The 144,179-nt window shown below is 41.3% G+C and overlaps 1 protein-coding gene across 1 annotated transcript; it reads right to left on the minus strand.

Annotated features, from left to right (window-relative positions):
• Positions 1-14,735: 14,735 nt before the first annotated feature.
• Positions 14,736-96,730, minus strand: NXPH2 (neurexophilin 2). The gene is made up of 3 exons (XM_075829235.1): positions 96,211-96,730; positions 95,812-95,961; positions 14,736-16,171 (listed from the first exon to the last, which is right to left on the minus strand). Exons 2-3 carry the CDS (start codon positions 95,860-95,862, stop codon positions 15,431-15,433), a joined length of 792 nt encoding a protein of 263 aa, XP_075685350.1. The 5' UTR covers positions 95,863-95,961; positions 96,211-96,730; the 3' UTR covers positions 14,736-15,430.
• Positions 96,731-144,179: the final 47,449 nt, after the last annotated feature.

Consider the following 144,179-nt stretch of genomic DNA (forward strand, 5'->3'; position numbering starts at 1 on the left):
CATTTGGCTTAATGGCATGATCTATTTATCGCGATTTTACTAATTCTAGCCCTTACCACCATTTTTGTTTTTTTAATTTTTTGGAACCCTCTCTTTTTGATGAGTACAAGGGCAAAATAGGGTCATACAGCGCCCACTTTGGATGTAATATTTAGCATGTCTATAGTATCAAGATTGAGACATGAGACTCAATATTTATACAGTCCGAAGTGCCACGTTGACCTCAGTGCTTGACCTCAGCCATCGCGCTGAAGGTCCATACTCCGTATTGCCCTGGTTGTAATCTTCGTGTTTAGTATTGGGAGCAGCAAGAAATAATAAATTTCTGGACCAAGGGTCTTGCTCTCATCCTTGATGGGATAACCTCATAGAAATGAGACCTCAGCAAACTAAACCTTTTGCTAAAGTGTGTGTGATATTGTTAATTTGATAGATTTAATTCAAGATTTTGAAGTGGAGCATGATGCTGACCCCGGGGTAAGAGAGCCGCACCGGGTTTCTAGACCTTTCCTCCTGTAACTAAGACGGAATATTAATAGGGTACTGGCATATTGTCTATTATATTGATGCAGTCGCTGAAGTGTTCTCTCCACAGCCCTGTAGGATACATAAGTCCAGGATTAAAGCTTTGGTAAGTATGTGTTCGCCGCACTGTGGTTAAGAAACAATAGTTGTGTTACTGCAGTGAGGATGAATTTGGATGTAAGCTGGAAACTTGAACTGATGATCTCTGAAAGTGAGAAGAGACACAAAGATGGGTGGATTGGGTCCAGAAAGGGAAATTGAATGCTTTTCCTTTCTACTTTTTTTCTGCTCACATATGTAGCAAAGTTACACAGTTGTAGCAAACTTTAACTTGACTTTTTCAATGGCTTTTGCTGTGTTAAGCGTCAATTTAAAGTTTGCTACAACTGTCTATTTATTGTGTTAAGAGTAAATTTAAACTTTACTACATCAATAGGATCCACTCAATAGGATGTCAGATAAAATATTGCATGCAGAAACTGCACACGAAACTGCATTGTTTGAACGAGACCTGACTTATCTCTGGTGGTCTGTAGGTAGAAAAAAGAGAAATGCACGTGGCCACATAGTGCAGATAAAACCAGAAGAAAAAAAAGCGTAAAACGGTAGCAAAAAATACGCTCACCTATAACAGTTGTGTATAACTCAGACACAACAGTGATGGACGCAGGGTTAGTTGTGTGAATAGATAAGCTGCTGCCACGGTCCGTTCCAGTAACTTAAATGTTACAGCATTTGTCCCCTTTTTCTCCCCTCAATTTCTCTCTTATCTCTGGTAGGGGACTAGGGCAGCATGACCTCGGGGGCAGCTCCTCCTTCATTGGGTTTGGGGGCCTGTGGTGAGCTGGAAAGCTGCACAGGTTCACACCAGCTTTTGCAGAAGGGAGAATTATGGGGACAATCTAAGCTAGAAATGTAGAAATGATAGGTTTATGCAGCGCATTGTGCATGAATATTTCCTTAACATGAGTATAAATGGTGGACATTCACTTTGTCTTTAGTTCCAAAATTCTGTGCTGATTAAAGTCTTAATATATCTTTATATCTGCTGGTGCCAGGACACGCTGCAGTTGAGCTGTGGTAGTTTTACCGCACATTTCCCTGGTTTTGTGACACGGTTTCTCTATAGATGGACTTTAGCTTTGTGGCTGAATACTGATATTGAGCTCCACATCCCCTGCATCTAGTATTTACCCATAACATTAAAAGCTCTGACTGGCGAAGTTAATCATATTGATCTGGTTACAATCGCACCCGATAGGGGTGGGATATAAGTGTAAGGATCTGAGCGACTTTGACAAGGGCCAAATTGTGATGTCTGGGTGACTGGGATAGAGCATCTCCAAAACGTCCAGTCTTGTGGGGTGTTCCCGGTATGAAGTGGTTAGTACCTACCAAAAGTGGTCCAAAGAAGGATAACCGGCAACCGGGAACAGGGTCATGGACGCCCAAGGCTCCTTGATGCACGTGGGGAGTGAAGGCTAGCCTGTCTATCCGATCACACAGAAGTGATACTGTTGATCAAGTTACTGAAGAAGTTACTGCTGGCTATGATAGAAAGGTGTCAGAACCGGCAGAGCATCGCAGCTTGCTGTATATGGGGCTGCCTAGCCACAGACAGGTCAGAGTGCCCATGATGACCTCGTCCACCACCGAAAGTGCCTACAATGGCCACATAATCATCAGGACTAGACCATGAAGTAATGGAAGAAGGCGCCTGGTCTGATGAATCACATTTTCTTTTACATCATGTGGACGGACGGGTGCATGTGTCGCTTACCTGGGGAAGAGATGGTACCAGCATGAATTATGGGAGGGAGACAAACCGGCGGAGGCAGTGTGATGATCCAGGCAATGTTCTGCGTGGAAACCTTGTGTCCTGACATTCATGTGGATGTGACACGTACCACCTACCTAAATATTGCGGCAAAGTGCCCCCTTCATGGCAGCGGTATTCCCTAATGGCAGTGCCCCCTTTCGGCAGTATAATGCCCCCGCCACACTGCCAACATTGTTCAGGAATGGTCTGAGAAACAAAGAGTTCAAGGTTTTGATTTGTCTCCAAATTCCCCAGATCTCAATCTGATCGATCATCTGTGGGATGTGCTGGAAAACAAGACCGATCCATCGAGGCCGCACCTCACAATTTACAGGACTTAAAGGATCTGCGGCTAAGATCTTGGTGCCAGATACCACCGGAACCTTCAGAGATCTTGTGGAGTCCATGCCTCAATGGGTCAGAGCTGTTTGGTGGCCTGAGGGAAACCTACACAATATTAGGCAGGTGGTGTTAATGTTCTGGCTGAACGGTGTATATTTACAAGATAACATGATGTCTGCAGCTGCCACTAGAGGGAGCTTATTGCATACTCTGTTATAATTTGTCAGAGTATAGAACCATGCAGCTCTTTAGCTCCCTCTAGTGGAACCTACAGACATAATGTTTTCTTTTAAATCTTTGTCTATAAAGGGGATATGACATTTTTCTGTGATTTGAAAATTAGTTTCACTTATCTGAATGGGGTTATTTCTGCAGCAGGTGCATGAATTTCTGTAAGTTTCATCCAGATGAATAAAATTGATTTTCAGTTGCAGAAAATGTTTGCAACAAAATGCACCGCGTGTGACTGCACCCTAAGGGTAGGTTCACACGGGACAGATACACTGCGTAAAGGTGCACAGAGTATCCTCTGCGCTGGCCGCAGGGAATTCCGGTAGAAAAACTGCACGAAATACGTTGCAAAAAATCTGCAGTATTTAGGCCACATGTGGACTAGCCCTGTTTATAAACATATTTTAAGAAATTAATCTGCACAGAATATTGAATTTATTTAAATAAAAAAATATATATATGGTGTTCAACGCTCGAAAGTTTTTCCAGTATTAACCATTTCATATACACCTTATCTAGGATGCATAAATATTAGGAGCTAGATAGATTTGAGCTAGACGTATAGATATGAGAATAATAGATCATGATACTCTTATATACTCTATATATCCCCTTGAGATAACAACACATTAGATCAGGAACGGTTACAGATTTTTTCTATATCGTAAGGATGTAATGTGTTTTATGCGATGATCGCTGTTTAACCTTTCCTACACTTTCTGCAGCATTGAGTCTATGTGATATTACACTCTTTAAAGTCATTCATATTTTGGAGCGGAGCTGGCAGGCATGTGCACATGTCGTATTATGCTCTTGTCCAACCAATAAAACAGCCCCTAGGACTTAAATCTGTGCAGGACATAAAGCAAGATGTCAAATTAACTGTACCAAAATAATGAGTTAGCATTAAATGCTCATTAAACATTGATGAAAGTCGCACTTTCAATTATCTTCATAAATGGTCTCAGGATTTGCGTGCAATTTGGTTCCTTGCAGAAAAAAATTTTTATTCGCTGTTTAGTGACAGGACAAAAATGTGGCCGTTTTTCTGTGTGTGATGTGCGTAAGAACTTTTTTGGGTTATTATATTCGAGACTAATACTGTAATAATGAAGATTTATACCAGTGATACAGGAAATATTCCTTATTATGTTAAATGATTAGTCTTATAAAAACTTATGTACAAAAATATAACTACTATAATACTGCCCCCTATGTACAGGAATATAACTACTATAAAAGTTCCCCCTATGTACAGGAATATAACTACTATAATACTGCCTCCAATATACAAGAATATAACTACTATAATACTGCCCCCTATATACAAGAATATAACTACTATAATACTGCTCCTATATACAAGAATATAACTACTATAATACTGCCCCTATATACAAGAATATAACTACTATAATACTGCCCCTATATACAAGAATATAACTACTATAATACTGCCCCCTATATACAAGAATATAACTACTATAATACTGCCCCCTATGTACAAGAATATAACTACTATAATACTGCCCCCTATATACAAGAATATAACTACTATAATACTGCTCCCTGTATACAAGAATATAACTACTATAATACTGCCCCCTGTATACAAGAATATAACTACTATAATACTGCCCCCTATATGCAAGAATACAACTACTATAATACTGCCCCATATGTAGAAAAATATAACTACTATAACACTGCCCCCTATATACAAGAATATAACTACTATAATACTGCCTCCTATATACAAGAATATAACTACTATAATACTTCCCCCTATATACAAGAATATAACTACTATAATACTGCCCCCTGTATACAAGAATATAACTACTATAATACTGCCCCCTATATGCAAGAATACAACTACTATAATACTGCCCCATATGTAGAAAAATATAACTACTATAACACTGCCCCCTATATACAAGAATATAACTACTATAATACTGCCCCTATATACAAGAATATAACTACTATGATACTGCCCCTATATACAAGAATATAACTACTATAATACTGCCCCCTATATACAAGAATATAACTACTATAATACTGCCCCCTATATACAAGAATATAACTACTATAATACTGCTTCCTATATACAAGAATATAACTACTATAATACTGCGTCCTATATACAAGAATATAACTACTATAATACTGCGTCCTATATACAAGAATATAACTACTATAATACTGCGTCCTATATACAAGAATATAACTACTATAATACTGCCCCTATATACAAGAATATAACTACTATAATACTGCCTCCTATGTACATAGTTACATAGTTACATAGTTAGTACGGCTGAAAAAAGACACATGTCCATCAAGTTCAACCAAGGGAAGGGAAAAGGGAAGGACAAATTTCTACACATAGGAGCTAATATTTTTTTGTTCTAGGAAATTATCTAACCCTTTTTTAAAGCCATCTACTGTCCCTGCTGTGACGGCTCCTGCGGTAGGCTATTCCATAGATTCACAGTTCTCACTGTAAAGAAGCCTTGTCGCCTCTGCAGCTTGAACCTTTTTTTCTCCAGACGGAGGGAGTGCCCCCTTGTTTTTTGAGGGGGTTTTACAAGGAACAGGATTTCACCATATTTTTTGTATTTGCCATTAATATATTTATATAAGTTAATCATGTCCCCCCTTAGTCGTCTTTTTTCAAGGCTAAATAGGTTTAATTCTTTCAATCTTTCCTCATAACTTAAATTCTCCATGCCCCTAATTAGCTTCGTTGCTCTTCTTTGTATTTTTTCCAACTCCAGGGCATCCTTTCTATGAACTGGAGCCCAGAACTGAACTGCATATTCTAGATGAGGCCTCACTAATGCTTTGTAAAGTGGTAATATTACATCCCTGTCCCGCGAGTCCATGCCTCTTTTAATACACGACAATATCCTGCTGGCCTTTGAAGCAGCTGATTGACACTGCATGCTGTTATTGAGTTTATGATTTACAAGTACACCCAGATCCTTCTCAACAAGTGAATCCGCCAGTGTAGCTCCCCCTAGGACATATGATGCTGCAGGTTGTTGGTACCCAGATGCATAACTTTACATTTATCTACATTAAACTTCATCTGCCAAGTGGACGCCCAAACACTTAGTTTGTTTAAATCTGCCTGCAATTCATGAACATCTTCCATAGACTGAACTATATTACATAGCTTGGTGTCATCTGCAAAAATAGAAATAGTGCTATTAATCCCATCCTCTATATCATTAATAAATAAGTTGAATAATAGTGGTCCCAGCACTGAACCCTGGGGTACACCACTTATTACCGGTGACCATTCAGAGAAGGAATCATTGACCACAACTCTCTGGATACGGTCCTTGAGCCAATTCTCAATCCAATTACAAACTATATTTTCTAAACCTATAGTCCTTAATTTACCCATTAGGCGTCTATGGGGGACAGTGTCAAATGCCTTTGCAAAGTCCAAAAACACTAAATCCACAGCGGCCCCTCTGTCTAGACTTCTGCTCACCTCTTCAAAAAAACAGATTAGGTTAGTTTGACAACTTCTGTCCTTGGTAAAACCGTGCTGGCTGTCACTTATAATGCTATTTTTATTGTCACATAATCCTGTATATAGTCCCTCAATAGCCCCTCAAACATTTTCCCCACGATGGATGTTAAGCTTACTGGTCTATAATTGCCTGGGGAAGACCTAGAGCCCTTTTTGAAAATAGGCACCACATTTGCGCTGCGCCAGTCCCTTGGCATTATACCAGTCACTAGAGATTCTCTAAATATTATGAAAAGGGGGACAGAAATAACTGAACTAAGCTCTTTAAGAATTCTAGGGTGTAACCCATCTGGTCTATAACTACTATAATACTACTATAATACTGCTCCTATGTACAAGACTATAACTACTATAATACTGCCCCCTATATACAAGAATATAACTACTATAATACTGCCCCTATATACAAGAATATAACTACTATAATACTGCTCCTATATACAAGAATATAACTACTATAATACTGCCCCTATATACAAGAATATAACTACTATAATACTGCTCCTATATACAAGAATATAACTACTATAATACTGCCCCTATATACAAGAATATAACTACTATAATACTGCCCCTATATACAAGAATATAACTACTATAATACTGCTCCTATATACAAGAATATAACTACTATAATACTGCATCCTATATACAAGAATAGAACTACTATAATACTGCCCCTATATACAAGAATATAACTACTATAGTACTGCCCCTATATACAAGAATATAACTACTATAATACTGTCCATATATACAAGACTATAACTACTATTATACTGCCCCCTATGTACAAGAATATAACTTCTATAATACTGCTCCCTATATACAAGACTATAACTACTATTATACTGCCCCCTATATACAAGAATATAACTACTATAATACTGCCTCCTATATACAAGAATATAACTACTATACTACTGCCCCATATGTACAACAATATAACTACTATAATACCGCTCCTATATACAAGAATATAACTACTATAATACTGCCTCCTATATACAAGAATATAACTACTATAATACTGCTCCCTATATACAAGACTATAACTACTATTATACTGCCCCCTATATACAAGAATATAACTACTATAATACTGCCTCCTATATACAAGAATATAACTACTATACTACTGCCCCATATGTACAACAATATAACTACTATAATACCGCTCCTATATACAAGAATATAACTACTATAATACTGCCTCCTATGTACAAGAATATAACTACTATAATACTGCCCCCTATATACAAGAATATAACGACTTTATACTGCTACTGTCCCTATTGACAAAAATAGTATTACTATAATATGACTCTCAGTGGACTAAGACTATGTTCATATCTGTGTCAGGGCTCCGTTCCGACGAACCGTCAGAGCTTTCCATCGGAACGGAGCCCTGACTGACACAACCTGAAACCATAGGTCTCCGTTTCCATCTCCATTGATTTCAATGTTGACGGATCAGGTGCCATTAGTCAACAACAGTATTCATCGCGTCAAAACGACGGAACCCTTGCACAACGGAGACAAACTGAAACCATTGGCGCCGGATCCGTCACCTATGGTTTCAGTTTGTCTCAGTCAGGGCTCCGTTCCGATGGAAAGCTCAAACGGAACGTTGGCACAAAGCCCTGATGTAGATGTGAACGAATCCTAAAACATAACCACTGTAATACAGAAGAATAGTGAGTGCAGCTCTGGAGTAGAATACGGGCTGTAACTCGGGATCAGTACTAGATCAGTAATGTTATGTATCTACAAAGTTAATAAACATTATAAATACTCCACATTTTTAAAAACCTCTTCCTGCTGTCCATGAATTGGAAACATTCTTGTCAGCATTCAGAGGATAAAAATGACCCTGACCTAAACCTGTTCATGCAGCTGAGAGATTGTCACAATTGTATACAGTGTAGGCAATCTTTTTTTTTTTTTTTTTTTTTTTTTGTCCAATCTCTCTATTCTGTCATGGACTGCACACATACATTACATCAAAAAAACTGCAGCTGTTCGAGTAGGATTGTGCAGGTTTTAAGCCTCTGAATATAAACAACATTGTTTACTTTCAATGACCGCAAGCAGAGACCTTGAGATTTGTGAGATATTGATACACAAAGTATATTAGAAAGTTTCAGAAGTCTTTATTATACAACGATTAAAGAGGTTTTCCAGCCAACAAAATGTTTTAGCTATCTACTGATTGATTACCTATCTACTGTGGTGCATCCACCCATCACTAGAATAGGGGACCCCAGCAGTGAGGATGAGTTTGTATGGAGCCATAGTCAAGCATGTGCCCTACTGTTCCATATGATCCTGTGGGAGCTATAGAAACACCCGAGTCCTATGATACTACCAAAAATAGAATAGTATATACAATACAAAAGTTGGGAAGTTTAAGGGCAAACATATTTTTTAAAAGCAGGAAATCCCTCTTTACTGTGGCTGTGAAAGGACTACGATCCCCATTGTGTGCATCAGCCACTGTGACGTTGCTAACCTATTCCTAGAGTTAAAGGCGTATTCCGGTTACAAGTTACCCCCTATCCATAGGGTAAGGGGTAACTTTCTAATCGGTAGGTGTCCGACAGCTCGGACCCCCACCGTTTACGAGAACAGGGACCCCATTCGTTTGAACCAAGCGGCAGGTCGCTCATGTGCACTGTCGCCCCAATAATTCTCTATGAGAGCGCCGGATAGCCGAGTGCAGTGTTCGGCTTTTTCTGGCGCTGCCTTAGAGAATGAAGCGGCAGTGCATACGAGCAACCTGACGTCTGCTTCAAATGAGGTGTTTGGGGCCCCCCTTCCCGTAAACAGTGGGGGTCCGAGCTGTCGGACACCCACCGATCAGCAAGTTACCCCTTACTCTACGGATAGGGTGCAACTTGTTGTTAAATACTTTCTACTATCCTAGTTACTTGTTTTGCTTTAACACATCTTTGCTGCGCTGTAGAAATTTTGATAGTGATTTAAAACATAAATCTGCCATTATACATGCCAGGCTTTAATTTGTATCAAAGCAGTATCAGAGGTACAGGGGTTCTGCTATGAAATTATTAAAGTGACGGTACACTTCTAATAAAAAGAATATGTTGTAATATAATATTGTATATCTTATTCTTATTGAATAAGGTTACAAGTTCCATTTTTGAGCAATTATTTTTACAATTTTACCAATTTTCACTTGCAGTACCACTTTTAACCACTGGGGGAGTAAAAAAATTATCTATTTTTTTCCATTGGCCTTATGTACAGGACTATATTATGGCTTCTGTTGTGTGTGTGTGTGTGTGTGTGTGTGTGTGTGTGTGTGTGTGTGTGTGTGTGTGTGTGTGTGTGTGTGTGTACGATAAAAATCCTTTAAGACATTACCCCCTATTATGACTCATGGACAACCAGGGGAGTATTTAAAGGGGTTGTTCAGCATCATAAAATTCATCACATTTTTTTGTTTAATTAAAAGTATTAACATTTTTCAATATACTTTCTGTATTCATTTCTCACTGTTTTCAAGATCTCTGCTTGTTATTGAGTCGGACATTTTATTATTTAGTTCCAGGGGATAAGTATATTGGAAAATTGTATAGCTTTTAATTAACGGAAAAAAGAAGATACGTTTGCTAAAAGTGGACAACTCCTTTAAGGCTGCATTCACACAAGCGTGACAAATCTGTCCATGTGCGTTGCGTTTTGTATCTGTGTGCTTTGCGTGTGGCATGTGTTTTTCACACACTCGCAAGCACTTTTTTATTTTTTTTTCATTGTAATTGATGTGTAAAACACGGACAGGGCCGGCCTTAAGGGTGTGCGACCTGTGCCATTGCACAGGGCGCGTCACTCCAGCAGGTGGAAGGGGGCGTTACACTGGCTCCCTTCCCCTGCTTGTTTCAGAAGCGCAGTGGCCCGGTGACTCAGCAGCCGCCTTTCCGCCCAGGGCGCTTCTTCACTCAGTGCGTCGCTACCGCAGTAGCGGCTGCTAGCGGCGACACCGGGCATGTGGGCGCCCGTGACTCCAGTCACGATGGGCCCCCCATGGCCTGCGGCACCTCTAGCAGCCATTGTGGCTGCTACAGTGGTAGCGCCGCCATTATAGCAGAGCAGGGAGGTTTCTCCCTGCTCTGCTATCTACTAGCGACACTGTAGCTCCCTGAAGGAGCAGAATCCCCCAGTGGCCGGGGATTCCGCTCCTGGAGCGCTATGCTCCATGTCGTCTCTGTCTATATATGGACAGTGGCATCAGGGGCAACTCCTGAACCGGAATCCCCATCCACAGCGTTGCCGTCTCTGTGACCGGGGATTCCACTCCAGGAGAAGCCCTTGAAGTCACTGTCCATAAATGTATATTATATTATTATTATACTTTATGTGGTACACTAAAGGGACATTATACTATGTTGGGGCACTATATAGGGCATTATACTGTGGGAGGCATTATACTTTTTTTATGGGACATTTTTTTATGATGGGGTGGGGTGTCAAAACATAATTTCACACGGGGCACCATCTATCCTAAGGCCGGCTCTGAATATGTGCATCCGTGTGCTGTCCGTGGTTTTCACGCACCCATTAAATTCAATAGGCCACTAGGTGCGTGAAAACGCACCAATATAGGACATGCAGTGAGTTTCACGCAAAGGACACTCGGTGCGTGAAAACTCACGCATGTGTGAATAGCCCCATTGAAATCAAGGGGGCCGTGTGGTGTGTGTTGTTTCAACGCACAGCACACGGACAAGATTGATGCTCGTCTGAATGAGCTCTAACTATGACTAATTATATTAAAGTTCCAATACTTTCAATGAGCTTCAGACATCTACATTTATATATTATATTATCTATAAAACTAGAAATATTAATAAATTAAAAAAGCAAAAAAGTGATGAGTTTCCTGTTAGTGGATCATGTGTCTGCTACGCCTTCAGCAGAGATCTAGATCACTAAGGCTTCGTTCACATCTGTGTTGGGACTTGGTCAGACCTTTCCGTCTGGGAAACCCATGAACGGAACCCAAACGAAAACCATAGCTTTCCGTTTGCATTGCCATTGATTTCAATGGTGACGGATCCGGTGCAAATGGTTTCCATTTGTCTCCATTCCATAAGGTTTCCATTGTTTTGGCGGAATTAATAGCGTAGTTGACTGTGCTATTGATTCCGCCTAAAAAAACAAAACAGAACCCTATGGAACAGAGACAAACGGAAACCGTTAACAACGGCAGCATTACCATTGAATGCAAACGGAAAGCTATGCCATAGCTTTCCGTTCATGGGTTTCGCCGACAAAAAGGTCTGATGCAGATGTGAACGAAGCCTAAGTTCTGTGAGACACATTGATGTGAGTGTTATATGACTTGTGAGATGTAATGTCTTCACCATGTGGGTCAGTTCACACGTTGCGTAAATACTGCAGATTTTCTGCAACGCAATTCTTTGTGGAAAATCCGCAGCAAATGCAGTAGCAGCAAAGTGGATGAGGTGGAACAAATCTCCTCCACACGCTGCGTAAAAACTGAGCGGAAATAAACGCTCAAAAATCGACTTGCGGTGCAGAATTTTATTCCGCGGCATGTCAATTGTATTTGAGTAGACGCTGCTTATTTGTTGCGGTTTTTCCCATTGAATTCTATGGGAAGGTAAAACCCGCAACAAATGGAAGCTGTTCCGTTTTTTTGCGGAAGATTCGCAGCGATTTCGCCGCAAAAAAACGCAACTCAGAAAAAAATCTTATATTTACTGAAAAGTCTGTGTTTCTTCCTCCAGCTCCAGGCCGGCCTCCTTGGATCACGTTTCATCCCATGTGACCGCTGCAGCCAATAACCGGCTATAAAAGCGGTCACATGGGATGAAATATCATCCCAGGAGGCCGGCCTGGATAACGTCAGAGGGCCGGCCTCCTGGGATAACATTTCATCCCATGTGACCGCTGCTGCAGCCTGTGATTGGCTGCAGCAGTCTTCCGGGATGAAAAGTTATCCCAGGAGGCCGGCTTGCTAGTTTTTTTTAGCAGTTTTCAGCAGCGGGCATTTAATTTATACTACCTATGTATCTACCCAATGTATTGATGTATTGTGCAAGACTGTATGTAAAGGATCAGGCTACACGGCAATATACAGGGTTATACAAATTGCTACAATATAGTTGTGATGAAACTTCAATTGTTACCTGTGGTTAAAAGTCACAAAGGATCTTGCTACTTAGGCGAAATTTCCAATTCACGACACTGCTGGACTTTTTGTGATATTATCAAGGTCGCTTGCAATTGTTTTTCTATAGGTAACAGATTCATCATGATACAAGCACGACTTCATGTCGCCATATGGCTTGAGGCTAATTTGGGCACCCACATTCCAGATCAAATTTTTTGAGTGACACAAAGACTCTGTACACACTGCGCTTAGGGCATATGTAAGTGCCTTTTATTAATGGTAAAAAAAAATCAAAGGTTTTCAATACAAAGGCAACTTGCAAAAAAAAACGTCAATGGGCAATGCATGCAACTCTCTGGCATACACTTTCATATGTGGCCATATGTTGGGCTTATTTTCTCGGGAGATTTTCTCAGCATGTTTTCTGAACGTGCACTGCAAATAAAATGTAGAGACTAAATTCTCATTTTAAGCATTGTTATTAATATTTTATTTATTTTCACCCATTTTTTGTAATTTCATGTCTTTTTTTTTTTCTATCCGTGTACATACAGTGGCTGCTTTCAAGATTCTTCTGGTTGTTATTAGCAACAGACCGCAGTTTAGTGCCACCCTGTTGTCAGACATGTGGCCTAATGACTTCGCTCTACCTGTGTAACTGTCAATTGAGCTCCTACAATGCACTGCTCTCTGGTAATAGAATTCTGATTTGAGCTTTAGTCATAAATGAAGAGGAAAAAAATTATGTAACTCAAAATCAGCACAAAAGAATTAAAACCAAGTATTTATGAACGTTTTCTGAAGATCTTATCTATGAAATGCTGTCAAAATGTTGCTTAGAGGAGTTCTCCTTTAAGTGATTTAACCATGAATTATGCATCATAGCTGCAGGTTTGAATTACATTTGAGTATATTTTAGAAAAGACATTGAAACTGTCTTAAGATAAAACATTATCTTTTAATTAGCTTCTTAGATTTTCTTTGCATATATCATGCATTAAACTGTGATCACTGCATTCAATATAGGCATCAAATATAATAACTAGCCTAGACAAGAAATGGCAGCAACCAATCTGATTCCAGCTTATATATTAGGTTAGAAATTAAAATCTATTTTTGACTTTACTTTTTGTCTGTACTATTATTTAGGCATGAGACTCGTTGTGGTTTGCTGCAGAGAAAATGTAGAATGCTGCAGTAAACATTACTACCACTAGATGGAGCTTTACATTTTTTTCCTACATGTGCCTGAATTAGGGTATGTTCACACGGCGGGGGTCCGTAACGGCTGAAATTACGGGGATGTTTCAGCCTGAAAACATCCCCGTAATTTCAGCCGTACCGGCATGTGCAGGCGCTTGAACGCCGCGTCAATTACGGCCGTAATTAGCGCTGCTATTCATTGGAGTCAATGAATAGCGGCTCCAATTACGGCCAAAGAAGTGACAGGTCACTTCTTTGACGCGGGCGTCTAGTTACGCGCCGTCATTTGACAGCGGCGCGTAAATATACGCCTCGTGTGAACAGACAAACGTCTGCCCATTGCTTTCAATGGGCAGATGTTTGTCAGCGCTATTGAGGCGCTATTTTCGGGCGTAATTCGGGGCAAAAACGCCCGATTTACGTCCGTAAATAGGCCGTGTGAACATACCCTTAAAGTGCTTTGTGCTCATATTGCCCAAGGATATGGTTCCCTTCAACAGCACACCATGTGGTTGGACATAGTATTGCAAGTAAAATTTAGCAAGGTGAATAGTAATATATTACACAAAGAATTAAAAGATTATTTGATATGTGCTATATCTGTAACTAATAATAGTAAAGGATTCACACTATACCATTGATAGACACAAATCCCGCAAAATCTGTAGACACAGCATATTCTAGAAAAAAAGAAATAATTCATGGCTTGGTAAATAGGTATGTATTAGGGTTTGTAGGTTTGATGCTCACAGAGTGCACTGCAGATTTCAACACTGTAAATTGATCAGCGTTAATTATTGATTGGCTTCTATGGATCCATGCATAATGATACTTTGTGTGTAAATCCGCTGTAATTTTCCCCCAGAAACACAAAGCATAAGAGGAAACAAAAAGCAAAAACATAATAATTAATTTCAAACATAAGCTGTTATTTATATTGCACATAGGGAAATTGATCAGGACATTAAAGGTTCATCAAGTTATCAACAGTGTCAATCTGCTGCCTTAAAGGCACACTAAACCTAAAGTCACCTTCATATGCTGTGCAGTTATATTCACAGTGCAGTTCAATTAATCCATGTAAGCAGCTATCCCGGGCTGGGGCGAAGTTGGGTGTTATGTTCTTCAATGGGATGGCTGGCGGGGAGTCCAGAAAAATCCCTGCCCCCCCCCCTCCGCAAACACTACTTTATCTTCAGTTCTGAGAACCTCCAGAGACTTTTACATACATATATGTGACACTCATAATACTACTGCACCATTATAGGCTGTAAACTTTAAGTTGAGTGTTCCTTTAAGGATACCACTACACAATACATCCCTAGGTCACACTTATATCATACAGAATCCTCACAATACTGATAATCCAGTTATGTGCTCCCTTTGCAGGATTTATTTCCTATGTATTTTAAAAATTACAGAAACAATTCGACATTATTTAACTGAAATATATTATGCAAGTCTAAACACTGTTACAATATTTTTTTTTTTTGTCAACCTGATATAGAAACATTGCCCCTTTAAGAAGTGCAAAGTATCTCCATTACAAGAGCTTCCCTGACCATCTTTCACGGGGCACTGCAGTTTAAAAGATAGTCACGTCTCATCCAGAGGACAAATATGGCATCTCACTGTGGTAATTGTAATCGGGGCAAACTTTCTGCACAAGTTTATAGTCTATGCTGAAAAAAGCTATATAAATGCAAATGACCTTGAAAGGCTTCGAGCACAACCAGGACACGTGGCTCTGGGTTTGTTCTTGGTAACAGATCTTAGAGGGGTCAAAGTTGCACAAAGCAGTTTTCTTTGCCCGGTCCGTTTTCTCGTACTCAATCCTACAGTTAAAGGACTTGGAATCCTTGTTTTCCAGAGTTGACTGAGCCGAAGTTTCAAACTCTACGACCTTGGAAGGAGGAACAAGACTCACCGAAACATTCCCAAGTCCCGTTGAGTTATGGCGAAAATAAACGCTGAACGTCCCGTTTCCATGATCCACGATTTTCCCCGTAATAAGGAGGTTCAACTTGACGGTTTTAATATTCGAGTGAAAATCCCCCCAGCCGAACATCTTTTTGAATTTGCCCGTTTTAACTATGGGCCGACGTTTAGTTCGTACCAAGGACTCTTGAGTGTGGGTGACATTGGACAGCCAATTCCAGAAGTGTTCTGTGGTGTCGAAATAAGAGAGTTGGGCTTGTCTTTGGAGAGCTGACTGTTTGACGAAGAGGCGGAGAGGACTGTGAAGCCGGGAGTGGGAGACCTCGCTCACCAAGTTGTCGGAGGGGTCCTTGTCTTCCCACTTTAATGTGTTGTCGGTTCGTGGTATTTCCTTATCACACAAAATCTGTGGCAATACAAAAATAAAATGTACAATTAGTTCGTAGAAAACTTTTTCAATAACAGGGACAGATCAATATTTAATACATCTCTGCTTGATAGGACAAGATGTCTGGTTGTTCTAGAATTATATACAAAAAGTACTTATGTTATACCAGCATGCTCCATATCACTATACACAAGACGATGTATAACTTATACCAGCTGTACATACATAATTATATACAGAAGATACCCAGGTTATACCAGCATTCTCCATATCACTATATACAAGAAGATGTATAACTTATACCAGCTGTACATATATAATTATATACAGAAGATACGCAGGTTATACCAGCATGCTCCATATCACTATATACAAGAAGATGCATAACTTATACCAGCTGTACATATATAATTATATACAGAAGATACCCAGGTTATACCAGCATGCTCCATATCACTATATACAAGAAGATGTATAACTTATACCAGCTGTACATATATAATTATATACAGAAGATACCCAGGTTATACCAGCATGCTCCATATCACTATATACAAGAAGATGTATAACTGATACCAGCTGTACATATATAATTATATACAGAAGATACCCAGGTTATACCAGCATGCTCCATATCACTATATACAAGAAGATGTATAACTTATACCAGCTGTACATATATAATTATATACAGAAGATACCCAGGTTATACCAGCATGCTCCATATCACTATATACAAGAAGATGTATAACTTATACCAGCTGTACATATATAATTATATACAGAAGATACCCAGGTTATACCAGCATGCTCCATATCACTATATACAAGAAGATATATAACTTATACCAGCTGTACATATATAATTATATACAGAAGATACCCAGGTTATACCAGCATGCTCCATATCACTATATACAGGAAGATGTATAACTTACACCAGCTGTACATATATAATTATATACAGAAGATACCCAGGTTATACCAGGTTTGTGAACAGAGAATGATTCTTGGTGTCGAGTTGATATAAATCTGGAAATACGGAGCTTTTTTCAAGGGAAAACTGCCTCTTATTTTCAGCCATTTTTTAAGCAACTTGTTTTTTACGGCCGTTTTTGGAGCTGTTTTTCTATTGAGTAAATGAAAAATGGCTCAAGAAGGGACAGGCACTTTTTAAAAACGGCCGAGTAAAAACGCCCCGTGGGAACGGAACGCCGTTTTTGCCATTGAAATCAATAAGCAGATGTTTGGAGGCGTTCAGCCCCTGCATTTTTAGCCATTTTTCGGGGGTTTTACGGCCCATAACACATTTCAGGGGCCCTTTCCGAAGGTGAAATCAGCCTCCCACCACCTATTTTAGCTTAGCTAAGTTATTCAGCCACTTTTAGTGCCAAACTACAGAGAATTAAGAAAAAATGCACCTTCAAAAGAAAAATCACCGCACTTAATCTGTCCGAGCACACGGATCTGAGAGCATTTATCAAAACTTGAGTAATTTGTGTCTTGGCTCAGTCTATGAATTTCACAAAAGCATCTGTAGCTGCTAGATTCACGGATATTATTGTCGCTTCAATGTGCAGTCCTGCAAGATTAATAACATGAATTTGTTTTACATCAATTAACGGAGAGAACTGACATTCTTTTGTTGGAGAAGGCAGACAGGTTTAACAATACCCATCAGGGCCGGCCGAGCTGCTGATGGCCAAAAAATGTAACTTTTCATTTTTTTTTCTATATTTGTGTCGATATTGATTTTTAATTTTCTGACTGATGGACAGGTAGAGAAAAGGATCATTATGTGATGTATTGTGTAGTACTGCAAACACCTCTCAGCTGATTTCAACATTATCTTTTATGCATTTGTCAACATTGAGAAAAATGAATTTATTTCCCTTTAAAATGTAACGGTGTCAATTTGCCATAGTCCTTAGGAACTAAAAATCAGGGCCAACCTTAATGGTTTGCTGCTTGTTTGGTCGCACAGGACCCATAAAGAGGGGTTTCCCAGCACGTTGGTGCTTCTGATGGAGACGTAAAATGCCCCTCCCCAGTATAAGAGCTTTTAAGAAATGTATCGATGATTGGTATCCCTGGTTAATGCCTAATATTACTGGTGGCTCGGGCTGGTACAGGGTTTGAGAGATGTAATTTAGGGGAGAAAAGTGTTCCTATAATTTTAAGCTATTAAACTTAAATTTGTCAGAAATTCCTTATAGGCTTTTTTGTTTCCTGTCCCACACACCCATAAAATTACAGTATATGATAAAATTCTGTTTGCCTGCAACTACCACTAGGGGGAGCTCACTGCACAGGGAATTATACTGCTACAATGATGATAAAACAGTATACAATGAGCACCTCCTATTGGCAGCAGAAATAATTGTATTATTCTTGTACTTGGATTCTCATTAACCACATGGTAGGCTCAGAGACAGGGCCCCAGCAGACAGACAGTCATTTTATACAGTATAAGATTTCTGTCTAATGGGGCCCTGTATCTAAGCCTATCATGTGATCCTGTCTGCTGGGCCCTGTATCTAAGCCTACCACATGGTAGGCTTAGATACAGGGCTCCAGCAGACAGTAACAGTATACTTACCCTCCTCTTTGGCTCCGTGCACAGCGGAAGTCTTGATGCCATCCAGCGTCATGACGTCAAAGACATCGGGACCTGTCATCTGCGAGGAGGGTAAGTATAATGTTACTATAGAAACAGGGGTCCGTGTAGTTTATTACCTAGGCCACAGTTACTATAGTAAATTTTAACATGCTGGGGTCCACGGGCCCCCTGGCTACGGGGCCCTATTGCAATTGTGACTGCTGTGACCCCTATAGCTACGCCTCCAGAGGTCGCGGCGGACCTATGTTTAGCCCAGGCCCCTGATGGGTGTACCACCTGTACTGCCCTTATGGCGGCCCTGCTTCTAATAATAGTGCCAGCTATAATCCTTCTAATATAGTGCCAGTTGCAGTCCGTCTAATAATGGTGCTAGCTACAGTCATTCTAATAATAAAGCCAACTACACTCCTTCTAATAATAGTGCAGGCTATAGTCCTCCTAATAATAGTGCCAGGTACAATCCTTCTAATAATAAAGCCAACTACAGTCCTTCTAATAATAGTGCCGGCTACAGTACTTCTAATAATAGTGCCAGGTAGAATACTTCTAATATAGTGCCAGTTGCAGTCTGTCTAATAACAGTGCCAGCTGGAGTCCTTCTAATAATAGTGCCGGCTACAGTCGTCCTAATAATAGTGCCAGGTACAGTCCTAATAATAGTGCCAGGTACAGTCCTAATAATAGTGCCAGGTACAGTCCTAATAATAGTGCCAGGTACAGTCCTTCTAATAATAGTGCCAGGTATGGGCCTTCTGCTAATAGTGTCACAGTCCTAATAATAGTGCCAGTCACAGTGCCCATTAAAGGGGTTGCATAGTATTAGGAAAACATGCCTGCTTTCTTCCAAAAACAGTGCCCCACATGTCCATGGGCTGTGTCTGGTATTGCAACTCAGCTCCATTGAAGTGAATGGGGCAGAGCTGCAATACCACACACAATCTGTGGACAGGTGTGGTGCTGTTTTTCTGAAAAAAGTAGCTACATTTTTCTAATCCTGGACTGCTTCTTTAACAGTGCCAACTGCGGCATCCTTATAATAGGGCTAGCTACAGTGCCCCAATATTAGGGCAAACCAAAATTTGCATTAATACTGCCAGCTAAAGTTCTCCTATAATAATGTCAGCTACAGTGCCCATTACTAGCCTCAGCCACAAAGTCCCTACAGTATAATAGAGCCAGCCATAGTTCCCCCGTAATAGTGTCTGCCATAATATATAAGACATTAACTTCTTCCATGCTCCAGTGCTGCGCTCTACTCCTTGCACAGGAAGTTAAAAACCACCAGCCAATCAGCAGCCACAGACATATAACTTCCTCTCAAAGATTCACTGAAGAGCTAGTGAGGCAGAAGTGATACCGGGCAATATCCTTATACAGATGTAGCCATCTTTATCTTGATTCAGATCACTTGCTGCAGCTCACACAACAAAAGCCACTGAAAAAGTCAAGTTAACCCCTTCCCGTCGTAAACAACTTTCAGATTTTAATTTTCGTTTTTTCCTCCACACCTTCGAAAAGCCATAACTTTTTTATTTTTCCGACGATATAGTCCTATGAGGGCTTGATTTTTGCGGGACGAGTTGTAGTTTTTTGTAGCACCATTTATTGTGCTAGGAAATGGGAAAACAGCGATTCCTCCATTGTTTTTTGCACTTTGTTTTTTCGCAATTCACTGTGCAATTATAACAACATGTTAACTTTATCCTGCGGGTCAATACGATTACGGCGATACCAAATATATATATATTTTTTTTTTTCTTCTATATTTTACTACTTTTACAAGTAATAAACTAAGTGTAAAAAATGAAATTTATTTTGTGTCGCCAAATTCTGAGAGCCATAAGTTTTTATTTTTCCATCGATTAAGTGGTATGAGGGCTTATTTTTTGCGGAATACGCTGTAGTTATTACTGATACATTTTTGGGGTACATGCGACGTTTTGATCACTTTTATTTATTTTTTTGTGGGAGATTAGGGGACCAAAAAATAGCGATTCTGGCATTTACAATTTTTTTTTTTACGGCGTTCACCGGGCAGGTTAAATAAGGATATATAGTAATAGTTCAGACTTTTACGGATGCAGCGATACCAATTATGTTTATTTTTTTACTGTTCTCTAGGGGGAAAATGGGAAAAGTTTTTTTTTTTAACTTTAAATATTTTATTTATTTTTTTTACAGAAAAAAATAACTTTTTTACTTTTTTTTTATTAGTCCCCCAAGGGGACTTCAACCAGCGAACCTTGGATCACTTGCACGATATACTGCAATACCAATGTATTGCAGTATATCGTCTTTCTGACAGGCCAGAGGCAGGGCCTAGTAGGAGCACAAAGATGGCGGACCTGGGGGCCTTCATTAGGCCCCCAGGCAGCCATAGCAACAGTCACCACCCCGCGATTGCATTGTGGTGGGCGCAATGAGCTGCTAGACGCAGTCGCCCCCTTTTCCTAACGATTTAAATGCCGCGGCCACTATTGACCACGGCATTTAACGGGTTAAACTAGCGGGATTGCGCTCGAGCACGATCCCGCTCGTTACTGTGAGGTGTTGGCTGTAACATACAGCCAACACCAGCATCGTATGGAGTGGGTTCACTCCGTGAGCCCGTTCTTTACTTCCCCTACCCGGCTATGACGTATGGATACGACAAATGTCGGGAAGGGGTTAAAGTTTCCTGACACTGCGTTTTTAATGAGTTAAAAGTCAAGATAAAGATGGCTACATCTGTACATGAAGCATATGATGCAATGCTGTAACTAATATCCAGATCTTCTGTACAGATTGGTAAAAGCTTCATGTAAGAATCAGATCTACATAAAAAATACAAACTGGTTAAAAACTAAATAAAACAATGATTTTCAGCCGCTCGCTCTGGATTCAGCCTCATTTCCTCGCTGCAGCGTGCAGGAAGCTCGGGGAATACTTCATATTCAGAAAGTTAAACGATTGCAGGCTTCCCGCGGTACATTGCAGCGATATGGAAAGCATAGTGGTCGTAATTTTCTAAATGTGATTCTTAACGAGCGGTTTTGGTGCCAGGAATTTAAGCAATCAGCAAGTTTCGCAGTTATGAACGGAGAACAGTTGGTTTTTAGGGGATTTCGCCTCCTAAATTTTTTTTTGCCAGATCCAGGAGGACCCGCCGTTTCTTGCTTCGTGTATTTATTTAAGATCAAATGTTATAAAAGATGTACAGTAAGGTTCCGATAATCCAGAACACTTGGAGCCGATGAGGTTTCGGATTATTGGAATTTTAAATTTATCTTGGATATTGGATGGGTGGACGGATGGTCAGCTATACATAATTAGAAACTAGATATAGTCCAGATTATTCCAGCATGGTCTATACCACTATAAATAGGATGTAGGTGTCCAGAAGTTTTACCTCACTGCTGTTTTTTTGTTTTTTTTAGGTCAGCCTCATTAGCCCTCCACTAAGACTAGCTACTCCTGCTAACTCCTTAGTTCATTAGGAGTCAGAGGTTCAGGATGCTGCGCCGTTCCTTCTTGTTTTTAGCTGAAGCTCTGCATGTTCAGATTGGCAGCTTTGTTTAAGCACCAGCCCAAAAACTCAACATCCGGTCAGCTACAGTCTATAGTGCTTAAAGGGTTGTCCCAGAATATTGATCAACTTATTGCAGTGGATTCATCCGGAGATCAGATGTTATTGCCAAGGGAAGCAGAAACAGTTCATGATTGGCTGACAATGTTATACATGGAGAGGTCGTGTCCATCCATATCACTATATACAAGAAGATGTATAATTTATGCCCGCTGTACATATATAATTATATACAGAAGATACCCAGGTTATACCAGCATGCTCCATATCACTATATACACGAGGATGTATAACATATACCAGCTGTACATATATAATTATATACAGAAGATACCCAGGTTATACCAGCATGCTCCATATCACTATATACAGGAAGATGTATAACTTATACCAGCTGTACATATATAATTATATACGGAAGATACCCAGGTTATACCAGCATGCTCCATATCAGTATATACAAGAAGATGCATAACTTATACCAGCTGTACATATATAATTATATACAGAAGATACCCCGGTTATACCAGCATGCTCCATATCACTATATACAAGAAGATGTATAACTTATACCAGCTGTACATATATAATTATATACAGAAGATACCCAGGTTATACCAGCATGCTCCATATCACTATATACAGGAAGATGTATAACTTATACCAGCTGTACATATATAATTATATACGGAAGATACCCAGGTTATACCAGCATGCTCCATATCAGTATATACAAGAAGATGCATAACTTATACCAGCTGTACATATATAATTATATACAGAAGATACCCCGGTTATACCAGCATGCTCCATATCACTATACACAAGAAGATGTATAACTTACACCAGCTGTACATATATAATTATATACAGAAGATACCCAGTTTATACCAGCATGTTATATATCACTATACACAAGAAGATGTATAACTTATACCAGCTGTACATATATAATTATATACAGAAGATACCCAGGTTATACCAGCATGCTCCATATCACTATATACAAGAAGATGTATAACTTATACCAGCTGTACATATATAATTATATACAGAAGATTCCCAGGTTATACCAGCATGCTCCATATCACTATATACAAGAAGATGTATCACTTATACCAGCTTTACATATATAATTATATACAGAAGATACCCAGGTTATACCAGCATGTTATATATCACTATATACAGGAAGATGTATAACTTATACTAGCTGTACATATATAATTATATACAGAAAATACCCAGGTTATACCAGCATGATCCATATCGCTATACACAAGAAGATGTATAACTTATACCAGCTGTAAATATATAATTATATACAGAAGATACCCAGGTTATACCAGCATGCTCCATATCACTATATACAAGAAGATGTATAACTTATACCAGCTGTACATATATAATTATATACAGAAGATACCCAGGTTATACCAGCATGATCCATATCGCTATACACAAGAAGATGTATAACTTATACCAGCTGTAAATATATAATTATATACAGAAGATACCCAGGTTATACCAGCATGCTCCATATCACTATATAGAAGAGGACGTATAACTTATACCAGCTGTACATATATAATTATATACAGAATATACCCATGTTATACCAGCATGCTCCATATCACTATATACAAGAAGATGTATAACTTATACCAGCTGTACATATATAATTATATACAGAAGATGCCCAGGTTATACCAGCATGCACCATATCACTATATACAAGAAGATGTATAACTTATACCAGCTGTACATATATAATTATATACAGAAGATGCCCAGGTTACACCAGCATGCTCCATATCACTATATACAAGAAGATGTATAACTTATACTAGCTGTACATATATAATCATATACAGAAGATACCCAGGTTATACCAGCATGGTCCATATCACTATATACAAGAAGATGTATAACTTATACCAGCTGTACATATATAATTATATACAGAAGATACCCAGGTTATACCAGCATGCTCCATATCACTATATAGAAGAAGATGTATAACTTATACCAGCTGTACATATATAATTATATACAGAAGATACCCAGGTTATACCAGCATGCTTCATATCACTATATACAAGAAGATGTATAACTTATACTAGCTGTACATATATAATCATATACAGAAGATATCCAGGTTATACCAGCATGGTCCATATCACTATATACAAGAAGATGTATAACTTATACCAGCTGTACATATATAATTATATACAGAAGATACCCAGGTTATACCAGCATGCTCCATATCACTATATAGAAGAAGATGTATAACTTATACCAGCTGTACATATATAATTATATACAGAAGATACCCAGGTTATACCAGCATGCTTCATATCACTATATACAAGAAGATGTATAACTTATACCAGCTGTACATATATAATTATATACAGAAGATACCCAGGTTATACCAGCATGCTCCATATCACTATATAGAAGAAGATGTATAACTTATACCAGCTGTACATATATAATTATATACAGAAGATACCCAGGTTATACCAGCATGCTTCATATCACTATATACAAGAAGATGTATAACTTATACTAGCTGTACATATATAATCATATACAGAAGATACCCAGGTTATACCAGCATGGTCCATATCACTATATACAAGAAGATGTATAACTTATACCAGCTGTACATATATAATTATATACAGAAGATACCCAGGTTATACCAGCATGCTCCATATCACTATATAGAAGAAGATGTATAACTTATACCAGCTGTACATATATAATTATATACAGAAGATACCCAGGTTATACCAGCATGCTTCATATCACTATATACAAGAAGATGTATAACTTATACCAGCTGTACATATATAATTATATACAGAAGATACCCAGGTTAGACATTTTCCCAGTTGACTTATTATATCACACCAGTCAGACTGAGGTGGTCTGGTAGTTGGGTTACAGAGTCGTCCTAACGCCTAACATTAATGGAGGAGTCGGTGCTTCTTCATTCTCCTATGAAACGGATGGGAATTAGAAACCTCCGAGTACTCTCATTTTCGCAGTAAAGCAGTGTAATACTGCAACGATGCCTGTAGTAAAATCAGATTAATTGAAAGTCACCGTTCTTAGAACCTGCAACGAAACAATCACTTTAGCGGCTTTACGGCTGCCTAATCACATTACTTTACCGATTCTGTCATTCACAGTCAATATATTTCAGATGACATGTTGCTTCAGCAAATAAGTCTCAGAGTGATGGAGCCCTGCAAGCCGTTACATTTAGTGCTTGTAAATTAATCTCAAATGAAACTTCCATCTCTGGACTTATTTAATAGTATTACTTGTCTTGCTGACAAAAGTGAATCACAGTATCTGCTGACGGTAGAATAGATTGCTGCTAATGATTAGTGGTACAGTCTACCGAGGAGTCATCTCTTCCCTGACCCTGCAAGGAAACTCAAATCAATACAATTTTACAATGACATGGAAGCTATGAAAGATGATAGAATCAAAACATCTATCATTGTGGGAAACTGAGGAATAGCTCTGCCTAGTAAAACTTTGTCTTACTAAGAAAATTCTGGCCAAAACCGAAGACACCAGCGAAGACTATGGGTCGTCTATTCAGACTAGTACACTATATGGTCAAAAGTATGTGAACTCCGGACTATCACAATTGACCCTTAGCACTAATATGGAGTTGGGCTACTTTTGTGGACATAACAGCCTCCACTCTTCTAGGACGGCGTTCCACGAGATTTTGGAGGTGTCTATGAAAATTTGCGCCCAGACATTGATGTTGGGGGAGATCGGCGTTACAATTAATTCCAAAGGTGTTGGATGGGGTTGAGGTCAGGGTTAACTCGGATTTCTCACCAAACTCATCACTCCATGTCGATATGGAGCTCGCTGTGTGCACTGGGGCAAAGTCAGGAAAGGGTCGAGTCCCAAACTAGAAATAAATGGCCAAATCCTGAGAAATAGCCCCACACTTTATCCTTAGTTTTTGTTTTTTTTGTGGTGGTAACCAATATGTTGGCCAATACAGGTCCCAAAAAGTTTGTCTGCAGTTTTGGCTTTTGTATAATGATACATCCCTAATTCTGTAATGCTTCACAACTAGGCAGATTTCCCATTCCGGGTCCTGTGAAAAACTTAGAAGCAACCCTCGCGGGACCTGTAATAGCTGCCATATTGATTTTTACTCAGTATTCCCAGTAACATTTGGAGATGCATGGTGCCATCGAGTGCTTCCATGCAGAGCCACAATCAGAAATATCTGGGCCCCATATGGCATATGTCTAGGGCCCCTGATCTTCCTGTTCTGTTCATCAACCTCCATCCTGCCCACTATTGCATATATTTGGTGAGTTCCTGAGGAAGGCTGTTATACTTCTTCTCAAGCACAGTGATCCACTGTTTTTGAACTAAAGGAGAATAAGATCTTTATGCCTATTAAATCTGGCCCTGTCATTTTATATGTGAAAATTTGTAGCTCCCATAAGGAACAGGTGGGTTGCAACCCACAGGGGTGTTTGGACCACTTGCCTGGGCGCCTGACAGCAGTACCGACTGTACTGCCCTGATGGTGGCCCTGCTTCTATGTTCAGTTGCAGACAATGATGTGTTGTAGTTGAAAGAATGACTACATTGAACAAGAAGACACATACAAATAGTCTTTACCCACCAGTCAAAGGGATGTTTGTGCTGCCCTGCTCTTTTCTTTTGCCAATGCCACCTGATTGGCTTCTTATAAGTGCCCTCTTGTCAGTGGCATAACTACCGCTGTAGCAGCCATAGCACTTTAGGAGACTTTCGGTCCCCCTTTCTTCTTATCACTGGGGGTCCCAGCGGTCAGACCCCCAGCGATCACACATGTATCCCCTATCCTGTGGATAGGGGCTACTTGTGTTTTGTGGGACAACCCCTTCAAGTAGGCTACAGGTCGTTTTTTGTGGAGAGGGGGTTGGGGCTGTATGGCGCTATCTACAGGAGGGGGGTCTGTATGGCACTACCTACAGGGGGGCTGTATGGCGATATCTACATGGGGGCTGTATGGCGCTATCTACAAGGGGGAGGTAGGGGACACTATCTACAAGTGGGTGTGACACTATTTACAGGGGGCTATATAGCACAATCTACAGGGGGGCTATATGGCGCTATTTACAAGGGAGGTGGGGCGCTATCTACAAGTGGGCGTGACACTATCTACAGGGGGGCTATATAGCACAATCTACAGGAGGCGCTGTATGGCACTATCTACAAGGGGCACTATCTACAATGGGACACTGTGTGGCACCCAGGGGATGGGGGGGCACAGTCAAAAGTTGTCTCTAGTGTGTGGTCACTGCAGGGAGGTTCTATATGTCCACCACACATGACAGACCTACATATGAAGCCAATTATATTTCACTCCAAGGACGTCTTTTAACCCTCAGTTGGTGGAATGTCTCACTGGTCCCAGTCTGGGGGCTCGGAGCGCTCTCATTCTATTCTTGGTTGGTGCTATATAAATAAAGTGTCGTCCATATATATACACTTAAAAACAAATGTGAGTTTCAAGGACACAGTATCTGGAAATGGGCCCAAACTCGCCGAACTGCATATTTTTTCTTTTTTTTAGTACTTGCCTTCGATTAATTAACTTATCTTCCAAATTGCCCAAACGCACTCATGAACATGTAGCAGAATCATCTGAGATTGAAATAGAATACGAGCAAACAAAAAATTGGTCATTTTGCCGGCTGTATTAACTCAGCGGATATGGTTATTGCGTAGAGACTCATTTTCATGCAGGAGAAGATTTGGGAGCTTTTTGAACATATTGGGCTTGATGCACTTAAGAGCAAATAGCCTGAAATTGTGAAACTTCAGGGAATACATAAAACTTTGGAGCATCAGAGCTGCAAGTTGCTTAGATATAAAAGAAACTGAAACCAAATGTCAGGAGAATTTATATTTGTCATTTGCTATTTTGAGATTTCAAAGCAGCAGGATCTGCAGGTCCAGAGTGAATGGACCACCTTCAAAAACTAACAAGAAAGACCATTTTAAAGCAGACAGACATTTAAAGGGCATCTGTCACTAAAACCGATCCCTTTAAATTAGGGCATCTAGAACAAGTAAGCTAGACAGACTCTCGAACTGGTGATCAGAGGGCAAATTCGAGCACTGTGCCCTTAATGATCTTTGTGCCAAACAAAGTGCCCAAATGGGGCACTTTACGGCAGGAAGTTATTTATTTGGGTCCCATTCTCATCTCTGGCTGGTGGTGCCTCCCCCAATTTCGGCCTCCGAATGACTGTTTGTGGGGCAGTTAATAGGTGCAAATGCCCCTCATCCCTATTAGGGAATCTAGCAGATGTCTAATTTACAAGTAATTGTTCTAGTGACAGATGCCCAGACTCACAGTTGATAATACAATTAGATTGCTTTAATCCTATGGTCTTTAATATGAATATTTGAAATAATCTAATGATCCTGAATTTTCTAGGAACAAATGCCAGAACAAAAGGGTCAACTGTGATTAATATTTTCAAGGTCGCACACAGAAATTGTAGGGACCTATGGAAAAACTCAGAATGAGCCTCATTCACCAAGTGTACTACAACTCACTACAACTTCACTATTCTGCTTTTTAGGTACAACATTTTGTGCTTGTTAATTACATAATATGTCTGTAAAGGGGAGCTCTGATTTTATCACTTAATAAATGAAGTAATTCTGGCGGCATGCTACCACCACCAGGGGGGGCTAACTGCAAAAGAATTTAAACAGCCAATAGTCAATAGGAGCTGTATAATTGTATATGCAGGGAGCTCCCCACGTGCACTGCTTCTATGATCGGTCCGCCACTGACTATTCAATGACATTTTGATTGGTCATTTAAAAGCACAATTCTATTATTTTGGCATACACCTTCTCTATTACTATTTTGTCATATTTTGCATATTTAGTATTGTAGAACATTTTTTTGTAGAAAAATCATCAGATGTTGAGTAAATTTGATTAATGTAATAGTCTGGAAACCAACTTACTCTACTGTATTATGCATAAAAAAAACGGAATCTGGTTGTGCCTTTCCCTTTAATCCATCACAAGGGATCCATCCGATTAGAGAATTTAGGGAACAAAACTTTTTTTGCGGCACCTTTTTTTTTTATATTTTTGTTGGTTATTTTATCATACTTTTTTGATTATTTTACTATACCTGATATCTCCGCCCACTTAGTGAATACAATAAAACCTCAATTTGTCTACGTAAAGAGGAGTTAATATCAGATGAACTGGTAAATTGACCTGAATAGCGATGTCTCCCTGATTCCAGCGCTGTTTTTCTATTTGCTCTGGACTCCCTCCTTCAGAGATATGGCTCACTGTTGTGTCCCTCTATGCTATTTTGCTGAAGTTAGCCAACAGAGTGTGAACTACCTTCAAGCTGCCTCACGCTGATTGGTCAGCCTCAGAGCCAGTTGAGCTAGCTCCACCCTGTTGGCTAACTACAGCAAATTAGCAAAATGAAAAGAAAAACAGCATTGGAATCAGGGAGATAGCGCTATTTAGGTCAGTTAACCAGTTCAACTTATATGACCCAGTGACAGGTCCTCTTTAAAAACTATGTACACCTTTGAAATAGTTATTTTTACATTTTTTCTAAATACTTTTTATTAAAAAATATTTTTACTTTTTGAGATAAAGATGCTTTGTATTCAGAGCAGCTGTATCTAGCGCTGAATCCAGTACCCGTCAGGTCAGCGGGACTGATGGGTTCCGTGAAAGCTAGTCCTGCATGTCTCTGACACGCATGATCCACCTGTAATCAATCACATCTAAGTTATAAACTTAGATGTGATCGGTAACAGCTCGATCCTGCGTGTCAGAGACCCGCAGGACCAGCTGTCACTGAACCCGTCAGTCCCGCTAACTTGACGGATTCAGGTCTCAGCATTAGATACAGCTGCTCTGTTTAAAGGATACAAAGCAGCTGTATCTCAAAAAGTTAAAGTAATTTTTAATAAAATGTAATTAGAAAGTTGCACCAAACACACTGATAGACCTTTTTATTATTATTATTATTATTATTATTATTATTAATAATAATTAAAAAAAAAAAGGGTTTTAAAGGTGTAGCAGGGAGTAACAGGGGGTTGGATCCAGCGCTGTAAGGGATAAAACGGAACCTAGTTCCAAGTTTACTGGTAGTCTATTAAAAAGGTCCAAAGATGTGGTGTCCTAGTGTGTAGGAAGGAGTGTCGTCCGGTTATGAAGCCTACAACGTTTCAGACGTGTCAGACGTGTCAGCCATGATTAAGGACGTCTGACACGTCTGAAACGCGTAGGCTTCATAACCGGATCAACACTCCTTCCTGCACACTAGGACTCCACATCTTTGGACCTTTTTAATAGACTACCAGTAAACTTGGAACTAGGTACCGTTTTATCCCATACAGCGCTGGATCCAACCCCCTGTTATTCCCTGCTATCTACTCATCGTGTACCGACACGAGGATCCGAGCGATGTCCATGACACACAACTAACGTGTCAGGTGAGCTGGAGGATTCCTCCCCCATATCTTTTTTCGTTTTAAAGGTGTACATAGCCTTTAAGTGCCTATTACCAAATCTGGCCTGAATTCTCGTGCTTTTTATATGGCCATACAAATCCTTGGTAATATACTTAGAATTTACAGTAGGGGGAACATTTTCCTATATATATAATGGAAATAATGAAAGAACAACTGTGTATATTTATCGTTCTCTCACTGGACCCATGGAGAGGTGTAAAAAGATTCTAATATTACTCACCATCACAACCCATGTAGTAAATTTGCCTCAAAACTAATTTCATTTCAAATTTGTAATTCTTTTAATTTTGGTAGTGTTAGCTGTGATATCGCAGTGCGCAGTGAATAAAACATGTGTCACTGGTAAATAAATAATAAGAGATAACAACCGGTATATAAAAGCCTCCGGCCTTCAGCAGCACAAAAATAACAGGTGCACGACAAAAAGTGTCTTACCCGATGCTTGGGGCGCATTCACATGGCTGTTTTTTCGACTGTATTTCCCCCTATACTCTTTTTAGTTAAAAATGGTAGTAGGGACTCATGCAAACTGAAGAGATTCTAGCGGAGAATATAATACGGTGTCTATTGAAGCATGCCCTGATTTTTTTCGTCATACTCTGTATGTAGGAAAATACGATGTATGCCTATATATAATATGGGAGCCATACAAAGGTGCAAAATAGTGCTGTGGGTGCCATATTACAGCTCCGATCAGCCAAACTGGTGTTTTACCTCCAAATACTGCAGGGCCATAAACGAGCATTAAAGAAACACATCATTTCTCAGTAAAACCGCCAGTTTGGCTAAACTGCCGGCTCTACGTGTGGCCTTCACCTGAGAATGTTTCCATCATCCTATGACAAAATCAGCTGGCTTCCTGTTGCCCAAGAACAGTGCATTGTGGGAACTCAGAGTACAGCATTAAACTATTAGGTCAAATGTTTGACGGCTAAAGTGCTGACTGTTTCCAAGGGCAACCAGCAAAATTGTGAAAGCTTGCTTCTGTCTAGAAATAGCGCCATTTTCATCCATGGAGTATGTTTGGTATTACAGTTCATCCCTATTCAAGTAAGTACTGCAATACAAGACACAGCCCATGAACAAAAGTGGTGCTGTTTCTGGAAAAAAGCTAATCCTGGAAAAACCCCTTTTTAAAAAAAAAGTTTAAACTTATATAGAAACTTGAGTAACTTTGCAAATACTTTACTGTTTTTGTATAGATTTTGAGTTAACTTATGTTGCTTTTTAGAGCATATGAACTTAGAGGATGACCCCTTATATTATCCTGAGCCTTTAAAAAGACAGTCTTGAAACCTGGAGGACTAAATGCAGCAACATATTATATGTTATCACCAGGGGTTAGGGTAGCCAGACCCGGGGCAATCAGCAGATCGATGCCGTGGCTTCATTATAATAAGTGGTTGTCCCTTTAAAAAACATCTTATCACTATTCAGCCTAGTCCTGCATTACACATACAACCCAGAAGAGTCACTTGTTGAGAAGGATCTGGGTGTACTTGTAAATCATAAACTAAATAACAGCACAATGTCAATCAGCTGCTTCTAAGGCAAGCAAGATATTGTCGTGTATTAAAAGAGGCCTGGACTCGCGGGACAGGGATGTAATATTACCACTTTACAAAGCATTAGTGAGGCCTCATCTAGAATATGCAGTTCAGTTCTGGGCTCCAGTTCATAGAAAGGATTCCCTGGAGTTATAAAAAAATACAAAGAAGAGCAACGAAGCTAATAAGGGGCATGGAGAATCTAAGTTATGAGGAAAGATTAAAAGAATTAAACCAGGGGCGTAACTACGAAAGACTGGGCCACATAGCAAACTTTTGACTGGGGCCCCCCCTCCCCTGGGTATCACTCAACCCCCCCTTGTAGATAGTGCATCCCTATAGATTCCGCCACACAGCACCCCCTATAGATATCATACAGCCCCCCTGTAGATAACGTCATACAGCTCTCCCCCTGTAGATAACATCATACAGCCCTCCCCCTATAGATAATGCCATACAGCCCTCCCCTTGTAGATAACGCCATACAGCCCTCCCCCTGTAGATAACGCCATACAGCCCCCTGTAGATAACGCCATACAGCCCCCTGTAGATAACGCCATACAGCCCCCCTGTAGATAATGCCATACAGCCCTCCCCCTGAAGATAACGCCAGATAGCCCCCCCTGTAGATAACGCCATACACCCCCTGTAGATAACACCATACAGCCCCCTGTAGATAACGCCATATAAACCCCCTGTAGATAACGCCAGACAGCCCCCTGTAGATAACGCCAGACAGCCCCCCCTGTAGATAACGCCAGACAGCCCCCCCTGTAGGTAATGCCAGACAGCCCCCCCTGTAGGTAATGCTAGACAGCCCCCCCTGTAGGTAATGCCAGACAGCCCCCCCTGTAGGTAACGCCAGACAGCCCCCCCCTGTAGGTAACGCCAGACAGCCCCCCTGTAGGTAACGCCATGCAGCCCCCAACAAAAGCGGCCTTTAGTTTGTCCCACAAAAGACATGCATCGCCTATCCACAGGAGAGGGGATGCATGTGTGATCGCTGGGACGCCCAGCGATAAGGAGAACAGGGGACCGAAAGTCCCCCGAAGTTCTCCATGACAAACCTCGGACTTCCGGCGTCTGCGCAGTTCAATAGAAATGAAAGGCGAGCAGGTCACACATGCGCACAAGCGCGACCGGTGCGCAAGTCATTTCTATGGAGCTGCAGACAGACCCCGGAAGTCCGAGGTTTGTCATGGAGAACTTCGGGGGAATTTCAGTCCCCCATTCTCCTTATCGCTGCCAGCGATCACACATGTGTCCCCTCTCCTGTGGATAGGGGATGCATGTATTTTGTAGAAACAACCCCTTCAGTGGCGTCGTGCTGTAGCAGCCATAGCGGCTGCTAGCGGAGCCTCCGGGCCATGGGAGGGGGGACCCGTGCCGGCGGGCGAAGCGGGCCCCTTCATGCTGTGGGCCCCGTAGCAGCGTAGCGGTAGTTACGCCACTGAATTAAACCTATTTAGCCTTGAAAAAAGACGACTAAGGGGGGACATGATTAACTTATATAAATATATTAATGGCACATACAAAAAATATGGTGTAATCTTCTTCCATTTAAAACCCCCTCAAAAAACAAGGGGGCACTCCCTCCGTCTGGAGAAAAAAAGGTTCAAGCTGCAGAGGCGACAAGCCTTCTTTACCGTGAGAACTGTAAATCTATGGAATAGTCACCGCAGGAGCCGTCACAGCAGGGACAGTAGATGGCTTTAAAAAGGTTTCGATAATTTCCTAGAACAAAAAAATATCAGCTCCTATGTGTATAAATGTTCCCCTTCCCTTTCCCATTTCTTGGTTGAACTTGATGGACATGTGTCTTTTTTCAACCCTACGAACTATGTAACTATGTAACTATGTAACTATTCAGCTCTAGTCCTGCCATACACAGACAACCCATTTATTTGAAGGGACACGCTGTAATCCTTCATTTGCCCTGTGGTGGTGCTGTAGCAAAATGTAAGCAGGTTTCCCCACAGTTTACAGCTGATCACTAGGGGTCACTTGGAGATCAGTTTATTGTCAAGAGACCATTTTAATAAGTAGGGATTGTCCAAAGCAGAGAACCCCTTTAAATTGTGCGTCTATCTACTGTATACTCTAAAGCCCATAATGTCACCCGAGCTTCTCCAATTCCCACTATTTCCAATCCCATTCCCCACCAAGGTCCTATTCTAAGACCCCATAAACACGACCATATTTTTTCATCCGTAATTATGGACCCATTTATGTCTATGGGCTACGAACACCTTTCCGTATTTTTACGAATGGATGTGCATTCCGTAGAAATGGTCTGTAAAATATAGAACATTTCCCATTCTTGTCCGTAATTACGGCATGGACTCCCCATAGAAGTCTATGGGCACTTCCGTAATTATGGACGCCTACGGATGTGCACCCGTAGCCGTCCGTCATTACGGAAGCGTTGTTAGGCGACGCCAGGTTTGTGTTGTACATCATTTACGGTTTTCTTCTTTTTGCGGATCCGTATATACGGATGCACTACGGACTGGATTTGCGGATACCGTTCCGTATATGTTTTAGGTGACTACTGATCCGTATGTACGGATGGATGAAAATTCGGCCGTGTGCACGGGGCCTAATAAAATTGAGAGAATTCATCTCTCTCTGTTTATCTGGAGAGACTTTAGATTTTTCTCCTAATTACAGTAGAGTTCATTGCGGCTGTAGACTCCGAAGTTCACCGCGGTTCTTTGTGCGGAGGGTTATTATTTATAAAGTACAAGTTTTAAGGTCAGCAATAAGGAAACCTTTCAAAATAATGCATAATAATGAGCCGTTACCTGCCAGCCGACATAATGATATCTTTTATGCAGTGTCTTAGCTCACTTCCATTAGAAGCTCGGCAGAGAAGCCGGCAGTGGGGGAATCTATTAGCACAAATATTAAATCTGACAAAAATTGGCAAATCCAGTCATGCAGATACAATACAAATTAGCGAAGCAGCGTTGATTCCGCATCCCTGATATTCATGGGTTTACGTCTTGATATCTGCATTTGTTACATTGTATTAGGAAACAACAATAATGTTTTCAAATATGACTGCAATGTAAATGAAATGTGAACGCTGCCCTGACTTCACGGGTTTTCTTTCCGAAGTAACAAATAAAATAAGATTATTAGATACAAAAATATTAAAGGTTCTTCTTTTATTTAGGAGCATATGTGATACTTAAGCCATCATCTCATATGGTAAAGATGGCGACCCCAGAATCTTAAAGTGAACCGGTCACTATGGCAGACCGATTAAAGCAGTCATTCCCAACCTGCAGCTCTCCAACTTTTGCAAAACTACAACTCCCCCAGCACGACCCGACAGCCGCAGGCTGGGAGTTGTAGTGTCTCAATAGCTGAGGAGCTACAGGTTGGAGACCACTGTATTAGGGCCAGTTCATTCGAGAGTTTTTTCGACACGTTTTGATTGCGGAAACCGCGTCAGAAAACGGCCGAAGATGCCTCCCATTGATTTCAATGGGAGGCGGAGGAGTTTTTTTCCCGCGTAAAAGAAGCGACATGCCCTATCTTCGGGAGTTTACGTCTCTGACCTCCCATTGACATCAATGGGAGGCAGAGGAAGCTATATCACGAAAAACGCGGCAAACGGCATGCGGGCAGATAAAAATCTGCCTCAAAATTCCAGATGGAATTTTGAGGCAGTATTTTCTGTCTGCAAAAAACTCTGTGTGAACATACCCTAAAAGTAAGGACATCCATATGATACCCTAAGGCTGAGTTCACACGTCGCGGATTTGACACAGATTTTCAGCGCAGATTTTACACTTTGCAATGCAAAAGGGTGAGATCTGCGTCAAAACCGCAACAAAATTTGCGACAAATCCGCAACATGTGAACTCAGCCTAATAGAGTTATATTAGTGGGGACAATTACATCCAGCCCCCCACAAGTGCCAAATAAGGGGGCGAAAAAGAAAGCACTTCCTTTGGCTACGTTCACACAGGGCGGATACGCTGTGTACCTTAACCTGGCGACCGCTGGGAAGTTTGGCTGAAAAAGCGCACTAAATTGTGGTGCAGTTTTTCGGCCGGAATGTCCGCTGCGGAAAACTTCACGTTAAAAAAAAACAAAAACACATACTTACCCTCTGACGTCCTCCAGACCGACCTCCTGGGATGACGTTTTATCCCATGTGACCGCAGCAGCCTGTGATTGAAATGTCATCCCAGGAGGTGGGCCTGGACGAAGCACATGATTCTGGGTAAGTATAAGATTTTTTTTTTTACTGAGTTGCGTTTTTTGCGGCGGTATCGCAGCTTTTCCGCCGCCAAAAATGCAACATCTGCTATTGGTTGCAGGTTTTACCTCCCCATTGAATTCAATGGAGAAAACATGCAACACAAAAGCAACGATTACGCAAATACAATTGACATGCTGCGGAATAAAAAAACGAACCGCAGGTAAAAAAAATTCCGCTCATCATTTACGCAGCGTGTGGAGGAGATTTATTCCAATCTCATCCACTCTGCTGCTACTGTGTTATGCTGCGGATTTTCCGCAACAAAATACGTTGTGGAAAAACCGCAGTATTTACGCTACGTGTGACCTCGGCCTTTGCTCTCTTCACATAAGCTGCTGTGTCTATTGAACAAGGCCACCACAATGTTACCTGAAAATAGAAATACAGGATGATTTCCATTACAGAAAGCACAGAATGGCTATAAGCTAAAAACAACTAAACCGCCAGTTACAAAAATAAAGTTATTAAGTAATTACCTGACGGAAATGATTGTTGACAACGGGGGAGTTCTAAGAATTGCTTTAACTTGTCGTTAATATGAATCAATTAATTAAAAATGTATATTATTTTGTACAGGAAAGATTTTGAAAGGTTTGTTACCCAACTTTTGTAGGGTCCTGCATGGCAAATATGGGCAGTAATATACGCCGTCCTCCCATATTGCTGTCTAGCTAGGAAGGTGAGTGACAACCCCTATGGGAGCTTTAATAGTGGCCGATCATTTTCACCCGGCTTTCCCAGAAACGTTTAGCTCTAAACCCATGAAACTGTTTATCTCCAGATTTAAATGTCGGCAGCTGGGGCGTCGCTGTTAGGCGCGTGGACTTGATTTACAGCTGGAACTGCTCATTTTATGACAGGCCGATTAATACAATCAATCATCGTTATGTTATCAGCTCTCCAGGAATCAAGGGAAATGGAGGTTTCTATATTTCAGTAAATGTTGTGTTCCTGAGTTAAGGGATTAAACCAGAAGGGACTTTTGTTAATATTCTCAGAAGTTCCCAAGATAATTTCATACCAGACGATAAAAATGAAGTTCTCATGTCGGTGTCACAAGTTCAGAACATAGGACGGCTGCAACTCCATTACTAATATTCAGGGTAACTCCATGTAAGAACTTAATAGGGTTCTGTTGTTTAGAAAACTAATTTCCAAATACTTTATTAAGGAATTCTAAGTGAATAGAGGGGGGAACCGAGGGGATCCCTGTTCAAGACCCCACCTCTAATAACTAGAATAGAGAGTGACTACAAAGAGTGTCTTGTACTCTGGAGGACTCAACATGTCCATTCGCTACATTGACAACTCATTGATTTAAATGGATACTGTGTAATGCTTCATTTCTCCTGTGGTGGCGCTGCAGGAAAATGGAGCACTTATTGCGAAGTTAACTAACAGATTACAGCTCATCGCTGGGAGTCCGAGCAGCAGGGTACCCTGGGTTCATTTTGTCATCGAGGGACCTTACTAACAAAACGGACAAATCCTTTAAGAAGACCGTTTTTAACTTGGTTAGTTGGGATAAGTGAATGAAGACAATGATGGGTTAAAAAAATGGCAGACCTGGGGGGTATTGGTTAGGCCCCCAAGTGACGTGGTAACCCACCGGCATCCCGCAATTACATTGCAGGGGCATCGAGGGGCTGATAGATGGAGCCGCCTCCCTTTGTCAAACTCCTTAGATGCCATGGTCGCTATTGACCGAGTCATCTAAGGGGTCAAATGGGCGGATCAGAGGAGCCATGATAATGGGAGTCTGGCTGTCAATCACAGCCTTGCTTCCGTGGTGATCTTGCCGGCATAGCTTCTGTAGATCATCAGTGCGGACTATTACTTCCTATTGCTGTTAGAAGACCGCAATTAGGACGTAATAGCACAGCCAAATGTGGAAAGAGGTTGTCAACAGTAACCAATTGTAAGGGGGATTGAAAAATGTGTACCAAGAATGATGAATCTTTTTTGACATGACCCAAAGATGCCATTATTTTTGGGTCTTTTTGGATTTTTTTTTTATCTTGATGGAACTGGTGTTAGGTGATATATTTTGCCTAAGTTTGAGTCACATAGAAATGATGGGTTCCATTGACAAATCCATCACAATCTGATTCTGTGTCGAAAAACATGAACAAAAACATAAATCGGAATCCGGCCTGAAACAGCTAAAAAAATCTCCAACACCTTCCGCAGTCCCTGGCGTAGCGCTGTGTGGAAGAGGTGATCCTCATTGTATGTGTAGGTGTATGAGACATTGTGTACTGTGAAGCATCACACCATGACATGACACATAAGTGGGATATTAGAACTGTGGACAAAAGACACCTAAAAATCCTGTAATATTAATTTTCTCCCATTATAATGAAGTGCTGGGCGCCCGCATAATCCGTATTACCCAATAGTCGAGTAATTGTGTTACAAGCCATGGGGACTCCTGCTGTATAAATGCAGTATCAGGTATTTTACCTCATCTACACAAGAAGAAATGAGTCCCCATGGCTTGTAGCACAATTACTCGACTACATATATACATGTAGGGTCCCTATATTTTGGTGGCTGAAAATATTAACCCCTAAAAGACGCGGCTCATTTTGGCCTGGAATATGCAGAATGTTTTTCCGTTTTCCGCTGACGTTGCTGTGTTGCTCTGTACATTTAGCAGCTTACATTTTTTACCCGGAATATGAAAAAAAAATAAATTCTGCCAATGTTTTTCTTTTTTGTAGTTCTTCTTAGTCTTATTTTAAGTTACATAACTTTTTTTTTAAATTAAATCATCTTTTTTTCAAGAAAAAAATATATTTATTCTTTTTTTGTTGTGTATAATTTTTTAACAAATAATTATAATAAACTTTGTTTACTTTTTCTTTTTAAATTAAGGATTGGAATAATTATGTATTACTTTGCATTACTGCCTGTGTATGTATAACGCACAGGCAGCTGTTAGTGCGCACCTCAGGGGATTACACAGGACAGCCCTGGAGAACAGTGCTGTCCTTTAAAAGGGACATACCCCCTGCTCATGATTACAGCATTTTAAGGGTTAAAAGGTAAATGTACGTCGCTGGGCGCTAATTACTAGCTTCCAGCGCTGTACATTTACGGCTGATATTACTAAGAGGTGAACTCTTTTAGACATGGTAATGGTTCTGGTGGTGGAATCAATAAACTCAGTCTTCTGAATGGCAATATCCTAAGATGCCACCAGTCAAGATCAGTCCATTTCTAAAATTTGTCCAGTGTTGAGTAAGTGCTGTTTTTGTCAACTGGAAATATATTAAGGAGCAACAACCTCTAAGACTAAGGTGAGACACTTTCTATTAATGTTCATGGTTTAAGAATGAGACGTTCAACAAGCACATATTATTGTGATGTCACCTGAAATACTCTGTGCTGCTCGCTGACACAACCGTTTCACTACCTTTCAGCCCTAGTCCTCTGCTCACATCAACACATAATTTCAAATACCTTCCTCTATATATATATATATATATATATATATATATATATATATATAATAAGAATTTGTTAGGTCACTGCCTCCTGAAAGATCAACATACTCATCTCCAGACGCACTCTTTATTGCTGGCCAGGGTTATAACAAGTAACCAAGGGGACCTATGGTAAACATTAGAATAAGGTCCCTCTTCACAAAGACATATGTCTCTGTACCTTGGTCTCCGAGAAACCTGCATTCAATCTCCACTGCTGTTCTCCATCTCTTGCCCCATCACATTAAAGAGATATTCCGACTTCAGCAAATAAATGTTATTCTTTCTATAATGAAACATTTTTCGACATACTTTCTGTATCAAGATCTCTGCTTGCAATTATTTAATAGGAAACCTGATTGTTTACTTCCAGTGGAAATAAATCTGTCCTAGTCATGCGATAATCACACAGGTGCACGGCTCGTTACAGTTACAGTAAAGTTATTAGAGTTGCATTTTGTAACGAGGCATGCACCTGTGTGTCCATCACATGACCGGGATAGACTGAATACCTCTTTAAAGGCTATGTAACAGGTCAGTGTTTTGGTGGAACTTTTTAATTAGTCTTTATTAAAAAAATGTTTTACTTTTTTAGATACATCTGCTCTGTGTTCTCTATACAGAGAAGCTGTGTCTTTCGTTTTGAGCTGAATCCGTCAGTCCCGCGGTCCCGACGGGTTCAGTGTCAGCGGGTCCTGCATTTCTCTGATACGCAGAATCCACCTGTAATCTATCACGTCTAAGATATGAACTAAGATGTGATCGATAACAGATGGATCCACTGACACTGAACCCGTCAGTCCCACTGACCTGACGGGAACAGGATTTAGCGCTATATACAGCTGTATCTAAGTAAAACTAATTTTGAATAAAGACTAATTAAAAAGTTACACCAAACACACTGACTTACCTGTTTATTAAAAAATAAAATGTCCATCAAAGCTTGACATAGCCTTTAAGTGATGGGCCCCATAGCAGCTTCTATGCTTGACACCCTAGTAGACATACCAGTGCATCGCCCCTCCACTGTGACCTCACATTCGGCTTCATTCCCTTTATTACATCCAAAAATGGTACAGGGATCGTCACTATTTTTGGGTGAGTGCCAAATTAAGCAACCCATAGGAACCCGCAGCTTACCCATGTGCATAGTCGTATACATGTGCACCTTCCATCACTTCTATTATGTTATCATTAAATTATGGTTAATATATAAAAGCGACAGGATAGCAAACTATTCATGGAAAATGCCCAAACGATTCTCCATTTAAGCCTACACTTCAATAACAGGGAAGCTTTGCAGGTAATTAACAGAAAGAATTATTATCTCGCACATCCTTAGAGAATTGAACTAATGAATCTGCAACATCTGCTGGAGGTATGGTATTATCAATTTCAAGACAACATGCAATGACAGATGCTTCAAATTTAGCAAATCAGACAAATTAAAAGGTACAAGAATTAAAGTAATAAGTCCCCAATCATGTGTGGGGATCATTATCTCGGAGGCTTTCTCCATGACTTTGCTTGTTGTCGTCAATGGGGATTCCAGTTGGGTTAAAAAGCTCCTCATACGTGGTAGTTCTTAAACCGGACATATTTGGGACCGGGGGACGTAAACCGGGGGGGGGCAGTTATGGGGTTAAAACCGCCCTCTTGCCATCTGGGGCCTGATCACAGCACAGTCACTTGTTCACAGACCCTAAGTGCTGGGGAGAAAGTGGACCGCAATGCAAAATCTGTAACAGGGTCCCCAATTATGTTGCATCATTTATAATACTGGTCTCCTCACATGAGACAGTGCGATCTTTTGAGCTTCCTAAGGGGCTCTATGGCCCGGGTGCGACTGTAATCTCTCCACGTCCTATAGTTAGGGTCATTGAAAGAAATCTAGAAAAATGGGGGCACTGAGCAGACTGAGGAGAAGGAGGGAGGCGAGCTCAGGGATGGGCGGTGAGAGCAGCCGGTGAACCGAGCTGGAGCTGGGTGGAGGAGGGGAGCCAGACAGTCAGCCCAGTTACATACTACTGGTCTGGACTGGCTCAGGAATGGTTTAAGTTTCAGAAGGAAATTAAATATATTTTTCATTGTAAACCCCACTGGAGAAAATCCAGCATCAGCCCCTGTATGGGACAATCTGGCCCAAATCCATCAAGCACTCCGATATATTTTGCTTTGGATACTAAGTGTCAGGATAGTCTTCACCTGCCTCTTCAGCTGCTTCCCAGATTTCCTCCCAACTTAAAAAGAAAGAACAAACAAACAAACAGCAGGTCGTCAATGAATCTCATCTGCAATACCAGACAGAGCCTATGAACAGAAGTGGCGCTGTTTTTTTTAAATTAACTTTGCAGGCTATTCTAAAACAAACATTCAGGAGTCAGGAAAAGTCGGTCACAACCCCCGTGGAAACTGTAATGGCGAAAAAGAATTTGTCTTTGAAGGAAGACATACAGTATAGCTAAGAATACACTAAATACTAAAGAAGTTCACAACTCAAAGACTTGATTAGGGATGAAAATCTGGGAAAGTCACATTGTAGCCACATTTGCTGCATAGAAGTTCTTGTGGGCAGAACCAAATACTAATCCATATTCCAACATTTCATCCTTCATTGACTCTGAGGGTATGTTCACACGGCAGCCTCCGTTACGGCTGAAATTACGGAGCTGTTTTCAGGAGAAAACAGCTCCGGGATTTCAGCTGTAATGGCAAGTGCAGGCGCTTTTCGCTGCGTCCATTACGGACGTAATTGGAGCTGTTTTTCCATGGAGTCAATGGAAAACGGCTCCAATTACGTCCCAAAAATGACCGTCGGCACAGAACATCGTAAAGCCCATTCAAATGAATGGGCAGATGTGTGCCGACGCTTTGGAGCCGTGTTTTCGGACGTAATTCGGGGCTAAAACGCCTGAACTACGTCCGTAAATAGGGTGTGTGAACCCAGCCTTAGGATATGTTCACACGTGCACGTCCGTTACAGCTGAAATTACGGAGCTGTTTTCAGGCGAAAACAGCTCCTGAATTTCAGACGTAATGGCATGTGCAGGCGTTTTTCGCAGTGTCCATTACGGACGTAATTGGAGCTGTTTTTCTATGGAGTCAATGGAAAATGGCTCCAATTACGTCCCAAGAAGTGACAGGCACTTCTTTGACGCGGGCATCTTTTTTATGCGCCGTCTTTTGACAGCGGCGCGTAAAAAAAATTAACGTCTGCACAGTACATCGTAAAGCCCATTCAAATGAATGGGCAGATTTTTGCCGACGCATTCAAGCAGTATTTTCGCCCGTAATTCCAGGCGTAAAACGCCTGAATTACGTCCGTAAATAGTGCGTGTGAACATACCCTTATGCTGCAAATAGGGCTCTGTCATAGAAAACTTGCAGCAAAACTTCGTCAAATTTTTTACGTTTTGTTTATCTTTAGACTGGGTGATTTTTTTTTAAAATTTGTTAAAAATGTCCCTTACTCTTGTTTCTGGGTATCTTTTTTATTTCATTTTCTTGTTTCTATTTATCTTTTTTTATTTCATTTTCTTTCTATTTATATTTTTTTATCTCATTTTCTTCTTTCTATGTATCTTTTTTATTTTATTTTGTTTCTATGTATCTTTTTTATTTCTTTTGTTGCTTAAAGGGAACCTGTCACCAGAATTTCACCTATTGAACTTTACTTATCCCTCACTGGCCGCTGCTATAAAAAGTTCATTGCCGTTATCCCCTCTCCTAAATTCCTCCTCCGACTTTAAATAACGGTCCGCAAACATTTTGCGCCTTTTATCGTAATAATCCGGTGTCCCTTTGTGCACACACACCAGAATAGGACATCAATGCACAAGCACGGGATTTTGTGTGCGGGGGGAAGGCGAGGAGCTGCCAATCAAAAGTAAGGAGGCCGGATTAACTCGGAAAGACTTGAGGAATGAAGATATGACTCTTTTCAAACGAAGATTTGACTCTTTTCAAATGAAGATTTGACTCTTTTCTGCTCATTAGCATATGGTGTGGGAACACTAAAAAGCTGAATACTAAAGCTAAACAAGTGACTAAGAAGACAATTATCGGTTATATAGAAATGATTTTTCACCCACTACCACCAGGTATTGCTGGTTTAATAGGTGAAATGCTGGTGACAGGTTCCCTTTAAATGAAATCCTGCTCCATTAACAGGCTGCATTCCCAATTTGCCTGCATATGTAATGGCCAGACTGGACAGATGTGGCTGTTCTGCATTTGGGCTGATCGTCCAGAACACCCACAGGCTTGTTAGTTCAGTCAACAAATAGCCCCATACAGAGGCCAGAAGCCATATGTGACCAGACTTTTAACTGGATAATTTTCAGGACTGCCAGACATTATGAAGCCACAAACGCCCCGGTACCAGACCCGCTTGCTGACTTTGGCAGCAATTAAACCGCGTCATTATGTTTTGATTTTATATGAAAATGTCATCTATTGTTAAAATTTGGAAAAATAAGGAAGACATGGCATTGGACAATATCCACCAGTCACTTTAATTTTACATAAAGGAGCACAGATGAGCGCTTTACACCCCCTCCAATAGAACATTCACGTCATTGCCCATCACATCCACTGGCAGTGACCATCCACGCCAATAATGCAGATCTGGCCTTGGCATTATTTTTATAACTAGAAATCTTTATTAGCAAGTAGCTCACTTTCATCTCTGGACCTGATACAACAAGTTAGTTTCACTGGGTAGTTTTTCGCTCCCTATTTTGTACCTCCACTACTGGACCTGACATCCAGAACCAGACTTTACATTTTTGGCTGACTTAGAGCACCTCTTGTTAAATTTTACAGAAAATCATGTTGAACAAGTAAAGGAGAATTCCCTTATTAGGGCTATGTACTGGATCCAGCTCTCCCTCTCTCTAGAGGTCACCAGGCATTTATGGAAAATAACTGACACCCGTTGATTTTAATAGGTACCCCTTTTGGAAGATACTGATTCTCCTTGAGGAGATGAAGTTGGTAGGGAGTCTTAAGGGCAATGCTCCCTTGGAAAAATATGCACAATAGCTCTCCTCCAGAAGGAAGAAAAGTGTCTAGTGCCACCTACAGGTGACTATCATTTAAGTCAATGTCCGACCCTTTTCTAGCACCCTATAAGACTTTGTTTTCCCGCAGGGAAAATGAATGAGACCACCAGCAATCAGTTTGTCTCAACCAGACTACTACTACTGACAGTCAATGAGACATCTGCGTGTCCTTGAGTCTCCTGAGCAGTGAACACCACCAGGCTTCCCTTGCATGATCAACCATGTCCAAAGTTTTGTACATGCTTTCCCTATATAGCTGCTTTCTGACCATTTATTGGACACGGTAGAATTGATTCTCCTCTGATTCAGAGTCACATTTAAAAAAAATCAATGGAAAAGACAGTTTTGTAAATGTTCACTCACTTCTACCACTTCTCACATCAAGCTGGTCTAAAATTGAAGAAAGTAGTATAGGACTGAAAAATGAAAATTTGCCTGTGCCCCTGAATCTTTTGCAATAACTGAATGCAGATTTTTTTTCTCTTGTACTCCAGACTTTTCTTGCCTTAAATTTTTGGGACAGGAAGTAGCTATCTGACAGCTACTTCCTGTCAGTCATATTGGTTCTCATGGGGCTCATTTCTCTATTAGCCAATCTCCATCTCCATCCCTCTCTCACCTCTCTCTGGCAGTCAATCACAGGTAGCGATCCTTCCACTTCCCATCTTTCTCACTGCTCAGAGACCTATTTGATTAAATCTATGGTCGAGTGTGAGATATGACCAGGCATTGATGAAATGTTTATTTGTGCATTAGTTATGTGTCAGATAGAAGAGAGCCTTCTAAATGTATTGTACTGCTAGTCTGGTATTGTGAAAAGCATTGCCCACATACATTTATTGGAAGTCTCAGTTTTTCAAAACCGCAATAAACTACTTTAATGCCTCCACACGCCGTTTGCTAATTTGTTAAAAAGAGTCCTCCGCAGCAGGTAGTGTCCTGTACTTTTCCTTATAATGCCTCCCCTCTTCCCTCTGCTCTGTCAGACCCTGCTTCATCCAAATCTTGTGCCTGCACCGTGGCTTTCCCTGCTATGGGCATCAGCTTCACAGACGTCCTGCGCCAATTTCAGTCCACCGCTCTCTTCGGACCCGTCCTGCAGGCATGGGATTTGGATTAAGCGGTGCCTGATGCAGCAGCTTGGCTAAGAGAAGAGGAGAGGGAGCAGGGAGGCATTAGAAGTATGAGGGGAGGACACTTCCTGCTATAGAGAACTCTCTGTGCCTAATTGGCATACGGCACGTTTGCCGTTTTGAGAGAACCAAGATATACAGGTATGTGGGCAATGCTTTTCACAATACCAACCAAGCAGTGTAAGCAGCTTGGGAATGAAAAATCTGGTGATAGACTCCCTTTAAGTGGTGACATCAGGGAGGGAGGAAGTAGCTAACTTCTCCTACTTGGTGTTTAATAAACATATATAGCAATTGGAGACAATGTAGTGAAAATAAAGCACAAACAAATGTAGCAAGTTCATCGTACATTCCCAGACACCGACGAGGTCTTGTCAAATTTATGCACATTTGAACGTGTTGTATTCGACTTTGGCAAAACCTGAGAGCAAACATCCTTATCCAGCGTCCTGCACTATGAGAAGTGTTTGTTACATTGCTTGAACTAATTATTTTTCTGAGGTCTCGGACCTTGCAGATACATAATTTTAGCAGGTAAGATCTTCCAGGCGTTACCTCTATGAAATCTGTATCAGAATAGTACAACACATACGAGGGATTTTTAATCAACTATTTTCTGGTTCTTAGCTGAGTTTTAGAACTTGTTGCCATTATTCTTCAATTGTACTTTATATAGCAATAGACTATGCCTATATGGAGAGCACCAAAAGAGCAACGTCAACCAATACACAATCCCCCAGAAAAGTAAATTGTAAATAATAAAATAAATGAATATCTTTGTTAATATATAATATGTAATATCTGAAGGGGGAAAGGCAGGACTTGCAAGCCCATTATAAGCATGGTGGTAGCGCTGAAGATACCCTCTAAATGAATAATAACCTAAAAGACGGAGTCTGACACACCGAAAATTAATTAAAAAAATTAAATTTTATTGAAACAAATATACAAAAAATAACAAAAGACACATTAAAAGTTAGAGATGATTGCCACATTGTAAAAAGATACCAGACAGTAATGTGTGCAAGTGTAATGCACAGAATATATGAAAAAGATGCTATGTCAATATTTAGAAGGGTAAGGTGGAACTGTGATGCATACTACCCAGCAACCAGACTATTTAATAAAGATCACAAATAAGCAATAAGTATTAGTCAGGATCAAATGCTAGGGGTGCACACACACAGAAACCAGATACATCCATATAAAAGTGAACTGATGGAGGTATATGTTAGAACCACACCAAGAGAGACAAAATTAAGCCTAGATGAAGAATGGCTCTGGATTAAAGCACCTTACCCATATCAGAATCCACACGCGCGTTTCGGCCCTGGAGCCTTCTACAGGATAGGTGATAATTTTAAAGATCGCTGTGAGTGCCACTACTGGAGCCCCCACCGATTTTGACAACCAGGGTCCAAAACTCCCAGATCCCCCTCATTGCTCAACCGCAGTGAAGAGGACATTGAATAGAGAGGCAGTCGAGCATACGCGCTGCTATTCAATGTCTATGAGAATGACGGAAACAGCCGAATACAGCGCTCGGCTATTTTCGTCATTTTCATAGACAGTGAATGAAGCGGCGGGCGCATGCTCAACTGTTACTCCATTCAAGTTTCTCCTCACTGCGGGGGGTGCAGTGAGAAGAATCTGGGAGTTCAGGACCCAGTTCTTATGATCGGTGGGGAAAGTTGTCACAGCCCCGCCCCTTCTATCATCACTGAAACTGAGATATTCTCTTGTTTACTGTTTGGCTGTTACAGCTTATGTTTTATTAAAGCATAAAATTACCCCATTGAGGGTTGGAATAATGAGAAATAGTTAATTCTATCAATATTCCCAGCCAAAGCCCACCGATAAACTATTTATTGGGTGGAAATTATATTTAATAAAATATAAAAATATTTGTAATCAGAAATACTGAACATCCACCCAGGATACTTCTTCGAGAACGCTATGTTGAATAAATAGATATATGATCTATATCTGCTCTCTAATTAAATCCTATTCATGGTAAATTATAGGATGTGAAATTGGCATCCTATAAATGGAAAATATATTCATGCCTTTGCCTAAAATATTACACTGGAGAAAATAATAAGATGAATGCCGATGATTGAGTCATTCACTTTCGCCAAATATAATAATGATCTGTATACCACAGTTCATTTTCAGCTGTGTTTTTTCAACATTCGGGAAAAAATAAAAAGCTAATAATATTCCGGTAGGAGAAAGAAATGCTAAAGTTTTGTTTCAGACAAATTAGCTATGTTTAAAAGACAAAAAAAAAGGATTGTGTTGTAATTCAGAAGAATGATGAGAGCAGTAGGATAGGGGTGAGCTGATCTTGTAGGAGGAAGTGACCTGTTTGACCTTTTCATTTGACAGGCTTATATGGGTTGAAGCTCCTTTTTTATTTATTTTTTTGTTTCAAATTAACTCTGTAGGGAGTTAAATTCTAAAATGCTGGCTTCCCACAGCCACCACTAGAGGGAGCTTATTGTATACAGGCTTATACAGCTCCCCTTAAACTCAATCATAAACCTGTCTTCAGTAACCTATTAAACATCCCCTTAGTGGAAGCTGCAGGCATTTAACTCTTCAGACCCCTATAAAGATTTATTATGAAATTAATCAACTACAGAATTTGGACGTAATAGTGAAATGGTTTTTAAAGGGGACTTTCACATGGTGGACCCCGATTTACAGGAATGGTGATGCTGCTTTATGGGTCTGAGAGTATTAGAGATTTGGGGTGGGGTCACTCTTCTCTTTTTCTTGCTTTTTTTTCTACAATTGCTTAAAACAAAATGGCAGGTAAAATTGATTTGGTTTCTTTTTTTTCTTTTTACAAATAGAATAAAACGTGTAATTTAGCTATATTTATGTATAAAATTATATTGAAGCTGCCTTAATAATTAGCTAAACTCCTCAATTACCGAACAAGATAAGAACATCTAATTTTTATTAGTGAACCAATACACTATCACAGAACTTCCTCGGATAAGATTCTGAATTAAGTGATTTCCTGCTGGTTTTGTTTACTTTCTGATCTTATAGTCTCTACCAAAAGGTGGAATACAGAACAAATTAATGATCTAAAATCCATTTTTTACCATTTACAAAAAAAATCCATGTGTAATTAGAAGTTGTCTGGGACTGTCCCAGTTTTTAAAAAACATTTTTGTTTTCTGGATTTTTGGAATTGACAGTCCTTCACATTCTCTCAATATTTTTTTTTTTTTACTCCCATTGTGGGCTGAATCTTCACTATCTTGAGGAAAACTGGTGGTGTCGTTCAGTATTCAGTAGAAGGGCTGATGGCCCACATTGATACTCAGAACTATCGCTTCCAATCCTGAAGTCAAAGAGAGGAAGACGGCAGCTGAACCCCAGCACTGGATTAAAGATTTCTCAGTGTTTTATTTTTTATTATTATTACTTATCATAATCTTTTTTCATTTATTTTTTATGATCACCATTCCCATCAGTCCCTGTCCTGATTTGGCTCCTGTGCTCACAATCTATCTACCCTATTTCAGACGCACACTAGGGAAAATTTTATCGGAAGCCAAATAACCTATCAGAATGTTTTTGGAGTGTAGGAGGAAACCAGAGAAAGGTCCGTTTATAACTGAACTACGACAGATCCTTCTACAAGTGGAGATTGACGAATACTGATGGACTCCATTGTCTTCAATGGGGTCCAGCCAGGGTCCCAATATTTTTTTAAAGAAAAATAGTGCTACAGACATCGCTATTCTTGCCATAAAAAATTCTGGAAAGGCCCACGATCCCCATTAACGCAAATGTGAACAGAGCCTTAATAGGATTTTCACCCAAAAAATATTATTGTTTTATAGACCATTTTCTTCTGCTTGCCACAGACATCAAATTCAGTCCAGGACTGGGAGAAAATAAGTAATAATAATGATGATAAGAAAAAAATACGTATAGATTAGGCTATGAACACATCTGTTTAGAAGGCTCATTTGACGGGAAGAATAGCGCTGCTTGCAGCACTATTTTTCCACTAAAAATGGTGGATACCGCAACGGAACCAAATGGATTGCATTATAAGTTAAAAAAGGTTTGCCGGGCTCTAGTGATATCCATCTTATGATGGATCCGGCACTGCATTGTGGTTACCATTATATATGCAGATGTGAACAGAGCAAAGGGGTTATCCAATGAAGCCATGGGGCTCGTTGGGGCCCCATGGCTGATCACTAGAATGGGGGTTCCAAGCCCCATTCATCGTTTAAAGGGCTGATGGAAACAGCTAAAAACAACGCTATTAATATGACTTGTAAAAAAAAAGTCAAAGTAATTTAGAAAAAATTAAAAAATGTAATAAATAATAATTATATATAATTATATATATATATTTGTTTTTTGATATTTTGCTTTTACATTATTTTCTGTGCCGTGACTGAATTATTATTTAAAAAAATGGAAAATATTTGGGTGACTCTTTCCCGCTAATCCTAGATGAGTATTGTTCCAAATATATTTTTTAAATAAACCTTTAGATCAGAGACTAATGAATACGGGAATAATCGCCAAGAGATTAGTAGCCTTTAATTAAATGAGTTTTATATAAATGTGGTTACTGAAGCCTTAAGGTATAAAAGACTCTTGGCCTGGAACAAATCCGTATTCTAAATGCAAAAAATGTACATCGGGCTGATATCCTCCAGCATAGTGAAGACCATTTGTTCCTGATGTTACTGAGCATAAAATCCTGAGCTCTCCTGCAAAAAGAGCCATAGGGGGTGTCTGAAGCTTTTATTATGGTAAGTCTGATAAATATACTTAAATAGTACTGTTGGTGAATAAGCCGTCAAAATATACATTTTTAAGACATTTTTATTAAAAAAGCACCTGACAAAGACTTGAAGGTTAGAATAAAATATATCCCTATTTTAAAATTCAGAAAAACGTTCTTTAGGTGAATTAAAGGAGTAAGTCTGTCAATAAACAAGTCTAGAAGGCGGAGCCAACAGATTTGTTCATTGAGGGCATTGACCAATCAAATTTACTGATCTACAGCTCTGAAAGTGTGATCACATGCTGGGCAATTCAGATGTCAGTATGTAGAAGAAGCTACTACGTAATGCACAGATACAGTTCAGGGGAATCATAAGATGATAAAATGATTAGAATCCGCATCACATTGAGAAAATATATGTATTGTATCATTCTATAATAATTGAGATTATTAATCTACATAAAAAATGAGACACTTTGTAAATACATTACATTGTGTCAGACGCTCCCCTGACAGCTTAGCTGAGCTCCTGTAATGCAGGTGGACAGATCATTTTTCCTACATCTGATTATAGTTTAGTCCCTGGTGTAAAGACAACACTTCTCTGAATGCAGATTACTAGAGTAGCTCTATGCATTCAGAATGGCGTGCTGGGAGATTTCAGCTCTGAAGCCTGCAGAATTGTGAATGCAGCTCTGAAGTAGGATACAGACTGTATCTCTGGATCATTACAAGATAAGTATTGTAATGTATGTACAGAACCTGATCATCAGATCAGGAAAAATTATGAGATTATGAGATTCATAGTTTTTGATGTTACCAGTTGTATAGTGTTAGACATAGGAGTGTAAGTCCCGCCCCTGATCCGCACCGGATTTTCTCACAAACTCTCCCAGAAATGCCAACTTTAGGGAATATATGTACAAACCCTGCACCTTTGAGATCTATTTCACAAGACAATCCTGCGTACACTGAAATGGTTGGGAGGCATAAAAGAGGCAAGGGCTGGTGTAACATCTGGATATTTTATGTATGTAGGTGCTACACTTTTTTTTAGGTGATGTATTTTAGGATAGTCAATGCTTAGCAAAGAATATCCTTATTTAGCTCAACTAGTCACATCAGATGGTGGGAATTGAAACCCCTTCTACCTATGGGCCAATTCGATACAAAAAAAAAAGGAAATATAAAAAAAGAGAAATAAAAAAGAAATAGAAAAATGCAATAAAATGTTTAAAAAATTAGATAAATTTTAAAAACCTTTGCTCAACTAATTAAATTATTGCACACCTCATTGCAAACCTCTTCTAATCGCCCCATAGACTTTTAATAAAAAAAGGAAGAAAAATATAATAAATTCAAAATTACAATTTGAAAAACGTAAATTCCCAAAGAAGAACAGAGCCTTTACAGTACAGCAGTTGCGTTGCACACAGCCTGAAACCTTTTCAACATTGACAGCCATATTTTATTTTAGATTTAATTAACCTATAGACTACCACAAAGTTGCAACATCGGGTCAGGTCAATTTTTCCACTGTGAATTTGGAATTATTATGATAGAAGAAACCCTCTAAGGAACTGCTCCATCAGATGTGAATCGTTTACATAAACGCATTACGGATAAGGTGACTGCCGGATTAATCCGAGAATGGCACAAAACGCGTCCACCCGGTTATACTTTTATTTGATCCTACTCTTTGCCATGCAAGCAAAATTAGATTCAAAGCCGATGAAATGTGTTTAGCTGAGAAGGAATTTGTTTTAGTGCGGAGACTGTGGTGGCTGCAGATGTTACTTTGGGAATATAAAATGATTGTATATCAATGTCTCAGACAGGGAACGTTAAGATGCCCTGTGGATTTCTATCTCTCAGATGTTACATTGTTCCCGGGCGCCAATAAATACACAATAAAAGACAATAAAAACCAGGACACCATCAGGATGGCCAGTTACAAAATATTGAGTTACATTTTGTATTTTGTCAAAAAATAAGAAAAACATTTTCACTTTTATTCCCTTGTGGGTTAAGTAAATGGTATTTATAGAACTGGAAAAAAGGGTTTATTATTTGTATACAGTTTAATATGCAAGGCAATCTGTAGGTTACGACTACATTTTTTTGGACTAATTAAAAATCTAAATTCAATTTGAAAACGTTCCACTTTTTATGTTGCATATATACACATATATATATATATATATATATATATATATATATATATATATATAAATATATACAATATACACAGCAAAACTTTGGGGTTTATAAGTGTATGTGCACACACAAAAACACCCGCGATTTTTGCGGCGTTTTTTTACGCTAGTTTTTGGAGCTGTTTTTCTATAGAGTCAATAGAAAACGCCTCCAAAAAGTCCCAACAGAACGTCGTATTTCCCATTGAAATCAATGGGCAGATGTTTGGAGGCGTACGGCTTCCGGTCCTTCAGTCATTTTTCGAGGCTTAAAAACGCCTTGAAATAATCCTTAAAGCACTCTGTATGAACATACCCCAAAGGGGAACACTTGTAATGAAAACATGACACTGACATTTACCAGTAATCCATTTTTAATTTTTAATATCTATATAATTTGTCTTTTTTTCTTAATGGTTATGGGTGCGGTTATCTTACCGTGAGCTGCTGGAACAGCAATCCCAGGGACTTGTTTTACTGCCGGCACCAGGACATAGGAAAACTAACACAGGACACAATGCTCTGACCTCTACGCAATAGTGTTGTGGGCATGCTCTGTGACATGTGCAGAGGTCACTGTGCAGGAAGGGGGGAGCCTATTCAGATGGCTTAGTTGCCAGAATGAGAACTGTAATATCTGAGAAACTCCTAGCAGTCAAGCTGTTTTCGCCTGGGGAACCTACAGAGGAAAATCTACAAAGGAAATGCATGGCCGGACATGTAACACATGGGGCTGGGTCTACCAGAGTGAGAGCTTCCTGTACAGGGGACCCCACTCTATGACTTACGTATGCCCTAACAGCGTACACTGAAAAAAATTAGGATATTTTGCTTATCTATGATTTAAATAAACTGAAATTTTTGCTCCACTCCTTGGCCACATGACATGTCATTGAAGGTTCGGGACTTTTACTGCGTGTTTTGGACACAGCTTAAACCAGGACACAAAAGTTAATCCCTGTTCCTGCTTACGGTCCCCCTGCTGGGGCCGCTGATACAATCACATTTAATCCACATGATCACTGAGGTGTTTTATTCCACATGTTCACAGTTCTGGTATCTGTTCCTCCATACACAGAGAAATTCTTCTGCCCAGGAGGTTCCACAAACAGAATGGTTTACACAGCATGACTGGATCCATTACCGGCAACCCTGGGTGGCTTTCTGCTCCTATATCCCCAATGTACGGTTACAGAATAATGACTTTACGATGAGTAATTAACTAAGAGTCCTTTATATTGCTGCATCCAATGTAGAGAAAGATGTTACTAATATAACTACCGGTAATATAAATCATAGATCATACTCCGACTACATATCCTTAAGCATATTTCTTTCTAGACAGGCAGTATTATGGTAATTTTATTCTTGTACATAGGAGCAGTATTATAGTAGCTATATTCTTGTACATAGGGGGCAGTGTTATAGCAGTTATATTCTTGTACATAGGGGGCAGTATTATAGTAGTTATATTCTTGTATATAGGGGCAGTATTATAGTAGTTATATTCTTGTATATAGGAGGCAGTATTATAGTAGTTATATTCTTGTATATAGGGGCAGTATTATAGTAGTTATATTCTTGTATATAGGAGCATTATTATAGTAGTTATATTCTTGTATATAGGGTGCAGCATTATAGTAGTTATATTCTTGTATATAGGGTGCAGTATTATAGTAGTTATATTCTTGTCTATAGGGGCAGTATTATAGTAGTTATATTCTTGTACATAGGGGGCAGTATTATAGTAGTTATATTCTTGTACATAGGGGGCAGTATTATAGTAGTTATATTCTTGTATATAGGGGCAGTATTATAGTAGTTATATTCTTGTACATAGGGGGCAGTATTATAGTAGTTATATTCTTTACATAGCAGGCCGTATTATAGTAGTTATATTCTTGTATATAGGGGCAGTATTATAGTAGTTATATTCTTGTATATAGGGGCAGTATTATAGTAGTTATATTCTTGTATATAGGGGCAGTATTATAGTAGTTATATTCTTGTATTAAGGAGGCGATTTTATAGTAGTTATATTCTTGTACATAGGGGGCATTATTATAGTAGTTATATTCTTGTATACAGGGGGCAGTATTATAGTAGTTATATTCTTGTATATAGTAGGCAGTCTTATAGTAGTTATATTATTGTATATAGGGAGCGGTATTATAGTAGTTATATTCCTGTATATAGGAGGCGGTTTTATAGTAGTTATATTCTTGTAGATAGGAGCAGTATTATAGTAGTTATATTCTTGTATATAGGAGGCGGTTTTTTAGTAGTTATATTCTTGTACATAGGGGGCAGTATTATAGTAGTTATATTCTTATACATAGGAGCAGTATTATAGTAGTTATATTCTTGTACATAGGGGGCAGTATTATAGTAGTTATATTCTTGTATATAAGAGGCAGTATTATAGTAGTTATATTCTTGTATATAAGGAGCGGTATTATAGTAGTTGTATTCTTGTATATAGTAGTATTAGGGCATGGCCCCACGTGGCATATTTCTTCCGCAACTGTCCGCATCAATGCCGCACAGAATCTGCGTTGCAGATTCTGTTGCAGATCTGCCCAAAATGTGCAGTAAATTGATGCGGACTGGCCGTTGCGTATTGAGGTGAAAGTACTTCCCTTCTCTCTATCAGTACAGGATAGAGAGAAAAGACAGCACTTTCCCTAGTAAAAGTAAAAGAATTTCATACTTACCAGCCGTTGTCTTGGTGACGCGTCCCTCTTTTGGCATCCAGCCCGACCTCCCTGGATGACGCGGCAGTCCATGTGACTGCTGCAGCCTGTGATTGGCCTGTGGTTGGCTGCAGCCTGTGATTGGCCAGTGATTGGCTGCAGCCTGTGATTGGCCTGTGATTGGCTGCAGCCGTCACTTAGACTGAAACGTCATCCTGGGAAGCCGGACTGGAGGAAGAAGCAGGGAGTTCTCGGTAAGTATGAACTTCTATTTTTTTTACAGGTTGATGTATATTGTGATCGGTAGTCACTGTCCAGGGTGCTGAAACAGTTACTGTCGATCGCTTAACTCTTTCAGCACCCTGGACAGTGACTATTTACTGACGTCGCCTAGCTACGCTCCCATAATTACGGGTGCACACACATAGTCACCCGTAATTATGGGTGCACACACGTAGTCACCCGTAATTATGGGAGCCCCATTGACTTCCTCAGTCTGGCTGTAGACCTAGAAATACATAGGTCCAGCCAGAATGAAGAAATGTCATGTTAAAAAACCAATACGCATCCGCAGCACACATAACATGTGCATGACAGCTGCGGACTTCATTGCGGAATTTAGAATCTCCATTGAAGTCAATGGAGAACTTCCGCAATGAGTCCGCAACCAGTCCGCCACACGTCCGCAACAACCATTGTATGCTGCGGAATTTTCCGCATCGTCTAAACGAACCCTACTAAAAAGCAGTGGAAGGCAATGGAGAAACGGGTCCGCTGCGGATTAACGCTGCGGAGTGTCCGCAGCGGAATTACAGAGCAATTCCGCCACGTGGGGCTTTGCCCTTATAGTATTAGAGTAGTTATATTCTTGTATATAGGGGGCAGTATTATATTAGTTATATTCCTGTATATAGGAGCAGTATTATAGTAGTTATATTCTTGTATATGGGGGGAAGTATTATAGTAGTTGTATTCTTGTACATAGGGGGCAGTATTATAGTAGTTATATTCTTGTATATATGAGCAGTATTTTAGTAGTTATATTCTTGTACATAGAGACAGTATTATACTAGTTATATTCTTGTACATAGGGGGCAGTATTATAGTAGTTATATGATTGTATATAGGAGCAGTATTATAGTAGTTATATTCTTGTATATAGGGGCAGTATTATAGTAGTTATATTCTTGTATATAGGGGGCAGTATTATAGTAGTTATATTCTTGTATATATGAGCAGTATTTTAGTAGTTATATTCTTGTACATAGAGACAGTATTATACTAGTTATATTCTTGTACATAGGGGGCAGTATTATAGTAGTTATATGATTGTATATAGGAGCAGTATTATAGTAGTTATATTCTTGTATATAGGGGGAAGTATTATAGTAGTTATATTCTTGTACATAGGGGCAGTGTTATAGTAGTTATAGTCTTGTACATAGGAGGCAGTATTATAGTACTTATATTCTTGTATATGGGGGAAGTATTATAGTAGTTATATTGTTGTACATAGGGGGCAGTGTTATAGTAGTTATATTCTTGTACATAGGAGCAGTATTATGGTAGTTATATTCTTGTACATAGAGACAGTATTATAGTAGTTATATTTTTGTATATAGGAGCAGTATTATAGTAGTTATATGCTTGTACATAGGGGACAGTATTATAGTAGTTATATTCTTGTATATAGGAGCAGTATTATAGTAGTTATATTCTTGTATATCGGGAGCAGTATTATAGTAGTTATATTCTTGTATATAGGGGACAGTATTATAGTAGTTATATTCTTGTATATAGGGGACAGTATTATAGTAGTTATATTCTTGTATATAGGGGACAGTATTATAGTAGTTATATTCTTGTATATAGGGGGCAGTATTATAGTAGTTATATTCTTGTATATAGGGGGCAGTATTATAGTAGTTATGTTCTTGTATATAGGGGGCAGTATTATAGTAGTTATATTCTTGAATATAGGGGCAGTATTATAGTAGTTATTTACTTGTACATAGGGGGCTGTATTATAGTAGTTATGTTCTTGTACATAGGGGCAGTATTATAGTAGTTATATTCTTGTATATAGGAGCAGTATTATAGTAGTTATATTCTTGTATATAGTAGCAGTATTATAGTAGTTATATTCTTGTATATAGGGGGCAGTAGTATAGTAGTTATATTCTTGTATATAGGAGGCAGTATTATAGTAGTTATGTTCTTGTATATAGGAGCCGTATTATAGTAGTTATATTCTTGTATATAGGGGGCAGTATTACAGTAGTTATATTCTTGTATATAGGGGGCAGTAGTATAGTAGTTATCTTTTTGTACATAGGTAGCAGTATTATAGTAATTATATTATTGTACATCGGCCAGTAATATAGAAGTTACATTCTTGTTCATAGGAGGCAGTATTAAAATAGTTTTAGCAGTTTTATTATTTACCATAGGGGGCAGTATTATAGTAGTTAAAGAAGCTCTGTCACCAGATTATAAGTGCCCTATCTCCTACATAATGTGATCGGCGCTGTAATGTAGATAACAGCAGTGGTTTTTATTTTGAAAAACGAAAATTTTTGAGCAAGTTATGAGCTAGTTTAGATTTATGCTAATGAGTTTCTCAATGGACAACTGGGCGTGTTTTTACTTTTTACCAACTGGGTGTTGTACAGAGGAGTGTATGAGGCTGACCAATCAGTGACTAATCAGTGTCCTGCACTTCTCATTGTTCCAGCCCAGCATGATCCACAGCACAGTGTGATTGTGCAGTGAAAGAAGTGAACACGCCCAGTTGCTAAAAACACAAGACACGCCCAGTTGGAAATAAGAGAAAACACGCCCAGTTCTCCATTAGAAAGGCTCATTTGCGTAAATATAAAATTGCTCATAACTTGGCCAAAAATGATCGTTTTTAAAAAAAAAACAAAACAACTTTACTGTTATCTACATTGCAGCGCCGATCACATGCAATAGGAGATAGGGATTTGAGAATCTGGTGACAGAGACTCTTTAAATACTTGTTTTTGTTTTAACCACGCTCCTTTTAAGTGTATGTGAGATTATCACTTCTCCACCCCTGCTATTAAACTCACTAAAAACTTTTCTTTAGTTTAAGGCTATGTTCACACGGAGTATTTTGGGGGAGGAATATCTGCCTCAAAATTCCATTTGGAACTTTGAGGCAGATTTTCCTCTCCCTGCACGCCGATTTTTGCGGCGATTTTCGCGCCATTTTTCGCCCACGGCCATTGAGTGCCGCAGGCATAAAACAGCGCGAAATACGCTTTCTCTGCCTCCCATTGAAGTCAATGGGAGGTCAGAGGCGGAAGCGCCCGAAGATAGGGCATGTCGCTTCTTTTTCCCGCGAGGCAGTTTTACTGCTCGCGGGAAAAAGACGCCGACGACTCCCATTGAAATCAATGGGAGGCGTTCTCGGGCCGTTTTTGCCGAGTTTTGCGACGCGGTTTCCGCGTCAAAAAACTCGGCAAAATACTCTGTGTGAACATAGCCTAAAGTTCTAGACAGAAAGCTTTATTAACTGTGTTGTATGTCACAATAACATACACTTGGTTTGCTAAATAGCATCTTCCTCGAAAATAAAAAAAGAAATTGCAATAAACAGAAATCCTTGAGCCGGTCTAATTGCTGAAAATTCCATTCAGCCATTTCATATTGGTGACCACCTATTGCTGCCATTAAAGATCCCACTGGGGTTGTCACCAATCTTTTCCAGACTCATTGAGTAAATAGTCTGTCCATTTATACAGGGATGTGAAAAACGACAATATTACATTTTAACAACATCTGCTACATCTATTTATGTATATAATGTTTATGCAAATTATTTTCTGCGAGCCGTTAGATTTCATTTTTTTCCAAAAAGTTCAGCTTAAGGCTGATTTATACAAAGAGATTATCATTTACAGCTGAATAATTCTAGGTGTTCATATTCACTCTGTATAAAGGATTATCGTTGAACGCTAAAAATTCCTCGCTGGCGAAACTGATCAGATCATGCATGGAAAAAAATGCAAACGTTCTGTAATGCATGTGTGGAAATCTATTATTCCACTCGTTGGCTATAAACCAAATTCTTAACAGTAAGGCCAAATGGAGCGGGCCTGACACGGTCGCAACGCGGCCAACAACCGCGCCGGCACCATGTTCGGAGCGGCTATCAAACACCTTGTTTATGGTCGCGCGTTATTGCAGGTAAAACGGCCCTTTACCTGCAAAATCGTCTGGCTATAAATGGTGTATTAATTAATGGCCGCTTGATTTTGCAGATAAAGGGACGTTTTACCCGCATTAACGTGTGGCTATTAACAGGGTGTTTGACAGCTGCACTGAACATGGTGCCGGCGCCGTTGTTGGCCGCGTTGTGACCGTGTCATGGCCGCTCCGTGTGGCCTTACCCTAATACTGCTACTTGGAAATCGCTAATCGGCAATTGCTCAGGATTTAAATCAGATTGAACATGGACCCTGTTATAAATCACGACACAATGTATCACGTGTCCCGGGCGATTTCTGCACAATGTCATTTTTCTTATAGGACTAGGACTATAAAGTGGGGACTTTCCTCATCTCTCTCTTCTCCTCAAGCCTTGGAGTCTTCTCAGCTTGCTCCAGATGTTTCATTTCAAGCTAGTGCTAGGCATGGTGTAATTGCCGGGATTGGGGCTATGTTAGTCAAATGAATGTATGTGCCACCTGTCTCCAAGCTCCTGCTTGTTCCTTTGCCAGGCGATGCACAGGGGCCTTTGCTTCCTCACTACGGGGATCATTTAATGACTATCAGGCAGATGTAGTGAGCACTTCATACATGGATTATTTTGCAGACCAGCAATGCTGAATATTAGATCTATAATATTGTATACACTGCATGATGCATGTTAAAGAGAAAACAGGTTTTGTTTTTTGTTTAACCCCTAATATATAGGGGCAGATTCATTTTCGCTGGGGCCCTAAGGGAAAAATATTCCATCACCATTGTCTCCAGTGGTCACTAGGACCTTGCACTCTTAGGGCATGCCCACACGTGGCGGATTTCCTCCGCAACTGTCCGCATCAATGCCGCACAGAATCTGCGTTGCAGATTCTGCGGCGGATCTGCCCAAAATGTGCAGTAAATTGATGCGGACTAGCTGCTGCGTATTGAGGTGAAAGTGCTTCCCTTCTCTGTATCAGTGCAGGATAGAGAGAAGGGACAGCACTTTCCCTAGTGAAAGTAAAAGAATTTCATACTTACCGGCCGTTGTCTTGGTGACGCGTCCCTCTTTCGGCATCCAGCCCGACCTCACTGGATGACGCGGCAGTCCATGTGACCGCTGCAGCCTGTGATTGGCTTGTGATTGGCTGCAGCCGTCACTTAGACTGAAACGTTTAACTCTTTCAGCACCCTGGACAGTGACTATTTACTGACGTCTCCTAGCAACGCTCCCGTAATTACGGGTGCACACACGTAGTCACCCGTAATTACGGGAGCCCCATTGACTTCCTCAGTCTGGCTGTAGACCTAGAAATACATAGGTCCAGCCAGAATGAAGAAATGTCATGTCAAAAAACCAATACGCATCCGCAGCACACATAACATGTGCATGACAGCTGCGGACTTCATTGCGGAAATTAGAATCTCCATTGAAGTCAATGGAGAAATTCCGCCATGAGTCCGCAACCAGTCCGCCACACGTCCGCAACATCCATTGTATGCTGCGGACACCAAATTCCGCACCGCAGCCTATGCTCCGCAGCGGAATTTTCACCTTCGTCTAAACGAACCCTACTAAATAGAAGTGGAAGTCAATGGAGAAACGGCTCCGCTGCGGATTAACGCTGCGGAGTGTCCGCAGCGGAATTCAAGAGCAATTCCGCCACGTGTGGCTTTGCCCTTAAGGGTTGTTCAGTTTAGCAAACCCATCTTCATACACCCTATTAGGGAATTCTTATAATTCATAATAAGTCTCTGAGCAGCCATGAGGCGTCAGGCTCCTAGGACAGAGCAGACATGGCGCTTCTATTCTGTTGACTGAAATAGGAGAGAGGTCGTCATGATGTTCCAGCTAAAATGAGAACTACCAAAAGCGTTATATAAAAGCATTTACTGCACAAATTTATTCACTAACTTGTTGCTATATACCGTGTTTCCCCGAAAGTAAGACAGTGTCTTACTTTCTTTTTATCCCCAAAAGCCCCACTATGTCTTACTTTCGGGGTATGTCTTATATTGGAAAAAAATTGTCGAATTATTTATTTTTTTTTCACAAACTTTATTTAACTGTTTTACATTTTTTTTTTTAGTCCCACCAGGGGACTTCACTATGCGATGTGCCGATCGCATATATAATGCTTTGGTATACTTAGTATACCGAAGCATTATTGCCTGTCAGTGTAAAACTGACAGGCAACCTATTAGGTCATGCCTCCGGCATCGCCTAACAGGCAGATGCTGAAGGCAGACCTGGGGGTCTTTGTTAGACCCCCGGCTGTCATGGAAACCCGACGGCGACCCGCGATTTGTTTGCGGGGGCGCCGATCGGGTGACAGAGGGAGCTGCCTCCCTCTGTCAAACACATTAAATTCCGCTGTCACTATTGACAGCGGCATTTAATGGGTTAAACTGCCGGAATCGGCGCGCGCTTCGATTCCGGCAGTTGCAGCAGGAGCAAGTGCAGGGGACGGCGCGGTGACGTATGGAGAGGGGGGCGGCGCGGAAGTGGGCAGGAGGCGGCAATACCCCCGTGTTTCCCCGAAAGTAAGACATATGTCTTACTTTCGGGGTACGGCTTATATTAGCCGACCCCCCTGAAACCCCCGATACGTCTTACAATCGGGTGTGTCTTACTATCGGGGAAACACGGGTACATATATGGAAGATCGAAATCACAAACCCAAAGCTTACAGCTTTTCTGCTTTAATGTCCCCATGTCAACACTTCCTGTCCTAAGCTATGCTGTGGCAGTTTAGTATTGTCACAGAGCTTAATTAGCAGCTATTAGTATGTGGGCATTGCTGTGAGTGGTATCTTGGATCCACACCATGTAAGAAGTATTGTCCTGGAGACACTGGAGAAGAGACGCTGCAGACATCAGGGCTGTAAGTTTAGTCAATGATATTTCCAAACAGGAAGAAACTATTGAGAAAAAGTTTGTGCAGTATACATATATTATACATATATTATTTTTTTATACATATATTATTTTTTTTAGTTGATTTTTATCTTTTGCACCCTTTAGAAGTTATCATTCTAAGTTGTGTCCACCCCCTCACCGTCAGCTAATTGCAGAGCAAAATATTTTTGTTTTATTAAACTTCTTTATAATAGAAGTAAAAAAAACCTGACAAAGACTCAAGAAGGGTTTTCCAGTTTAGAAAAAACATTTCCATGCACCCTATTCTGAATTAAAGGGGGTCCTCTTTTCAGGATCCTCACCTCTTGTCTGGAGTGGAGATCAGTTACAAAGATTGTCTCTCGCTCTGGAGGACTCCTGCATTACACTGACAACCCATTGATATGAATGAGCACTGTGTAATGCTTAATTGTCCCTGTGGTGGCGCTGAAGGGAAATTGATCACTTACTACCAGGTTTTCCCACCGATTACAGCTGATCGCTGGGGTCCCAGAAGGGGGACACTTTTTGATGAGCTCATCGTCAAGGGACCTTTCTAAAAATGTATGTTTATTAAGTCTGAAGAATCGGCAATGTGCATAATTGCAGCATTACCCTCTACGTGATGCGGTATCCATGCTTTGGTCATCTGCATGGCACCATATTGTTAAGGCTGGGTAAAGAATCAACGAGAGTCAGAACATTTCTTCCCTCCTACTGCCACCAGTGGAGCTCCATTGCTAGGAAGACATGAGGGAGACTATCTGTCACGCGCTGAAGAGCAAGGGGTCCATGTAAGACGCATGTACAGGGGTCCTTTTTTTCCCTGTGTACGCTTCTGCACATGGAGTCAGATCTGTGGAGGGCCCTAAACTAAACATACATGGGCCCTGCCATTTAAAAAATAAAAAAAGAAACACTACTTTATAGTGCCTAAATAATACCATACAATGTCCATGTGACACTATCATACAGTGCACAGTAGTAGTCATACAGTGAGCACATAACAGTACCATATAGTGTACAAGTGCTATATAGCATCCAAATAACATCACTATATAGTGTCCAAGTGCTAGTTCATATGGAGCCACGATACAACAAGCTACCAATGAGGAAATTTAGGGTCAACCACATGTGAAGAAGAAGACTCCCGAATAAAGGGGACAATTGCCTTTTTTGCCCATGATATACTGTAATAGAGCTCTTTATATGTATACGTCACATGATTGGGCGATATGCTATAAATTATAGGTAACACACGGACTACTCGGCCGATGGTCATTTGCATACAGAAAAAGGTAAAAACATAAGGTCGTGATAAGTTACCATCTCAGGCCTAGTACTCTGATGTATGCTTGTTTCATAGGGTGCCCCTCGACCTTGAAAGGGTGCCCCTCGACCCTGAAAAAAAAGTGTCCCCTGCAATTATACTCCCCAGGCCTCTTGAGCTGACATAGAACAAACACTGGGTGATGCACAAAGGTATAAAAACAACTAACAAAATATCGTCATTTATACGAGAATTTACGACGACTGGCGGCAGGTGTTTTATTTTTCCCTTTGTTACTTCCAAGTCTTTAATCAAATTATCAAAAAAGCATTAAAATGTAAACGACTGTACTCTTAAAGCACATCTAATCTGATTAAATAATTTCCCTCTGACGCAGAACAGCGGCAAATTAAACCTTCAAGTCGGCGATCACATAAAAATAATTCAACCGTGCCGCCGTCTGATGTTCCCTACAAACATTTTGACTATGTGAACTTTGATGAAAGGTGCCAGATGTTTCCTAAGCAGGACAGTAATTTAATTTATTGTCTCAGAAAGAGAAGTCAATTATGCGAAATAGCTTTTTTTGTTTTTTCCTTTGAACATAAATTTTCATCTTATTAGAACATATTAAATGTTTTTTTTGTTCCCTTGTATTTAACATTGCAAATGTGTTTCACACCTACGGATACAAGAGCGAGATGGCAGGCCGTCCTTTTGTTAAATCAGTTATGTACATAATTAAAGGGATTGGTTTAAGCACTTTACGAAAAACACATTAATCACAAGCAGATAGACGACATTTCTGAACATCGCTTTTTTTGTCTGTTTAAGCCATTGGGGGAGGGGAACGTGTATATAAATCTGTTGCTATTTGGCTGCTCTGTCCGTGAATCCTGCCCCGATGCGAGAAAATTATTTTATGCTATACTGTACCTTGAACTAACTGAACCGAATCCGACTTACATTCATTATGTGTTGCGAAACACTGGGCTATGGACACTTTGTTCATCATTCTGACAGCTCTCAAGATATCGCCCTTTCCGCCTTTATTCCATCACCGAATGTTCCCAAAACAAAAGAGCATATATCTTAACGTTTAAATTATACCTATCATTTATGCGATCAAAAGCTGAAAATATATTCACGGCTTATGGAAAACAAATGAATACCGATTTCCTCTGTCACATTGAATGACCTTCTGACGATTTTAGTGTACGCATTGATATAAAATTGTAGCTTACGTACGCAGAATGTATCATTTATAGCAGTTTTGTACTTTTCATGCTTTAAGTTCCTTGTATTGTATGGAAGGAGGCATTTACTTTTTATTTTTTGCTATTACTTAATAAGCCTGAAGGTGGCGCTGCTGTTATTGCTCTCCCCGTGAATATTGATGCTTTACTCCCAGGTGGCATAAGCTATGGTTAATGAACTCAAAAATAAAGTACACATGAGCACATTTGTAATGATGAGAACTCTCATTATCAGTCTCGAAGAGTTGCTCTTTATATAATATTCTTTATTGTTTAGTGTTTTGGACTTATTATGTTATTATTTTATGCCATGTATAGGGCATTGTTAATTTATTTAGTAATTTCCCCAAAAATCTTTATTACCGTACATTATCTTTAAGGGTATATGACCTGAGCATGACACAGGGATTCAGATTCAACAGAGATAATACCTGTGTCATGTGCCACCCCCTCAGGCCCTCTGTTAATATATTTTGCCTGCTTTTTTAACATTGACTCTATAGTTATATATCTTCTTTTCCGTTTCTTTGCTGTTGCTTTTTTTTCCAATATGTTTTACTTTGTGTAGAAAAAATATCTGAAGTTGCTGGATATTAACTGTCAGCAAGCTGTTGTTAATGGACATTTAAACACCGTAATACCCCCCTGTGGCCTGGCTCATTAAAGGTTTGTCTCAGGGCGATAACCCCTGCCAATATGCCCTGTTAGAGCATTTGGATGTCATAGAGGAAGGTCCTCCCCAGCTCAAGATCAGCGGAAGTTGCACGGACCCCCTCTATTAGTCAGAACGGAGAGTCCTTGCAACGAGCATCTCTCTCTCTGGTGGACCTGGCGCATCCATGTGCCACTTAGTCACCAGTTCATTTGAATGTGCACCATGTAATACCACAATCCTCCTGTAGTGGCCGCTGCAGGAAAAATCTGCGGTGGCACACAGCTTTCCCTGGTGATAGCAGCCGATCACCGGGGGGTTTCATTTGCCAGACACGTATAATTTAGTGATGTTAGAAAATGGTATCAGTTCTAGTTCATGAATTAGGACCTGCACTGCTTCTCCAAATAAAGGAGTCACAGAGCTCTTCTGATTGGCCAAATCACTTCATCACCCACAATCAAAGATTTCAATCAATGGACCCCATAATAATAAATTTTGAACAAAGTTCAGAATTTCCCCTTTATGTAGCCATCTCCCGGTTTTCTGTACCCTGTACTTACAGATGTAGCAGACCTGAGTTTCTCATTTACTTTTTTTTGCAGCTGCATCACTTGTGCACCATGATCTCGGTCTTAAGATAACGCAGTAGGATCACCTTTAGTTGTATATGACAGATAGTGCTGTAACCTGCACTTACACATGTAGCAGAGCGGAGTTTCTTTCTAGTCGCACATATAACAAAAAGGCATCATTATAGAACCATTTGTTGTACCAAATTACAAACTCAGCCCTGCTACATCTCTAGTTCAGTTGTCACCAGCAAAACTTATTTTTAATCTAATCAACATGGCTTTCTAATAGAATGTGCGGTAAAATGATAGTTTTGTGGTAGGTCAAGTGCTGGTCCTTTGAGGAAGGAGTGCATTATGTATTCCTATCTGATCAAGTGCTGGTCCAGTGCTGCGCAGACAAATGCAGTGATATCCCTGCTCCAGGCCTGCGTGGTACTGACTGCTTGTATTACCGAGGAAGATCCTTGACTTGTATGAAAATTGCCATCACGCATTTTATCTGAGAGAGGAAGAGAGAGGATGAAAACAAATCAACGGCCACTGAAAACCATTATCATGTGGGCCGAGAGGAGAAGGAACAGCGCAGTGCGTCCTCTGTAAACCGCTTCATCAGCGTCGGACTGTAGGATGTTGTAAAATAATAAGATATGGGGATCAGAAAGGGTTTAGGGGAAGAATGAAAGCTGAAGAAACTACAATATACAATGATTCATCACTGATGCCGACATCATCTTCAAAGGATTTCGTAAAGATTAGAAAACAGGGTTGTTTTTTTTAGAAACAGTGCCACTCTAGCCTATAGGCTGTGTCTGGTATTGCAGCTCAGCCCCATTTATTTTTGTAAATTTAAAAACATACTTAATTTTTAAGGCCATTACCATTATGCATCAAAGAAAATGAGGGAATGGAAATTATACCACTCTAAAGTTTATTCAGCTATCCAATTCCACCAGTATTTACCACTGTAATACTGCCCCCTATGGAGAAAAAATAAATAAAAAACGTGATACTATAAGAATCCTAAGTGCCAATTTCCTCATGTTCTTGGACCTGTAGAAGAGTTATCTCATCGAGACAATTCCTTTTGAAATTGATGGCGACAATTGTGGTCCGGCTGTGAAAGCTGTAGCTGGCCATACAGCTGTCCATTCAAGTGAAGGAGTGACCGTGTAATTCATGGACAGGCGAAACGTCTTCCAGAATGGGAGCGACTCTTTGTCAGCGTCTCTCTGCTCTAGGTAATAGAGGGGGGTCCTGAGAGGGCATATGGAAAGACATCTTCTAACATGTCATTGAGAATTCCAAAGTGAAGTTGCCGCCTTACATTACGATAAAGCGATAAACCCATTTTAAGGATGGTCGGAGATTTCCATAACTTGGTTCTCATACACATTAGTATTTCGGAAGCACCACTGAGTCTACTAATTGTGAATGTCTACAATTTTGTATCCAACTAGTGCCAAAAGGGTTTATCTGCTTTGCCAAGTGAAGGGCCCTATTGTTTCGTTGGGTATCCCATCTAAAAAAAAAGACCCATCATCTTTGTCATGTATTAGACAACTAAAAGTGGGTCCCCCCCAACCCCCAATTAAAATTTACCTAACATCCCTCATTGATCAGCAGGATCAATGATCTGAAAAAAACTTACAAAATAGAAAACCCAACATGAGACAAGAAGAATGACATTTACCACCAATATCAATGGCAAAGACCAAACATTGTCCTCAGCCCAGTCCTCTTTACATTCAATACCAAAGATGTTAGTCCATAGTGGATTGAAAAATAGTCCAATAGTCAACAATGGGTTAAAATTACCCGAAATATTCCAGTTTGATACAAATTCCAAGTAGAATACTTTTACATAGCAAAATATTTGTATCGGGGAATGAAGAATAGTCACCATCTGATACACAATACCCAATTTGTATTCCTACGGCTCATTGAATAGATAGATCCGATTTTACCTGTAGTCTAATGTAGCAAATTTCTTCTCTCCGGCACATCAGCAAATGACTGTGATTAACATTGTTTACAGAAAGCGGACACATCGAAGCTGAAATAAAGTCAATAATGACCAGTGTTTATCACCACTTTCTAATTCCCGAAGACCCCATCTACAAAGGTGAAAGCATTAGAAGCCTCTTTATTACCCGGTTTACCGTATCATTAGTAAACAGTGTTTCGGTTTCAACCTTTTATTTTAATTAAAGGAAAGCGTGAGTATACACTAAACATTAATGTATCCACAGTCCCACCACCTTTCAATTGTACCTCCATTTTCATGTGCCAGAAGATAGCATCAGTAGTGGTCTGTGAGCTGGGACCTCCACCAATTCATAGAATAAAGGGATCCATGGTGCTCTACCGAATGCTATATCTCTGACTTTTACTTTCAATGGAAATATAGGTGGTACTCCACTGGCCCGAGATGGAAAAAAGTGGAGGAAAACTTTAAAGAAAACCTGTCAGCAGTTTTGAGTCCTCAAAACTGCTGATAGAGCGATATAGGGCAGGGCATTGTAAGTTTACCTATTGTTTCGGTCATGCAAGTTGGATGACCATTAAATCGATGTTTAATTCTCCCAGTGAAACGGTCGCAAGTGCCACTGAGGCGGGAACTTGATGTGGAAGGGCTCCTTGCTTCTCGTTATTACATGCTGCCAGCCTGGCCCCTCTGTTCTGAGTGGCAGCTCTAGCGGTCTACCGGTTGGTCGCTAGAGCCGTCACTCAGAGCAGAGAGTGGCACATGTGACTGCCGCACCGGGAGAATCAAACATTGGTTTCTCTGTCATGCAATATAAAAGGTATATTTACAATTTCCTCCCCTTCCCTATATTGCAATGTCAGTCGTTTTGAGGCCCTAATACTGTTGACAGATTCCCTTTAAAGGCACTGTCTCATCACTGCAAATTCCTTTTTGATTAAAGCCAGCCCGGCGATCAACTGTGGGCTCAACTTCAGGAACCGCAGTGATATATTGTTATTTTCCATGAATGCTGCGACTGGCCAAACATTTCCTTTGCAGTGGTCACTGAATGGCCAACAATATAATACATGGACCGGCTGGGTCCACCAGAGCGAAATGCTTGCTTTCCTGGTGATCTAAATCTGGTTTGCTCCCACCTCTCTTAATGGACCAGTGCCCCAGATGGTGGCATCCCTCGTCCAGTCTTAGAAACCAGGAGGGGAGTTCTACACCGGTACACAGAGGTCGCTTTGTCATGGCAGGTGGGCTCACACAATTTGATAAAAATGTGCGCTAAGAACCTCACTATTGTAAGTAGATTCAGCAGCAATGCATATTTATTTATTTATTTATAGTGTTTAGGTGGCATTAGTGTTCGTAGAGTGCTGTCGCTATTTTTTGATACTGTATTGTTTGCAGTCTGAGGCTGGGTTCACACGAGCACATTAACGTCCGTAATGGAAGGACGTATTTCGGCCGGAAGTCCCGGACCAAACTCAGTGCAGGGAGCCGGGCTCCTAGCATCATAGTTATGTACGATGCTAGGAGTCCCTGCCTCTCCGTGAAACTACTGTCCCGTACTGAAAACATGATTACAGTACGGGACAGTTGTCCTGCAGAGAGGCAGGGACTCCTAGCATCGTACATAACTATGATGCTAGGAGCCCGGCTCCCTGCACTGAGTTCGGTCCGGCACTTCCGGCTGAACAATACGTCCGTCCATTACGGACTTTAATGTGCTCGTGTGAACCCAGCCTTAGTCTTCCTTGCACCTGCATACGCGTTTTGTTTCATTTTGTTGGACTGTGCTAATCAAATTTTGCTATCTCTTATGTATGGCATATATGTGGGGTTAGTGACTGCCTCCATTGTTGATCTTGCACTCCTCCCATTCTGCCCTGGGTGATTTTAATTTGTTTAATCTTGGTACCAACCATCCCCAGATATATGTAGGCTTAGTCCCAGTTCTGAGTGTATGTGCAGCGTAGGAACCTACCTTATAGCGTTCACCTTGTTGTGGCAGGTGGGCTCGCACAATTTGATCAAAATGTGTGCTAAGAAACTCACAATTTTAAAAAGATTCAGCAGCAATGTATATTTATTTATAGTTTTTAGGTGGCATTAGTGTTCGCAGAGTGCTTTTGCCATTTTTGGATATTCTACACCTGTCCTTGTCACTTGTAAAAGGAATGGGACCAACAAGCATTTGGCCTACTCTCTCCTAGGACTCCATAGCAGCCACATGGGCTTCCTCAATGGCACGCACGTCCTTGACTTTCCATAAAAATGGGTGCAGTGGAAAGTATGCATGTGGCACTTTTACGTGTGACCTTGCTCGGTACTAGCATGGTCATTTACAGTAAGAAACTTCTCATTATATTAGTAATTGACTCATCGTGTATGTGAAATCCACTTTAAGGGATTTACTGTACATTAGAAATGATCTCAGAATCTCTTCCCAATGTTTCTACACTCTATCAAGTCTGTTATAAAAATGTTATATTACAGCAGCTTGATTAACTCCAATTAAAACTTGGACACAGTTGATGAAGAAAACACAATATATCAAGGCAAGTTGAGCTAAAATCCCCATTATAGTGATATCCTCCGATCAGCCGCGTCACAGGCCATTAAAGCTGCGCTAATACATTAATTAGGATTTCATTTAATATGTCATTTAAATTTAATGTAACCGTTAGCGTATGGACAGCGCTTGTAAAATGATATCACTTGTCCATAATCTATCAGATTGACTCATGTCCTCTCCTGTAGGTTAAACGATTCATGTGCCATCAGAATAGATGATTCCAAATTATTTATTTGATATATTTATATGCAAAAGTAAAATCTTTCTAATGAGCTAAATTAAGAATTTTTAAATTACATTTTAAAGCCCCTTGTTTTTAGTGCATTGTTTAAAATAGTATCTCATATTTATCTATCTATCTATCTATCTATCTATCTATCTATCTATCTATCTATCTATCTATCTATCTATCTATCTATCTATCTATCTATCTATCTATCTATCTATCTATCTCATATCTATCTATCTATCTATCTATCTATCTATCTATCTATCTATCTATCTATCTATCTATCTATCTATCTATCTATCTATCTATCTATCTATCTCATATCTATCTATCTATCTATCTATCTATCTATCTATCTATCTATCTATCTATCTATCTATCTATCTATCTATCTATCTATCTATCTATCTATCTATCTATCTAATCCATCCATCCATCCATCCATCCATCCATCCATCCATCTATCTATCTATCTATCTATCTATCTATCTATCTATCTATCTATCTATCTATCTATCTATCTATCTATCTATCTATCTATCTATCTATCTATCTATCTATCTCATATCTATCTATCTATCTATCTATCTATCTATCTATCTATCTATCTATCTATCTATCTATCATCTCATTATCTATCTATCTATCTATCTATCTATCTATCTATCTATCTATCTATCTATCTATCTATCTATCTATCTATCTATCTATCTATCTATCATCTCATTATCTATCTATCTATCTATCTCATATCTGTCTATCTATCTATCTATCTATCTATCTATCTATCTATCTATCTATCTATCTATCTATCTATCTATCTATCTATCTATCTATCTATCTATCTATCTATCTATCTATCATCTCATTATCTATCTATCTATCTATCTATCTATCTATCTATCTATCTATCTATCTATCTATCTATCTATCTATCTATCTATCTATCTCATATCTGTCTATCTATCTATCTATCTATCTATCTATCTATCTATCTATCTATCTATCTATCTATCTATCTATCTATCTATCTATCTATCTATCATCTCATTATCTATCTATCTATCTATCTATCTATCTATCTATCTATCTATCTATCTATCTATCTATCTATCTATCTATCTATCTATCTATCTATCTATCTATCTATCTATCTATCTATCTATCCCTCCATTTATAACATATGAGATCATATATGCATCTTAAATAGTTACATAGTACATAGTTACATAGTTAGTACGGCTGAAAAAAGACACATGTCCATCAAGTTCAACCAAGGGAAGGGAAAAGGAAGGAAAAATTTCTACACATAGGAGCTAATATTTTTTTGTTCTAGGAAATTATCTAACCCTTTTTTAAAGCCATCTACTGTCCCTGCTGTGACCAGCTCCTGCGGTAGGCTATTCCATAAATTCACAGTTCTCACTGTAAAGAAGCCTTGTCGCCTCTGCAGCTTGAACCTTTTTTTCTCCAGACGGAGGGAGTGCCCCCTTGTTTTTTGAGGGGGTTTTACAAGGAACAGGATTTCACCATATTTTTTGTATGTGCCATTAATATATTTATATAAGTTAATCATGTCCCCCCTTAGTCTTCTTTTTTCAAGGCTAAATAGGTTTAATTCTTTCAATCTTTCCTCATAACTTAAATTCTCCATGCCCCTTATTAGCTTCGTTGCTCTTCTTTGTATTTTTTCCAACTCCAGGGCATCCTTTCTATGAACTGGAGCCCAGAACTGAACTGCATATTCTAGATGAGGCCTCACTAATGCTTTGTAAAGTGGCATTATTACATCCCTGTCCCGCGAGTCCATGCCTCTTTTAATACACGACAATATCCTGCTGGCCTTTGAAGCAGCTGATTGACACTGCATGCTGTTATTGAGTTTATGATTTACAAGTACACCCAGATCCTTCTCAACAAGTGAATCCGCCAGTGTAGCGCCCCCTAGGACATATGATGCATGCAGGTTGTTGGTACCCAGATGCATAACTTTACATTTATCTACATTAAACTTCATTTGCCAAGTGGACGCCCAAACACTTAGTTTGTTTAAATCTGCCTGTAATTCATGAACATCTTCCATAGTCTGAACTATATTACATAGCTTGGTGTCATCTGCAAAAATAGAAATAGTGCTATTAATCCCATCCTCTATATCATTAATAAATAAGTTGAATAATAGTGGTCCCAGCACTGAACCCTGGGGTACACCACTTATAACCGGTGACCATACAGAGAAGGAATCATTGACCACAACTCTCTGGATACGGTCCTTGAGCCAATTCTCAATCCAATTACAAACTATATTTTCTAAACCTATAGTCCTTAATTTACCCATTAGGCGTCTATGGGGGACAGTGTCAAATGCCTTTGCAAAGTCCAAAAACACTAAATCCACAGCGGCCCCTCTGTCTAGACTTCTGCTCACCTCTTCATAAAAACAGATTAGGTTAGTTTGACAACTTCTGTCCTTAGTAAAACCGTGCTGGCTGTCACTTATAATGCTATTTATTGTCACATAATCCTGTATATAGTCCCTCAATAGCCCCTCAAACATTTTCCCCACGATGGATGTTAAGCTTACTGGTCTATAATTACCCGGGGAAGACCTAGAGCCCTTTTTGAAAATAGGCACCACATTTGCCCTGCGCCAGTCCCTTGGCACTATACCAGTCACTAGAGATTCTCTGAATATTATGAAAAGGGGGACAGAAATAACTGAACTAAGCTCTTTAAGAATTCTAGGGTGTAACCCATCTGGTCCCGGAGCCTTGTGCACATTTATTTTATTTAATTTAGCTTGGACCATCTCTACATTCATCCAATTCAGTATATCAACTGATATATTAACAGCACTGGCACCGGCTACATCAGCTGCTCTTTCTTCTGTTGTATATACAGAGCTAAAGAACCCATTTAGTAACTCTGCCTTCTCTTGATCCCCTGTGATCAACTCCCCATTACCATTATCTAGGGGTCCTACATGTTCAGACCTTGGCTTTTTTGCATTTATATGCTTGAAGAATTTTTTAGGATTTGTTTTACTATCCTTGGCCACCTGCCTTTCATTTTGTATTTTTGCTAATTTTATTACATTTTTACAGATTTTATTAAGCTCTTTATATTTTACAAAGGCTACAGCTGTACCCTCAGATTTGTATTTTTTAAATGCCCTTTTTTTGTCATGTATTGCCCCTTTCACAGAAGGTGTAAGCCATGTGGGGTTTAATTTGAGTCGTTTATACTTATTACCTGTAGGAATAAATTTTGCACTATAATAACTCAAAGTAGATTTGAAAATCTCCCATTTATCATTTGTTCCATTATTTGACATTAGTTCTTCCCAGTCTATATCCTGAATTGCAGCCCTCATCCTGGGGAAATTGGCTTTCTTAAAATTAAATGTTTTTGCCCTCCCAGCCTGCGTTTGTTTTTTACAGTATAGGTAAAATGTAACTATATTATGATCACTGTTACCGAGGTTTTCACGAACATTGACATTCCCAACAAGATCTGCATTATTAGAAATGACCAGATCCAACAGAGCTTCACCTCTAGTCGGGTCTTCCACAAACTGGCCCATAAAATTTTCCTGCAACAGGTTGAGGAAATGTCTCCCCTTTGCAGTTGAAGCCGAACCATGACACCAATTAATATCCCGGAAATTAAAATCTCCCATTATCACTACAGTACCCGCCTGTGCAGCCCGCTCCATCTGTTTATATATCTGACCTTCCATCTCCTCAGTTATATTGGGGGGTCTATAGATTACACCAAAAGTAATTTTTTCAGTGTTTACCTCCCTTTCTAGTTCCACCCACAAGGTTTCAACCTCCTCACAGTCTTCACCCACTATTGTCTCTTTCACACTCGCCTTCATATCACTTCTCACATACAGACATACACCACCACCTTTCCTATTTGTCCTGTCTTTACGAAAAAGTGTAAAACCCTGTAGATTTACAGCCCAGTCATGTGAAGAGTCCAGCCATGTTTCAGCAACACCAACTATATCTATATTTTCTTCCAGTATCAAGGCCTCCAGCTCCCCCATTTTGCTTGCTAGACTTCTGGCATTTGTGAACATACACTTTAACTTGCCTGTCAGTTTTTCACTTTTATTATCAGAAATGTGATTTGACATTAATCGGTCCTTTTTATTTACACTGATGTTTTGTAACGAAAGGATCTCCTTATCTTGTTGTCTAGTCCTCTCCCCACATTCTGTTTCTCCCCCCACCAATATAGTCTGACCCCTCTCTAACCTGGCTACCCCTTTTTTTTCTACATTTACCTCCCTCCTCAGCCCTAGTTTAAATACTCCGCCACCCCAGCTAGAATTCTCTCCCCCAGCACAGCGGACCCCCTTCCATTTAGGTGCAAATCATCTGCAGAATACAGTTTGTACCCCAATGAAAAGTCAGCCCAGTGCTCTAGGAACCCAAATCCTTCTCCTCTACACCAAGACTTCAGCCATGCATTTAACTCCCTAAGCTCCCGCTGTCTTTCCTGTGATGCGCATGGCACAGGCAGTATTCCTGAGAATACAACCTTGGAGGTCCTTCCCTTCAGCTTGTAGCCTAGTTCTTTAAAATTATTCTTAAGGCTCCTCCACCTACCATTTATTCTGTCGTTGGTACCGACATGGACCACGACAGCTGGATCATCACCAGCCCCTCCCAGCAATTTGTCCACCCGTTCCACCACATGCCGAACCCTGGCACCAGGGAGACAGCAAACCATTCGGTTGAGGCGGTCTTGGCGACAAATTATTCTATCCGTCTTCCTGATTATAGAATCCCCTACAACTATCAATTGTCTTGGCTTGCCTGCATTACCATCCCGCCGACTACTAGCTGGGCTGTTCTCCCGGCTGTTAGGGAGATCAGTATCCACTAGGGCTGCCTTTTCTGAGACTGACACCCTCGCATCATCACCCAACCTGGCAATTTTGCTTGGAATGCCAGAAACCGGATCGGCCTTCCTTGTCTTTGACCCCTTTCTACTGCCCCTAACTACATTAACCCAGCTACTTACCTGATCCTGCTCACCCATGTCTTCACCCTCCAGTTCTAACCCACTAACTGCATGCTCTGTGAGCAGCAAGCTCCGCTCAAAATTGTCTATCCTCATATATAATTAACTCATTAATACATGTAATTATGCACTTAATGTTAATGTAAATCTCTTCATTTGGGCAATGCATGCCTGTTGTTTTTTTGTTTTGTTTTTTTCTCCTGTCTCGGCTGCTTCTTACCTTTCCTCCACTAATGGTTAACAACTTCAGCTGATCTACAGTGTCTATTGGACTCAATGGTAGCCAGAGTCAACGCTTGTTTTACCCCTAAGGGTATGTTCACATGGCTTATTTTCGGAAAAACAGCCGAAAAATCGGAAGCAGAACGCCTCCAAACCTCTGCCCATTGATTTCAATGGGAAAACGGTGTTCTATTCCGACGGGCTGTTTTTTTATGCGGCCGTTTTGAAAAATGGGCGTGTAAAAAAAACGGGTGCGAAAAAAAAGTGCATGTAATTTCTTGGGCCGTTTTTGGAGCCGTTTTTCCTTGACTCCATAGAAAAATAGCTCCAAAAACCGCTGTAAAAAACGCTGTGAAAACCGCAAGTGGCCTAAAAATGGTCTGAAAATCAGGAGCTTTTTTCCCCTGAAAACAGCTCCGTATATTGAGACATTTTTTATATGGGGGGGGGGGGGGAACAAATACCCTTATGGTGTCAGTGGCAAAACTTGAAGCTTTTGGGCCGAATGTAAAATTGGTAAAGTTGATGAGTTCCAATTCAACCATGGTTTAAAACCTATAATACGACCACCACCACTTAACCACCACTTAACCACCATGTCACGCTATATAACGATATACATATATAGGCTACAAATATGTAATCATCTGCATAGTGCTATACATACACACAACTACTAGATATATGAATGGAAAGAAGGTATTGGTACTGGGAAGACAGGTAAAAACTAAGTTTTTTTTTTAAATTAATACAATAGAGAAGATTTATTATTAATGTTTGAAATGTGAAAGCTAGACCAGTCAAAAGATGCGCCAAATTTACTTTGCACGCCCTGTAATAAATTTAACTCATTTGTCTGGACATATGCACTTTTCTCTTCTATATCCCACCCTTTGCCTGGCTTATGTTGCTCCAGTATTTCACCATTTATAATTTTGGCGCATATTAAGACTCCAATTGGCCAAGCCCCGTTTCAAAACTGTCTAAAATACATAATAATAATTTCTGGTTGTAATTGGAGCCAAAATTCTGGTGCATTTGGCTTAGTAAATATGCCCCACTGTCTATTGACAGGGCATCAAGGTGGGAACCCACTGACATGACAGCAAAGGATGACGGGCCCCACATCTGACATCTACCCATGTGTTTGTTAATAATGACATAGCTAAATTAACACTTTGCAATCACCGTTTACAGTACAAGATGAAAAGAAAAATTCTCCGTCACATAAGTACAGAACACGCTGTTTTAATGATGTGTTTGGAAGCGTGCGAATAGTAAGGGGTAAGCTGTAATAGAACGAGCCGGGGAAAATGACACATAGAATTCCAGGATCGGGAGCGTTAGCTTAATGACACATTTCTGTTTATGAGGGCCGTCTTGTCGCGTCTTGGCGTCACCTCACTGCACTAATGTCCAGAACATAACACGCTGGTCATTGACACCTATGACCTTTTGCTCAGAGACAGGTAAATGGAAACCATTAGTCAAAAGAATAAGTCCGGCACAACAGTCGTCTATAAACTGACCAGACATCTGCAGGTTAAACAGCAGAGAGAACCAATTGATATTCCATGCAAGCAGCTCCACCAGTCATTGTCATTTATAATCTTCCGATCATTCACAATGAGCGGTTACCTTTTCATCAAACTCAGCCACTAAATGCAGAGTCCGGGGACTGACACCGCATAATTGCAATTAGTGCAATGTAATGGAAGGTTGTACATTTGGACAGCTTGTAGTGCGCTCTAAACATAGACCTTTACCCCCGGAATAATCATGGTATACTCAACACATCTCAAGGCCGATGCATCATCTGCTCTTCGTAAAAATAGATTTTAATAACAATTAAACAGCTTCTGCTTCGAATCGCCAGACACATATGCTACAAATCAGACTTTTATGTGCAACTGTATAAAAATGAATTAACCGGTTTATAATAATAAAAATGTGGCCTATCAAAAATTGTTATTGAGTTCTCAGGGAGAATAAAATTTGTATGGTGCAGCAAATCTACTCGCGGCTCTATGAGTTTTGCAGATAAGGAAGCCCCGGAGTAGCCTGCTGGATAGTGCAGGAGCGGCATGACAGGTGTTGGAGTAATGTCGGGATAGGTGGGTAGGGATAAAGGATGTGGGGTGGAGTCTAGGACAGGTATAGGTAACTAGAGGGGTGAGGGATCAGTATAGCGGGAACACAGTGGATAAAACGTCTTGCCCGCCCTTTAATTTGTTCTTTGAACATAGGTCACAGCAGCCCAGGTGGTGGTGGGTATTGGGGAGGGGGTCTTTGGAGGAGAAGAAAGAGCAACAGAAGGTGGAATGGATACATCAGAGGGATGATCCCGGTTTATTTGGGGCTGGGAATTACCCAGCTAGAGTGTTTGGGTCCTGTAGGCAGGGTCCCCAGGGACAAAAAGTGTTGGTTTCTCCTAAGGGTCAGTTCACATGGCGGATTTTGCTTGGTGGGTCCCGCTGCACAATCCACAGCGGAATTATTACTGCCGGCGGCAGGAAGATTCATCCTCCATTGACTTTAAAGGGAGGTTCGGGCGGAAACCGCTTGAAGATTGGGCAGGATGCTTCTTTTTCCCGCTAGCTGAAAAAATCACCTAGCGGGAAAAAGAAGAGTCAGACTCCCATTGGGTCTGGTGATCACGACTAAAGGCAATGGAGAGATCTTCGTTAGAGTCATTTGGTTCCAATATGCTGGATGCTAGGTGCCATCAAGAACCCCCTCGCGAATATGGTTGTTAATGTTGATTATATATATTATATATATATATATATATATATATATATATATATATATATATATATATATATATATTTACATATGTTGTATATGTATATTGCATTAAAGTTTTCATCTTTAATAACGTTTTTTTATTGGCTATTAGGACCTTACCACCACATCTTGCTGTTGTCTCCTTTATTTGGGTTAGGTGGGTGGTTTGGTCACATTAGGAGCTATCTACAATCCCCTGATGTCATTGTAGTAGGAGAGGTATGGCATGGGATCATTCTCATGTTGTTGTTGGTGTGAGAATGACCTGGATAACTCTAAACCATTCTCACAAGTTCAATTAAATGGAGAGTGAGAATCACTCATAACACATAAATGGAAAGTACTTTGAATCATCCCATAATACTGGCAATTCAACTTTCAAGTGCAACTATATACAAATTAAATGGTTAATTATTAGTTATAAATCTGAGCCGACTATGCACAGGTTGATCCTGGCACCTAAGATAATGTTGAAGCCAACAGATTGTCATTTAATTTGGTGACATTAAGTTGACATCAGCAAATGATTAAAACTTCATTCTGTTACCGATATGTAGAAACACTAATGATTTTTTTTGTGCTCGTTCGGGAATCAGCAAGTTGCAATACTGAGAATTAGGCAATCTAAAATTGTTTTAAATTCACAGCAATTATTATATCTGCATGCAATAGTCTAATTACAGAATGTCCTGGCTCTGACAAGTGCAATGTACAGATTAGGTTGAAGGATAAGAATGTTAGAGGTCATTCTCATGTTATTGGATCTGTGTGAGAATGACCTGGTTAGGCCAACCAGAGTGTAAGAATCCCTCATAACACATGAACATAAGCTACTTTGTATCAGCACTTATAAGTAATACATATACACACAAAATAAACTGATGAATTACCAGGTATAAATCTAAGTTGGACACACACAACTTTCTGATACTTGAAATTTAATTTAAGGCACTAGATTAAGTTGGTGACCTTCAGTTGAAATAATCAATTGATAAAAAAAAATCATTCTGTCTTTGATTTGTAAAAACCGCAATGAAAATGTGTTCCATGCGTGCAGTATGCGTGAGTCAGCAAGCTGCAATACTGAGAATGAGGCATTCATGAGAATACAATTTGCCTGCAGGAGTCTAGCTATTCAATTTCTCAGCTCTGAGCGCAGTGATCTGCAGATTGGGTTGCAGGATGAGAATGTCAGGGGGTCATTCTCATATTGCATCAGTGTGAAAATGACCTGGATAGCTCCAAACCATTCTCACACAGAGACAACCAGAATGTAAGAATCATGCAAAACACATGTCCACGCACAGGATCTTTCTGATACCCGAGACAAAATTGAAGCCACTAGTTATTTAATTTTGTGAAGCTGCAATTAAAATCTGTTGCCATTCTTCAATTGAATTGCAACAGTGAGAATGAAAATAGATACACCACAATTTTAGATTCACCAGAGGCATATCTAAAAATAGTATATAAATGAACCTCAAAGCAAGAATTAATATTTGGCAAGGAAGAATGTATATAGGATTAGAACGTCAGAGGGTCATTCTCATGTTATTTGTTTAGGTAAAGATTAAAAGCACACGGCGCACGTGGTGCATCATCCCAAGAGGTTTAAAGATATAGTATCCGGAGAGGTGAAATGGTGCTCACCTGATGGCGTTGTGCTGGGAGCACAACGTCATTGAGCGTGGATCTGTATATGGAGGTTCGCAGCCCAAGATTCTTACGGGGACCCATAAGGCTCCGTTAGACTGGATGAATAGAGTTAAAGAAAAAAGGGAAATCCCACTTATCGGCGGCGTTCCTCTCTGATAGTGTGTTCTCGGCGAGTTTCGCTGGTGGATGAACACTAGTGATATGTCGTGAAAAACTGAGGTCTATGACCACAACATGAAATATTGGCTATTTATTGCAGTGTTTTAAAATATGTTAAAGTATATAAAAGCTACGCATTTCGAGCCCGGTCTCTTCATCAGTCTAAAAAAGCATCTGGTAGGTTCCAGCTCCATAAGCTACCTATTAGTGAAGTTGGAAATGGCGGCATGCCAAGGCATGAGGGGCTATGGATGGTCCTCTTCTTTCTGCATATTCCGCGATACTTGGTAATGACTCGGTAATGACTCTTGAATTCAAGAGGATAATCAGCACTGATAGCAGAAGTCTTCAGAACATACATTGCAACGGCTTGATACTGGTAGTTATTGGAGTGGTTACGGGTAACTTAACAATTTTGCAATTGTCAAACAATTAGTGAAATTTCAATGCTCACCCTTCACTTGTTCTATGAACATAATAATTTATAAAATATTTGTGTATATGATCAGTATTAAGACCAATTTCCTGGGGGAAAAAAATCTATTTAAAAAAATTAGAAAAATTTGAATGCTCAGGGGCAGTTGATAACTTTATCTATAGGTTATGCTCGGAAATGGATATAACCCGATGAGAAGTATACATACATAGTTACATAGTTACATAGATACATAGTTACATAGTTACATAGTTACATAGTTACATAGGTTGAATAAAGACACAGATCCATCAAATTTAACGCTTCTCAATAAATTCCCCATCATTCACTGCTTGATTAATTATAAGCATCAATGCCATTCATCAGTAAATAATAATCTCGCCTTTTAAATGCTGACATAGTATCTGCCATTACTACCTCTTGGGGTAGGGTTTTCAGTACGGGACAGTATTCCCGCGGGGAGGCAGGGACACCTAGCGTCATACATAACTTTGATGCTAGGTGCCCGGCTCCCTGAACTGTGTTCGGTCCAGGAAATACGGCTGACATCCGGTCCGTAAAACCCGGACCAAACACGATCGTGTGAATAAGGCCTAGTACCTGTGGATGAATGCCACCTGGGCCAGGGGATTTATCAATATTTAATTTGCTCAGACGCAGCTGTACTTTCTCCTGGGTTAAGCAGGTAATATTGGGTGGGGAACCTTTATTATTGTCCCCCTGAATATCTGGCACTGGGAGCTCATTAGTGAACGCAGAGGAAAAGTATGTGTTTAATATCTCAGCCCTCTCTTTGTCCTGTAAATTTATATTCCCATGCTCGTCTTTAAGAGGGCCAATATTATCAGATTTTTTTATTTTTGGCATTAATATATTTGTAAAAAATTTTGGGATTCATTTTAATTTCGATAGTGATTTGTCTTTCTGTAGATAACTTTGCTAACTTGAGTTCATTTTTACATTATGTGTTATGCTGTGTCAAAGTGAAAAGCCATTGTGTTGTTGTTGTTTTTTTAACTCTAAAATCATGTGCTTATTAACTTTATAATATTTCTATATATAGCTTTCTTTTTTCTGATACAGAGCTCCAAAGGTATACAGTTAAATGATAAATTCATTTCTGCCTGCAGCCTCCACTAGAGGGAGAATGGGAGCTTACTGCATACTGTATTATTATTGAGTTAAATGTATAAGACCCTGTTCACACAGAGTTCTTTGGCACTGATTTTGAAGCAGAAACTGCATTGGAATAAGCGCCAGAAAACGGTTGAAATCGCCTTTTGGCAGAGACGTTTTTCCTGGGCGGGTTTTGGTCAATCACAGGAAAAAAAAGGACCATGTCCTTTCTTGCCGCAGTTTCCACCTCTGACCTCCTCAATGGGAGGCAGAAAAACCTGCGGCACTAGTTTCTGAATAGTTTTCGCAGCGTTTTTTTCCCCGCGGTCCTTCCATTAGTTTTAATGGCTGTGGGCAAAAAATGCTGAGAAAAAACGCAGAAAAAAATACATGTAGACAGTTCAAAATCTGCCTCAACATTCCTGAAGGAATTCTGAGGCAGATTTTTTCTGCCTTCAAACTGTGAGCAGGACCTACCAGTATGCAGCAGGTGTCCAAGCTCCCCCTAGTGGTGACTGCGGACTGGCAGCATGTTTTCTTTTAAATGTATGTCCATGCACGGGATATGGAGCTCTGTATCAAAAATAATGGAGCACCAACCTCTACAAAGATTTATTAATAAATAGATCAGCACAAAATTTTGGACTGATTTCGAATTATAAAACAAAACAAAACAATGTTCTAGGCTGAATATTCACTTTAAGTGTTTTAGAAGAGTAAGCAAAACTGCTACTAATGCAGTAATACATATACCCATAGCAGTACTGGGAGATGCATTATAAGAAGAAAGAACGCTCAGACCTCTGTGGTCAATGTTTTATGTCCTAATGGTCATAAGACATTATGATTAAAAAAAATACTTTAAATTAAATGGTTTTCCCATCATTACAACCACTTTCCATGCGCCCTATTAGGGTGTATGGACATCATGGAGTACCACTCCACCCCTCTATTAGCCAGGACGGTGAGCTGCTGGAAAGAACAGATCTCCTGTGGAAGGACTTGGCACGAGCAATATAATATTTCATGGTCGTCTGTTCATTTCAGTGGGTATTCTATAAAACTACACACTGCAAAGAAAATGGCCTTCCACAGGTTCAGTAGCCACACCTCCGGCGATCAGATGATCACTTTATTCTAAGAAGTTGTCTTGGTAGGATATCCCTTTAATTGGTTTTCTACGAAATTGTCAATGGATGTTTTTTTTTTGTTCTGACAGCTACGTAGCTGGGGGTTGTCGGGGTGCTGGGTGCCAGGATTGGCATCAACAAGCCATTCTGCTTTGGCCGGGGTATTTAAATGCAGGGCTAGGGCAGCAAACTAAACACAAAAGAAGCCTAATTACGACTTTGTCGCCTAATATTGGCAAATTAATTTGTGGTGTTGTGTGTATACTGTGTGCATTATAGGAATAATTTACACGCCTCTTGTGCGCCCTGATTCACCGTCCTCCACCAGCTTCACTAGAATTGACAATTTCACGGTCCTGATCCTAGAATGGCACCCCAGAGACGGATACATTTATTCTGATCATTCAGATTGCGTGTTGTATTTTTTTATGTTCCCGCCATTACAATCATAAAACCCCATAACAACGTCATGTTTACACTTACACATCCTGATCGCCTGTAGCTAATTCTGCATATTTTACCCGGTGAGAGGTTGTTAAGGTATTAATAGATTGATGATAGTTATAGGACTTCACTGCTGCCTTTTACTTCACCAGTCATATTTATTGATTTTATGTTTTCAATTACATTGCTTTTACTGCACATAACTAGGAACTTGATTTATTTTATGATCCTAAAAGGAGCAAACGACATTGCACTGTGACTAATAAAATCAGCACATTTTGTGCATTGTGAATCCTGCAACTAATTTCAAATCAGCAAATTTTCCTATTCTTGCATCCTACACTTTATTTCAGCTTTGTTTTTAAGATATAGAAGTGAGGATGGTAAAACCGATTACTCAGGGGCGGACACAGGTAGCTGAGGAGCCCCCGTGCAAGAACAGTATACGGACCCTTTGCTCTTTGGAATCTCCTTAAGTCTCTTACAATCCCGTGACCACGCTTACGCGTTTCAAACCTCTAGGGTTCTTAATCATAGCTTAGTTACCCAGCTATAAGTTCACAACTTATAACCCCACACTTTAGGTCAAGAGATTTCCTGTGGGTCTGGCTACCTGTGGCCGACTCAGGCCTTTCTTTGGATATCTACGAGAACCATTACCATTTACAACGTGGTCTAAACAAACAAACAAACAAACAAACAAACAAACAAACAAACAAACAAACAAACAAACGGATTAACGCAGTGGAAACGCGGTGAGCAAAGTCTTGTCTACTTTTCTATTGTTTTCTTACAATCCACCAATAATTGTAAGCCATGAAATTCAGTTAGCTAGACAGGGTGCAGAGCAGTCACACCCACACCCAAGGGGGGGGGGGGGGCAAAAGAGTCCTATACCAAATAGGAAGACACTGTTATAATAAATGGTGCATTATAGGTGGGGGCCCAGGTTATACATTTGGGCCCAGTTAAACCTCTGGTCTTTTTGCCTATCATGGAACTAAATAGCTGGTCAGAAGTTGTAGCTTTTAAGGCTGAATGCATACGTTGCATATTACGTGCGGATTTGCCGCGCATATTTTCATAAATCATCAGCGTAATATAGTACCAGCAAAGTAAATGAGATTTCAAGAGATCTCATCTACACGGTGCAGATTTTTTCTGAGCGCAAATTGACCTGCGGTCCGTATTTTAAAATCCACAGCATGTAAATTTATCCTGTGTTTCCTCTTTCGAATTGTATCTGACTAGTTTTAAAGAAAAACTCACCAAAATATGCAGAAAAATACTGCACCTATTTCCACATCAAAGTGTAAACACCGCACTAAAAACGCATAAAAAAACGGCGGTTTTGGTGTGGATTCTCCACATCAAATTACTCAACGTGTGCATGTAGCCTTAAGGTGGTAGTGGGCCCTTACATACTGGGCCCCTGTGCGGTTCCATTCACCTGTTTTTGGCAATAAACTGACCAAGTAATATTCATTTTCTTAGCGACATAATCACGAGATGGCAGGTCACTTCCTCCAACAAGATCAGCACACTCATATTCTGCTGCTATCATAATTGCCACGATCTCATTGGCTACAAAGTTACTTGTTACAATTTAACTTGACACTTCATTACACTTACTAGCTACAGGCAGCCCTGTCCTTACTAATATCATGTGGGTGGACAGCAGGGTCGGTTTGGCTCACCAAAGTACCCTTCTGGTAGGCTCAGGCTTTAACACAATTATGGGCCTCTAATACAACAGGGCTTCAAAGTTATATCAGGGGGAAAACTCATTTGGAGCCAATTACTTGTCACTTGGGTCTATTTCTTATGGTTTTATTCACAAATAACCTATTAGGCCTTATTGATGATCTGTCCTTTTATAAGTATTGCAAGAAAGTTTACGTTGCAATTAAAAGTGGTCGTGCACAAGTTCTGTATAGATGGAGGGGCAAGTCAAAGCAATTTTCTCTGATGGACCCAACGAGCCCAGTCCTACATTCATGGACTGGTAACCCCCTCCCAAAAGATCAGTACTTTCCTCCCCTTCTGCTGTCATTATTACAACGTACAATGTTCTGTCCCTATCCACGTCACTACTCCTCTCATGCTGCTGCGACCATTCACATGACCAGATGGACTCTAGGTAATCAGGCACTATCCCCTAAAGAAACTACTCCAGTCACATGCAGCCCTGTTCTTGCCAACATAATAAGGGGACAGGTCACTGCCTCCCACAAGGTCAGCACACTCCTCTCTTGCTGTCATCATTCCATGATCTGATTGGTTTAAGAGTGTTATATCCCAACCAGAGAAGTGACTAAGGGTTTTCTTCCTCACAGAAAGTGATAGTATATCAGAGCTGTAGCTAGGCTTTCCTTCACCAGGGTCACCCCTATTGCTGTATCTTATTATCCTGGCTAAGGTAAAGTGGCTTGTTGGTACACCTCCTGGCACCCAGCACCCTAAACACATTCTCCCACTAGCTTCGCCCCTTAGAATATGGCATTACTTTCTTATCGGTGTGGGTCCGACTGCCCACCTTTACCGTTTTACCGTTGTTCCCTGCACAGCAGCACTTCCTGCAACCGGCTGTGCAGGGAACTGCAGTACAGCACCATTACATTAACCCCTTAAGGACACAGTTATTTTGAGCCTTGTGGACTTAGGATTTTTTCATGATTGCATTCTGAGAGCCATAACGCTTTAGTTTTGCTGTCGAAGTAGCCGTATGAGGGCTTGTTTATTGCAGGATGAGTTTTTTTTTTTATTGGCACCATTTTAAGGCTAATAGACATACCCACATGGCAGACCTGGGGGCCTTCTTTAGGCCCTGGCTGCCAAATCATCGTAATCCTGCAATATTTTTGCGGGGACGCCGATGGGGTTACAGAGGAAGACCCATCCTCAGTCTAACCACTTTGATTTTAAAGTAACTATTGGCCACAGAATCTGAGGGGTTAAACGGCCAGGATCAGAGTTATTTTTGATCTAGGCCGTCGCAGCAGATTTTCAGCTTTAGTCCACAGCTGACAACTGCGAGGGATTGTTCAGACACAGCTTTTTCATATCGCCAGAGACGTAAATGTACGTCATATGTTGCAAGGATTTAAAGCCCCAATGCAAAGACTACCAGTCATTTAAAATGTTCATGGTTTTTTTATGTTGCAGAGGAGAAATATGGGTGCGACTGTTACCTGCTACGGCCTTGAGCTCAACCCACTTAATAATATTGCCCCATCACAAGTAGGTCTGACCTTGCCAACATAGTCCCATAAGTGGATAGGTCACTGCCTCCCACAAGGTCAGAACACTCCACTCCTGCTGCTGTAATCATTCATATAACCTAATTGACTAACTGTTCTCTCCTTCCACTTAAAGACACGGCTCCTGTCACACGCAGCTACGTTATATATTTGATGGACTTCATGACACACTAGACAGACTCAAGACTATGTTAAATTTGGTGCAACCATCATATGTTATGTAACTATAAACTATCATGACACAGGATGAATGTAATTCGACTGACGTACATATCCAAGAGGTACTGTACATAAGTAATACAACTCGTCTTTCCACGTTTCTTTCCTATAAACCCTTCGTTTACAAGTAAACTTGACATTTTTCACAGTAATTTGTTGTTTTTCTCAATAATAATTAAAGCTTCACAGTTTGTAGATTTAATTAAAATGCAATGCAAAGGTGAACGCAAGGGGCCAGAGGAAGCAACGTACATCTTTCATATAACTGATGGTGGCGAGAACTTCTATTCATGTCACAGGAATCCTGGGGGAATTAGTTTTTTACAGCAATGGAAATAAATAAGAAAAATGCCTAGATGATCGCCATATCTAGAGACCTAATACAAGTCTGTGTAGCATGGAGAAGCAGTATACTGTACAGCAGGAAAAACTTCTGTTATCATTTCTGTACATTGACTGAAATGATGGTCACCCAGACTGTTAGGCCCCATGCACACGACCTTAGATTTAGTTTGTAATTATGGACCCTTTCATTTCTATGGCCGACGGACACCTTCCCGTATATTTCCGAGAAGGTGTTCGGGCCGTAGAAACCTTTCCATAAAAAATAGGACATGTCCTATTTTTTTATTTTACGGACCGTGCCCACATACTTTATAATGGGAGCACGGTCCGCAAATGACTGTCAGCAGCCGTCCATACCCGTAACCACGGACCGTGATTACGGGCATGGTCGTGTGCATGGGGACTTAGAATTTCGTTGTGGAAAATCTGCAGCATATTATAGTAGCAGCAGAGTTTCAATAAATCTCATCCACACGATACGTAAATGATGAGCGGAAAAAACGCTCAGAAATTGACCTGCGGTGCGTTTTTTTTTAATCAGCGGCATGTCAATTGTATTTGCGTAATCACTGCTTTTTTGTTGCGGGTTTTCTCTATTGAATTCAACAGGGAGGTAAAACCCGCAACAAATAGCAGATGTTGCGATTTTTATGGCGGAAAAGCTGTGATTCTGCCACAAAAATGGCAACTGATAAAAAAAAAATCTTATACTTACCCAGAATTCTGCGCTTCTTCGTCCAAGCCAATCACGGGCTGCAGCGGTCACATGGGATGAAACGTCATCCCAGGAAGCCGGCCTGCAGGACGGCCGAGGGACTCGCCGCCATGGCTACGTAAGTATGAAACTTTTTTTATGTGCAGTTTTCCGCAGCGGACATTCCGGATGAAAAACTGCACCACAATTTGGTGCGTTTTTTAAGCCGGAATTCCCGGCGGCACCCAGGACGGATTACGCTGTGTACCCGCCCTTTGAGAACAGAAAACCTGAAGTAACACAAGTTTATAAAGTTAATGGGAGCTGCAAGAAGTAACCTAAACATAGATTATACAAAGCCATATATAAAATTCTGTCTATACAGTTACTGTGGTGGAGTTAGGGTTAAAATATAAGCTATAAATGACAGAATAATAGTATAGGGTCACCTGTTTGTACATAGTGAAATTTTTTTAATCTGAGATTAACAGCCGGTACTGGTTTATCAAATATCCTGGATTAACAGACTATGTAAAGGTAATTTGTATAGGGAACCTCACGATGAGGAGTTTTTTTTTAATAAGAGGAGTTTTTGAATTAGAAGTTTTTGCTCTGTTTTCTGGTCTTGTGAGATTTCAGATTATTTCAAATTTTCTATAAAAAATTAGATGATTATCAGATTAGCCAGATTATCGTAAATGTACTGTATTACGGGATTGAATAAAGAGCAATCTCCTAACACATTTTTTAAATCGGACTCCAGCTTTTACAAGCAAAATATTATTATTAAACCATGATACCAATTCAAGTAATTAGTATAATTTGGGAATTGCTACATAAAAGGGGTTCTCCGCCTTGAACAACCCTTTTTTATTAGCAGGTCCCCTGACAATGCGATGATTACAGGGTGCCCTTCTGCGGGACCCCCAGAAGTCAGTTGCAATCTGGCAGTAAGTGGTCAATTTGCATGCAGCGCCACCACAGGAGAAATGTAGAATTACACTGTTCCTTGTAAAATCAATCTTGTTGCCACTCTCCACTCTGGCTAATATATGAGGGTCCTTAATGTGGGACCCTCTCTATTAACTCAGAAGGTTTTGTAAACACAACAATTTTAACTAATCCCTTTAGGACCCCCTGTGATCAGCTGTTGGGGAGGTTCCTATTATTCCAGCTGCAACACTGAGACCCTTTGAAATCAATGGGCGGTCTGGGTAATGCAATGACACACACTGGCCGGTAAAGGAGGTAGAAGGTCCAGCAGTGGATTCCCCTCTATAATTTTCATGTACTCTTATAGGACATATAGCTATAGGTTGTCTTAACCTGACCTCCCTTTTAAAGGAGGGAAGCCTCTTTTGGACAACAATTTATATCATTCCACAGTTGAAATCGCCATAAAAGCTTGAGATCTTCTCAAATATTTTTCTTTACTTATCTTGTACTAAATTCAGAATTCTTCTGGTTTACTATAGTCAAAGAACAGAGCATTGTGGGAGGTTAGCTGATCGTTACACAATTAATACTAAATTGTAAGGTCACATGTCCGACAGCGGGTTGACCTAAACCATTGTCTATTTCCAAGGGCAACCAGCAAAATTTCATATGTATATGAATAGAGATAAAGGCATGGAAATGGTGAAAAATCAGTACAAAAACAGTAAAGCAAAGTCAGACAACTTTTATGTTGATTTAAACTGTGAAAAAATATCAGATAGTTGGTATGGTTGAAAAAAAACAAAAGACACATTTAGCCAAAAGAATGGGAAAGGGTGTATGAGAAAAAGAGGAAGAAAGAAAGAAAGAAAGAAAGAAAGAAAGAAAGAAAGAAAGAAAGAAAGAAAGAAAGAAAGAAAGAAAGAAAGAATAGACATAAAATAGATAGAGAGAGATAGATAGATAGACAGACAGACAGACAGACAGACAGATAGATAGATAGATAGATAGATAGATAGATAGATAGATAGATAGATAGATAGATAGATAGATAGATAGATAGATAGATAGATATTAGATAGATAGATAGATATGAGATAGATAGATAGATAGATAGATATTAGATAGATAGATAGATAGATATGAGATAGATAGATAGATAGATAGATAGATAGATAGATAGATAGATAGATAGATAGATAGATAGATAGATAGATATGAGATAGATAGATAGATAGATAGATAGATAGATAGATAGATAGATAGATAGATAGATAGATAGATAGATAGATGATAGATAGATAGATAGAAAGAATGAATAAAGGAAAGTCCAGAGCAGCACAATACAACAAAGCAGATATGGGATGGGGATGGGACACAGGCTATGCCCTATTATTCACAAAACAAAAAAATAGGCAGCACTCCAGGATGTCAGGGTGAAAAATCCAAATTTAAGGACTTTAATCCATAAATTGCATCAGCCGCTCTTTTATGGATTAAAGTCCTTCACCTTTTGGTTTTTCACCCTGACATCCTGGAGTGCTGCCTATTTTTTTAACTTTGTGAATAATAGGGCATAACCTGTGTCCTTAGGCGTGCACCCATCCCACATCTGCTTTGTATATAGATAGATGATAGTGAAATTCCTTTAGTCTGGCATCACTGGGACCTAAGAGGTGTTGAATTATAATTGATTCCGGTTTATCGGATGGTCGTAGAAAACTGCATGAAATTATCTGTGACCGTTGAGAATCATCAGAAAAATAAAATGTACAAATAGGACTGTTTCTAATGATCAGGGACCTCCTTATTGGTTCTCTCAGTCATCCTCTTCTGATCTGATGAGATATGACATCATCATGCAGTTCTGTACCGGATTATCAGATGCCAAATTAAAGGAATTTCACTGTATATGTTGATTTTCTTTTACTGTCTTCCTTCAGATCACTACCCACTGTGTGGAAATGAAATCCTGCAAAGAATAATCATTCCGTGTGACATATACACCGCCACTAAGTCTTTTTTTTCCATCCCCCAAAGCTACGGAGAACATGTGCGTCTCAGTGTTCTGTTCATCAAGCGGCATAGAAAAGCCCCTCCAGTGAAATGTGGAGAAGGTAAACAGGACGCCATTGTCCGCGAATCTGGCAGTTTTGAAAGAACGGTTCCTCTTATCACCGGACTGCAGTTCTCTAATTCATTGCTTTGCTTAATTGAGAGCCCCCCCCCCTCCAGTATTACACTGCGAGTACAATCCAGAGGAGGATTAATATTTGACACACGCGTTCTCAGAAACGAATCAATCAACTCGTGTAGTCGTATAAGAAATCGCCTCTTTAAGGGTGTTTAATCTCTTCATTTATTTATTACCTTTTTTACACACTGATGAGGGGAGGGTGGCTGCAGCGTTGAGATGCAAGACAAGGGGGAGGGGAGGGGGCAGGAAAAAGTTTTACAATGTGTGTTTTTGGAGATTTCTGTTTTTCGAGTGTTTCTTCTTGCACTTATACAGCTCTAATGCAAATGAATTCCACTACATTAAACACCTCATGCAATTGAAATGCTCAATACCCAGAGACGTGCAACAAAAGGGGAATCAAACATACCTGATGTTTCTGAGCATGGATTATATATACATTTACACACACTAGATGGGAGTTGTTGTTCACTATAATATTACAGTTATGTATGGATTCTCATAAGACTTATCTGAACTCAGGAAGTTATCACAAAATAGATAGATAGATAGATAGATAGATAGATAGATAGATAGATAGATAGATAGATAGATAGATAGATAGATAGATAGATAGATAGATAGATAGATAGATAGATATGAGATAGATAGATATGAGATAGATAGATTAGATAGATTGATAGATAGATAGATGATAGATAGATAGATAGATAGATAGATAGATAGATAGATAGATAGATAGATAGATAGATAGATAGATAGATAGATAGATAGATAGATAGATAGATAGATAGATAGATAGATTAGATAGATCGATGATAGATAGATAGATAGATAGATAGATAGATAGATAGATAGATAGATAGATAGATAGATAGATAGATAGATAGATAGTATTAATATTTAATTGTTATGAGTGCTACATCTTACAAATTGAATAGTTTATTTTGTGGGGTTTTTATGTTCTCCTTTTACTGACTGGCAGACACTGATTTATGACCACGTGACTGGCTCTAGAAAGCGTAGAAATAGGGTCTCGTTCTCTTCCTGTAGCTGCGCCATCATGTAGGGTGTACAAGTCAACCATGAGTCTCCTAGTGCTGTCCCTAAAGAGGGTGTCAAGGACCCCAGAATGGGAATTTGCTTGTGTTGAACGGTCAGACCCCATTTTCCTATCTGTGACTTTAGCTCCTACATACATTACATAGTCTCATGTCCCTCCGGTGTGTGTGGCTTTATGGTGATTATTCGTGATTATTCGTGACCTGTATATATTAATATATATATATATTATTATAATAAATGTTTGATGCTGTAATTAGACACAATTCACTGGAAAAATCTTGAGTCAAATAGAGTGACTAGAAGTAGGAGATGACCAGCAGCAAGATGGGTGGACTCAGAAATCCCAAAGACGCCATTGAGGAGCTTGAAAACCCAAACATAGGGCACTTTGTTAGCGGTGTAGCTGAGGGGCTGGCGGGGCATGTGCCCTGAGAGCCAGGGGGCACCAAGAAGCTTTAGACAAGGCATTGAGATACAGGGCTGTGGTAACAACATGACTCTTTGTCCCAGGTAAAGGAAATTTATATTACCACATAATAACAGTAATAATAATCATCATCAGATTAAAATAGATTGATACGTACAGATGTAGCAGAGCTTAAATAGACATTTAACTCTTTGGACTTGCATTGGTTATACAGCTGGATTCTTCTCTGGGTTAAGATAACATTACTGCAGTCTAATGTAAAAACACCCATAATACATTGCAATATAACCATATAACAAACTCAGCTCTGCTGCATATGGTATAATTACTGTATATATTTAATGAGCTTTACAATCCAATTTTAAACCACTAAAATGTATATCTGCTGAGCAAGGCTGAATTAGCACAAATATAATACAGCTATGTTTTAGCGTCCATGTTAAGGCCACAACACCCTGACCCCCTGTGATTCTAATGAACTGATCTTAGGTCATAGTGATCTACCGTAAGTTCAGGTCAGTAGAACCCTGGTGGGGAGCGGAGGAGTTGTCAGGTGTTGCGGCCGTAATGTGGACCTTAAAATGTGGATAATCGTGCTACACCGGTGCAAAGCTAGCCTTAGTAATATGAGCCCCGACAGCTACGGCCTGATCTTGGTCATTTTTCAGAATGGGAAGGGAAAGGGGTAACAAGGGGCAGGATCACTATATATTGTTACTATGTTGGATTTCTTAATTAATATAAAATATTTATTAAAGTGCTGTACATATATTAAATAAATATATCACAACATAATAACAACAACAAATGTTATAATAAAAAACAAAACATAATATTTAGATAATAAATTGTTTTTATAATAAATATCCCAAGTAATTAACTTCTACACAGATCATCTCTATAGATATTAGACAGTAGATAGATAGATAGATAGATAGATAGATAGATAGATAGATAGATAGATAGATAGATAGATAGATAGATAGATAGATAGATAGATAGATATTGAGCACAAAGATCATCATATGGAAGTTTATGGCCTAAAATTATAATACTTTTTTTTATTTTTTTATTTGTATATTTATTTTTTATGTGTGACACTTTACTTTAAATAAAACAATCCCCCATTTTTCTTTGTATCTCTTTCACACTGTTACAATTCAAAAAGAAACATCTGTAGTTTCAAGAATATCAATAATACCACAAAATAAACCCAACTGTTCACACAGTAACATGATGCAGAGCGGCAGGGGACTCTGTATACTGACCTACAACAGGTAACACACACACAAGCTGTTAACCTCGTGAGCGTGACAATTGTCTAATAAAACATGAAGCTGGATAGTCCCTGATATGAAATATTAATCAGAATGCAGAGTTATTACTGTACATGGGATCTGCAGGGCTTCTAAGCAGATGTAATATATACCATGTAGTAGAGCTGAGTTTGTCATTTAGTGGTTTTGTGCACAGAGATTAGTAAATGTGTTAAGATAATGTAGTAAGTGTCCTTAAAGTCCCATGTCATATCACAATGAGTCCAAAATGACAAACTGAGCTCTGCTACACTGATAAACTCAGCAATGCCACACACACACACACACACTGTATGTATATATATATATCAATCATATCTAAGATAATATAGTAAGTTCTCCTGCATACCAATGTGATTTCACAATGAGTACTATTAGTAACAATTAAATATTAATACGATCTAAAGTCTATTCTTGAATGATCTATCTATCTATCTATCTATCTATCTATCTATCTATCTATCTATCTATCTATCTATCTATCTATCTATCTATCTATCTATCTATCTATCTATCTATCTATCTATCTATCTATCTATCTATCTGTTCATTTTTACCCAGGTCACCTTTAGTGATAATTTCAAGCCCAATCTTTAGTTTTTACACCCATTATAAAGTTGTCCAATTTTGACTTACCAGATGAAGAAGACACTTGACCAGGAGAAGGGAGGAGAAATGTAGTTCCATCTTGGTGTTTCTGAATTCTAGGAGATTATTTCATGAGCTTGTGTCGTTAGTTTTCACCAAAAGCCACATTGAGCAGGCTGGAAATGTAATGAGAGTCTCCTAAAGACAAAAAAAAACAACATTTTATTATACACAACAAACAAGTAACACGCAGATGTAGCAGAGCTGAGTTTGTTATTAAGCACAACTTATTGATATCTCTCCCTGTGTCATATAGTAACTACAGGTAAACATACTGCACTTAGTTACAATGACATTCCTCCTTAAAGAGTCGTATAACATATTCCACTCTGCTACTTCTATAACGGAAAATAGAATGCAAATGAAAATGCAGAAGATAGTCATTACCGTTATCTTAGACTGTGACCCCAGGATAATTCATTCCTCTTCCCAGGTCCCATGCAGAACTTAAAGGCATAGTGTTCTCTGTCTTCAGATAATAAAATAAATCGTGCACCCAAAAAAGATGTAGTGTAGGTTTTGCCAACTTTGCCAGATATTAAACCCAGAAGGGAATATAGTTGAGCTAAGTAAATAGATGCATTGTAAATTGGGCTGCAGTTGTCTTGTAGGCTAATTCCAGATTGTGTGCTGCACCCGGGCTCATGTCATGGCCAGCATCCCCATGTAAGCAGCTGTGACAGCAGTGCACGGTAGTCTCCAGCTCTCAGTGTTAGTGGCTAGGCACACCTCCAAGCATGTCACCGCTGCTGTACACAGCCCCACTGCGCACTGGAATGGCACTTATTAGAATAGATCCGGAGTCTCGTGTATGTGAGCACAGCTCTGCCCAGCCTGCACTGCCCGCTCACATGCCAGCCCGGACTTTTAATTCATCTCCCAGTCCATTGTGGAGTCTGCTGGTTACTGGCAGGTGCAGGCTGGAGCTCTATGTCTGGAGCACAGTTCTGCTGGCAGCGCTCTGATTGGACAGTCCCTCCGCTTATGACTGGGACTGACCAACTATTGATTTATAGACTAGAGGTTCTTGTTAAAAAAAAAAGTCAATGGAACAATGTTTGAAGTATTTTGTGCAGGAAAATGAGAATAAATTGGGAAACCAAGTGGAAAAGAACTAACTATTATCTATCTATCTCATATCTATCTATCTATCTATCTATCTATCTATCTATCTATCTATCTATCTATCTATCTATCTATCTATCTATCTATCTATCTATCTATCTATCTATCTATCTATCTATCTATCTATCCATCTATCCATCTATCCATCTATCTATCTATCTATCTATCTATCTATCTATCTATCTATCTATCTATCTATCTATCTATCTATCTATCTATCTATCTATCTATCTGTCTGTCTGTCTGTCTGTCTGTCTCATATCTATCTATCTATCTATCTATCTATCTATCTATCTATCTATCTATCTATCTATCTATCTATCTATCTATCTATCTATCTATCTATCTATCATCTATCTATCTATCTATCTATCTATCTATCTATCTATCTATCTATCTATCTATCTATCTATCTATCTATCTATCTATCTATAATCCTTCTACTGATTTTACATAGGAGTTACATTACAGCTTTTTCATTATTTTAAATGAAAATAAGCAGGGTATGCAAAAACACACGCACGCACGCACACACGGACCCTATGGGCAAATCAGTGGCTTCAAGGTCAACTCCTAATGGGGTTGGACTTTTAGGGGCCCATTATTTTGTAGGAGCCTGAGCTCACCGGAGAATCCTTTGGCATACCTCCAAGCACTTTAAAACCCCATTCGTGGAACATATGCAAGTCCCAGAAGTGTCCCAGAAGTGTCCACTTTTGGGCACACTTGCTTAGGCCCGGGTTGTGACCATTGGAAGGTACGTATATCATTGGATTTCTGTTGGGTCCAACCCTGCGTGCAAGTGTAGAATAATTAGAAGTTTCAGGAAAATAAACTTCCAGAGAAATAAAGAAGATTATAAGCTAATTTACACACAAACACTGAGCCAGAAGACCCTCAGCAAGGAGCGAGGCTGGAGTATTACTGTGATCTGAGATGCTCTTTTGATCCGGTGGCAGAATGAGTCGGGGTGCCACCACTGGACCTTGTCATCAATGTAAGGCGCCAGGGTGCCCTTCGGGACTCCTTAGTTGCTTGGCCTTTAGACGCTACACAACTGTCCGACCACTCACAAAATGGATAGCTGGTTATATCAAAGAAATATGTTCACACAGAGTATTTTGGGGGAGGAATATCTGCCTCAAAATTCAGTTTGGAACTTTGAGGCAGATTTTCCTCTCCCTGCACGCCAATTTTCGCGGCGATTTTCGCGCCGTTTTTCGCTCGCGTCCATTGAGCGCCGCGGGCATGAAACAGCACGAAATACGCTTTCTCTGCCTCCCATTGAAGTCAATGGGAGGTCAGAGGCGGAAGCGCCCGAAGATAGGGCATGTCGCTTCTTTTTCCCGCGAGGCAGTTTTACTGTTCTCGGGCCGTTTTTGCCGAGTTTTGCGACGCGGTTTCCGCGTCAAAAAACTCGGCAAAATACCCCGTGTGAACATAGCCTTAGGGTGCAGTTTATTATTATATTAGTCCACATTGAGGTAGAGTTTTCTCATATACAATTTCAGGTCTAATTAACTATTTATGGGCTCCCCATTAGTCTATTGATAATTCATCCAAGGTAAACAATAGCGCTCTACGGATTTATATTTATTTACTTTGCATTGTAGCCCCATAAGAAAGATAACTCTGCACCGAATGGATTCTTACCTCTAGTCACTGTTCATCTACATGTAAAAAACTGAGAACACACAACTCCAAACCGTCACGTTTTTCACGGGGTCGTCTCTGAAAAGGGCGGGGGTTATGTAAATATGCACCAAACGGGGCATTTCTGGGAGGGTTTGTGGGTGTTCAGGGGAAGGGCTTAAAATGTCCTGAAAACAGGGATTTAAAAGTTAACAGATATGCCATATGTTCGAAGCGCTCAAATTATTTTTCAACACAGGTTGTGTTGGTAGAAGAGGGTGCGGCCTTCTAGTGGCATCAAGAAAAGTAGAACAACGTCAGGTGCAACCGAAAAAGTCCAGTAGAGGGTGCTGTGTTGGAAAATAAAATGTATTCATTGATTCATTGTACTAATGCAGGTTCAATTCAGCAGACTTAGAGTTTGTACCTTCTACTTACTTCTTCTGCATTCTGGGAAATGAAGTCTTCACACCAGGCACTGCACAGTAATTTCATGCAGGAAGAACTTATCATCTGCAATATATGAGCTCAGCTAAAGTACTAGGTGTATGTCTGTCAACAGCCCGTTGACTGTTTCCTAAAACAACCACCAAATTGTGACACATTTGCAGCTTTGGAGTATAATGCAGGCAGTAACTCAGGAAAACAAATCTAATGTATGTACACAGTGACTCCACCAGCAGAATAGTGAGTGCAGCTCTGGAGTATAATACAGGATGTAACTCAGGATCAGTACAGGATAAGTAATGTAATGTATGTACACAGTGACACCACCAGCAGAATAGTAAGTGCAGCTCTGGAGTATGATACAGGATGTATCACAGGATCAGTACTGTAATGTATGTACACAGTGACACCACCAGCAGAATAGTGAGTGTAGCTCTGGCGTATAATACAGGATGTAACTCAGGATCAGTACAGGATAAGTAATGTATGTACACAGTGACTCCACCAGCAGAATAGTGAGTGCTGCTCTGGAGTATAATACAGGATATAACTCAGGATCAGTACAAGATAAGTAATGTAATGTATGTACACAGTTACTCCACCAGCAGAATAGTGAGTGCAGCTCTGGAGTATAATATAGGATATAACTCAGGATCAGTACAGGATAAGTAATGTAATGTATGTGCACAGTGACTCCACCAGCAGAATAGTGAGTACAGCTGTAATGTTGGGGTAGGGAGACAGACAGGTGAGCCCTAATCTACCCGCCACTCAGTCCCTGCCTACTTGCACGGCCCGTCCTAGGCGACGGTGTACAACTGGGCGACGGTCCCTACGCTCAATAAGTGCACGACAGACAAACAGATGAGGGTACACAGAAGCTAAGGGAAATGGGGCAGTTGCCCACGGCAACACCGTGAGCAACAAGAGAAGTGAACGAGCCGAGTCAAACCAGGAGTGTACGAGGTATCAAACGAAGAGCAGGAGACTAGTCAGTAAAGCCAGGGTCAAATTGAAGCAGAGGTCAATAGTACAAGAAGGAACAGCAGAGCCAGGAAACAGGACAGAATCACAGGCAAAGGAAAAGCAGGAAATGAGCTAGCTCCGTCTGGCCAGGCTGTGATAGGTTCTCCCACTCCTCAGCCTACCAGCCTGATTGGTAGCAGATCAAGTCACTCTATCGGACCTAGGAGCAGATGCAGACTGATTTATCACGGGTGTCGACACAGAAGCTGTGTCTGGTAAATCCTTTACAGTACCCCCCCCTTTTATGAGGGGCCACTGGACCCTTCCTAGGTGGACCTGGCCTATTGGGGAACTGAAGATGGAACCTCCTGAGCAATACCTCAGCGTGAACATCCCGGGCTGGAACCCAAGTCCTCTCCTCAGGCCCGTATCCTCTCTAATGGACCAGGTACTGGAGGGAGCCTTGGACCATCCTGCTATCCACAGTCTTGGCCACCTCGAATTCTACCCCTTCAGGGGTGAGAACAGGGACTGGAGGTTTCCTCGAGGTAGCCAACGACGGGGAGCAGCGTTTGAGGAGGGAGGCATGATACACGTAGTGTATTTGAAAAGACGGGGGTAACTCCAGCCGGAAGTAGACAGGGTTAAGGACCTCAATGACCTTGTACGGCCCTATATACCAGGGAGCAAATTTTTGGGATGGAACTTTAAGACGCAAATTTTTTGAAGATAGCCACACGAGATCCCCGACCACAAACAAGGGGTTGGCAGAACGTCTTCTATCTGCCTGAGTCTTTTGTATGCTCTGGGACGCCTCTAGGATCTTCTGAACCTGGGCTCAGACTGTGCACAGTTCCCGATGAACTACATCTACCTCGGGATTGTTGGAACCACCAGGTGAAACGGAGGAGAACCGTGGATTAAACCCAAAATTACAGAAAAAGGGGGAGACTCCTGACGAGTTACTGACCCGGTTATTAAGGGAAAATTCGGTGAGGGGAATGAAGGAGACCCAATCATATTGACAGTCGGAGATAAAACACCTTAAATATTGTTCTAGAGACTGATTAGTCCTCTCAGTTCGGCCATTAGTTTCAGGATGGAAGGCCGAGGAGAAGGACAGATCAATCTCCAACTTTTTACAGAAAGCTCTCCAAAACAATGAAACAAATTGTACCCCTCTGTCAGAAACAATATTGACAGGAACCCCATGGAGACACAGAATGTGTTTGACAAACAAGGTAGCTAAGGTCTTGGCATTGAGAAGTTTCTTGAGGGGCACAAAGTGGCACATCTTACTGAAGCGGTCTACTACAACCCACATGACCGACTTGCCTTGAGATGGAGGCAGATCGGTGATAAAATCCATGGAGATATGGGTCCAAGGTCTCTGGGGAATGGGCAAAGAACATAGTGAGCCCGCTGGTCGGGACCTGGGAGTCTTGGACCTAGCACAAATTTCACAAGCGGCGACGTAGGCCATAACTTCTTTAGGCAAGCCAGGCCACCAATAGTTTCTAGCAATGAGGTGCTTGATATCCAGGATGCCTGGGTGGCCAGATAGTGCAGAGTAATGATTTTCCCTGAGTACCCTTAGCCGGAATTGCAGGGGAACAAACAGCTTGTCCTCAGGAAGGTTCCCGGGAGCTGAACCTTGATCAGCCGCAATCTCGGAGACCAAGTCAGAATCAACAGAGGAAATGATTATACCTGGGGGCAAAACACAAGCAGGATCTTCCTCCAAAGGAGGGCTGGCCATGAAGCTACGCGACAGTGCATCAGCTTTAATATTTTTAGACCCAGCCCTATTGGTGACCACAAAGTTGAATCTAGTAAAAAACAACGCCCATCGAGATTGTCTCGGGTTTAGCCTCCGGGCACATTCTAGGAAAACCAGATTCTTGTGGTCGGTAAGGACCGTTACCTGGTGCCTAGCCCCCTCCAGGAAGTGGCGCCACTTAATGGCTAAGAGTTTGCGGTTGCCAATATCATAGTTACTCTCAGTGGGCAAGAACTTCCCGGAGAAGTAGGCACAGGGACGGAGATGGGTGAGGGACCTGGTACCCTGGGACAAGACAGCACCCACTCCCACCTCGGAGGCGTCAACCTCCACGATGAATGGCTCCATTTGGTAAGGCTGAATCAGCACTGGGGCAGAGATAAAGCACTTCTTAAGGATCTGAAAAGCCTGGACCGCCTCCGGAGGCCAGTGGAGGAGATCAGCACCTTTGCGAGTAAGATCCGTAAGAGGCTTAGCGATGACCGAGAAGTTAGCAATAAATCTCCTGTAATAATTAGCAAACCCCAGGAAGCACTGTAACGCCTTCAGGGAGGCCGGTTGGATCCATTCAGCCACAGCCTGAACCTTGGCAGGGTCCATGCGGAATTCATTAGGAGTGAGGATTTGACCCAAAAATGGTATCTCCTGCACCCCAAACACACATTTTTCATATTTAGCAAAGAGCTTGTTTTCCCGAAGGGCCTGGAGCACCTTCCTGACATGCTCAATGTGGGAGGACCAGTCCTTGGAAAACTCAAGTATGTCATCAAGGTACACTACAAGAAATACCCCCAGGTAGTGTCTTAAAATCTCTTTTATGAAATTCTGGAAGACTACGGGAGTATTACACAACCCAAAGGGCATGACGAGGTATTCGAAATGACCTTCGGGAGAGTTAAACGCAGTCTTCCACTCATCCCCTTCTCTGATTCGGATAAGGTTTTAAGCCCCCCAAAGATCAAACTTAGAGAACCACTGGGCCCCCTGAACCTGATTGAAGAGATCAGGAATCAGAAGAAGGGGATATTGGTTCCTTACAGTGACCTTATTCAAGTTTCGGTAATCGATGCACGACCTAAGACCACCATCCTTCTTCCCTACGAAGAAGAAGCCAGCACCTACCGGAGATGTAGAGGGGCGACTGTAACCCTTGGCCAGGCTTTCCTGGATATATTCTTTCATGGCCTCACGTTAGGGACAAGAGAGATTAAATATCCTACCCTTAGGGAGCTTAGCTCCTGGTACCAAATCGATTGCGCAATCGTATTCTCTATGAGGAGGTAACACTTCGGAGGCCTTTTTAGAAAAAACATCAGCAAAGTCCTGAATAAATTCAGGTAGAGTGTTCACCTCCTCAGGGGGAGAAATAGAATTAACAGAAAAACATGACGTCAAGCATTCATTACCCCATTTGGTTAGCTCCCCAGTATTCCAGTCAAACGTGGGATTATGCATCTGCAACCAGGGAAGGCCTAAAATCAAATCGGATGATAATCCCTGCATCACCAGTACAGAGCACTGCTCCAAATGAATGGAGCCAAGAATGAGTTCAAAAACAGGAGTATGCTGTGTAAAATAACCATTAGCAAGTGGAGTGGAGTCGATACCCACTACCGGGACAGGTTTAGGCAAATCAATCAATGGCATAGCTAGAGACATAGCAAATTCCACAGACATGATATTAGCAGAAGACCCTGAATCCACGAAGGCACTGCCGGTGGCAGCCTTACCCTCAAAAGAGACCTGAAAGGGAAGCAAGATCTTATTAGGTTTCATATTTACTGGAAATACCTGTGCATCCAAATGACCTCCCCGATGGTCACTTAGGCGCGGAAGTCTTTCCGGCTGCTTATTCTTACGCCTAGGACAGTTGTTCACAGTAGAAGCAGAGAACATTCTTCCTGCGGAGCTCTCTACGTTGTTGGGGAGACACGGAGGCCCCGAGTTGCATTGGTTCATCCGAGTTTTTCGTGGAAGAACGAAGCAACGGAAAATCGGGAGCCATCATAGGGGAGCCAGAGGAGAAGGCACAAAAACGTTCAAGTCGTCGTTCCCTGAGACGTCGGTCCAGACGTACCGCTAAAGTCATAACCTGATCTAGAGAGTCAGAAGAGGGATAGCTAACTAACAGGTCTTTCAGGGCGTTCGACAGACCCAATCTAAACTGGCACCTCAAAGCAGCGTCATTCCACCGAGAAGCTAAACACCACTTCCCAAAGTCAGAACAGTACTCCTCAACGGGTCTCTTACCCTGACGTAAGGTCACCAGCTTACTCTCAGCAAAGGCAGTCTTGTCAGTCTTGTTATAGATGAGCCCGAAAGCAAAAAAAAAAGGTCAACAGAGGAAAGTTCAGGGGCGTCAGGAGCCATTCTTGGGGGGCGTCCTGGAGCCGGGACATAATTATACCCACTCGCTGGCTCTCGGAACCTGAGGAGTGGGGCCTTAGACGGAAATGGAGCCTACAACTCTCCTGAAAGGAAAAAAAAGTCTTCCGGTCCCCTGAGAACCGGTCAGGCAACTTGAGGTCGGGTTCAAGAGGTGAGGTGGAGGGCACTACCTGGGTAGCATCATGCTGGTTGCACCTCTGAGCCAGGGCTTGGACCTGTAGGGAGAGACCCTGCATTTTCTGAGCCAGGGCCTCAAGGGGGTCGATAGTGTGTCAGGGACCAGGGTAGAAAAGGTATACGGGCCTGTGATTATGTAATATAGGGGTAGGGAGACAGACAGGTGAGCCCTAATCTACCCGCCACTCAGTCCCTGCCTACTTGCACGGCCCCTCCGAGGCAACGGCGTACAACTGGGCGACGGTCCCTACGCTCAATAAGTGCACGACAGACAAACAGACGAGGGTACACAGAAGCTAAGGGAAATGGGGCAGTTGCCCACGGCAACACCGTGAGCAACAAGAGAAGTGAACGAGCCGAGTCAAACCATGAGTGTACGAGGTACCAAACGCAGAGCAGGAGAGTAGTCAGTAAAGCCAGGGTCAAATTGAAGCAGAGGTCAATAGTACAAGCAGGAACAGCAGAGCCAGGAAACAGGACAGAATCACAGTCAAAGGAAAAGCAGGAAATTAAGGTATAAATAGACCGAGGGCGGGAGCTAGCTCCGTCTGGCCAGGCTGTGATAGGTTCTCCCACTCCTCAGCCTACCAGCCTGATTGGTAGCAGATCGAGTCACTCTATCAGACCTAGGAGCAGATGCAGACTGATTTATCATGGGCGTCGACACAGAAGCTGTGTCTGGCAGATCCTTTACAGCAGCTCTGGAGTATAATACAGGATATAACTCAGGATCAGTACAGGATAAGTAATGTAATGTATGTACACAGTGACTCCACCAGCAGAATAGTGAGTGCTGCTCTGGAGTATAATACAGGATATAACTCAGGATCAGTACAGGATAAGTAATGTAATGTATGTACACAGTGACTCCACCAGCAGAATAGTGAGTGCTGCTCTGGAGTATAATACAGGATATAGCTCAGGATCAGTATAGGATAAGTAATGTAAAATATGTACACAGTAACTCATATTTTTATGCAGATTTTCTATATAAACTGTGAAATGGTGTTTAAATGTGAACTGATTCTGTAAATTGATGGTCTGGAAGTTTGTATCTATCGTATTTAAGTGCAACATTCTCTATAAAGTCTCACATTATAACAGGATTAAATTATAATATCATATTTATGAAGGAATTACACCAATTTCTGGGCAATTTACTTATTTTTTTTAAATATATATATATATACATATATATATATATATATATATATATATATATAAGGGAAGTCATTATACAGTTGAATATAATGAATACCAGCAGCCAAATTTATATATGATTGCCTTTGATCGCAGTATTACCGTCAGCAAGGAGACTAGTCGCTACTGATGGATATGATCGCTCTTATTACTCTTTCTACTGCATTAAATGTACAGAGGTGTACTGTTCTGAATGGACTGAGGGTCTCATTTGTTCATCACCCCTGCTCCCCAACTCATTGAAGGGGGTGTCTCAAGTGGACATCCCCTTCTTAGAATGAAGCAGCCCCGGTGATCACCTGTTTGGTGGGGGTCCAGCTTCTCTGACCCCCAGTGATAACATGCAGCTGATGCTTTCTCCTGCAGTGGCTGCTGCATGGAAAATGTAGTATTACATGGCACCCATTCAATTAAATGGACGACCATGTAAAATATCAAGGCATCAAGTTCACCAGATGGGGAGCTATTCTTTGTAGTGGCTCTCTGCTTTGCAGGGATCTCCTTTTATGACATTCATATGCCCTAACAGGCTTTTTTAACTAGATGTCCTGATGGTTCTGTTCACACTTGCATCGTGGTTTCCATTTATAACAAAAACCACGACACATAGCCGGATGTGTCAAACTTCAAATCCCATGGAACTGTAGCGTTGGTCTCCCAGTCACCTTCTCATCCTACATGATGACATCACCATTTTTCCTGGGCTCTCTTTTCTCATTGCCTGTCCTCCATGTCCCCGGAAGTCAGTGTAAGTGCCATTTTTATTGTCACAGCCCCTGTAAGAGAGAGGCAAGCCAATCCAACATCGGCTATACCCTGGCACCAACAAATGCAGGTAATTGTAGTCCTATGATGATGTCATTGAGGAGGAAGGTCCTCAGTGTGCCTCAGTGCTTGTTTAAATTTTGGAAAATCTTTGGTTTTACCCCTGAATATCAGCAATATATGTTTTTCCAAGGTGGGTAAGTTCCAGCTTTATTGCATCTGGTTACATTCATTTCTTTTACTGGTCTCACCGGACGAGATGGGGGTTGGGTGACCTTGTTCTCGATACAGGTAGGGGTCCCAGAGCTGGGTCCCACATCTATCAGACATTTATGGCAAATCCTGTGGATGTGTCATAAATGTCTAAGATGGGAAAACCTCTTTAATAACGGGGAGTCCTTAGTTCAGAACCTCCATCAATTAGCCAAAAATGGTACAAATATTTATAGTGTCTCTTACTGGAAGACCCAGCACGTCTGTGCAATTACATGGACAACTCGTTGACAAACCTTGTAACCGTCACAATTTTTACTGCATTGTCCCGCGTATCGGACCTCAAAGGGGGCAGAACTCTTGTGAATGTGGGTGTTTCTGTGATGTTTTGTGGGCGTTTCTGGTGTAGGGCTTAACACGTTCCGCAAGTGGGGATTCAAATGTTTTTGGGTATGCATTGATTCTAACAGAAAGAGTGCAAGAAATGAACACTTGGGTACCCCTGAAAATTACAACTGATCTCAGGGGCTCCTAACAGTGGGTCACTCTGTGATCAGCTTATAGTCAGTGGTCTATTCTAATAAAAAGGGACTGTCCAAAGTGGACGACATCCTTAACTAATGTATAACATAGAGCTCACTGGATGGGTTCCCTGAGGCTGTATCCCACCGATTAAACATTAACAGCATACAGCATATCTTGAGGATCGGCCAACAATGTTATAGTCCTAGATAACACCTTTAACATCCAGGCGCAGCATTACAAGTCAAAGTCTTCTAATAAATATATATATATATATTAGTCCTTCTCAATGAATTAGAATATCACCAAAAAGTTAATTTACTTCAGTAATTTAATTCAAAAACTGAGACTCATATATGCTATGGATTCATTACACACAGAGTGAGATCTATTTCCAGCATTTTTTTTATTTTAATGTTGATAATGATGATTATGGTAACAGTTAATGAAAACCCAAAATTTAGTCTTTCAGAAAATTAGAATATTGTGTAAAAGTTGCAGATTGTCGTCTCATGGGGTCACACGCTAATGAGATAATCAACACAAAACACCTGCAAAGGTTTCCTAAGTCTTTACAAGGACTGGTCTGTTTCTCAGTGTCCAAAGTCCTGTTTTCAGATGAAAGTAAATTTTGCATTTCATTGGGAAATCAAGTCCCAGAGTCTGGAGGAAGAGTGGAGAGGTGTCAATCCAAGTGGCTTGCAGTCCAGTGTGAAGTTTCCGCAGTCAGTGATGGTTTGGGGGCCGTGTCATCTGCTGGTGTTGGTCCACTGTGTTATATCAAGTCCAGAGTCAGCGCAGCGTCTAGCAGGACATTTCCCAGCACTTCATGCTTCCCTCTGCTGACAGCTTTATGGAGATGCTGATTTCATTTTCCAGCAGGACTTGGCACCTGCCCACCCTGCCAACAGTACCAATACCTGGTGTAATAACCACAGTATCACTGCACCTGATTGGCCAGCAAACTCACCCGACCTAAACCCCATGGAGGTTCTATAGGGTATTGTCAAGAGGAAGATGAGAGACACCAGACCCAACAATGCAGACGAGCTGAAGGCCGATAGCAAAGCAACCTGGGCTTCCTTTACACTTCAGCAGTGCCACAGGCTGATCGCCTCCATGCCACGCCACATTGATAACACCTCAGCAGTGCCACAGGCTGATCGCCCCCATGCCATGCCGCATTGATAACACCTTAGCTGTGCCACAGGCTAATCGCCCCCATGCCATGCTGCATTGATAACACCTCAGAAGTGCCACAGGCTGATCGCCCCATGCCACACCGCATTGATAACACCTCAGCAGTGCCACAGGCTGATCGCCTCCATGCCACGCCGCATTGATAACCCCTCAGCAGTGCCACAGGCTGATCGCCTCCATGCCATGCCGCATTGATAACACCTCAGCAGTGCCACAGGCTGATCGCCTCGATGCCATGCCGCATTGATAACACCTCTGGAGTGCCACAGGCTGATCGCCTCCATGCCACGCCGCATTGATAACAGCTCAGCAGTGCCACAGGCTGATCACCTCCATGCCACCCGCATTGATAACAGCTCAGCAGTGCCACAGGCTAATCGCCCCCATGCCACGCAGCATTGATAACACCTCAGCAGTGCCACAGGCTGATCGCCTCCATGCCGCGCCGCATTGATAACACCTCAGCAGTGCCACAGGCTGATCGCCTCCATGCCACTCCACATTGATAACACCTCAGCTGTGCCACAGGCTAATCGCCCCCATGCCACGCCGCATTGATAACACCTCAGCAGTGCCACAGGCTGATCGCCTCCATGCCACGCCACATTGATAATACCTCAGCAGTGCCACAGGCTGATCGCCTCCATGCCACGCCGCACTGATAACACCTCAGCAGTGCCACAGGCTGATCGCCTCCATGCCACGCTGCATTGATAACACCTCAGCAGTGCCACAGGCTGATCACCTCCATGCCACGCTGCATTGATAACACCTCAGCAGTGCCACAGGCTGATCACCTCCATGCCACGCCACATTGATAATACCTCAGCAGTGCCACAGGCTGATCGCCTCCATGCCACGCCGCACTGATAACACCTCAGCAGTGCCACAGGCTGATCGCCTCCATGCCACGCCGCATTGATGCAGTAATTCATACAGAGTCGGAGCCTCGACCAAGTATTGAGCACATATACTGTACATAATTTTCAGTAGGACAACATTTCGGTATTAAAAATAATTTTTGAAATCGGGCTTATATAATCAAATTTTCTGAGACACAAAATTTGGGGTTTTCATTAACTGTTACCATAATCATCAACATTAAAAGAAAAAAAAGCTGGGAATAGATCACTCTGTGTGTAATGAATCTATAGAATATATGAGTTTCACTTTTTTTAATTGAATTACTGAAATAAATTAGCTTTTTGATGATATTCTAATTCATTGATAGTGAGCGGTAATTATATAGTATGTGAGCATAATAGCGTTTTATCAGTTCTAATGTTAAACTATGTTCTTATAATAAACACCTAATATTTTTCCATCTGATTCAGAGCGGACAGTCCCATTTAGTAGATTAGATGAAACACAATTGCACATGATAAGAAAAAAGTACACTCAAAAGTTTGAGAAGTTTCAGAACGTTCATGTCCTGTTCATCTGATCCACTGCGCCATCTGGTGGAATTAAGACCACAGTACACGTAGAAATCTGTCCTTACAACAATCCTCAGGCATGTAGACCATAGAAAAGATTTATCAACAATGTGTGTTAAATAATTTTATTTAAAAAAAAAACAAAAAAAAAAAACGATTTATGTAACATTTTGATATAGTGTTTTTTTTTTGTTTTTTTTCCGTTTTAATAAAAATGTCTATCAGTGTGTTTGGTGCAACTTTCAAAAATACTTTTTATTAAAAATGATTTTAAATTTTTGAAATACAGCTGCTTTGTGTTCTGTATACAGAGCAGCTGTATCGTGCACTAACACCTGAATCCGTGAGATCCCCAAGCCTCACGGATTAAGTGAATGCAGGTCCTGCGTGTCAGCACCTGTAATCAATAGCATCTAAGTTATGAACTTAGATTTGATCGGTAACAGCGCGATCCTCAGTGTCAGAGACACACAGGACCTGCTGACACTGAATCCGTCATTCCCGTGGACCTGACGGATTCAGGTCTCAGCACTAGATACAGCTTCCTTGTATACAGGATACAAAATAGCTGTATCTCAAAAAATCAAAATAAGTTTTAATAAAAACTATTTTGAAAGTTACACAAAACACACTGATAGAAATAATATGAAAAAAAGGCGTACATAACCTTTAAGCCTATATTTCTACTATTTAACAGCAAGCAGAGATCTTGAAAACATTAGAGATTAGTAACACAAAGTATTTTAGACAGTGAAAGATATTTTCATTATACAATGAGCTCCACGGGCGTAAAAAGAATTCATAGGGCCCATTAGCAAAAATGAGATGGCTCCACCACCTAGCGACAGGGAACTGGAAGAGCAACATGAGTAGCAATAATTACAGGTATGGATGATAGTGCCATATATCAGAGAATCCACATAGTAGTGCAAGATAGCAAAAAAAACATCAACGTGTAATTATCCATAAAAAAGAACAATTTTATTGCCCCTGAGTGGGCCCCCTCAACCTTTGGCCCTATAGTGGCTGCATGGTGCCCATTCCAATGAGAACAATGAGTTGTTTTTATTTTCGTTTTTTTTTACCAGTTTTCACTTCTGGCTCATAGAGCGGGGGTCCTCAGCCCCCGCTCTATATCTATATGCCCTAATAGGGAAAATAAATATGGGTTTTTGCATGAAATATGTCATGGACGGGAGCATTGTAAATGTTTCCTTTATTACAAAGGACTTTACGTGTTACTGTAACTAACACTTCCATAATATAGATTATACAGTATAATATAAGACATTTTTATTAAGCTGTTGTATAAATCTATGGGAAAAATAAGAAAAATTTGTATATTTCCTGTACAATGAAACATTGCCACCTAGTGGTGTAAATCAGATTGTGCTGCACTGTGTGTTTCATTAGATTTGTCTTTTTAGTAATTTTTCCTAGGGACATAATTATCGCGTCGTATAATCATTTCATGTTTCGGTTATACCCAACGGGATGTCTGGAGGGCAATGTTTATTTTCAAAGTCCAGCTGGAATGAAAGAAATAACAACACGTATTAATGATCTGACCGTACATGAGGATTGTTACTGACAATTGATATGTCTATGGCACTTAAACCATTGAAATTTTGTTTTGAACAGAACAGGTTTATTTTTATTGTATTTTTTTATTTTCTTAGATTAAAGGGGTTGTCCACGACTGGACAACTGATGACCTATCCGACACCCAGACCCCGCACTGATCAGCTGTTCCGGCTGCCTCTGGGCGCCGGATGTTATGCAGGGTACGCAGTAGTTGGAGCCGTTAGCAGATGGCTCCGCCAATTGCATAGCGGCCGTTCTGCAGAACTGCAGCTCTGTTTCTATTCACTTAAATAGGAGCAGAGCTGCAGTATTGCAGCTCGGACGCTATTCTATGACCGGAGCCATCGGCTTCCGACATGGACGTCCGGCAGCTGATCGGTGCGGGATCCGGGTGTAGGACCCCCACCGATCATATACTTATGATCTATCTGGTGGATAGGTCATCAGTTGTCCGGTTGTGGACAAATCCTTTAAGGCTAATGATCCATTGTGACACGGCGACCCACAGCAAATCACAATAAAATTACGGGATTACTGCGAATGCAATGTGACCCTAAAGGGGATGTCCAATTATTAAATAGCATATTAATTGTATAGATCATAAAAAATTTTACAATGTTTGCAATTTACATGCTGTTAAAAAAAAAATCCAGTGAAGAGTTATGTCATTTACTTACATAACATGACACCACCTGGTGTTCGAAGGGTATAGCAATGTGCACGTCCACCTAATGATCAGAGTGCTGGTGTACAGCTCAGTCACTCTCCCCACAGCTAGGTCTCTACATAGTGATTCTCTGTTCACTGTAGAGCAGCCAATAGAAATAGCTTTTTGCCCTGCTTGTCAGGGAAGGAGCAGAGCCTCTGCAGGGACTGTATCCTCAGCTGCCAGAGGGAGAAGGAGACTGATTCTGTTCAAAGTCCCTCCCTCAGTAGCACAGATTAGCAGTACCAAGGAGGACACAGAGGAGCAAAAATAATGCAAATTACCTTAAAGTATAACTAGCATTTCCCCCCTTCCCACAAAAAAACTCTTACCGTGTTAAAACTTGCACAATATTTCCTGTGTGTGTGTTTTTTTTTACTTTATCTCCCCGTTTTTCTGTTGTTTTTACTCTGTCTATACACCGTTAGCTCCGAGCAAAAAATGTTGCAGTTTCATGGCTGAGGGGCAGGATCTCTCCCCATGTCTGACAGAATCGTGTACTGACGCTGGTGCCCTATGTTCCAAGACATCATTGCGGCAGCATCGAGTGTACTGACTCTATGAGCAGAAAGGTTCGCTGCGAGGCCCACGGGAGTGCACATGATGGGGAGGACAGGAAGATATCCGTATCCATTGCTAGCCAGTATAATGGCCGTTGTCGCGGACCTCCTTGGACCGGTCGTCTCCCTCCTCGGAGACGCCAGCACATGCGGCCGCACTGCTCCACTGTCCTACTTAGGGTGCACTGGCCCTATAAGGCCGGGAACGAGCACGCACGCACCTGTAAAAAGCTCCCTTGTGACATGCCCTATTTTCGGCCGTTTACCCGGCCGCCCGGCTGCTATAGAAGTCTATGGGGCTGGGTAATACACGGCCATCACCGGATGTGTCCCGATTGATAGCCGTGTCTTCCGTCGCTCGCGCTCTCTCTCCTCCTCCTCCTCCTCCTCCTCCTCACAGTGCAGAGTGCATGTGAGGAGGAGGAGGATCTTTTTTTTTGCTCCCTGTAGGAGTCGGAATCCCCAATCCCCGTCTGGGGATTGTGGATTCCGCTACAGGAGAAGTGAGTGACTACACTGTCCATATATGGACACAGTGACGTCACTCACTTGTGAAGCGGACTCCCCGACCCTGTGGCTGGGGATTCCGCTACAGAAGAAGTGAGTGACCACACTGTCCATATATGGACACAGTGATGTCACTCACTTCTAAAGCGGAATCGCCGACCCTGTGGCCGGGGATTCCTCTCCAGGAGAAGTCAGTGACTACACTGTCCATATATGGACATTGAAGTCAGTGACTTCTCCTGGAAGGGGGGGGGGGATGGGTGAAACCTACAAGGGGCTGTGTGGCATTTCCTACAGGGTGCTGGGTGTCATTACTTGCAGGGGCATGGGTGGCATTACCTGCAGGGGACTGGGTGGCATTACCTACAGGGGGCTGGGTGGCATTACCTACAGGGGGCTCTGTGGCATTACCTACCAGGGGGGCTGTGGCATTATCTACAGAGGGCTGTGTGTGGCAACAAATTTAAATTAAATTCATCCGATTTTAAAACGGACAGGGAAAAAATGGATGCAAAACGGGTCAAAATCGGCCGTTAAAAACGGCAACACGGCCCGGAACAGAATTGGAACGGATGCAAAACAGCCGGTAAAAACGGCCCAAAACGGCTGTTTGTATCGGCCGACACTCGGACCCTGTCTGTCATGTGAATAAAGCCTACCTCTACCGCTCTCCACTCTGGCGGTAATGTGGCACCTACAGGGGGACTGTGTGTGGAGCTATTTACAAGGGTGCTGTGTGTGGAGCTATCTACAGGGGTGCTGTGTGTGGCACTATCTACAGGGGTGCTGTGTGTGGCACTATCTACAGGGGTGCTGTGTGTGGCACTATCTACAGGGGTGCAGTGTGTGGCGCTATCTACAGGGGGCTGTGTGTGGCGCTATCTACAGGGGGGCTGTGTCTGGCGCTATCTACAGGGGTGCTGTGTGTGGCACTATGAACAGGGTGCTGTGTGTGGCACTATGTACAGGGGGCTGTGTGTGGCGCTATGTACAGGGGGCTGTGTATGGCGCTATGTACAGGGGACTGTGTGTGGCACTATCTACAGGGGGGCTGTGTGTGGAGCTATCTACAGGGGGCTGTGTGTGGCACTATCTACAGGGGGCTGTATCTGGCGCTTTGTACAGGGGGGCTTTGTCTGGCGCTATCTACAGGGGGGTTGTGTCTGGCGCTATCTACAGGGGGGCTGTGTGTGGCACTGTCTACAGGGGGGCTGTGTGTGGAGCTATCTACAGGGGGGCTGTGTGTGGAGCAATCTACAGGGGGGCTCTGGTGGATGATTTTTCCGTTGACCGGTAGCAGGGGGGCTGTATCTGGCGCTATGTACAGGGGGGCTGTGTCTGGCGCTATCTACAGGGGGCTGTGTGTGTCACTATCTACAGGGGGGCTGTGTGTGGAGCTATCTACAGGGGGGCTGTGTGTGGCGCTATCTACAGGGGGGCTGTGTGTGGAGCTATCTACAGGGGGCTGTGTGTGGCACTATCTACAGGGGGCTGTATCTGACGATATGTACAGGGGGGCTGTATCTGGTGCTATGTACAGGGGGGCTGTGTCTGGTGCTATTTACAGGGGGCCTGTGTCTGGCGCTATCTACAGGGGGGCTGTGTGTGGCACTATCTACAGGGGGCTGTGTGTGGAGCTACCTACAGGGGACCTGCGTCTGGCACTATCTACAGGGGGGCTGTGTGTGGCGCTATCTACAGGGGGCTGTGTGTGGCGCTATCTACAGGGGGGCTGTGTGTGGAGCTATCTACAGGGGGGCTGTGTGTGGAGAAATCTACAGGGGGGCTCTGGTAGATGATTTTTCCATTGACCGGTAGCAGAGTTACACAACTGGAAAAAAAAATACCCATCATGTAACTCTGCTACCTGTCAATTGAAAAGTCATCCACCACAGGGTCTCCCTCTTGACTTTCATTGTCCTCAGCCTTTTGGTTTGTCCTGCAGCTGCTGCCGCCCTGATGAGCAAATGTTATACCCAAGATAGGAAAAGTAACACAAAGACGATATAATCGGATCCATAATATCTGTGATAGCCAGACAGTCTAGAGATCCGCAGTGAGAATGTGCGCATGTTATTTGCAGAAGGATCTGGCTGTGATTTAATGTGTTTATGCTGAATATTGGGCGTGATTAGGGGGCGTGGCTTAAAATGTCCCTCTTTTCCGAATTCAAAAGATGGGAGGTATGTCTTAGTTGTATCCTGTATCCCATATCCAATAATAGTGTTTGTTCCAGAGCCAATTTTTGTGTTGGAGTCGAGTTCATCATCTGTGCCAGGTGTCATCTGTGCCAAGTGTCTGCTATGCCAAGTGTCTGCCAAATTGTCTATCCAGGTACTCTTGTCCTGATGACTATCATTGACTGTTGTTTGGCCAGCTGCTACTCCGCTACTCTGATACGGCGAAGTGGCCTAGTGGGTCTACATACCCCATAGCCGTGATAGTACGCTCAGGCCATGGATCCCGCTGGTCAACCCAAAACTGCGGTCCAGATGATGCAAGCGGACATGCGTGACCTTCAGGCATGCCAGGATCAGCTACTTAAGGCCGTAAATTCCATAATTACTCATTTGTATCTTCCTTCTGTACCTCTTCTGGCTGCTCCACCACCAGCGATCCCTCCTGCCTGTCCTAGGTCTGCAATTTCGTTGCCTCTACCTCCTCATTACGACTGGGATTCAAAGACCTGTAGAGGCTTCATCAACCAGCGTACGATCCACTTCAAGTTACATGTCCCTCTCATCCCTCAAATGAGGCCATGGTCGCTTTTATTATTGCTCTCCTCTCTGGCAAAGCCCTGGCATGGACGAACTCCATCTTGGAACGAGAGGGCCCGGAAATTCTTCTTCATCTGCCACTGTTTATAGAGATTTTCTGAACATCCTCTGTTTCACTGCTGAACCTCAATCAAGGGGAGTCAACTGTAGGGGAGTTTGCCATCTCCTTCCGTACACTGGCAGTAAAGCTGGCTTGGAATAATGAGTCCTTAGTGACAACTTTCTGGCAGGGTCTGGCTTCTCATATAAGGGATGAACTGGCAAATTGAGAGCTTCCTGCTACCATGGATGCCCTAATACTTCTGGCAATCAGGATCGATATGAGGATCCAAGAGCGCATTTTGAAAGTTCATCGAGAGAGGAGATCTTGCTCTGTCCTGTTGCACCTCTGGAGGAGCCTATGCAGGTAGACAGACTCCGACTATCCGACCAGGAACGGTAACGCAGACGTTCAACTGTGTTATGTCTGTAATTTGGCCACAAGGGACATTTCATGCTCGAATGCCCGCAAAAGCCGGGAAACACCGGCACTTAGGCTTGATTGGAGAGACAATCCTAGCTGAATCTCCTCGACTACTAAATTCCATCCCAGACTTTTTATTCCTCTGTCTATCGGCACCGGTGAAGTTTCAAACTCTGTACCTGCTTACTTGGATTCCGGAGCAGATGTAAACTTCATCCAGCAGGACTTAGTAGGCTGTCCCCAGGCTACTATTCCTCTAGAGAAACCTCTGTCAGTCACTTCTGTTGATGGACAACCTCTGCCGGATCCCATCCTGTCTATCACCAAACCTCTGAGATTACAGATAGGAGTCCTTCACTCTGATCGGATAATTTTCTATGTCCTATCCGATGTAATAAACCCTCTCCTGCTGGGATTTCCATGGCTTTGCCAGCACGTTCCAGTTCTTGACTGGAATTCTGGAGAGGTCCCTCAATGGGGTCCCCGATGTCTTCACCGCTGTCTGCCTCAGATTCGTCCTGTTCTTTCTCCACTACATCTATCTCTCACTAGACTACCTCCTAAATATACTAATTACGCGGATGTCTTTAGCAAGAAGGAGGCAGAGGTCCTTCCTCCTCATCGTCCCTATGACTGTCCTATAGAGTTGCTCCCTGAAGCTTCACCTGCTCGTGGACGGCTTTATCCTCTCTCCTTACCTTAAACCCAGGCCATGTCGAAGTATGTTAAGGAGAACCTGGAGAGTGGGTCATCAGAAAATCTTCTTCACCAGCCGGTGCCGGATTCTCTTAGTGAAGAAAAAGGATGGATCACTCTGACCGTGCATCAATTACTGTGAGTTAAACGTAATCACGGTAAAAAACAAGTACCCCTTGCTGCTCATCTCAGAGCTCTTCGACAGGATTCGTGGAGTCAAGATTTTCATGAAGCTGGATCTATGTGGGGCCTATAACCTAACCTGATCCGTATTCGCAAGGCTGACTAATGGAAAACCGCATTCAACACCCGAGACGGTGTAATGCTCGTAATGCTCCTTGGACTGTGTAACGCTCCAGATGTGTTTCAGGGGTTTATAAACAACATCTTCCATGATCTTCTGTATGTCTGTGTGGTGGTTTATCTGGACGACATCTTGGTCTTCTCACCTGAACTGACGACACATCGGAAGCATGTCCGCCAGGTGATATCACAGTTAGTGGTAACAGCTTTTACGCTAAACTTGAAAAGTGCGTATTTGAAAGAAAATCTTTGCCCTTCCTGGGGTACATTATCTCTGATCATGGTCTACAAATGGATCCGGAGAAAGTGGCCGTCTTGGAGTGGCCACGTCCACAAGGTCTCCTAGCCATACAGAGATTTCTAAGATTCGCAAATTTTTATCGTTTGTTCATCCCAAATTTCTCGTCCCTTACTGCTCACATCTCAGCTCTTACCAAGAAGGCAGTGAACGCTAAGGACTGTACCCCTGAGGCAGAGTCGGCATTCCTTAACCTCAAGAGCGCCTTCACCTCTGCTTCCATTCTTCATCATCCTGATGTAACCCAACAGTTTTCATTGGAGATTGACGCCTCTTCCATTGGTGCTGGAGCACTCCTGTTTCAGAAGAGTTCCAAGGGTAAGGCAGTATAATGCGGATTTTTCTCAAAACTCTTCTCTCCTGCAGAGCACAACTATTCTATTGGGGGTCAAGAATTACTCGTCGTCAAGTTGGCCTTAGAAGAGTGGAGACATCTGCTGGAAGGGGTTGCTCATCATCATCTGCACAGATCACAAAAATCTTACATATCTACAGTCTGCAAAACTACTAAACCCTCGTCAAGCCAGATGGTCACTGTTCTTTGCCAGATTTCAATTTGTGCTTCATTTCGGTCCTGTGGACAAAAACATTAAGGCCAATGCTCTGTCCCGGTCTCTGAAGAGAAACCTCAAATGCCCAAATAATGTCAAATAATCACATTTCTGATAATGAAAGAGAAACATTTAAAGGCCAGTTAAAGTGTATGTTCACAAATGCCAGAAGTCTAGCAGGCAAAATGGGGGAGCTGGAGGCCTTGGTACTGGAAGAAAATATAGATATAGTTGGTGTTGCTGAAACATGGCCGGACTCTTCACATGACTGGGCTGTAAATATACAGGGTTTTACACTGTTTCGGAAAGACAGGACAAATAGGAAAGGTGGTGGTGTATGTCTGTATGTGAGAAGTGGTATGAAGGTGGTGGTGTATGTCTGTATGTGAGAAGTGATATGAAGGTGGTGGTGTATGTCTGTATGTGAGAAGTGATATGAAGGCAATGGTGTATGTCTGTATGTGAGAAGTGATATGAAGGTGGTGGTGTATGTCTATGTGAGAAGTGATATGAAGGCGGTGGTGTATGTCTGTATGTGAGAAGTGATATGAAGGCAGTGGTGTATGTCTGTATGTGAGAAGTGATATGAAGGCGGTGGTGTATGTCTGTATGTGAGAAGTGATATGAAGGCAGTGGTGTATGTCTATATGTGAGAACTGATATGAAGGCGGTGGTGTATGTCTGTATGTATGTGAGAAGTGATATGAAGGTCGTGGTGTATGTCTGTATGTGAGAAGTGATATGAAGGTGGTGTATGTCTGTATGTGAGGAGTGATATGAAGGCGATGGTGTATGTCTGTATGTGAGAAGTGATATGAAGATGGTGGTATATGTCTGTATGTGAGAAGTGATATGAAGATGGTGGTGTATGTCTGTATGTGAGAAGTAATATGAAGGTGGTGGTGTATGTCTGTATGTGTGAAGTGATATAAAGGTGGTGGTGTATGTCTGTATGTGTGAAGTGATATAAAGGTGGTGGTGTATGTCTGTATGTGAGAAATGATATGAAGGTGAGTGAGAAAGAGACATTAGAGGGTGAAGATTGTGAGGAGGTTGAAACCTTGTGGGTGGAATTACAAAGGGACGTAAACACTGAAAAAATTACTTTTGGTGACCCCCCCAATATAACTGAGGAGATGGAAGGTCAGCTATTTAAACAGATAGAGCAGGTGCACAGGTGGGTACTGTAGTGATAATGGGAGATTTTAATTACAGGGATATTAATTGGCATCCTGGTTCGGCTTCAACTGCAAAGGGGAGACATTTCCTCAACCTGTTGCAGGAAAATTTTATGGGCCAGTTTGTGGAAGACCCGACTAAAGGTGAAGCTCTGTTGGATCTGGTCATTTCTAATAATGTAGAGCTTGTTGGAAACGTCAATGTTCGTGAAATCCTCGGTAACAGTGATCATAATATAGTTACATTTTACCTATACTGTAAAAAACAAACGCAGGCTGGGAGGGCAAATACACTTAATTTTAAGAAGGCCAATTTCCCCAGGATGAGGGCTGCAATTCAGGATATAGACTGGGAAGAACTAATGTCCAATAATGGTAGAAATGATAAATGGGAGATTTTCAAATCTACTTTGGGTAATTATAGTGCAAAATTTATTCCTATAGGTAACAAGTATAAATGACTCAAATTTAATAAGGGGCATGGAGAATCTAAGTTATGAGGAAAGATTAAAAGAACTAAACCTAATTAGCCTTGAAAAAAGACGACTAAGGGGGACATGATTAATTTATATAAATATATTAATGGCACATACAAAAAATATGGTGAAATCCTGTTCCATGTAAAACCTCCTCAAAAAAACAAGGGGGCACTGCCTATAACTGGAGAAATTTTTTTTTCAACCTTCAGAGGCGACAAGCGTTCTTTACTGTGAGAACTGTGCCCAGAAAAGGCTACTCATTGTAAACCTGCTGGTCTGCTCCTACCTCTGCTAGTGCCTGATGTTCCCTGGCAACACATCACCATGGATTTTAATACTGATCTCCCTCCTTCTTCTGGATGTACTACGCTCTGGGTCGTGGTGGACCGCTTCTCCAACATGGCACATTTAGTTCCTTTAACCGGTCTTCCCTCTGCTCCTCGTCTGGTAAGTTTGTTTATCCAGCACATCTTTCGTTTGCATGGTCTCCCCCTCCATATTGTGTCAGATCGGGGTGTACAATTCACATCTAAGTTCTGGAGAGCCCTATTTAGACTTTTGGATGTGAAGTTGGACTTTTCTTCCACTTATAACCCGCAGTCTAATGGCCAAGTTGAAAGGATCATCCAGGTACTTGAGAATTATCTTCGTCATTTGTTTCAGTTCAACAAGACAATTGGGTAGAGCTTTAGCCATGGCCCAAATTCTCCTACAATAATCATACTAGTCAATCTACCACTTCTTCTCCATTCTTCATTGTGTCAACATCCATGTGTTCCTCTTCCTGTGCCAGCTATGTCTCAAGTGCCTGCAGCCAATTCTACCTTCGGAGGTCTTCTTCATATCTGGCAGCAAACAAAGTCTGCGATCCTTCAGGCAGTGGTTCGCATGAAGAGATATACAGTACAGATAGGAGAAGAAAGATACCTCCTTCATTTTCTCCTGAGGTCAAGCTCTGGTTGCCTTCCAAAAACATTCATCTGAAGATCCCTTCCCACAAATTCACTCCCAGATTCCTCTGTCCCTTCGACATTTTGCAACAGATAAACCCTGTATCCTATAAGCTTCGGCTGCATCCTGCCCTCAAAATCCCCAACTCATTTCATGTGCCCTTCCCCTGGTTCAACAGTTGCTCCCTGCGGTTCTTCTGACATCTTTGAAATAAAAGAGAGATCTTGAATTACAAGAAGGTAGGAGGGAGGATCTTCTACCTGGTGGTCTGGAAAGGGTTTGGTCCTGAGGTGAGGTCATGGGAGCCTGAAGAGAATGTGGATGCTCTTGCTCTTATTAGGAGATTCCTCTCATGCTCTGGACCTAAGAAGAGTGGGCGTAAGTGGGGGCTACTTGTAATGTCCGCGGTCGCTGACCGCCGGAATCACTTACCCCCAAGCGACTGCAGATCAATGTGCTCCAGCCGGCATCTCCCTCCTTGGGGACGCCAGCACACGCGGCCACACTGCTCCACTGTCCTGCTTAGGGTGTGTGCTCGTTCCCAGCATTAACCACTTCATGATAGGGGCTTTACCCCCTTACTGACCGGGCCCATTTTCGAGTTTTAGCCATGATTTTAAAGCAAATTGTTCTTCTATTGCTCTTCCAACCTACATGTATTTGGCCATGTTTTTCTCAGAACATGTAGGGCTTCCATATTGTGTAAAAAAATATTATATATATTTTACTTTTTAAAAAATGTAAAAGGAGAAAACGGGAAATAAAACAAAATAAAAATGTGAATATGTAATTTTAGGTGATTTTTTTTTTTCACTTTTGGTGCATGCCATTGGGTAAACACACCTAAATACATATTTGGCAACTTCTGTCGACTTTAGCAATACCAAATATGTGTGCATTTTATACACGCTGGGCGCAAGTCGGAGCTTACAATGAAGGGTGTGCAAACTGGCTTTTCGAGGGAAAATTTTCCAAAGCTGCTTTGCTGACACTATACGACCATTACAGATGTTGTGAAGTGCCAAAATACTGTGAACACCCCCAAAATGAGTCTTTTTAGAAAATTAGACCCCAAGGTATTCGTTTAGTGCCATATAAAAGATTTTAGCCCTCTATTTTTTCCAGACATTTCATCGAATTTTATGAAAAATATTAAAATTGGAACTTTTTTTTCCAAATATGTGAATTCAGATGAGCTTTTTTAACATCTGGTGCATACCACATATTTAGCAACTTCTGCCGATTTCAACGATATCAAATATGTTGGCATTTCTTACACGCTGGGTGCAAGGCGGAGTTTACAAAGAATGGTGCGCATATTCTCATCCTCTGAATGTAAACAAGAATGTTAACATTCACAGACAGCGAGCAGAGATCCTGAAAACAATGACGCACAAAGTGCAATGATTAAAGTTTTTTTCCCCATAATCTATATTTATCACCTAGCCACAGGAAAAGTGATAAATATCTGATCGGTGGGAATCCGATCGCTAGAACCCCCGCCGATCTCGAGAACTTTCTATGGGACTGCCAGAGATCGTGCTCAACAGCCCCATAGAAATGAATGGAGAGATAGCAGAATACGCTCAGCACCGCCCTATACATACGGGGCGCATAGGGATGGCAAGGTAAGCCTGTTCTCGGGATCGGTGAGTGTCATAGCGGTCAAACCCCCCGCCGATAAGATTTTTATTGCCTATCCTGTTGATACTGCAGGTGATCAATATCGATTATGGGAAAACCCCGTGCTGAGTAACTCCTTATATTTTACCGGCAAGGAGGAGTCAAGAAATGGAAAGGTAGGGGTGTTTTTCATTATTTCAGCGTCTGCCTGTTTTAGATGGCCCTTGAGAGGTGGGGAATGTGTGTTTCTTCGAAGAACTGTTGGTGTTCATTAAAGGGTTATTCCAGTTAGATCTCGCAAATCAGAACAATTGTCTAATTGGAAGCATTATTTTAAAAAGTACCGATGTCCAGATATTGCTATTACATACTTGTTATGGCGCCCCCTGGTGTTCTTTTAATTCCCTAAGGTCCAAACTGGAACTCTTAAAATCTTTCTTCCCCTTTAAATAAAACCGATAAAGTTTAGGTCTTTTTTTTCCCGCATATAAAGATTGGAGGAATCTTGAAATTCATTTCTGACCTTAGTCTAGGATAACAATTAATATCGTATCTGTCTGACTCCTGAGAGGATACAAATTTTATGCTCCATTAGATACTACATTAATGTAACAATTCTAACATTATTAATAGGTTGAGGTAAAAGTTGCATTTCTATGGCCTCATTAATTTCGCAGTATATTAATGATGACTCATTCTAAAGGTTTAATTTAAAAGAGATCTGCTGAACAGGTAATGCCAAATGACTTTCTCCTCGCATCTTGCTGATTTATAACAGCAGCTTAAAGTTTGGAGAACTTCTTAGAAATTAGGAAAGTAAAGCGGAGTGCGGACTGCAATTATTTTTCCCTTTTTTTGTGCCTGATTGAAATGGATTAGGCAAATGATGACAAGTTTATATCAATCTGTGTCAATTGTTCAACCTGACTTTTTTAATACATTCAAAATGTCCCAATAAAAAAAACATAAAAAAGATGGGAAAACATATCAGTCATAAAACACAGAGCAGTTTTACTACTATTTTTTTTCCGCATTTTTTTTGCCCGTACGGCTTGCATAGGTGATACACGTGTTTTTTCCAATGTGTATATATATATATATACACACACAAACGGCACATACAAAACACACTCTGAAAAACTGTGATTTGCAGTTTTAACCGCAACATCACGCGGCCAATAACCATTAAGGGGCGTCACTAAGGTCTCGAAACGGGATTAGATACAGTGGCTCAGCAGACAGTATCACATATTATAGGATTAGATACAGTGGCTCAGCAGACAGTATCACACATTATAGGATTAGATACAGCGGCTCAGCAGACAGTATCACACATGGTAGGATTGGATATAGGGCTCAGCTTGCTGACATTGCGGCTCCAGTGCTGGACCTAGGAATGGTAAGAATAATAATTGTTTTGCTTTTTTGTGTGTTACTAATTATTTTTGTGTTCGTGTTTTTTTACAAGTTCGGATGTTGGGTTGCTTCAGATTCGAGGACGACTTAGATAACAAATTTTTTTTTATTCTCAATAAAATGGATAACGAGGGTTGTGTGTGGAATTTTTATTTCAATAAAATAATTTTTTTATGTCTTTGTATTTTTTTTAAACTTTATTACTAACACCTTATTAATAGCTGCTGGCTGATTGACAACGTCCGTTACCAAGGCAGGGCTTAATGTTAAACATGAAGGGGCTAACACTAAACCCCATTATTACCCCGGTACCCACCACCACCAGGGGTGCCGGGAAGAGCCGGGTACGATCCAGTGCCCGACCATCTGTAGTGATGACAGGGCACCGGGGCGGACGCAGGCTGGTATTATCAAAGTGATTTTGAGTAACCCCATATAAAGTTCAGCTGTTCTATTAGGATTTTCCTGACATTTTCTTTGTTGCATGTGACAGCAAAAGCCATGGTCCGTAAAGAGCTTACAACACATCAAAGGGATCTGATTGTTGAAAGGCATCAGTCAGGAGAAGGGTACCAAAGAATTTCAAAGGCATTATATATACCATGGAACACAGTGAAAACGGTTATCAAGAAGTTGATTACATTTGGCACAAGAGTGACATGAGCAAGAACCGGACGTCCCTCAAAACTTGATGAAAAGACAAGACGAAAATTGGTTGCGAAGGCAAGATGTGCCTCCAGCAGGGCTTCATAGGAGACTGTCAGTATCATGATATACTGTAATACATTAGTATCGCAGCATATCGTCCAAGCGATACAGAGATCACTGGTTCAATTTAACTGGGGTGGACTAGTAAAAATAGGAAAACAGTAAAAACTAAAGTTTTTTAAATAAATACATGTAGAAAATTTTTAATTAAAAGTTCAATAAACCCCCCTTTTCCCATTTTCCCTCAAGCACAATGTAAAAAACATAAAAAATGAACATAACTGGTATCGACATCCGTAAAAGTCTGAACTATTACAATATGTCATTATTTAGATAGCACGGTGAACGCCGTAAGAAATTGCTGTTTTGTGGTCACTTCATCTCCCACAAAAAAATGAAATAAAAAGTGATCAAAAAGTCTCATGTACCCCAAAATGGTACCAATAGAAACTACAACTTGCCCCGCAAAAAGAAGCGACAAAATGCAAATTTTATTTTTAACAGTTTTTGCCCTGTAAAAGTAGTAAACCATAAAGACTATATAAATTTGGTATCGCTGTAATCATATTGTGCCACAGAATAAAGGTAACATGCCATTCTTACCGGACGGTGAATGCCGTAAGAACACACCACAATTTTTTTTCGCACAGTTTCCTACTACATTATATGGTACAATAAATGCTGTGAAAATCTACAACTCGTCCCGCAAAAAACAAGCCCTCCTACGGCAATATGGATGGAAAAATAAAAAAGTTACGGATTCTGGAATGTGGGGAGGAAAAAACGAAAGTGAAAATCCGAAAAATGGCTGCGGCGGGAAGGGATTAAGCAGTATTTTAGCTATTCATATATTATTCCTTTGTACTATTTTATGTTAATGTATTTAATATTAGACTCAGGATAGATGATAAATCTGTTTCTTTTATTCTGTTAGATTTTTACTTTTGTTCTTTACCTAAGTTTATTCTGCCATCTACTGGTAGGAAATGGAACTGCAGGATCCGTTTTGTAGTTTTGATAAATCATAGGTTAAACACAGCTGGTGACATATATAACCGTCTTCAGTCGCACCCCAGGCTAACGTTTTTATCAGAAAGAAAATAAAAAGGCATTGATTTTTGTATGACAATGTGTATGAGGTTCGGTCCTAGGGCCAAATAATGCAGTTACTCCTCGGGGAGACTTCAGATCTGTGTGGCTTTGTAAGACCAGTGACCAATTTTGTAATTGAAATAACAGCAATCTGGATAAATGTCAAGGTGTTCAGGGAATATCTTTCTGTTAGTAGGCCGGATACACTGTTGTGAATGTTTTTGGTCAGATCAGTGCTACATTTATTTCCTACATTCCTTCCTTTGTCAAGATCTTTTTTTTCCAGCACATTTTTATTATTGAAAATTACGACCTGAGATGAGCAAACCGACCTTTGCATTGTATTGTTGTGGCTGGTTGATTGGGTGAAATAGCAGATAGCCCCCCCCCCTCCCCGTGTGAAATAAATAAAAAAATTTTTTTTCTTAATAAACAATTTTTATTAGAATATAAAACATAGCATATAAAACAACTCACAATATCTCAAAATATTGCACTCAGTGCAATGAAATCCAAACTGTACAATATACTTTTACATAGACATAAGAATAATTTTTGGAGGTAACCTCCCGGACATCAAAAAATAACAACAGCCAATGGTAAGTAGCAGCACTATAACCATAATCAAAAGTAGTGCAATATGTAGGGAAACCAGTCCCAAGAAACTAATACCAGTGCTAAAATTCAACATACAAAGTTACAAAAACACAAAGACAAGACAACAAGGGGAAATACAAACAGACACAAGTGGCAGAGAATTTGCGTTATGAGTATTCAAAAGTGGCTATCCAACCAGAGAGGCAAATCAGCGCCACCCCAAAACAATGACCACACTGTCCAAGTTTGAACAAATATTTCGGATTTACCCCGATCGGCAGACATCAACTCCTCCATTCTCATAATACCGTTCATTTCAGTTACCCATTCCTGCAAAGAAGGCACATGAATGGACTTCCAATGACGTGGTATTACAGTCCTAGCTGCAGTCAGAAAATGCCTAAAGACGCCCCTTTTGAGGTGTGGGAGTGATCCAGGAACCATGGAAAGCAATCCAATAGAAGGAGAAGCAGGAACATCAGTGTCAAAAAGCTTGTTTCCAAGATCAAAAATGTTTCCCCAAAAGGGACGGAGCTTAGGACAATCCCACCAAATGTGTAACATAGTTCCAGGAGCCTCCCCACACCTCCAACAATCAGCAGACACATCAGGAAATATCCTATGCAGAATGGAAGGGCAACGGTACCATCTTGTGAGAATTTTATAATTTTTCTCCTGAGCAAAACAAGAAGTCAGTAATTTATGGGCCAAGAGGAAAGAAGTCCCCCAATCCTCCTCAGAGTGTTGAATGCCCATTTGCCCATCCCAGAATGTGGTGAACGCCAACTGAGAATAAGAGTAACCAGGTCGGAGGATCTCATGTAAATAGGATAGCATATGAGAAGGAGCAGAAGACAAGGACAGATAATGTTCCAAAGGAGTCTTATCCTGAAGCAATGCAAGACAATCCCCTATGGAAGAGAGATATGACCGTAATTGAAAATAGGACCACCATATTAATCGTCTCCCCGAGCAGGTCTCAGAGACAGCAGCAACCAACAAAATTGCACCATCAGGTGTAAGTGTCTGAGCTAAGTACCCCCCGTCCTGTCTCCCCCAGCAGAGAAATGTGTCCACACCCACGGCCGGAGGGAAGGAAGGGTTATCAAAAAGAGGAGTCAAAGGACCCGGATGGTGAGCAAGGTCCAGAGCACCAATGATCCGTTCCCAAACAACAAGAAACTGACGTGTGAGGAAAGGCAGAGAAGACGTTGGTCGCTGTGCACTAGTCAACCAAGGCAAAGAGGACAATGCAAGAGAGGACATACTTTTCTCAATGCGCACCCATTGCTTACCAGTATCTGAGCGGAACCAGTCCACCAATCTCATGATGATCGCAGCTTGGTGGTAACGTTTGAAGTCCAGCAAACCCACGAACCCTCCAATTTAGGCCAACTAAGGACAGAGAATCTAATGCGAGGCTTAAAGTAGCCCCACACAAATTTGGTTATGGCCCTATGTAATGTCCTGAAGAAGACAGCGGGCACCACAATAGGGACAGTCTGAAATATGTACAAAAATTTCGTCAATATATCCATTTTAACAGCGTTAATACGCCAAAACCATGACAGGCGCCCACCCCCATACACCTCTAAATCTTGCCAGGTACGCTGTAGGACAGGTGTGTAATTCAGGGTAAACATATCAGACAAATGAGTGGGGATATGTATCCCCAAGTATTTCAAAGACGTGGGCTGCCACTTAAACGGGAAGACCTGAGCGAGATGAGCAGATAGAGATATATTCAATGCCTCCGATTTAGAGTAATTGACTTTAAAATTACTCTAATGACCAAATCGCTCAAACTCCCCAGTCAAAGACGGCAAGGAAATCATAGGATCTGTAATAAAAAAAAAATTGTTTAAAGTGTAACCATTGTTTACAATTTTCCCCATAATTCAATAGTACAAGTGAATATAAGAAACTTTATAATATATCTTATTAGAGAAAAATGCCTCTTTCTCCACTTATTAGACCCTTTGCCCCTCCCCCTTGACTGCTATTGGCAATGTGTCTGTGTCACTCTCTTTCTCCAGCAGCTCCCTCCTTCTGCTTCTACTCACTTCTCCATTGACTTCTTTGGGCATCAGCATCTGTGCATCTCTATCTGCTCCTGCTCCGTCCTCCTGCTCCCCCTCTCTGCTCTTTAAACGTCTATTGGCAGCAGCGTCTATGTCTCTCTGCTCCCTCTTGCCTCTCCATAGACTTCTATGGGTAGCAGCATCTGTCTGTGTCTCTCTCTGCTCCTGCTCCATCCTTCTGCTTCCATTCCCCTCTCTGTAGACTTTTATGGGCAGCAGCATCTTTGTTTATCTGCTCCCCTACCCGCTCTATAAATTTCTATGGGCAGCAGCATCTGTCTTTGTCTCTCTCTCTGCTCCTGCTGCCCTCTCTATAGACATATAACCAGCAGCATCTGTCTGTGTCTCTCTTTACTCTTGTTCCCTTCTCCTGCTCCCCTCCAAATAGACTTGTATTGGCAGCAGTGTCTGTTTGTATCTCTATGAAGCTGTTCCCTTTTCCTTCTGCTCCCCCTCCACTCTTTATAGAATTATATGGGCAGCTGTAACCTGATCCCTCAGTGAGTTATCGTCATCTCTGTCTCACTGAATACAGGCATTTTCTTTAATAAGATATATTACAAATATTCGCTTGTACTATTCACTTATGGGCAAAAATGTAAATGACGATTACACTTTAAATGGACTCTAACTTTTCAAACAATTTATACTAATCTAATATGATTTAGATGAACTTTGTAATGTACTTACTGTTAAAATGTTGTTTATGCTATGCAAATTCGGTGTGAAGTTACTGCTACTAGGTGTCTCCCTTCCTGTAATCTTCTGCCCACCCCCTGTTGTCAAGAAAAATCCGTCCCTGGTTACAGAGCAGAATTGATATGCTTCAGAACGTGGAGGTGTATCTTTTCACTGCCTGCCTATACAAGTCTAAGAAGAGGGGAGAGGGAGCAAGAGGAGGGAGCAGAGTGAGGGAGAGAGACACAGACACTGCTGTCCATTGAAGTCTATGGAGAGTGGAGGGGGAGCAGGAGCAGAGTGAGAAAGACACAGACAGACGCTGCTGCAGCTTCTTGGTAAGAGTTATATGTCACTCCAGTGCTGGATTCTCAGCTACACTGCTCATTAATGCTCTATAATCTCCTCCATGCTGCTGCCGCTTCTATATATGTATGATAGATAGAGATAGGAGGGCAGGATTCTCCTCTTCGGTGTGTGCTGTGTATAGAAGACATTATAGCAGTTAAGCTCTGTCCACTAGCTAAAAAAAATTAGAATTAGAGAGATAGCCTGCAGAGGGGAGAACTGCTAAATAATGCAGAATACAAGTCATATAATGAACAGAAATAGTGTTATTGCTCATATACAAACATATGACAGCTCATTCTGAAAAGTCAAGTGAAAAGTTAGGTACACTTTAAGTTATTCCTTTTGTGGTGAGTTCATCACATCACATACATTTTCTGCATTTCTGCGGAGAAGTTCCCTTATCAGTGTGTGCCTGCCACTGATGTGTCCACCTCAACCGCAGGCATGCTCCCCTAAGACTAGGTTCGCCTGCGTTTTTTGATTGCCCATGCATTTTACAAACTGTTTCAGCTGTAAGCCTAGGACTCGTAAATTGAAACCCAGAATACTGCTGGAAACACTTTGTATAAATGCATAGGAAGTAAAAAAACTTTTTTCAGATACGTTTTTCTTTCCAGCATTTCAAAAACGCAACAAGTGCCTCACAGTTACCCCCTTATGTGCCTGCCCCAGAAACTCCTTTTATATTCTCTCTTTCAGTCTCATCACAAGTCTACACAATGGAGCCCTTTGCGTCTAAAAATTTCAAAAAGAGACGGCATAAGACTTGAGGGGTTTGCTAGCAGTGTTCTTTACATTGCAGTCAGACCCCCTGTAGATTCACTTGAAGAGAGCAGGTCATAGGAGTTTAGTCTCTCCCCATTGAATTAAATAGGATGTCACTTAACCTTCTCCAGTGCTGTCAACGAGAACAGATAGACAGGACCGGCTTTACCTTAGGTGTTGCCCTGTGCGGTACCTTCTTTTAGCGCGCCCTTTACCCATATGGTGTGCAAATAACCATGCCATACAGTGCCTAATTATACGTACCGTATAGTGCCATATGTTGGCCAAATAACACTTCTATACAGTTGTCTAAAAAACAATGTTATACAGTGCAGCCGCCAATACTACACACTGCATATATAATATACTGTACAGTACCTAAGTAGCAGTGCCACACAATGCCACCATACAATGCCACCATACAGTGCTGAAATAATACCAACATCTAGTGACCAAATTAATAATAGGATTTCTGGTGGTCATATATGCCCCTGAAGCACACCTGTGGCGCCCCCTTCAGCGGCGGAGGCTAATGCGCCTTGTGCAACCGCACCGGTTGCACACCCCTTAGGCCGGCCGTGCAAACAAATCATGGACTTGAATAGATCAGCCGAGCAGCACATACAGCAGGATTAGGATATACTCATTGTCGGGTGTGCACGCTACTTTTTTGCCATACAGCAATGGAGGTGTTTTTTATGGCCTGTTCACATCAGTGTTGGCTTTCCGTTGAGGGGTTCCGTCGGAGGTTTCCGTTTCAATTGCTAATGGTTTCCGTTTGTCACCATTCCTTAAGTTTTCCGTTTTTTCATGGCTGCGCTATTGATTCTGTCAAAACAACGGAATCCTGTCACAACGGAAACCATTAACAACGTTTCCGTCACCATTGAGATCAATGGTGATTGAAACGGAAGCTAAGGTTTCCTTTTGCCTTTCCGTTGAGGGGTAACCCGACGGAAACCTCCGACTGAACCACTCAACGGAAGGGCAATGCTGATGTGAACAGGCCCTTAGTCAACTTTATTCTGCATTTTTAGCCCAATTTGCTTTGTATTGATGATGTTTGTTAGAAAATATTTACAATACATGATGTGAACATGTGCTTCGAGCCAAACACCATATTTATGAAGCCCTTTTCCAAATGTATGATTTTTTTTGAACAAGTGGGTGTTGCGGAGCATGACTAATTTATAGATTTGATAAGGTTAAGCCTGTCCTAGAAGCTCCCTGAACCTACTGATCCCGATACTAAGCCAAATTTGGTCAGACTCACTTGGAGAGAGCAGGTCATACAAGTTTAGTCTCTCCCCATTAAAGTAAATAGGAGCAATGGAAACCGGTACTGATAACTCCTATACATTTTAGTAGGGTGCCGCATGGACCACACATGTCCTGCTCTATCCCTGCAGATAGGGCTACAACTGGAACAAAATCAAGAGCATCGACTTTCTCGAAACAATTTCTCCTCCATTCTTCTGGTGCTGAGAATTTCCCTCAGTTTGATGATGACCCTGAATTAGAGAGATAAGTCGCCCCGTACAGCCGGGTGAGAGGAGATATTTCAATGCCCTTCCCCGGTGAAGAAGCGGAGTATTTTACAAATGAGATGCTCTTCGTCGTACCGTGCGCCTTTTTTCACCCCTCTCCAGACTACTTTCTGGCTCGTTCTACATAATTAAAAACAAATGACCTCCAGACGTTGCATTTCTTATTCCGAGGGCCAGAAGGAAATAGCTGCTATCAACACCGCTGCTTCACCGCTCATTAAGAAAAACACTATTTCTTCATTGCCGCCGGTGTTAATTACAGAATATCTAAAGGAGTTTTGTTGTCTGTGTATATGTGAGTCAGTCCATTGATTGCGCCTTTTACCAACCCATGAAGTTGGCGTGGAAGAGTTGGGTAACTCATTCGAGTCATCAGTTATTATGATTTCATTCAATCGGACCCTAGACGGTCTAATAGAAGTTTAAACAGTAACTGCCCCTCTTCACCACCAATATAAATACATTTTTCTCATTTTTCAATATCTCTGCTTGCTTTCAGTCAATGTGAACATTCTTGTTTACATTCATAGGCTGAAAATCTGCACAGATCTTATACTTCGAAGCATGGGGCAGATTTATTATTGGCATTGCGCCTAAGTTGCACCTTTATTTGGTGCAAATCATTGTCGTCAAAATTCATCAATGAAATGCGGCAAAAATAATGGATGTTTGCAACTCGTTCGACAAGGGGCGTGGCTTAAGATGCACCAAACTGTGCCAAAATTTTGGTGCAAAAAATTATTTTAGGCAAGCCAATACAGACTTGGCATAAAGTTATACAAAAGCGTATAAACAGGGGGAAATGTATTATCCGTGAGCAACTGTGATATATTTGGCATCCAATCCAATTCTAAGCTGTTTAAATTAAAAGGTGTTGTCTTCCGGCATTGACCACTGCCTAACATCCAGTGCCCGGAGGCAGCCGCAACAGCTGAAACGGTGGGGGGTCCGCAATCATATATTGATGACCTATCCTGTGGATAGGTATACAAAACAACCCCCAACCTGGACAAGATGGCATTAGTAAATCTGCCCCAATGTATCCAATCTGGGCTATCCTCTGTGAACTAAACTGATACATTATAACAAACTTTCAGGACATGAGAGAGATTTGTAATGCTGATGTGTTTAGCTCATGCTTAGTGAATTATTTTTTAGAACAAACCTTAAAGGGGTATTCCTATCGTATAAAGTGATGGCATATAGCTGGGATATGCCATCACTTTATGATTGGTGGGGATCCGACCTCAGGGACTCCCACCAATCCTGAGAATGAAGGGTCCGCGGTGCTGATTTAGCACTGTGTTCCATTCTAAATTCTCCTTTATCAGCCACGCTCCCAGCCAGGGAACTGCAGTGTGGCCCCATTCAAGTGAAATGGGAGTCCGACCTGTAGGACGTCACACCGATCCAGAGACACAAAGGGCCAAAGGGACCTCAATCTCTTCAAAGGATCATGGGGTCACGCCGCGGCAGTCAGACCCCCACCGATCACTACGTGATTTCATATCCTAGTTATCTGCCTTTATGACATACCTATAGGTTAGTGTAATATACAGTCTTGTCCCACCTGCTTTAACCCTCTACATTTGATGTGGCGTGCTCTTATTTTTTAGCTCTCTCTCGTATGTTCTCTCTAGAAGGATGGGCACCGACCGAGAGTGAAGCCTTGGATTGCCCTTATACTCCTTCGCTGAAACATGTATTATAGGGAGTGATCTGCATCTGGCCCCCTGCGTCTATCCGCTGCCTCCCTTGGTCCTTCCCGCTTCTCACAGCCTATGTCTTCTCATGGCCTCCCCTGTAGTCAGGTAAGAGCCATATATTTATGAATGTATTTATGATAAACTATAGATATATGTATCTAGTGTTATGTGACAATGTAGTGAGCAGGCGTATGTGTAAAGCCATATATCTGGTGAATGTACAGTAAATCAAAGGCCTATATTCACACGGGTCGGATATGCTGTGTAAAAGCACCCAGCATATCCGCCCTGGGTGCTGCAGGGAATTCCGGACGAAAAACCACACCAATGTTCACTTTGGAAAACTACACGTATAAAAAAAACACCAAAAAAAACACATACTTAGGCCACACGTTCACACGTGTTCAAACACATACTTAGGCCACAGGTTCACACGTGGCAGACTTTTTCCACTGCAAATGTTGGTGCAGATTTGGGGCAATTACGCAACGAATCTGCACCAACATTTGCATATTTGACAGGTAATTCAGACGTTGCAGATATCACAGGGACTTGCCACAGATTCCAGTTTTTGCCTTTCAAAGGCTGAAATCCGCAGCGAAATTCCGCTTCTTCTCCGCAATGTAATGAGCTGCTGCGGAGGGGAAATTCTGCACCGCGGCCTGATTTCCGCACAGTAATTTTCTGCAACCCCTGAACTAAGTTTCCTAAAAATGTATAGAAACAAAATGTAAAAAACGGCTGCTGCAGAATTCCACTGCGTACGCCGCGGAATTCAACAGCAATTCCGCCACGTCTGAACGTGGTCTTACCCTCTGCCGTCGTGCAGCCCGGCCTCCTAGGATGACGTTTTATCCCATGTGACCGCTGCAGCCTGTGGACGCATAAGCACAGGATTATGGGTAAGTATAAGATTTTTTTTGGGGGCGGAATTGCAATTTATTTTGCTGCAAAAAAACGCAACATCGGCTATTTGTTGCAGGTTTTACCTCCCCATTGAAATGAATGCGGAAAACCCGCAACACAAAAGCAACGATTACGCAAATACTGTACAATTGACATTCTGCGGTATAAAAAGCTGCACCGCAGCAAAATCTGCATTATTTACGCTACGTGTGAACCCTATGCTGAGAGTACAGATGTATGAATCCATTTACTATGGTTGTGGCGCATGAGAATATCCAGGAACGGAGAAACTCGTGGCACTGGACCCCCAATTTGTTAAACAGCCCCTGTCTGCTCCACAATGTTTGCTATCTGTTTTACCCTTCAGACATGGTAAAGATCACAAAAAGTCACTATTTTCAGCTACTTTTGTTTAATAAATGCTATTCTTCCCTATATTCCCGCTCTGCTAATGATCAATTTCCAAAATATTCACATGAGACATGGCTTCCCTTCAAAGCCCACAATTTTTTCCATGCTTCTACTTTAAAATTCCCGTTTCTACGCTGCACCTGAAAACGACTTTGCTCTCATCTCAGGGGATGCCCTGATGCCTGCCCCTGCGATAAGAGGTCAAAGAAGACGTCTTTGAACTGACTGTCAAGATTTTCCTTTGCAATTAAATATTTTTTTCATTTGCTCAATTATCATTGGCAGGTTCTACGGCAAACCCGATGGTGGCTGATGGTATTACAACTCATATCAACTTTGAACTCTTTTGTATTCCTCCCACTTTGATGTATGGCTTTGTCAGGGATTTTATATACAGATTGGTTATTCCTATTTTAATGGTTTCAACATTTGTTAGAGGAAAATCTATCCACCGCGCTTGATTTAATTGCACAAGCCCCGATAGCAACGGTCGGTCGTATTGCGGCCATAAAGACAGATTAATCAATGTGAGCCGGTAATGATGGATACAACGTGGCTCCTGAACACTTTATTGTGTAGGTTAAATCAATGCAGACCGAGCACCAGCAGATACCTCTGATCTCCACACTTCTCATCTTCACTTGTGTCTGCCATATATCCCGCCGGCTGTATTTACGCCGTCTGTGTCTAGATGGTCAAAAAAAAAGAGAAATTCTTTATGAGACATAAAATACATATTCACAACATGAAGAAACCAAATGCGAGTTAAAAGGTTGTACAAGTCCTGGGGCACAACAGAGTGCAGGAGCTTGTAAGATCTAGCGGCACGTACTGTCCTTGGATTCCATTACCATAAGCAAGATTATTATAAAGGTAATTATAGACCGCATAAAACACCCCTCGCATTATAATGGAATAATATTGAAGGAAGCTCCAAAGATTGTAACTACAGACTTACAGACTTGATTGCTTATCAAGGTTAGTATGGGTTTAGATTGATATACTGGAAATGTATTCAACGTATTCTCTAAGAGGCACATTCATCCTGAGCTTCCTGGTTCACGAATATAATGCAAATACAACAGTAAAGACTGACATTATGGTAAAAGACTGTGATAAACAAGAGAAATGTAATTCTACATATCAAGTTAAATGGCAATTAGGGTCTTAGGAAAGACATGGGGAATAATTGTAATGGTGCCTCTTAGTGGTTGTTGCCTAAAATAATCATATGTTTTATTTATTTATTAAAAAATGTATGTGACTTTTTATTTTTGTCCACTTTGTATGCGTATTATCACAATGCCGTGCCGGGCAGTATTCTTCTCTCCCAAAAGGGAACTTTTACTCTGTTCATCCAGTGCTGCCTGGTTCATAAGTATAATGCAAGAACAACAGTGAGGACTGACATTATGGTAGAGGACTCGGACAAGCACGGAAAATACAATTCTGCAAAACAATAAAGACTCATATATCAATCAGGGTCTTTGTGTAGTTGGGTGGTGACAAGCCCTATGCGAACTGTAATGATGTTTATTATTGGTTGTTGCCCATCATAATCATGTTCGACTTACTTTTTAAGTTCACGTCTGGACGTGCCCTTACTCTGTTTATCCTGAGCTACTTGGTTCACAAATATAATGCCAAAACAGCAGTGAAGACTGACAGTATGGCAGAGCACCAAACTAAACAGGGAAAATGTCATTCTGAATGACAATGAAGACTGACATGTCAATCAGGGTCTTTGTAAAGTTGTGTGATGACACTCTCTGTGGCGGTTAGTAGTGGTTGTCACCCATACTAATCAAATGTTTTCTTGAAAATGTATTTAACATGCTCTTTAAATTCATCATTTATGTTTTTTTCTACAATACCGTGTTCTGCAGGACTTTTTCGGTCTAGGATGGATTTTTAAAAAGCTTTTTATTAATCAATTTTACCTTTATTTATAAGGTAGAATGAATACAAAAAAATGTTTATAAACATCATATAACTCCCCCAGCCCCTCTCACCAGTGACTGACAGGCAGCCGTGTATACATGGCGGCCATCAGTCACTGGTGAGAAGAGGTTGGTAAAGCTCCCCCCATAAATACAGCGGACTCATAACTATGATTTTTTTTTTGCTATTAGGCCCAGTGCTGCAGACCTGCTCCACCCCCTCTGGGCAGTATTATAGTAGTTATATTCTTGTATATAGGAGCAGTATTATAGTAGTTATATTCTTGTATATAGGAGCAGTATTATAGTAGTTGTATTCTTATATATAGGAGGCAGTATTATAGTAGTTATATTCTTGTATATAGGGGCAGTATTATAGTAGTTGTATTCTTGTATATAGGAACAGTATTATAGTAGTTATATTCTTGTATATAGAGGCAGTATTATAGTAGTTATATTCTTGTATATAGGAGCAGTATTATAGTAGTTATATTCTTGTATATAGGAGCAGTATTATAGTAGTTATATTCTTGTATATAGGAGCAGTATTATAGTAGTTGTATTCTTATATATAGGGACAGTATTATAGTAGTTATATTCTTGTATATAGGGGCAGTATTATAGTAGTTATACTCTTGTATATAGGGGCAGTATTATAGTAGTTATACTCTTGTATATAGGGGCAGTATTATAGTAGTTATATTCTTGTATATAGGGGCAGCATTAGGGCAAAGCCACACGTGGCGGAATTGCTCTTGAATTCCGCTGCGGGTATTCCGCAGCGTTAATCCGCAGCGGACCCGTTTGCCCATTGCCTTTCACTTCTTTTTAGAAGGCTTTGTTTAGACGAGGCTGAAAATTCCGCTGCGGAGCATAGGCTGCGGTGCGGAATTTGGTGTCCGCAGCATACAATGGATGTTGCGGACCAGTGGCGGACTGGTTGCGGACTCATTGCGGAAGTTCTCCATTGACTTCAATGGAGATTCTAAATTCCGCAATGAAGTCCGCAGATGTCATGCACATGTTATGTGTGCTGCGGATGCGTCTTGCTTTTTTGACATGACATTTCTTCATTCTGGCTGGACCTATGTATTTCTAGGTCTACAGCCAGACTGAGGAAGTCAATGGGGCTCCCGTAATTACGGGTGACTACGTGTGTGCACCCGTAATTAAGGGAGCGTTGCTAGGAGACGTCAGTAAATAGTCACTGTCCAGGGTGCTGAAAGAGTTAAGCGATTGGCAGTAACTGTTTCTGCACCCTGGACAGTGACTACCGATCCCAATATACAGCAACCTGTAAAAAAAATAGAAGTTCATACTTACCGAGAACTCCCTGCTTCTGTCTCCAGTCCAGCTTCCCAGGATGACGTTTCAGTCTAAGTGACGGCTGCAGCCAATCACAGGCTGCAGCGGTCACATGGACTGCCGCGTCATCCAGGGCGGTCGGGCTGGATGCCGAAAAAGGGACGCGTCACCAAGACAACGGCCGGTAAGTATGACATTATTTTACTTTCACTAGGGAAAGTGCTGTCCCTTCTCTCTATCCTGCACTGATAGAGAGAAGGGAAGCACTTTTACCGCAGTCCGCAGCAGCTAGTCCGCATCAATTTACTGTACATTTTGGGCAGATCCGCCGCAGAATCTGCAACGCAGATTCTGTGCGGCATTGATGCGGGCAGCTGCGGAGGAAAACCGCCACGTGTGGGCATGCCCTTATAGTAGTTATATTCTTGTATGTAGAGGCAGTATTATAGTAGTTATATTCTTGTATATAGGGGCAGTATTCTAGTAGTTATAGGGTATGTTCACACGAGGGCGTCCGTAACAGCTGAAATTACGGGGATGTTTCAGCCTGAAAACATCCCCGTAATTTCAGCCGTACCGGCATGTGCAGGCGCTTGAACGCCGCGTCAATTACGGGCGTAATTAGCGCTGCTATTCATTGGAGTCAATGAATAACGGCTCTAATTACGGCCAAAGAAGTGACAGGTCACTTCTTTGACGCGGGCGTCTATTTACGCGCCGTCTTTTGACAGCGGCGCGTAAATTACGCCTCGTGTGAACAGACAAACGTCTGCCCATTGCTTTCAATGGGCAGATGTTTGTCAGCGCTATTGAGGCGCTATTTTCGGACGTAATTTGGGGCAAAAATGCCCAAATTACGTCCGTAAATAGGCCGTGTGAACATTCCCATATTTTTGTATATAGGGGCAGTATTATAGTAGTTATATTCTTGTATATAGGAGAAGTATTATAGTAATTATATTCTTGTATATAGGGTGCAGTATTATAGTAGTTATATTCTTGTATATAGGAGCAGTATTATAGTAGTTATATTCTTGTATATAGGAGCAGTATTATAGTAGTTACATTCTTGTATATAGGGAGCAGTATTATAGTAGTTACATTCTTGTATATAGGGAGCAGTATTATAGTAGTTATATTCTTATATATATGGGCAGTATTATATTAATTATATTATTTTATATAGGAGCAGTATTATAGTAGTTATATTCTTGTATATAGGGGCAGTATTATAGTAGTTCTATTCTTGTATATAGGGGGCAGTATTATAGTAGTTCTATTCTTGTATATAGGAGAGGATAAACGTGTGCTTGTGAGCTCCCTGTTAGGACTATGCATGGCTTCTGACCCAGGTGGAGGGGAGGGGTCCTGGGCTGATGATCCTGGGAAAGCCCAGAGTCTGGAGTTTGGCCTGCAGCATGGAGATGGTGGAGGTGATGATCTGGAAATGGTGGCTGGTGAGTCAACTGAATCTCATGATGTTGGGGAATTGTGCACAAAAATGACAAAGAAAAATATCTTTAAAATGGAAATGCAAGTTCGCAAATTGAGAACTGAAATTAACCAAGAGACTGATCCAAAGGCAAAGCTGATGAAATGTGAGTTTCTGGATGTTTGCACACGTGAGCTGGTGATATTGAAGGAGAGATTGCAGAAAGAATCATGCACAGTACCCAAAATAAAGAACCGGGCAATGGAGAACAAAAGGGAGACCAGAGCCCAAACTGTGAAGAGAAAAAATATCATTGCAAAAAAGACACTGACTATAATACTGTGTATAATATTGTGGAGCAGGGAAACCCTGGAAGATATGAGTGTGCAGTGACTGGAGGATAACAACTCCCATCATGTGTGAGGTCTGTGCAATCAGTCAACAAAAATGCTGCTGCTGCTAAAGCTGCAGAGAAATGTGTGCCAGCTGACGAGGGGTTAACTGCAGTAGACTCTATGTGCAGTACAGATGAAGTGAATGCGAGTGGCACTCCTGGGAGTGAGCAAGAAAGTGCCGCATATACTGACATTGTAAGTGAGACCTCGCTCAGCGCGGTGATTGACAGTCTGATATCTGATGAACCAGCGGCACAGGCTGAGGCGGACATTGTAGACCCTGTTCTGGAGGTTCAGCCGTCCGCAGTGTCAGTGAATGGAGTGCAGATTACACAGCGATCAGGAGCAGACACAGGAGGATCTGCAGTACAATCAGCTGAGGAGAGGTCCAGTCCTGACCCACCTGCTGACAGACCTCAGTACAGGAGACTGTTCTCCAGCGTCACAAGACCGACTAACCCCACATCTCAGAGGAGGAACGCGGTCAGAATCAGGTACTCAGGACCAGAGGAAAACCTCCCCTCCAGACTCTACATTGGGAAAGTTTTGTTGAAGGAGTTTATGAAGTTTAAAGCTTCTGAGGTGTTCGCTCTGATCCACGTTCCCTCCAGCAGGAATTATGACATCAGTTTCAAGCTGCAATATAGTCTAGACTTATTCTGGAGTATTTATAACGATACAAAGGAGCACGCGATGTGGGAGCATCTACATGTCATCCAGCTGACTAAACCCCAGGTAGTCACCGCCACCGTCCTGTTCCAGTCTGAGGTGGTGGCTCTGGCAGATTTGCAGCACTGGTTGAGCAGATATTGTGAGGTGAAGAGACTGCCAACAAAGATCTATGATGAGGATGAGATCTGGAATGGAGGATATTCTGTCAAGATCCAGCTGGTTCAGGAGAATGGAGTGACCAGACATCTGCCGCACTCCTTCTACCTGGGCTCGGAGAGAGGCGTATGTTACTACCCTGGTCAATCGCGACTGTGCCATAGATGTGGGGGCAGACACCTGGCATTCAACTGTTCCCGTATTAAGTGCTCACTATGTGGTCAGTTTGGGCATGTGAAGGACGATTGTACAGGACCTGTCATCTGTAACCTGTGCTTAGGACCTGGACATACATTCCGGGAGTGTCCACATGCAGAACATAATAAAGAGGAGACCTTTAAAGAAGCCATGGAGGAGGACCAGGAGGATGTCTCCATATGTGTAGATACAACCCCAGAACCTGGAAGTCCCAGTGATGACGTGAGCCGAAGTACCAGAGACCCTGCTCCAGAGACGAATGTCCCATCTGTGGATGCTGCACAAGTGTCACCAGCCACTGAAAATAGAGGTCATGCTAAAAGCAAAATATCCAGTCATTCTGTCACCAAAACATCTAAACATCTGCCCAACACCAGTAAGGAACCAGCTGATCCAGCCGCAGCGACCAGTAAAAAACCAGCTGGGCCAGCCGCAGCGACCAGTAAAGAACCAGCTGATCCAGCCGCAGCGGCCAGTATGGATGAGGAGGGATTTCAGACGGTTAAAAGGAGAAGTAAAACAGATGATTCTTCTAGGAAAAAAATCACTACTGCAAAGAAATCACCGGAGTCTCCAGTGCTGGCGATAACTGGGGGACGTTACTGTGCTCTGGGAGAAGATGACCAGGAAGAAGAAGCAGAGATGGAGCAAGTCTCCTCACGCAACCCAGATGACGAACCTCAGGATGAAGACGCTGACCCCCCAATGTCCACCAAAAGATGGGGTGTTACAGGACATAGCAGTGGAAGAAGGAAAAAAAGTAGGAAAGACATGTAACCAGGATGAGGCTGAAAATCACCTCCATCAATGTGAACAGTGTGAAGAATAGGAGCAGGCGGCGGGCGATATTCCAGCGTCTGTCTGACGACAAAACCAATGTCATCTTTATACAAGAGACTTATCTACAGAGTAATGTCCCTGCAGTGTCCCTGCAGTCACCACATCTAGTGGGACAGTGAAGCTCTCAGCTGCTGTATGGAGACTTCTACCCCGAACTCCGTTTATATCATAGAGGTTCACTATATGTCATAAATGTGGTGACCGTGTACCCTCTGTGGTGTGCGCGATGCTGCCCGGTCACCAATAAAGAAGAACTCTCCTGTAATACTGTCTAGAAAAATATCATGAAAAGTAGTTGAAACAATCTATACTGGAGCAATATTCATATATTATGGTTTGTTTAATGATTGTGATGTTATTAAGAGACATACGTTTATTTTCTTTATCTGTTATGAGTGTATTGCAAAGGTATTGTAATAATTTGTTGCAAGTTTTCAAATAAAAAAGATAATTATAGTGATGATAGTACAAAATAGTAGCACATTCTGGCATTATCATTTTTGACTTGCCATTTGCAATTTTAAATTCAGTAAATAAAAAGAAATGCATTTCAATAATTCTCCTGAGATTGTAGCTTGGACAGTGCATTTATTACTGCTATGGGAATTAATTAAAGCTGAGCTTGTCTTACACTTGTTACCCTCCAGTGAAGTCACACGGAGTCTGTTATAACTCTTAAGGTTTGCAATTTTGTCTTACCTACTCAAAAACTTCTAAAAATAAGTTGCTACACTACGTGCTCTTTAGATGCTTTGAAAGTGTCTACAAATTGCCTGACTAGAAATACAGCTCGGCACAGCTTCACCGCCTCTGAGCAGGTTAGCTATTCTCTACAGGTACTTCTGATATACAAGAATCAGCATCAGTATTCCACTGTGACAATTTATGCGCTGCAGGTGACAAAAAATAGGCAAAATGTTGTTGATTTGAAGTAAGATTTCATGTGTGCTAAAGGATGAAGAGACTTCAGTGCTAAACAAAAAAATATACATTTGCTGGAGCTAAAATACCTGATGGCTGTCATATTTGTTTCAGATGAAGAACTTTAAGAACACATGTAAAGTTGATACTTGTAAAGTTGATGAGCATTAGCAGCCTCTACCAAATGTATTTCGAACCAGAGCATCATCAAGAATGTTTGAGCCCCCTACAGCCAGAGTCTGGTCCAGGGGTTAGGGGGATTTGTGAGTGGTAGGGTCTCCATTTGTGTGTGTGGGTGTGTGGGGGGGGGGGGGTTTAGACAAAGTAGCAGTGGCTCTCTGTATATGTGTGTGTAGAGAGACATATGGTGGCAGGGGCTCTACTGTGTATGTGTGTGGAGTGAGATAAGGTGGCAGGGGTTTTATGTGTACGTGTGTGTGTGGGGAGATAAGGTGGCAGGGGCTCTGTGTGTGTGTGTTCTATGTATGTGTTCTATATGTGTGTGTGTGTGTGTTCTATGTGTGTGTGTGTGTGTGTTCTATGTGTGTGTGCGCGTGTGTAAAGAATAAGTTGGCAGGGGCTATGTGTGTGCGGGGGGGGGCATGGTCACAAGGTGGTAGGGTCCCCACGTGTGTGTGTGTGTGTGTGGGAGGGGGGGTTAGACAAAGTGGCAGTGGCTCTCTGTATATGTGTGTGGAGTGACATAAGGTGGTAGGGTCTCTATGTGTGTGTGTGTGTGTGGGGGGGGGTGGTGACAAGGTGGTAGGGCCTCTATGTGTGTGTGTGTGTGTGTGGGTGGGGTGACAAGGTGGTAGGGTCTCTATGTGTGTGTGGGTGGGTGGGTGGGGTGACAAGGTGGTAGGGTCTCTATGTGTGTGTGTGTGTGGGTGGGGTGACAAGGTGGTAGGGTCTCTATGTGTGTGTGTGTGTGTGTGTGGGGGTGGTGACAAGGTGGTAGGGTCTCTATGTGTGTGTGTGTGTGTGTGTGTGTGTGGGGGGGGGGTGACAAGGTGGTAGGGTCTCTATGTGTGTGTGTGTGTGGGGGGGGGTGGTGACAAGGTGGTAGGGTCTCTATGTGTGTGTGTGTGTGGGGGGGTGGTGACAAGGTGGTAGGGCCTCTATGTGTGTGAGTGTGTGTGTGGGTGGGTGGGGGGTGGTGACAAGGTGGCAGGGTCTCTATATGTGTGTGTATGTGTGGGGGGGTGGTAACAAGGTGGTAGGGTCTCAATGTGTGTGTGTGTGTGTATGTGTGTGGGAGGGGGTGGTGACAAGGTGGTAGGGTCTCTATGTGTGTGTGTGGGGGAGGGGGTGACAAGGTGGTAGGGTCTCTATGTGTGTGTGTGTGGGGGGGGGGGTGGTGACAAAGTAGTAGGGTCTCTATGTGTCTGTGTGTGTGTGGGGGGGTGACAAGGTGGTAGAGTCTCCATGTGTGTGTGTGTGGGGGGGGGGTGACAAGGTGGTAGGGTCTCTATGTGTGTGTGTGTGTGTGTGTGGGGGTGGTGACAAGGTGGTAGGGTCTCTATGTGTGTGTGTGTGTGGTGACAAGGTGGTAGGGTCTCTATGTGTGTGTGTGTGTGGGGGGGGGTGACAAGGTGGTAGGGTCTCTATGTGTGTGTGGGGGGGGGGGTGACAAGGTGGTAGGGTCTCTATATGTGTGTGTGTGTGTGGGGGGGGGTTATACAAAGTGGCTGTTGCTTTCTGTATATCTGTGT

The sequence above is a fragment of the Rhinoderma darwinii genome, chromosome 6, assembly GCF_050947455.1.
Source record: "Rhinoderma darwinii isolate aRhiDar2 chromosome 6, aRhiDar2.hap1, whole genome shotgun sequence".
NCBI classification, from domain to species: Eukaryota; Metazoa; Chordata; class Amphibia; order Anura; family Rhinodermatidae; genus Rhinoderma; species Rhinoderma darwinii.

Excerpts from the sequence above, each read along its gene's own strand:
- NXPH2 (XM_075829235.1), bottom strand. The coding sequence starts at position 95,862 with ATGGAACTACATTTCTCCTCCCTTCTCCTGGTCAAGTGTCTTCTTCAT. Across the intron at positions 16,172-95,811 it reads TCAAGTGTCTTCTTCATCTG|ATTTTGTGTGATAAGGAAAT; the intron begins GTAAGTCAAAAT and ends GTATTGCCACAG.